The following is a 120,979-nucleotide window of genomic DNA, read 5'->3' as shown; positions in this document are numbered from 1 at the left end:
TTTATGTGGTAAGATTATTATTTTTTAATTTATGTGTAAAATGATTGTCCCTTTTAATATTACAGCCAAATTACTGTCCCTTTCAACCCAATAATTTGAATGTGGTTGCAGATTGATTATTTTTTGAGGTAAAAGAAATAATATTACAGCCAATTTATTGCCATGATATAATCAAAACCCTAAAGTTACACCTACCTCTTCAGTCAATTAATAAAACTGTTAAAAGACAAATTTGTAGCTTTTACAATTGGCCCATAAAAGTGGGCCAAGTTGATTGAAGTCGGCTCTTAAAGATTTTAAAATGGGTCCATTAAAAATTCAGAAGTGGTTTGTTTGAGGGGAGGTAAGCATTAGTGGACCACTTACCAAGCCTTACTTTTCAACTAGCTAGTTCATAGAGTGCTTATAGACAGCCATTTGACATTTGAGTAAATCTGGGTTAATGGTTCTACTTTCAAGCAATGTTTTAAAACCGGAACGGAAACCGGCTTCGTCAAGGGTTCATGGTTCAACCGGATTGGATCGGATTTTTTAATTTTATTAAATATAAATTATTTAAATAAAAAATATAATATTATAAATAAAAATATGATAGAATATCTAAATAATACTATTTTTTAGAATCTTTTATGTAAAAATTAAAATGTAATTATAAATAATTAATTTTTAAGAGTATATAAAATAATTATTCTACATAAAAAAAATTCAACTTTAATAAAAAACAAAATTATTAAAACAAAATTATAAAAGTTTTTAAATTGACAACCATAATATAAAAGTTTAATAATAATATAATATGTTTTAATGAAAAAATATTATCAAACTTTATTTAGTTAAATATAATTATAATTGGTTAATTTTTAAAAATATTAAAAATAAATGTTTTTTTTATAAAAAATAGACAATATTTTTTGAATTTTTAATTAATAATTATTTAACTGAAAACTAATAAATATATTTTTTTCGAATAAAAATATTAAGTGATTAAAATTTTGATGAATATTTCGTATTGAAAATATTTATTATTCTAAATATAATTATAATTAAATACTTTGTTAACAATATTACGTGTATTCTTTTTTTTATGCTGAAAAAATAAATTGAAGTGGGATTTATAAAAGAGAATATTTATAGATTGTAGTGTCTTGAGAAAAGAAAAAAAGAAAAAAAGAGAGTTAAAATATCACATCAAATCACATCACATGGGAAAGAAAATATAAGACCCGGACAACACTACAAAACAATGCTATTTTTGACCAGCTTATTCAAAAACCGGATTCTACCGGTTTGATTGAAAAATCGGATCTCACTGATTTAACCCGTTTTGTCCGATTTTTAGTATTTAGGAGTTTTAAGTTGTAACCGGACCGGATTGAGGGCCGGTTCCCGGATAATCCGGTCCGACCAGCCGGTCCGGTCCAGTTTCCAAAACATTGCTTTCAAGTGTTATCGAGACAATTTTTTATTTTTTTTGGAGAGGAAGCGTTTGCAGGAGGAAATAAACTCACGAATTTAACAGTTTACTGTCTAGCGCTTATACCATTTGAATTACAACTTGGTGATAATATTATTTGTTAAGGGGTATAATCAATAATGGACCACTTAATGGTCCCCTATAATACTACTCCATATTAAATCATCAGGTGCCTTTATAGGGAGGCAGATATAACTAAACAGCAAGCATCCATTAATGCCTTATAAGGCCCGGCCCATAACCACTAGGGGTTTTCCGTTTGGAATTTGTGATCCAAATCATAAGTTTTATTTTGGTTTATTCTTGTTATTCAATTTTGCATAATTAGTGCTAAATTTATGACTTAAGTAGCAATTTGTCCTTTTAACTTGTAAACAATGGACAATTAATATATAAATTAATTTCATAAACAAATTAGACATGAATTTGCATATTGTGGGCAATTTATTCCATTTTGGCAATTTGCCCCCTAAATTTATTAATTATTTGTCTTTAAATTGATAATTTGCCCATAAAATTTTAAACTAATTTTTTAAAATGGAGTTAATTGCCATAATATACAAGTTCATAAATAATTTGCCCATAAAATTAATTCATGTGTTAATTGTTTATTGCTTACAAGTTGAGGGGACAAATTACTACTTAAATCCTAAATTTGTTGAAAAATGTATATAAATTTGGGCTCATTAAGCTAAAAGCGACCTGGGGTAAAGTAGGCCCAACCATTCTCAATAAAAGGCAGTGCAGCACTAATTTCAAGGAAGGGAATACAATAGAGGTAACTACAAAAATATCCTAAAAATCACTTAATCTACAAAAATACATATTTAGTCAAAAAAATTCAACTATACCAAATTTTTTTTTACATAAAATATGTACTTTTTTTAATATAAAAAATCTAATTTTTTGATACATGTTTAATTCATATTTGATACATTGTCAATACATCTCTGACACCGTACGTAAAAAGTGAAAACTTATTTCGTATTTTTGTAAATTTTTTAGGTATTAAATGCAAACTTTTTGGGAAGTGTTATTTTTGTAATATTTTCCCATTTTTTGAACTTTTTAGTAATTTTCCAATAAAATAACTAAGTTGTCCAAGAACCAAACCAGACCGAAAAACCGAACAGAAGCAAATTTTGTTGTTTGGTTCGGTTAGTCGGTGAAAACGATTTGCTTCTATTCCTATTAAGAAAAAATTTGGTATTCGGATTTTGGTTCGGTTTGGAAATTTTGAAAAACGAAAATCCAAAAAAACGGAACAAACCGAACTATAATATAAAAAATTAATATGACTTTTTAAAAATACTATATTTATATTTTTTTCTAAATTTCTTAGTTATTATTGATATACAAATAAAAAAAAAATACAATATATATCGAAACTTAGTAGACCCTAATTATTTAATGTTTGAATTAATATTAATATAAAAGATAAATAAATTTGATTTTAACTAATCTGAACCGTACCAAACCAAATTTTTTGGTTCTATGGTTTGGTTTTTCTTGCTCCAAATTAAAAATTCGGTTCGAAAATTTTCTAAACTTTAGTTGGTCGGTTTTGTTCGGTTTCCTACCGAATCGATGCACACTTATATAAAATGTGGCAAACTGCTATATTACGGGATCAATTCTTTGCACAAATATTTTCTTTTGTGAATTATCAAAAAAGATAAAAGAAAAAAAGGGAATAAATAAGATCCAACACTACACGAGACTTCCCTAGAAAAGCATATTGGAGAAACAAAATGGGATGGCATAAACCATAAAGTCGTACAATATAGTAATGCAAATAGATAACAAGTACGTCAGCAAATTCGTAGAATCCACATATAACTAAACATAGATGACAGCAACTAATTAATATTTAATTTCAACATGCAAAATTTGTTTCAAACTTAGGTTTGAGTTTCTTATTGTAATGATCATCTGCTTCTGCATTAATCTCGGCCTTAAGAAATAAACCCATTAATGTTGTCGAATGAGAAATATTTCGGATCAAATTCGACATTTCCAAACGGGAATTCAACACCAGCATTAGGAGAATTAGCAGCAATCATGTCACTTAATTCCGATTCAGTGGCTTGAAGTCTCTGGTTCTGTCCTCCATAGCTCTGATGAACAACGCCACTTGAAGAAGCTGAGAAATAGTTTGTATTCTCTGGTGCTGAAGACATAAACGACGGAGAAAAAGCTTGATTTTCCGGCGTAAAATTGAACGGGAGGATTGATTGTTCTTGGTGGTGGTCAAATCCTTCTGTAATAACCTTAAGATCTGAACGGAAGTTCAAGAGAAGATCTTGAGAGAGAGGCTGAGTTTCTTGTTGTCGGGGCTCCATGCTAGGGTTAGTAATTTCTTGATTCTGATCAAGTGGCTGAGAACTCTGATGGAACATTTGGCCGGTGCAAGAGTGCCTTCCTCGATACGTAATGTCAAAAATGGTAGGGTCTTCATCGGATCGTTGCACTTGTTTTGTGGCTAAACAGCCTTGGAGGATTCTGTGAGTGCATCTATAATATCCCCTGCAATTACAAAATGTGATTATCATTCTTATTTGAAAGAATTGAATGGTTATATAATTAATCACATTGAATTAGTGGATTATACCTTGGATATTTAGCTCCAAGAATATCTTTCTGGCCATATTTTCTCCAGCTAAACCCATCTTCAAGTGGTCCTTCTAGTCCCATCCCTAGGTTAACTCGCACTTGTTTTGTCCACTTTTCACTGCTCTTCCTGCACATTTTACCCATAATTTAGACTTTATTAATTCTCCAACGAAATAAGCTAGGTTAAAAGTCTGAATAGTATCAAATTTTTACTCTTTCCTTTTAATTTGGTACCTAAACTCTAATTCATATCAAAATTAAAATTTGGCAATCAGGATATAAATCACTATATCAATGACAACAAAATGATAGATAATCAGTGTAAAAACATATTATAAAAATAAATTACTATATTTGTTCATAGTATCATTATATTAGAAAGTTACTATTTTCGTAGTCCCCTTATGTCTCTTTTTGTAGTGTACTAACATATGAAAATCAAATTTTTTGGTATCGTTTTAAGGCGAATTGAAATTTTAATGAAGCTTTTAATCCGCTAACTATTGTACTTAATACCTCTTCCTATTAGGGTCCTGCTGGTCCTTCAATTCCCGGTCAGAGTCTTGATCACTCCGGGGACTTCCACCTAAAGAAGCCGATGGCGAATCCGACGGCATTATTCGGGCAGTGGCTCCCGATTGTTGCATTAAGCTGCTCAAATTTAGCATGGAAAGTGCATTTTCATAAGAAGTTACGATCTTTTGCACCAATAGTTCACGAGTTTCTCTCGAAGAAGATGGAACATTGACATGAATTTGAAGCTGTCTAGCTAGCTCCCTCCCCGTTACGAGCTCGTTTACGAGGTTTTTTTTCTCCCAATCTCCCATTTTCTCCATTTACTTGTAAATTAAGCAAACAACAGAATAGGGTATAGAAGTGATTAGCTTATTAAATTGTATATATTTATTGATAGTATACAATATTTTTATCTCAAGAAGAGATAGATGTGAGAAGCTGAGAGATGAGACGATGGTTGGTTTGGGATTTGAGGGAAATTAGGTTATAAAGGCAGAAGTTTGATTGTAAATTAAACAGTAATACGCACTGGATTAATTTCTCCATTTTAGACCGGTCTTTGGTCATAAGAATTGTGGTTCAAAGAGGAAGAAAGTCCAATGCTGACTATTTCTCCTTCCCTAACTCCACTTCTACTTGCTTTTTTATTTATTTATCTATTTTTCTTCCTCTCTTTTTTTCTTGTTTATATAACCTCGGTATATATTATTTCATATAAAATAACCTCGACATATATATAAAACAACTATATTATTTTTGCGTATATTTATTCAAGTATTTAATTTTCAAATATAATTAAATTGGAAAATTACGTGTTGATATTTATTTTAAAACTGTAATTTCACCAATGAATGGTTTATAGATAAACAATGAAAATTATTATGTATTTAAAATTATTTATTTAAAATTCAATAATTATATCATATGCAGTACCCCTTACGTTAGATTTTTTTTTTAGAGGAACGTTAGAATTTCTTAAAAAGGCTATAATACCCATGAATTTCTTGCTTCTCTTTATGATAGCAAGTTAAACTCTAATGATTGCCTATAAATGTCCAAGAAATTTCCGACATGCATGGTTTGGACCCATTCAAATTAAAAAAAAAATCAATGTAAATTATAAATTATCATCTGAGAAAGTTTATAAAAGGTGGGATTACATAAAGTTTTTTTATAATATTATTGGTAAAAAAGTTCAAGTAAAAGAAAAGTTATGCAATACAGTATTTGTAGCTAGTTAGATTTTTTATTATTATGGATTAGTATCTTAAACATTTGAGGACAGTGAACTTGCTTATAATCGATATTTAAACATATACTTGATGAATTAAAAATTATTAAATATCAGAAGTACTAATTTCATAAACACTAATAAAAATTATAAAAATATAATTTATTTAAATATATATTATTTATAATTGAAAAAGTATAAAAAGTGCTAAAATAATCTAAGTAATACATTCACAATCTTTAGTAAAAAAAGATTATCTAAATGAAGTTTCGTTTATCAATTATTACTTATACAATATAACATAAAGAAATTATATGAAAATTTTATTACTTATTAATTAATAAATAATAAAATTATTAATTATACAAAATAAATAAGCCCTTCATATGGAAATTAAGATACTAAAATCAAGGTGCCACATCTTTATTTATTAGCCACATTAACAACAACTAATATATCTTTTAATTATTTTCAAAAAAAAAATATCTTTTAATTATGTTAGAAGGAAAGGTTATTTGAGCTTTTAAAAAGATAAATAAATGCATTTTAGTATAATTTTATGAGTCTATTTATACCATAATTAATATTTTGATATTATTTTTTTCAAAATTATATTTAGTGGTCCTTCACTTTCGATTTTATTAGCTTTTAGACCCTTTTGTTAATTTTGGTATTTACTCTCAAACAATTTGTTATTTCACTTTTAATTTCGTTAACGATTTGGTCCCTCATTTTTAATTTTGTTAACGATTTGGTAATCAAACGATTTGATACCTCACTTTCAATTCCGTTAATTATTCGATACCCCAAATTGAAAAAAAGGCCTAATAGTTAACATAATTGAAAGTAGTGAAGGATCAATAAATAGAATTTTTAAACAAAAATATTAAACGGTTAACTATAATATATGTGAGGTGCTTCAAGATATTTTGCTCCAGTTTTAGATATAAAGGACTTATTTGAAACTGTAACCATCCCATACTATGATCCTAGGTTCACACAGACACATCCCACGAAACTTTGTGTAGCCAAAATGCAAGAGTACTGTTTGAGTTGCGGCCGAATGAAGAACCATGGAGAGCTTAAACGCGTTGAAACTGTAACCATTTCTAACACGTAATCTTTTATTTTCGTTAAATTTGGTTGCACTTTAACAATGGGTCTAACTATGGACTTGGTCATAGGGCATATGAGTCATTTTCATCTCTTTATACTTCCAACTTACTGTTACTACCTTTTCATCAAAACTTCTCATCATTAAACTTTTAGAAACCTAATTTTTAATTAAAACCAAAAGATTGTGGTGTGATTTAATTAAATAATCAAATTAATAGTTTATAGTTTGTATAAAAACTAATATAGTAATATTGATCCAAATCACTTATCAACGATTAGTTACTCATATTTAGTGGTGGATCTAAAAAAAACTATTAGGTGGACAAAACTATAGTGAAAGTTAATGAGATTAATACAATTGGCAAGATATAAAATAGTGAAAGTTAATGAGATGGATATTAAAATTTAAGTAGGTAAAATTATATTCAATTCTAAATCAGTATATTTTAAAAGGATCAAAAAGTATAAAATATGCCCTTTTTACGTCCGCCTCTTTTTATTTTACACATCTAATGAAAAATGTTTTTATAATTTGCAGATATATAAATTATATATCAAATAATTAAATGGAAATAGAGTTGATTGTTAACAGTTTTTTTATGAATAGTATGTATATTAATTATGAAAATAGTGTTGATTAATACAAAAGTAGAGTTGGGTATTAATACTTGTTTCTTATTTGGTCTAATTGTACCATAAATATTATTTTTTAAATATAAATTTTGTTTTATAATTTACTTTTCATGTATAAGACTAATAACATAAAAATATAGAGTTTTTAAAATAACTTTTAAATATATATCAAATACTATCATATGATTAAAATTATATAATTATATTAAGATTTAAAACCGATATTTCAAAAATACGTTGGAGAGCTTTAATTATTCAGACTAATTAAGCTTGCTTGTCTTTGCATTTTATTTATAAACCAATCAAATTTTTAAAAGATGGAATTTCAACTCTAATCATCAGTAATTCTTTATTACAAAAAATATATATACAGATTGAATCACAAACAATTGGACTTTTATTGTTTTATTTATAATTTTATTATTTAGAATGAATCTAAAAAGTATTTCCCTCATCTCTCAAAGTAAGAAAACAAAATTGCAAAACATAGTGGGCCTAGATTATACTGGGTCTGAATTTCTGAAGGCCGAAATAAGGCCCAGGAAAAACAACCAGGGATCTGCATTGATGTTGTCCAGCCCAGATTTCTAAAACTAACAAGAAAAGGCAAGTACTTTCTTAAGTCACCATAATTATTTACTTTTTCATGCACATGTTCAAAAAATTATTTTTTAAATTTCTTTTAGTATTTGATTGAACCAAATTGAGAGTCCTTAAATTAATTTTTTTACTCCTTTTATTAAATGGGATTTTTAGTTGAATTTATGACCGGCTAGAATAAAGAAACGTAAGAACACCCTACACCACCACAATCAGTCGGTCCTACATCATGAAGGCTGAAACTTGTCTCTAACAAAATCCATAGGTTCCTTAATCAACAGAGGTCATTTATCCCCACCAACTTAGCACAAAATATAAAAAATATACAAATTTATATTTCAAAACGACAAAAATTACAATTCATTAATATTGAATCATTTTACACCCTTTAATATCAAAATTAAATTGGAAACCCAAATGATTCAAAAATTATGTTTTTTGATATTATAGGGTTGAAATGAACCTCTCGTTTTTTTTAATGAATAAAATACTAATAAGTTTCTAAATTTGCAATTCATAGTTAAATAATTTATTTTTATTTTTATTAAGTAATTAAAAATATATTTTTACTTATTGGATCATTAAAGATAATATTTTTTATTTTTAAATTATTTAAGGATAAAATAGGATCATCCCGGTTCCTAGACTAATTCATTTCATATTAAATTATCTAAAAATTGAGAGTATTGTGATCAAACAAATTAGAAACAGTAATTTGACCCTTGCTCATAAATTCAGGGACCGAGTTGACCCCTTTACCTCATCTTGCCACTATTAAATCGCCACGCAAACACTTAATAGACAACTCTGTGCTTCACCTTCAGCCACGTCATTGTATATCTACTTTAAAGTCACTGTCTGACTATCTTACTTGTCATTTAATTTCCCGTTGATTTTATAAGTTCATGTCTCCTAACCGTTGATTAATCAGAGAAATAAACTCGTGGACACAATAATTTACGTGTTTATGATTCCTGTATTAAAGCTCAAAATATTAGTGGGTTCAGATTCTCTACGTTGTTTGGTTTATCAAATTAAAATTAAATACTTGAGATTTCTTGTGAAGTTTGAATCACCGATCAGAATCTGCTGTACCTGTAAAGGTTCGATTTTTTTTTGCATTTCGTTAGTATAATTAAATGTTATGCAGTCTTTCAAAATCTTGTTGGGAAATTGCAAATTGTTAGATAGGTGATATAGTTTTGCTGATATAGTTCTGTAATTGCATGCATAATTTTTTTATGGTATGACGATGAGGCGTCCGAACGGGTTCCAACTATCAAATGACACTTTAAGCCTATCACATTAAAACTGATTCCCACTCGAACCGGATAGGTCTGCCATAGCTCTACCCTAAGTTTAAACGGCTGCATACATGAGTTTTGTAATTGATGTTTTTCTTATGCGTTTTATGAATTGCTGGTGAGCTTAAAAACGTCTCCAGGTAATTTGGTATTCTGATCATTTGATCAATATTCAAGAAATGCTTAATCTTTGAAAATCATAAGATAGGTTATGTACAGTTAATGTTTTTGATTCTGTTGAAGTGTTAAGTGTAGTATACTCAAATCACTATAAAGAAATCCTTTCTTTGAATGAAAAATTGGCCTAATCACTTTAAAATAAGCAAATTTTTCGACTTTTTTCATTTATGGCTCATATCTTCAAAAACGTCAATTTTAACATTATTTCGATAAATATATTTCAATTTTAGCCAATTTTAGCCGACTGCTCAATATTTTCAAAAGTAGAAGTCACATCTTTAAATTTTTTTTCATTTATGATCAAACTTTTCTAATTAAAGAAAGATTAAATTTGGTCGTAAATGAAAATAATAATAAAAAGATTTGACTTTTTTTTATATAAAAACCTAGTTGGATATAATTGAAGCGTTGTTATGGAAATTGAGTCAAATATGACATTTTTGAAAGGTGGGGATATAAAACTATAAATAGAAAAAATCGGAAATGTTTCGTATTCTTGAGTGGTTAAGCCAGATTTGATGGGATGGTAGTATAAGATAGAAGGCACAATGTTCTGTAATTTAATCCTTTTTTGTTTAGTTGAGGAACATGTAATTATAATTTTATCCCAACGAACCATGATGTTCTGAATAATGAGTGTATGTGTTATAGTTTTTCTGCTACCATCTACATTGCACGGAAACTTATCAACTCGACAACTCCTACTTTTTGGAGTTCTTTTCTATTTTCGGGAACACTAAAAATCCAGAATTTCATCTTTATTATCTGTTTTATAGAAATATGTCATTTCCTTATTTTTCCGTTTCAGTATTCGTAATTTAAGTGTTTTCGTTTCTGTGAAACATAGGCTAACATGTCACGTCCAGTGAATCTCAGTAATGTGATTTGTTTCTTTGCAGTGATTGTACAGAAGTTCTTAATATAGACATTACATTTTCACTGAGGCAATTTGACATGGGAGTTGTAACTGCTTCTAGCTCAGCTGCTTGTACACCATTAAGATTAAGCACACAATTTTCAAATTATAGATGTACAGCGAAAAGACCATTGATTATAGCATTTAAAGAAGATAAACCCAATAACATGATTTTGATTACTCCTCATGACCAAATTCCATTGCCTATAGAAGCTCCGAAAAGGAAAAAGAGATCGAGACGAGCTAAAACCAACAAGGAAGTTACGGGACACACCTTGGATTTGGATTACAATGAAGCTGCTGCCAAGCTTGAGAGCATTTACAAGCTTAGCCCGACAGCTGATACTTCTGATGTAGATATTGAGAGCTTGGTCGAGAAAACTCGCCAGAGGAAGAGGAAATCAGAGAACAAAACTAGCAAAACCGTCGTTAGGAACAGTGTGAAGAAAACCAAACGGTTGAGTCTTGATAAAAGGATAGTATTGAAAATGAGCAAGGAAGAGGAATTAGGAAGTCTAATAAGGAAGAAAACGGATGCTAAGGATGAAAACGAGAAGATTGAGGAACTCGTGAGGACTTATTCGTCGTCTACTGATTTGGTTAGCTTGGATTGGAAAAAAATGAAGATTCCACCTGTTCTATCTTCGAAAGAGCATGCGTGGTTGTTCAAGTTGATGCAACCCATGAAAGTGAGTAATCCATAGACTTTTCGTTTCAGGTATCATTAGTTTTGATAAATTAGTTATGTGCACTTCCCTGGTAAGAATCAGTATTTTTCTGTTGCTTATTAGTCACCTTTGTTCTTGTATCAGTCCCTCCTTCATGTGAAAGAGGATTTGCAAAATAAATTGGGAAGAGAATCAGCCGAGCGCGAACTAGCTGAGGCAACTAACTCGACTGTGGAGAAAGTAAGAAAACAGTTGGAGGTTGGTCGAGCTGCAAGAAGTAAGCTAATTAAGGTAAATGTTCATCTCGTTCTATTTCGCTGTTTGTCAAAATGCATTGCTAGGATTTTTGATGTTAGTTATGTTCTTTTGTTGCAGCACAATCTCCGGCTTATTTTGTTTGTAATCAATAAATATTTTCAAGACTTCGCAAATAGCCCGAGGTTTCAAGATCTTTGCCAAGCAGGAGTGAAAGGGCTTATCACAGCAATTGATCGCTTTGAACCGCAGAGGAGATTTCGTCTCTCAACATATGGTCTATTTTGGATTAGGCATGCCATAAGAAGATCAATGACACTCTCAAGCTTTACACGCGTGTCATTTGGCCTTGAGTCGGTATATTCTCTTCACACCCAAGCTTCGTATTGCTTCTTTTGTGAATGTTTTAAGTCTGCATCTAAGGCTTGAGCTTTTTGCAGGTTAGAACAGACATTCAAAAAGCAAAACTGGAGTTACTGATTGAGCTTCAAAGACAACCAACGGAGGAAGAGATTATCAAGAGGGTGGGAATTTCCCCGGAGAGGTATCGTGAAGTAATTAGGGCCTCAAAATCTGTTGGTTCTCTACATTCAAGGCATGTGGTTACCCAAGAAGAGTTCATTAATATGATTACGGACATTGATGGAGGTGATAACGAGAGGCAACAGGCTATTCTTCGGCTCGCTCTTGATGATGTGGTAACTATTCTTCTCCCATACTCTGAATTGTAACATTTGCTTTCTTTTGAGTATAATTTTTCTCATAACTTGCTATTAGTTCTATTGCTATATTGTCAATTTCTATGTTGCACGGAAACTTTGGCGAGTGCTGCGTTTTCGTTCTGTTTTCAGAAACGCTTTTGAAATTCCAAAAGTTTATCTATAACTTGTACTTGAAAAAATATTGTTTCCCATTTTAGCGATTCCGTTTCCTGTTTTAGCATTTATGTTGCAACATATGCTAATTTAGTTGCTTTGTTTCCCTAATAATTAAGTTGACTTGTTGCTTATATTTTGACCATAAGCAAAACCATAAATAACAAAGGATAATCATTTTGCAGCTTGATTCATTGAAGCCTAAGGAGAGCTTAGTGATTAGACAGAGATACGGACTTGACGGAAAAGGTGACAGAACATTAGGAGAGATTGCTGGAAACTTAAATATCTCCAGAGAAATGGTTCGGAAATATGAAGTCAAGGCGCTCATGAAGCTGAAGCACCCAGCTCGAGTTGATTACCTACGTCACTATGTTGTTTAAACTCATCGACATCACAAAAGGTTTGCTTATAGTATACTCTTTTCTCCTTCGTATCCCCGTCCATAACCCGCCATTGCTGCATTATACTAGACTACTAGTGAACAGTATTATAGCCATTTTTAACCATGTGAAAATAGAGAAATCACTTCCCATGTAGTATATACCTCTATAGAACTTGAAATCCGTAGACCATACATACATACATACATGTATTATTTTTCTTTTCTTTATAATCTGAAATTCTCTCTTTTTACTTATCTCATGTATTCTGAACCAATTTGGGTACTAATCTCTCGTATACGTTGTAAGTAAACTTGCCGAGCGCAATGTTTTAAGGTTTCATTTCCTTTTGATACTTTTGAAAGTATGAAACTTTATATGTATATTTCGTAGTTTCTCATTTCAACACTTCTTGTTTTCGCGTTTTCATTTCTCTGCAATGTATGTTTCTCAAGATTGTAAATTCTGAGAGGCGTAGAATTTAAAGAAAACACATTATTTAGTAGCCGAATTCAGTCAACAGAACTTAAATCTTTTTGAAGTTCTACTATAGAACATTGGCTGAAAGAATTTAGAAAATTAGTTAATGTGTGATAGAAGAGATATTCTTGTGTGAACCAAGTCCGACACGTAGGATTATAAACCATCCACTTATTGTGTGACACGTGGTAATAATAAATGTGATAACTAATCATGAAATACTATATTAATTAATATTAAAATATAATTATAATTAATTTAGTATTTAATGATTGGTTATCACATTTATTACTGCCACGTGTCACACAATAAATTAATAATTTATAATTCTATGTGGCGAATTTAGTTCACACGAGTATTTCTCGTGATAACATTAACGTCCCATGAACAACTTGAAAACATCTATAAGATCACTAAGTAGTGCAAGTCAAATTTGGTCAATGCAAACAGAACATAGACACCTAATGAAAATGAAAATCAATCTAGTTTATTTCCTTCAAATTTAACCGAAATTGGGTTGGTTAATTCGGTTCAACTTTTTGGTCAGCCATATACATTATGTGTGGCTACAAGTGTGGATAAGGTTCAGTGGCATATTCCAGAGCATGTTTTATAAGCTAAAATAAAAAGGCTGAGTGCTAAATCTTGATCATCAACAACAAAAGCGCAGATTAAGATGATATAATTGAGGTTAGATAGACGCAAAAAAGCACTTATTATTCAAACCTAACCCACGATTAATATTTGATAATATATGATATAATCGTCGTCTTCTTGCTTGGGCCTAAATATATCCAATTGAAAGCATAGCACCTCCAATTCATTAATGAATAAAAGGTCCTTGTGGATGACTGCTTTGCAGTTCTCATCATTTACTTCTGAAATAGTTTACTCATTAGTGTTGAGGAGTCATTATCTAATTGTATATATCATCCTTCAATTAATGAAGTTTAATTTTTGACAAAAAAAAAAGCATAGCACCACCAATTCATTAATGAATAAAAGGTCCAACTCAATCAATAAATTGGTGTCTTCGGATTAAACAAATCATTTTAATTTTTTGCATTTAGACTCAAATTTGTGTTTTCAATTTTAACTTTCTGGATCAATTAGATCCAAAATCCTCTTAATTTAGGTCAAATAATTCAAAATTTTACACTTTAAATGTGGATTTATTTAACCCCGAAATGTAAATTTGAGGGTCTAATTGACTCAAGTGACTTATTTGACCATGAAAATATAAATTTTGGATCTAATTAATGTAAAAAGTTAAAATAAATTTATTTGATTGCAACACATAAATTTAAGAGATGCGTTGACACTTTGTTAATTCATTAATGCTTCTGCCACATCCCATCTCACCTTCAAAAACATCTATTTCTTACCAACGAGCTATAACTCAAATAGTATAAGCACTAGACACAAAAGTGTCAAGGTCATGGGTTCAACTCCTCCTACAAGCGCTCTCCCTCCCCAATTATAGAAAAAAAGCATCTATTTCTTGCTTCTATCAAAGGTTAAACCTATCGAATTGCCCCTGTATTTTGAATCTTTTATTTTTCTGATTCCTCTTCAAAATTTATTATTAATTAGATACTTGTATTATTAGTTTTCTATTTAATAAGTTCTATTATGGACAGAAGTTGAAAACAAACATTACAGAGCGTAACAAAAGACAGGAAAAAGCCTATAAAACTAATATCTGAGAAGTGTATTAATTTGAACGGAAAGACGATTGATTCAAGGAAATTTAATAAAACAAGATTTTATCAAGATTGAGAAACTGTTCAAATCTATTTATGTTCTACAAGGGACTTGCACTTTCTTATTCTGCAAAGAGATGAAATATTTGTTTTGGAATAATATGAAAAACACAATCCAAATTTACCAATTGTCACATCCAAGAATCCATATCTACGGCACATTTTTGCTTTTTTTTGCATAACCAACAAAATTGCACATAACTTATAATGAATATATTCTCAATGCTAGCTATCAAACTTAAATTCTTTGTAAGTAATTCTAACATGTCTTGGTGCTTGACGATGATTGATGGAACTAAGGCTTTTTAAATGAGGGAGAATTTTTCTTTTAACTCGAACTTTTTCTAATATCTTTTTAATATTAATTTTTTTATTTTAAAATTATGAGTTTATTCATATCAGAATGATCTATATGATATATAAACCGAGTTTAGGTTATTTTTTTTGAATTATCATCTTAACAATACCCATACCAATGATTGTGACGGGGATGCCTAAAGAGCAAAGGATCAATCTGGTCCATCAATCTGTGATTGAGGATTAGATAACTCACTTTCATCCATTTTAATCAATTAAGGATAATAGTATTTTTTTATTTTTGGTCAATTAAGGACAAATTATATAATATAATCAAGTGAAGGAGGATGATCATTTTTTTTCCTTAATTGATCTTAAAATAAAGAGTGTTATCTTTATTTGGCCTAAATATAGAGTATTATCTTTAATTGATTAAAATGGCTGAGAGTGAATTACTTGACCCCGAACTATAAATTTAAAAACTGAATTGACCTTTTACTGGCTAATTAGAAACTGTAAGGAGGAAATGAACTTTTTGAGGGTTGTTGAAGTAGCATGCCATGCCAAGCCAAGTTATAAAAAAAATTGACTATTGGTTAGAAAAGGTTCAATTTCCAAAAGGCAGATTTGCTTTTCAGTTTTTGTATTAGTAAATATTGATTGCTCTGGTTGGTTCTACTATATACTTATCATATCATTAAACAGTAATAGAACATTGACAAAGATTAGGCATCAGAATTACTCCATATGGGAAGGATATAGAATTTTAACGAGACTTCTTTAATAAGCAAAAAACATTGAATTATGGCAGACAGCCATAACTAAAAATATTATAAAGAAAAATGTTTTGGAATTTATATTTTCTTCTCAGATAAATTCAACGAGAATATATAATTGTATTTATTTAGCTTGATTACAAGTAAATTCTTCACTTTTCTAAGATACCTGCAACATTATTCTAAGTATAGGAATAAAAACCTTTAATTTCTTTCCAAGAAATACTTTTTTTTTTATGAATTCTTTCCAAGAAATATTGTATTCCAGTAAGCTAGAACTTGTCTGCATTCTGTCCCTAAATCGATCACCATAAGAACTAATGCTGACAGTGATAGACATTTTCAGTGGCAGAGTGGTCGGAATTGGTCGAAGACCTAAATTTTTAGTTATAGAGACAATTCCGATTCTAAAATTTGTGTCCTGTTGTTGTTATGAAATAATCGTCGATTAGAGTTTTTTGTCTTATAATTCGCCCCCTCGATTAAATTTTCTAACAATATCATAATATACGAAATGAGCAGTTCTTTTTTTATTCTTTATAAATTGTTCCTGAACTTTCGTCTCCTCCCCCAACCATTCCTGAACTTTAATTTGTACTCCAACCGTCCTTAAACTTTAATTTCATATCCCAAAACTCCTTAACACCATTTTATGGTAAATATTGACCTGAAAACGTGACTAGACGTCTAGATGGTGCAGATTAAAAATAGTGAGATAACGCTTATATGGAGAGATGAAAAAATAAAGGCGCCTAGTCACGTTTCCAGGTCAGCATATTGGGTGGAGTTATTATAAAAATAACGTTAGGAATATTTGGGATATGAAATTAAAGATCAGGAACGATGGGGATATAAATTAAAATTCAAGAACAGTTAGGGGAAAGAGACGAAAGTTCGGGACGGTCTGCGAAAATTACCCTAAATGTGGACATCATTTTCAATAATGTTGCACTCAGTTACATATGGAAAACATCTATATCCCAATTAGTAGGCTGTTTGTATCAATCTTGATTTGATTAACTAAGTTCATTTGAAAATAATTAATTAAATCAAGCATGCACACCAGTTTGTTTGCATGTGATATGTGTACAAATAGTGATAAAAAGGATTATTGCATCTTCTATTTAAATTCAGTAGTCGTAACACTCTAAGATATGAAAAACAAAACCTGTATCAGGTTGAATGTATATAAAATACTTCTCTCTTCAATTGATAAATAATATTTTCACTTTTTTATTTTGAATCATATTTTTATTTTGAATCATAAACCGTCATTTATAACTTAAATAATTTTTCTTTTGCCAAATGGCGTAAATAATTAATTGTAGTAAGGGTTAACCATAAAATTATCCAAAAAAACCCACTTATTTTTAAAAATACTTTCTCAATTCAGAAATTTCATCTTTATCTATTCTTTTCGCATATGTATTTTTTACCGAAATATATCTCGCGTTGAAACAAGATTAAAATTAGCCTAATGCCTTAAAAAAAATCTCAACCTTATAATCCATGTTCGATCTTATCCTGATATTAAAAATTTGTCAATTTTACCATATTTTATATTTTGTCATTTCAATTGTACCCCAATTTTATAATTTTTTGCCAATTTTTTTAATTAAATGATAAAATCATTCAGTTAACCATGTTTAAAGATAAAATTAAATTCATTTTCAATCAAAAAAATACAAATAAGTCCTTTATTTTTAAAAACTAACTAAAAACCATCATATTAAAATTAATTTAAATTTTTAATTAATTTAATTAAAATAAAATAAATTTTAAACATGTACAACTAATATATGCTATATATGGAGAACGTTTTTGAATTTTTTTCAAATAAAAAAGACGTCAATTTAATATTTCAGGGTAAAATTGAAACGATAAAATGCAAAATAGGGTAAAATTGACAGATTTTCAACGTTAGAATAGGATTGAAAATGGGTTATAAGCATGGGATTTTTTTAAGTTATTAGGCCATTAAAATTTTAGTAATCAAGTTAAAAAAAAATTGACAAATTAAATTGAAACAAACCAAAATTTGGTCATCCATATATAAACAATGCGATAGTTTGGATACCCCATATTCAATTACCCCAAACAGCAACATACAATTTGTAATTCATAGATAGAAAAGGGTGTTATCTATTTTAATTAAACTCATCCATGGACATGCAAAAGTGATAATTAGATAGCATAGAAAATTCATGACACACTAACAATAATATTAACATATGTACAAGAAAGTGAATGGAAAACAATATCACATAAGGAATTGAATAGCAAATCAAGTGGAAAGTGGAATTGCTGTGGCATCTCCCACTTATAAAAATACACTCCAACAGACAATTTTATTTTTGTACTGTTTCTGAAATGAAATTGTTTAAACTTAGATATGATTTTTATTATCAAAATATGGTATCAAAAGGGAAAGCAACAAAAATACACATCATAATTTAGCTGAAATAGCTGTTTATATCCACAAGTTGTAAAGTAGTCCACATATTAAGGACGTAGATAGCACTTTCACTACTCTTATTTAAATTTTTTATTCATTCGGATTGTGTGAGCTGCGACAACACTTTCATTACTCTTAGGCCATGTTTGGTTCATGGAATAGGTGCGGAATGGAATAGCTATTCCGTATAGAATGACAATTCTTTACTTTGGTTCATGGAATAGGTATTACAAAGAATTGCTATTCCATGATTTTGTAGAATAAGGACTCCTCTCAAAAACTAAAGAATGACTATTCCATTTCTTATGGAATAGTTATTCTATTCCATATTATTCCATTCCATGAACCAAACATGGCCTTATTTCAATTTTTTTTTTTATTCATTCGGATAGTGTGGGTTACTCAATATATAGTACTATAGTAGCACATTTTCTTATCTTACCCATAAGAATGATAAATTTTCATCTACATATGAATATAGCGGTTTGAAAATTCGAACTCGGATACCTTCCGTAAATTCTCATAAAATGAAAAATCAACCAGACTATTCTTTTATAAAAAATTATACTATTAGTGTCTGAACTTTTCTAAATCTTCTATTTTGGTGTTTAGACTTTTATTGTTTTTCATATCAGCGTCTCAACCTTTTTAAAATATATCAAAAATTGTCTTTTATCCGTTTTTCAGTTACCGATGTGCTAAAAGATAAAAATAATGTTCATGTTTACTTAAAGTTATACATCATATTGATACACTTATAAGTTATATATATGAAATTAAAATGGCATACCATACCATCAAATTTCAAACTAATATTTGGCCTTATTATAGTCGTCCAGTGATCGGAAAATTGATAAAAATATTAATTTGATACATTTTTAAAAAGTTGAAATACTAATACGAAACAAATAAAAGTTCAAACATCAAAATAGAAAATTTAGAAAAGCTTAGACACCAGTTGTGCAATTTATCCTTCTTTAATTGATGAGTCTTATTTCAATTTCAATTTATTCCTTTCTTTTTTCACCTCTTTTTTTTTCACCTCTTTTTTCACCTCTTAGCTAGCTAGTATTTATATGCCCACAAGAATGTTAGACATCCACAAGACATTTAAACGTACTTAGATCATTTTTGCATATACCGTGCCAATATATAAAAAAATGGGAGAGGGGCTGCGGTTGGCTGTAGGAGTCATGGGTAAATATTGTTCTTTTTGCTTGCACTATATTATACGGAAACTTATCGAATTTTATGTTTTTCGGTATTTCATTTCCGTTTTCAAGTTGCAACCTGGATTTTTCTTATTTTGCAGGCAATGCAGCTTCTTTGTTACTTTACGCTGCTCCCATGTAATGTTAAATTAATCCAAGAGTGTTTTAGACTAACTATTAATTTAAAAGTGAAGCTAATTAATTGAAGATGTTTAATTACAGATTAACTTTCGTTAGGGTGATAAGAAAAAGAAGCACAGAGGAGTTTTCATGTGTGCCGTACATTGTTACACTGGCAAATTGTCTCATTTACACTTGGTACGGACTGCCTGTTGTAAGCTATAAATGGGAAAATTTCCCTTTGGTCACCATCAATGGTCTCGGCATTTTCTTCGAAGTCTCTTTCATTCTCATTTACTTCCGATTTTCTGAATCCAGAACGAAGGTGAGCTGAGCTTGTATTTATTTATTTATTTATTTACTAATTAAGACATACATGCCAATTTATTATTTGTTAATTACATATTATCATAAAATAAATACTATTTTTGGTTGAACAATATACATCAACATACAGATAAAAGTTGCTATTAGAACGATCCCCGTCATCCTATATTCCGCGGCCACTGTAGCTATCTCATCTTTTGCGTTCCACGATCACCATCATCGCAAATTATTTACCGGTAGCGTTGGGCTGCTTGCCTCGGTCGGAATGTATGGTTCACCATTGGTGGTTATGGTTAGTCTCCTCTTGATCCTGATTTACTTTCAGACTATAGCATTAGAACATGAAATCTATGAAAAAAAATCAAACATATACAACAAGGGTTAAATGTCTAGATGGTACCTAAGCTATATGATATGTTTTAAATGGTACCTAAACTTTATTTATATTTTTTAATACCATATTCTTATTTCAAAAGAAAACATCTTCACAACAATTTAATTAATCAGTAAGGTTAATGCACGTCCATTCAACTTCCAAATAATAAATTAAACATAACTAATTAACTATATTATTATATGTGCAGAAGCAAGTAATTACAACAAAAAGCGTGGAATTCATGCCCTTCTATTTATCATTTTTCTCATTTCTCGCCAGTTCTCTTTGGCTAGCTTATGGTCTCTTGAGCCATGATCTGTTTATTGCGGTTTGTACTTTTACAATTTATAATTTACTTATGTTCCTGCTTAATTTACATAATTTAATAATATTATATAGTTAATTTGTCGTGTTAACTAATCGATTAATTGAATATATTCGTGTTTTATTTTTGCAGTCCCCTAATTTCCTCGGGGTACCCTTTGGCATCCTCCAACTTGTATTGTACATCATTTATAGGAAAAAAAGTGTCATGGAAGAACCAAAAAATTGGGATTTAGAGAAAAATAATGAAGACAAGTCCAAGCAATTGCAGCTACCTGCTGATAGCGGCAAAAGCTGAAGATCCAAGGTTGAAACAAGTGTTTATAATAATTGGGATTCCTTAATTTTCTGAAGCATTCTCCAAGCAGATTATTATTGAAATTATCTATGAAAAATTATAAAGTTTGAGACAAATTATTTTAAATTTTAGTGCCTTTGACACTAAATGATGTGTACTAATTTTTAAATTATCCACCATCATGCAGTTAGAGTACTATTATTTTAGTGTTAGTTGAAATGTATTAGTGAAATTGTGCAAATTGTGTAATGAATAAAACACAATAAATGATCAGCAATATTTGTTCATGATTTTTATGTTTTAATTAATTTTTGGATCAGTTTGAACTGAAAATAACTTGAGTGGTAAATTATATTTTATTTATAACAAGGGAGAAGGTGCAAAAATGACCCTAATATATAGCTCGCGTCTCTTATAAGCACCTCATGTATTTCGGATTTCAAATATAATCATAATGTCTTGAAACGCATCAAATAAATACACAAATTAGACAGTGTTAAACAGAATTGTAAGTTGAGCCTTTTTGTGTCTTTTTGATGCATTTTCAAACCGTTTGAGTTATTTTTGAAATCCGAAATACATGAAATGCTTATAAGAGACGAGAGCTGTACATTATGATCATTTTTGCTCCTTTTCGCCTTTTACCAGTTAAACCCTTCAATTATATTTATTAATAAAATTGAATATCTGTTAACAAATTATTTTTCATGGCCCATTTATGATATTTAATTTTTTCACATGATTGTTTGTATCAAAAGTCAACTATATAATAGTAAAATGAGTATATTCCTATCTAGTGATAGAAAGCTTCATTTCCTCTATCAATGGAGCCATGAAGGAGATTGTGTACATATTTTCAAACAAGAAAGGGTTTTCCAGTCCTTCAATTTTGATTTATCTTTCTTTTTTCAGTTTACAAAGTAGATTTTAAACAATGAAACTCTTAAAATAAGCCAAAATGAATCATCTAAATTGATTGTTTAACTTAGTCCAAAATTATTATATATCTTTATTAGTTATATATATTTTTTGTACAAGCAGCCGTAGTTTCTGGGAGGTTAGGGGTTAGACATGCCTTCCGTTGATGGGTTTATTAAGAATATTTTTAGAGTAAAAAATTGTAGACTTGTTATAAAGAAGCATTATGTGCATTTAAAAAGATTGATACAGCTGATATTTTTACTTTGAAAAGTCAAATGATTTATTTAGTTAGAAAATTATAATAAATAACATATTGTTCGGTTTAAAAAATTAAAATTAAAATAGATGAATGGTAATATCATTTGGTTTAAAAATTTAAAAGACCCCTCACCCCTCCTAAAATAAAATCCTGATTCTTCCATTGATCATGGTGACCAATATATTAAAGTAGAACACAAGTTAATTCGAGAATTTGGAATAATATAATAAAGCGTGCATGATTTTTATTGCGAACTTGTAATGACCTCCAACCATTTAGAAAACACATTGAATTTGTTCTCACTGATCAAATATACCAAAACTCAAAAATCATTCCTTAAAAAGTAATCTAAAAATTGACTACACGAATCACTATCAAGGACACCTGAAATTACATCAAGCGTGACTGTTAAAAATGAAAAGAAAATCTTAAGTGAATCAATTCATTAAACCTCTGTTACTTTATAACAAAATGGTAAGTGATTTATGTTAGCTACACATTATCTCAGATATGGTAAAAATGAAAACATACGTACTAAAACCGTACCTTTATATAAGTAAATATTTGATTTTTATAATAATTGGGGTTAATTAGAATAAAAATTTAAATTTTAACGTATTTTATAATTATAAAATAAATTTTATAATTCAGAATATAGAATAATTTTTTGGTAAGAAAATGTCTATGTCAGGACATTTACATCAATATTTTTTTATCGAGAAATAGTTTGCTATTTTAAATTATAAAAATTAATTATTCATATTTGTTGTCAAATTTTAAAATTTATATTTTAATTATAAAATATTTTAAAATTTATAATTTAATCTATCTTAATAATTGAAATTATTAGATTAATTTATTGTATATTTAGTGTGACATTGTGTAAAATCATTACTTTTAAAATAATTATTTTCTACTACATAACAATTAAGGGATAACTAAACATTTGGTGTACCAACTTTTTAAAATATGACAATTTGGTGTCTAAACAAAATTTTATTACAAAGAGGTAAGTTAACTTGTTTGATAATTACAAGTTAGTGTTTATTACCGGTTTCTGACATAAAAGGTGACATGGAACACGACGTGGCTCTAATTTACAGGGGACATTTATTGACATGGCATTATAATTATTATTATAATTTTATGAAGTCATTTGGACAATTAAAACGGGATTTAGTTTAGGGTTAGTAAAAAATTGAAGGGAATACTGTTTTGACGATACAAATGTCCATTCACAGCGACATCTTCACCGCAGCAACGTCTTCATCGCAACAGCATCACCGTAGCAGTGTCTTCATCGCAACAGCGTCACCGCAGCAGTGTCTTCATCGCAATAGCGTCACCGCAGCAGCGTCTTCATCGCAGTAACAACAGCAACGAACAACAGCGAATAAGAGAATGGGGACTTCGATTGTGACAACAAGAAGAAGATGAGGACGAGCGGTGGGTTTGGGGCAAAACAGAGATGGGTTGGGAATCTTGGGATGAGGGGCGGCGGTGGATTGTGGCAAGCTCAAACAAAATCTGTCAAACATTAGGTTAGGCATTTTAGGTTTATGTTACAGAATGAAAAAAAAAATTAAGAAAGGTTCTTTAATTTTTATTTTAAAGTTAATTTTGTCCATTTCAAATTATTCAAACCCCTAAAATTCAAGTCATTTACATTTTAATTAATATTGCCTATGTGTAAATTGATAACTGCCACATACCCCATGTCTTTAATGGCTACCGAAACAAAACCGATAAAAACCACTAACTTGTAATTATTAAACAAGTTCACTTACCTTTTTGTTATAAATTTTAATTTAGACACCAAATTGTCATATTTTAAAAAGTTCAGACACCAAAAGTTTAATAATCCCTAACAATTAACAACAACCGCAGGATCCTAATTTGTAGTTAAACAAGTACATTGCAGGACATCAAGCCCCTTAATTTTTCTTTTTAAGAAAAGCCCCTTAATTTTTAATTTGTAATTTTTACTTATTGTTTAGAGATAAATTAACATAATCGCCTCAAAAAACATGCAAGTAATTTACGATTTCAAATATCCAGGTGTTGAATAATCCGCATTTAGAACCAAAATCCATGCAGAGCGACACGTAGCTCTCTTCCAAAAACGAACACACTCTTCAGTCTTCGCATATCCATTTCCATCTCCAACGAAAAATTCAACAAAAAAAAAAATACAAGTTCACTTCATTAATGATCACTAATACAATTAATTGAACACACAAAATCCTGACTGTAAATAACCTAAATATAATACTCCACAAAAATGGTGAAGCTAGCGTCAGCAAGAGAGAGCAGAATGTACGGACCGAGACTTGGTCGGAACCGAGCAGAATATGTAAACGCAGGGCTTTATGTGTTTGCGACCATATTGCTGATTGGCGGGTTCGTGGCTTTGTTCTCGATGGAGCCTCGGTCTGGTTTGGCTCTAATGTTTATAGCGTTAGGGCTTATAATGGTGGTCAATCTTCATGATCTTATCGCCCATCTCGCCGGAATCGACTACCGGTTACCTTTGATGGGATTCGATACGCAGCTTGCGCTTGTGGAGTTCGCAGTTCCGGTTGTTCAGACCCTTGGGGCTTTGCTTTTGTTCTTGGGGGTCTTTTTTCTTTTTCTTCAGGTAATTTTTATTTAGGGTTTTGCAAGCTATATATTTCATCTTGATTTTTAGGCTTGATGATTGCAAAAGAAAAAATAATCCTTTGCCAGTGCGCTAAATCTTTAAAAAAACCGTTAATTTTGATTAATTTCGTATTTTTAGCTTTCAACTATAGTCATTTTTCAAATTCGATTGGAGCTGAAAATGGCGATTTTAAAAAATTTGGTTAGAATTGACTGCACAGGCAAAGGATTGGTTTTTTTTCAAGTCACTAAGGTTAATTGTATTCCGAATAGCTAACGACATTGATGCCACCAAATACTAGCTAATACAAAACTCTGCTTTAATTATATCAATCATACATTGGTTCGATCACGAGAGACTTTTTATTGATAGTGTGACATGCCGTATAATTAAGTTAAATTTTTCAATCAATTGAGATTATTTAATTTTAGAAACTTTGATGTGAGCTATATTAATCAGAGATTTTAATTTAATTATAGGCGTGTCACCCGTCAATAGAGTGAACCGACTCATAAGAAAATTGAATGCAACATTTAATTGGAATTTGCTATTTTGTTTTGTTGCTGCATTATCTATATTAGTGCTGTAATATTTGTTAGTTAGAAAAGGAGTGTGACTATCTTTAGTCTCCAACTGTAGGAAGAGAAAGGGTATGGTTACAACAAATTGGAAAAGTATGCCATTAACATGCTTATTGCTGGACCAGTTCTTTGGATTGTTGGATCAATCCATAACTCGTGCCAAATTTATGAGCGAGCCGACGGACATGTCCAAATCTTGCAAGAAAGTGTCCACATCCCGTTTTTGATGGGGAGTTTGTTGTTCTTGGTTGGTGCCATTCTCAATATTCATGAGCAAGATGGGCTAGATCACCATGGCCTACAATTACTGGTATGCTGCAACATCTTTAATTGTCCGACTGAATTTCTATGTGCATTCATAATTTTGTTGTATTATTTTGATTTTCTAGAAAGATTTAGATAATTTTTGAAAAACAAGTTCTGTAATACAGTTCAAGCCATGTTGCATAGAAACTTCTCGAATTTTACGTTTCCGGTTTCGAAATTATTCTGAAAATGACATTTTTCTGTTTTCCGTTTCAGCGTTTCCGTCTTACTACATAACATGCAAGTATAATTTCTTAAATGCAGGGCGGTACCTTTGTGTGGATTGGAATATTTGGAAGCTTATTATTGTTTATTGGGGGATTAACAAATGTGATTAAAGTGTTCAAGATGCAACAAATCGATGGACTGCGTCTCGAGAAACTTCGAGGAGGAGCTCAGGAACGTTTGCTGCAGCAACGGGAGGGGCATCTCCCGCTTCTTGCGGAAGAACATAGGAGAAGGAAAATGATAATTGATGAAGCAAAAGCTGCGCCGGTTGCCCCTGTTGCAACTCCTTACAAAGATGTGCTTATTGGCCAAAGTTAGAGAGATTGTTTCAGTTCTGTTAGTTGTAATAAATGATTTTTTTGCCACTTCTGTGTTTATGGATTTTAGAAACTCATAAGTAACACAATTGATATTCTTGTTTATAGGGAGGCAGGGTCCATTTTAATCTGTCCATTAGGATGAGCATTGATGAATTACATTCTTTCCAATAGAATTAATTGAATTATTACTGATTGATTTAATTAGATAAACTTAAAATTAAAATACATTGAATTAGTTGAATAACTGGATTAAATTAAGAAAAATGTAATATGTAATAAATAAAAATATAAAGTGTAATTTAATAACTTTAATCATAATTGAATCAACTTTTATATTGATCATATCAAATTAATTGAATTAACATTAAAATTTCAATTAGTTTTTTTTTGGACATGATTAGGAAAGATATACTCCCTCTGTCCAATTTAAGAAGGGACATATCCCGTTTTTATTTGTCCCACTTAAGAAGGCTATATCGTGTTTTTTTGTGTCAATTTATATAAATTTTCTTTTTTACCCTCTTTTCTCTTTCCATAATTAATAACTATTAGTCTATACATAAAATACAACACTATCATAAATAAGGGTAAAATAAGAAAATATTATAATAGTTAATGCTTTCTTAATATATATGAAAAAATTATTTGTCCCTTCTCAAACGGGACGGAGGGAGTATATTTTTTAAATCAACATTGTTTGTAAGAAATTTTTTCTTATTGTATTTGTGAATGTAAATAAGTTAAACACTACAATGTTTATGTTTATCTATATCTATCTATATCTATATCTATCTATATCTATACTATATATAAAAGCACGGATGGGGGGGACAGGCAAATTTACTGAATAATCCTTTTAAGTTTACTACTAAATAAAGGTTTTATAGTCATTAACTAATTAGTTATTTAATTAATCACTATTATAATTAAAGTCCTAATTAAAATATCACTATTATAATTAAAGTCCTAATTAAAATAGGTAGCTAAATTATCTCCAATTTAGTTTTTAGTATGTAAACAATAACTAAATTGTCTCCAAATTAGTAGGAATACCTATCTTTTAGTTTGATTGAGCTACAAATTTCTATCTTATTATTTTTAAAGATATTGTTAATAAAATTAAATTAATTATTTAATTACGGTTATTATAAAATCAAAAGAAGAGTAAATTCAATATGGAAAAAAATTGATAACCGAATATATTATATTTACTTTTACAAAAATTCTTAACTAATTTAATATTAATTATAAATAAAAAAAATTGATTTAATTATAATAAATTTATTAATATGTTCATTGACGAATTACGTTACGAGCCACGTGCATAGCACGTAATGCGAAACTAGTTTTGTGTAAATAAATGAACAAAAAATTTAGTTCAAGCTCGATTTGTTTATAATACTGATAAATACAAATTGAGCTTTTATCGAACTGCTCGAGCCTCGTGAGCAGTTCCGTTTGTTTGCAGCCCTATCTTTAAGCTTCAGCTTAATGTTCAACTGAGTGGGTATCTTGACCAGGTCAAACGGGCTAAAAGCCCACATTAAAATCAAGATAGGTCCAGATCCAAAACTTTTGGGCTCAGCTCACGCCCATTTATCCGGAGGATCAGATCATGCATTCATGCTAAAATACGCTGAATATCTCACCCTCGCACAAATCATTGACGCGGCGACGCATTTCGTGCTACGCTAAACCAGGTGCTCATTACGCTCACCCCGCACCAAAATATTTCTGTACTAATCTGTATAATTTCTAAGACAATCCATCAACTCTCTCCAATTTACTGGTCCCTGTGCCCTCGCGAAACCCTAAATTTAACGTTATCGCAGTTGAATTCCTCAGGTATTGCAGCTTCAATCTGAACTGCGTTATTTGTTTTTACTATTTTGATTATTTTAAAAATTATTTAATATAACAGTTTGGTTGAGTGATTTGGATTATCTTATTAGAATTGGCATTTTTATGTTGCAGTGGTAATCTGAGGGGTAGTAGAGTATTTTTGCTTGAGGTATTGTGCAACGGAATGGCATCGGTTTCGACTCAGCCGCAGTTCCGTCTTACTCAACCGCCGTCAAAAGTGTTGCATTTAAGAAACTTGCCGTGGGAATGCATCGAGGAGGAATTGGTTGAGCTAGGGAAGCCATTCGGAAAAGTTGTCAACACAAAATGCAATGTTGGAGCCAATAGAAATCAAGCTTTTATAGAATTCGTGCGTAATTCTTTTCGGTTTTCTCTAGTGTGCAATTTTTAATCCAATATTACGTAATTTGTTCTGTTTAATGTTTTCCAGGCGGATTTAAATCAAGCTATTGCGATGATTTCATACTATGCTTCATCATCGGAACCTGCTCAGGTGCGGGGGAAGACGGTCTACTTGCAGTATTCTAATAGGCAAGAGATAGTCAACAATAAAACAACAGCCGATGTTGCTGGAAATGTGTTGTTAGTAACGATTGAAGGTGATGATGCACGCCTTGTCAGCATTGATGTAATGCATTTGGTAAGTAATTAGCAAATTTTCTTCTAATTGAAAGGATGACCATGTTTCTAAAGAAATGTACCAATTCTATACTCAGGCTGTAGTTTGTATTGCTTTCAAATGCATCATTTGACAATTGACATGAATGTAAATGGATCAGCAGGCCCTTGTCAAAGGAATATCTTCGATGGCAGCTTATTGCATTGGGAGAAAGAGCACATGTGTGTTTGTCTCCTTTCTACTTTCCTTAACACTGCCTCTTTCTTCCCTACTCTCTCCCTTCTCAGCTTCCTTTCCTGCCTCTGAAATTTAGGATATTTTCATTTCTTTAATCCCTTGCTGTCCCTCCACCTGTAATTCTTAATAATCTGCATAGGATAGAAGATATATTTTTCTGTTGATAGATATTATATTACTGCTTCTTCCGTTGTTTTAAGTATCTGGTCGACTATTAGATGGCATTATTATCTAAATTCATTTAAATTGCGTGTATTTTACTAGAATATAATATTCATTTTGAAATTGCATGTATTGCACCGGAAGCATTACGTGATTGAATTTTTTAATCTCGAGTGAGAGTTAAGATTTTTATTTCATTGAATTAGGAATCTTTGTTCACATACAACGATTTTTTTGCTCATTACGATGAAGGAAATCGTGGGCAGACAATGTAGGGATTTCTTTATTGTGCTCAGGATATTGCTTAGTTATAACTCTTTTTGCAAAACCTTGACCCAGAGTAAAAGTAGGCATTGACAATCATACTGTGTACTGATGAGCACTTAAGGCTGTGTAAATAAGACTCCCTCCTCGTAATGGCATTGTAATAATATTTTTGGGATTCATGAAAAGGGTTTTTATTTTTCAATTTTTTTTAAATATGAATTTAGCCAGTGCATGGAGCATACCATGTTTATGTGTGAGTATCGTTAGAGACATTTGGCTGATTGTGTCCATTGAGCTCAGCTTATAGTTTTACGTTTTTCCACCTGAAGCTGTCATGTTTTAGAACTATTTCATTAATGATGAAGAACTATTTTATATTCTGGAATGTGCTTGCTCTAAATTTGTACATCTTTTCAATTTGACTTCTTTAAAACTTTATTGATGCAGGTTTTTTCTGCTTTCGGATTTGTACACAAGATTACTACGTTTGAGAAGACAGCTGGATTCCAGGTCCTTTTTAATCTCATATTTAATTCTTCTTTATGGTATCTTTTTACCTTCAAACATAAGCTCATTTTAGGCATGTTTTTTCAGGCATTGGTGCAATTTTCTGATTCAGAAACTGCTTCTTCTGCAAAAGATGCCCTGGATGGAAGAAACATCCCTAGGTGACGGTTGTTTTAATTGTGTGACATGGTATTTAGTCGACTTTCTATGGACATAAAATTTTAGACGGGCGAACATGAATTTAATGAACCTCCTTTTATGTCATTTAGGAGAATGGCGTCTATGTTCTAATGAACTTTTGGTGAAATGTTGAAATTCTGTGTCACATATTTTCATGTTTTAGATTTTAAAAGGTTCTGCTAGTACAGCAATTATTTCTACACTCAAAAAACTGTTGAGGTTGGACCTTGAAATGATGCTTATTAGAAAATTGATATGCCCGGAGATTCAACTTCTTCTTAATTTTCTGGCAAAAGCATTTAAATCATTTTGTTCCTTTAGTTTAAAATTTTCATCTATGTGCCATTCAACTTATGTTTTGATGTACCAGATATCTGCTTGCTGATAATATTGGAGCATGTACCCTTAGGATAACATATTCTGCTCATACAGATTTGAGTGTAAAATTCCAGAGCCATCGAAGCAGGTATTCCTAGTGTTGAGGTCCATAATCCCCTCTCATACACTCTGTAAAATGGGGTTACTCTTTTTACAGTATTTTAGCCTTCATTTTATGTATTGGTATTCTCATTTATTGGACCACTGCATGTGATTTATGTCATATATTTCACTTTTTCTTTGTTTAGGGACTACACAAATCCAAACCTTCCCGTTGCACCATCAGCTATAGATGGCAGTGGTTTGGTAAGGCACTCTAAACTGTTTTTTCTTATGGGAAGCAATAGTCTAAGAATTATAATTTCCTGTGACTTGGATTAGGTGTGGTTTTCATTGTGCTGCCCACATTTAGGTTATTTCAATTTTAAAGCCCTCATAGTTGAAGCTAGTTATTACGTTTATTTGAATTTTTTGTGACGAAACCAATTTTGAAAGTTTTGTAAGCTTGAATGCATGCATTTAATGTTTTTTCTCCATACATAAATATGCATTTGGTTGCTCCTTTTAGTTCTACTTGCAGATGCGATGGAGTATCTTATTGTTTTTTTATCTTCATTAACTGCTACTCATTTCTCTTTGCAGTTCAGTGTGGGCCTTGATGGGAAGAAACTAGAACCTGAGAGTAATGTTCTTCTTGCATCAATCGAGAACATGCAGTATGCTGTCACAGTAGATGTTTTGCGCATGGTATTCACAGTCATCTGATGGTCATTTTATTTGTGGTCTACTGTGCATTTCAAGAAACTGATAAGTTTCCGTTCCTTGTTATTTGATCAAGGTTTTTTCTTCTTTCGGGCCTGTCCAGAAGATTGCCATGTTTGATAAGAATGGTGGACTTCAGGCTTTAATCCAGTACCCTGGTACTATATAAATTTCTATATGTTCTATTTCAGGGAAGATCACCAATGCTATTGAGATTCAGCTTAATATCTTCGTTCATTTCTAGGATGGTTGATCTGAATATGATAGATTTCCTTATTACTTAAATTGCTGTGTGGAGAGTGATGGATTGTAGGTTCCGTCTTGATTGGTTTCTTTTGCAGATGTACAGATGGCTGTTGTGGCAAAGGAAGCATTGGAAGGCCACTGCATCTATGATGGAGGTTTCTGCAAACTTCACATCTCGTATTCACGTCATACTGATCTCAGTATAAAGGTTGCAATCTGTACCCTTCAACTATGTTCATCCCATTTTGTGTTTGCTACAATGTCCAGAAAATAATAAGAATGCAAGCTGAATGTTGATTACAGGTTAACAATGACCGGAGTAGAGACTATACGCTTCCGAACCCTGCGATGGTTAACGCTCAGCCTTCTATTCTCGGACAACAGCCTGCTCCTTCGGCTGGCCCCCCAACTCATCCATACCCCGGAGCTCAGTTTGCTCCGCATACAGAGCACCCAGCAATGCCTCAGCCTTCAGCTGGATGGGTTACCCATTCAACGCCTGCACATATGAATAACCATCATTACATGCCACCTGGAATGCCACCAGGAATGCCGCCCCACCAAATGGCCCCAGGAATGATGCAGATGCAAGGCCATGGTGGCATACCGCAGGGTGCACTACTGCCACCGCCGCCGCCTTACAGACCTGGGCAAATGCAATAGTATGCAATCAATCAGTAGTCTATTTATGAGTTTCATGTTCAAGAATCTGAAGAGAGGGAGTAATGCTATTTGAAGAAGAGGACCACGGGCTACCCCTCCGCAATTCAAAGCAACCTGCCGAAATTTGTAGTAAACGATGTTGTTCTTTCATTAGTTTTGAAGGTGAGATTATGCAAGCAAGAAGGGTGTGAGCACCTTTTGCAGATCCACCGCTGTTGTGAACACTGGTTGTATGTTACTGTACTACGAAGTTATGCGTTAATCCCATGTATTTATTATTCACTTGAAACTGTTTATTGTTGGAGGGTACATTGTTTTACATAATCTCCGGTCATCTTCAAGGCTCCGGGTACTATGTGTGAATTTTCCGTTTTTGCAAGGTGGTTCCCTTTCGTGCATGTCAAGATATTGTAAATGCCTGTGTTGATGCTTAGCCTTTTTCACTTTTCAAGCCTTGAAGGAGCAGGCAGGCAACATGATCCCTTAACTTTTTATGTGTTTTGCTTTGAAGTTAGTTTTGATGGTTGTTCAACATGAAATAGTTGGCTTATAGGTGTTGATATATTGACAATACAAAAAGAAATTGATGGCTTTAAAGCCATTTGAAAGCATCATGATTTTATTTTATTTTAGTATTCTTCATGCTTATAGTATGTGAATGACTATTTGATGGCTTTGATAGCCATTTTTACAAAAAAGTTGTTGATGAAGTTTGGCCCTATTTGGCTAAATAAATTCTTGAGGTTCCTCGTATTATACATGTTTTAACCATTGTTACATAAATGAAGTTAGTTATTAAAATTTGGTAATTTTTGACCAAATAATACTCAAGAGGTTAGAAATCAAATGACTGTTTTTTAGCCATTGTAAAAGTTTGGCTCTTTTGACCAATTAAACGGTAAACCTTTTGAAGTCAATATTTAAAGGGTTTTCACCTCTCATAGCCATTATCAGAAAATTATGGGAATTTGGTTCAATTTGGCTAAATAATGGCCAAGAGGTTAAAATCAAAAGATCTTTTAGCCATTTTCTATATAATTGCAGAAAATTGGCCTTCTTTTACCAACAAAACCTCTTTGAAGTCCATTTTAAAGGGTTTTAGTAGCCAATTTCATAATTTTACATATATTTAGTCATTTTTTTGCCAAATAATGCTCAAGAGATTTAAAATCAATTGACTTTTAGCCATTTTTAATAAAATTGAAGAAGTTTGCCTCTTTTGTCCAATTAAACCTTTTAAAGTTCATAATTAAAAGGTTTATAAGCCATTTAAAAAAAAATAACATAATTTTTGTCATTTTTGGCCAAATAAAGTTCAAGAGGTCCAGAACCAAGTTTTCTATAAATTTGCAAAAGTTAGCCCCTCTTGGCCAACTAAACTTCTTGAGGATCATATTTGAAGGGTTTTAATTGTCATTTTCAGAAATTTATAGATGTTTATTTTTTTTCTAAATAAAGCTTAATAGGTTAAAAAAACAAATGGCTTTTTAGCCATTTCAATAATCTTTTTGAAGTACTATTTTTATTTTGGTCAACCTACATTCCTAAGATGAATATGGATGGTTCTTAAGTCATTGGAGATATTTCCATAGTCATTGTGCATTGACATTCAAAAATTAGCTGTAGTCTTTTAAGGATAGTGTTGCCATTTTTTCATAATAGCATGAACAATGTTGAAGGTTTGACAAAATTGTTCAGGGTTTGGCATTTTCAAGCCAAATTAACTTGTTTTCTTGGGACGAGGACTCAGTCTACTGAGCCGAAATTCAATATCATTGTCAAAACTCTGGGATGTGTACAGCCCGTAAACCCACATACTTGGTAATTTTGGACTATAATGGCCAGCAATCCAACCTCAACCACTCCATTAATATGAAGATCAATAACTCTAGACCATTAATAATGCTGCAATTAACAGAAGAGGTTCGTGGTTTAATGCTTTTATAGCCATTTTTCACAAATTGGAAAAAAAGGTGATGTTTGGAACTTCTAAGCAAATGAACTTCTTCATAGATCAATGGCTTTTAGACCATTAATAGTGTTTCCATGTCCATTCCTTATGTTTTTCCAACAATTAACGGAAGAGGTTCGTGGTTTAACAACTTTTCTAGCCATTTTTCACAAATCGACAAAAGTGATGAGATAAGCAAAATGAAATTTATAATATGAAGATTAATATATTCTATACCTTAATAGTGTTCATTCTTTCTTATTTTCTTAATAATTACCGAAGAGGCTTTTAAATTAGTAGCTTTTAGCCATTTTTCATATACTAATATAATGCTTGAGGTTTGGCTCTTCCATGCCAAATGAAACTCTAATGTGATTGTTAATTCTACGTTAGTAACTGGCAGTGGTAGAGGTACAAATTTTATATAGGAGGGCGGAATTTTATTAAAAGAAATGATTTGTCATTCGGGTTTTTTATATTAAACGATTTATTGTTCAATTACTAGACTGTAAATATATCACTTGGTCCATTTTGTTAATAAAGTAATCATTAAATTTTATTATATTTTTAGAAAATTATCAACTATACTGATTGTTTTATTTTTACAAATAATTTTTTTACTATAAAAATATTTAATAAATATTAATAATATATTTAAATTTTAATAGAGATTAATAATATATTTAAACTTTGCTTGACAAAAAAATAATTGAAATAATTTATTTATATTAATTAAAGGTTAAGATAAACATCTTATAATAATCAAAAGACTGAAATAAACTACTAACTAAAAAATCAAATGAAACGATTCCATTTTTCTTCCTTTGAAGAAATTAAGAATCCATCTTCCATTAATGGAGGGAACTTTTTTGATTATTATTTTTTCTATTTGAATAAGTTGTATAAAATAAAGAGGCGATTGAGTAAAAAATGAATTTCATTTTGAAATTCTTCTGGCTAGGGGGCGGCCGCACGAGCTCCCCCCTTAACTCAACCATTGGTGACAGAGAAAGTAATCAAAAGATTAAACTAAAAAAATATTGCTTAAAAAGTTCAATATTTTGTTCTTCACACAAAAGCACAAACTGCTAATTAGAGTTCCATACGAACCATCTATAGAAATTTGAAAAAATAGTCAATAGAACAAAAATTAAATATTAACTGAATAAATAGAAATCAATTATTTTTAGATACCGAAATATATAAAAAAAATGACTTTTGCCCGGAATCGATGAAACGTTCCAGGTCCACCATCTCTTTAATTTGTTCCTAACGAATTTCTGACCGATCAAAAATGGATGAATTTATCATCTTTATTGGTTCATGAAAGCAAAGTTAACCAACAAGACAAAGAGGAGCAAGCATTGAAGGCCTCAACAGAACATCACCAGCAATTTAAAGGTGGTAGAGGCAAAAGCAATGATAGAAGAAGCGGTGGAAACAGCCTGAAACATTACCAACATCGAGAAAATCAATTTCAAGGAAGAGGGAGTATTAGAGGAAGAGGACGTGGACGTGGAGCCACCGATCAACAACTGATTATTCCAAATTAGTAGACAAATCAAACGTGGAGTGCTATCGATGTCATAGGTATGGTCATTATCAAACTGAATGTAGAACTAATATGTTAAAGGAAAATGGAGAAAAATCAAATTTTGCAGAAACAGAGGAGGAGATATCTCTGCTAATGGTTTGCAACACCAAAGAAGAGTCCAATAAGCACTTGCGTCACTTAGACACGGGCATCAACAATCATATGTGCGGGGATAAAGAGATTTTTGATACTCTTGATGAGTCATATAGAGATAGCGTAAAATTTGGTAACCATGCCAAAATTTCAGTAATGGGTAAAGGACAGGTAACCATCCGCACTAAAGATAATAATTGTCAAACTATCTCTAGTGTTCTTTTTGTTCCAGATTTGAAGACCAATTTGTTAAGCATTGTTCAGTTGCAAGAGAAGGGTTATGAGATCAAAGTGAAAAATGGTGTGTGCCGCATTCATGACGACAAACGGGATTTGATTGCTCAATCAAAAATGACAGCAAATAGATTGTTCCCTCTCTATTTGGACAGCATTGGCGCAAATTTGCCTCTTAACAAAACTCAAAGGTGATGCTTGGCTGTGGCATTTTCGATACGGACATCTAAATTTTGGTGGACTGAAAACGCTGCAAAAAAAGAACATGGTGACTGGTCTTCCTAAAATTTCAGCTCCCTCTGATGTGTGTGAAGAATGCGTGGTTAGTAAACAACATCGCAATCTGTTTCCGCAAGGCAAATCGTGCAGAGCTCAAAAGGCATTAGAGCTAGTCCATTCTGATCTTTATGGTCCCATTAAACCTTGTTCCAATGGAGGTAAAAGATATTTAATTACATTCATTGACGATTTTAGCCGGAAAACTTTGGTGTATTTCCTGCAGGAAAAATCTGAAGCTTTTACAGCTTTCAAGAACTTTAAAGCACTTGCTGAAAATAAAGTTGGGAACTCAATAAAAGTTCTTAGGACTGATCGGGGAGGAGAATGCAATTCTCGAGAGTTTTCAGATTTCTGTGAAATTCATGGAATCAAGAGGCAACTAACAGCACCTTACATGCCTCAACAAAATGGTGTATGCGAGAGGAAGAATTGTACAATCTGGAACATGGTGTGAAGTCTTTTTGCAAAGAGCGGAGTTCCGAAAACCTTTTGGTCGGAGGCTGTCAATTGGAGTATTCATATTTTGAACAGAAGTTCTACACTTTCTGTTAAAAATCTCACACCAGAGGAAGCATGGAGTGGACGGAAGCCATCAGTGGGTCATTTCAAACTTTTTGGGTGTATCGCATATGCCCATATTCTAGACCAAAGGAGACGTAAACTTGACGATAAAGGAGAAAAATGCATGTTTCTTGGCGTTAGTGATCAATCAAAAGCTTATAAGCTGTATAATCCTAACACTAAGAAAATTATGATTAGCCGCGATGTTGTCTTTGATGAAGAAAATTTCTGGAAATGAGATAAAGATGAAGCTGAGTAATATGTTCTCGCTGATTTTGATGAAGATGAAAGGCAACAACCTGGAGAATGTTCACTTCAAAAACCTATCATTGAAGATGGGTTAGCAGCAGCTCAACACTTTCCTGTGGCAACCCCAAATCAGAAATCAACTCGAGTTAGAAGGATGCCTGCATGGATGGATGATTATGAGGTAACAGGAATTGATCAATCTGATGACCCACTTGTACAATTTGCTTATTTTTCAGATTGTGATCCTGTAATGTTCGAAGAGGCAGTCAAGCAATCAAAATGGAAAAATGCGATAGATGATGAAATTTCAACCATTGGAAGAAATGACACTTGGGAGTTAACTGAGCTTCCAAAAGGGCAGAAGACTATCGATGTGAAGTGGGTATACAAGACAAAGTTAAAAGAAAATGGCGAAGTTGACAAATACAAGGCGCGTTTGGTTGCTAAAGGCTACAAGCAAGAGTTTGGTGTTGATTATAAAGAAGTGTTTGCTCCGGTGGCCAGGCATGATACAGTCAGATTGGTGATAGCTTTGGCAGCACAAAATTCATGGCCTATTTTCCAACTAGACGTCAACTCAGCATTCTTGCACGGAGACTTGGAGGAACATGTATTCATAAAACAGTCTCCTGGTTACATTAAAGTTGGACATGAGCACAAAGTATTTAAATTAAAGAAAGCACTTTATGGACTAAAACAAGCGCCACGTGCTTGCTTGGTATAGTCGCATTGAGGCCTACTTTTTGAAAAATGGCTTTCAAAAATGTCCATATGAACATACATTTTTCATAAAAGTGGAAGGTGATGGTAAAATGCTCATGGTATGCTTATATGTAGACGATTTTATTTATACTAGAAATGACAAGATCATGTTTGATAAGTTTAAGGAGTCTATGATGATTGAGTTTGACATGACTGATCTTGGAATGATTCATTTTTTTCTCAAAATAGAGGTTGTTCAATCTGCTGCATGCATTTTTATCTCTTAAAAGAAATATGTGCAAGAAATTTTAAACAAGTTTCAAATGAAAGATTGCAATCCTGTCAATACTCCAGAAGAAGTAGGTTTGAAGCTTGTTAAAGATCCAAAAGGAAGGAAAACTGACAGCACTCTTTACAAAACAAATTAACGGCAAGACGACCTGATATTATGCATGCAGCCAGTGTCATCAGCAGATATATGGAGTGTCCAACTGAAATGCATCTCTTGGCGGCAAAACTGATTTTCAGATACATACAAGGTACATCTGATTTTGGGCTCTTCTATAAGAGTGAAGAGAAATCAGATTTATTTGGCTTCACTGATAGTAACTATGCTGGAGATCAAGATGATATAAAAAGCACATCTGGTTATGTCTTTATGTTGGGGTCAGGAACAGTCTCATGGTCATCAAGAAAACAGTTTATTGTAACGTTGTCAACCACCGAAGCGGAGTTTGTAGCAGCCACGTCATGTGCTTCTCAAGCAATTTGGATAAGGAAGATTCTTGAGCTGGTTTATTTCATGCAAAAAAGTCCTACACTTATTTACTGTGACAACAGTTCAGCCATAAAGCTATCCAAAAATCCTGTTCTATATGGAAGAAGTAAACACATTGATGTAAGATATCATTTCCTACGAGATCTTACAAGAGATAAGACTATTGAACTTGTGTACTGCAAAAGTGAGGATCAAGTTGCTGACATTTTTACAAAGGCTCTCAAGTTGGCTGTATTTCAGAAGTTGAGGAATTTGCTTGGAGTTTGCAAGATGAGAATTTGATTAAACTGATGTCTAAAGACATTAGTTTAAGGAAAGATATGTTAAGTAAATTTATTAGTATTTATTTTATTTGTCTTAGTCAATAGGAGTTTGTTAATATCTGATCTTATATTCAGATATGTAGGAGTTAATTTCTATCTTCGAAAGCTATTCCTATTTTCTTGTTTCTAGCCGTTGATGTAATGCCTATTTAAAGGCTTAGTTTGATGAATAAATATCAAAATAATTTCTCTCTCTATCTACTCTTATTTTATAACATGAGCGAGTCACTCTTTTGTCAAATCTATTATCGGAAAAGTAATTAATTTTTATTTATTCAATTAATATTTAATTTTTGTTTTATTAACTAATTTGTTAGTTTCGTATAACTGGTTTGCATGAAGCCCTACTTTGCAGTTGGTGGTTGACATCTCTTGGAATTTGATAATAGTTTTTAGGATTTGATTAGATTTTAAATTAATGTTTAGACATTTTTATAGTCGGCTAACTTTTAAAAAATGCTTTTGCGTTAACAACAAAAAATTGAATCTCTTATACAATATTTATTTAGTTTGATCTTTTATTTTCTTTCTCTATCACTAGAGGTGGAGTTAAAGGGCGAGCCTGTGCGGCCGCCCCCTAGCTGAAGGGATTTCAAAAAACAAACATATTGGAAAAGAGGCAAATATGCACCCTGTCGTTTATGATATGAAGAAAGTATGTCTTTTTTAAATTTCGAATTTTAATTAAATCCCTAGCGTTTTAAAATCAGATATCATATAAGGCTTTTTGCATAACAGTGTTAACAAACCATTGAGAGCCCAGCATATGGATTTGAATGCATAAAGAAAAAGAAACAGTTAAATAAAAAAATAAAAGAGAAGAAATAGGTTTTTGATTAATTTCAAATTTATGAAAAATCTTATTTTCTGATTTCGCTTTTAATAAACTTTCTCCAACTCACTATTATTTTGAACTTTTTCCTTTGTTCATCACTAAATTTTTGTTGTTATAGTTTCTTAGTTTTCATCCTAGTTTTCGCATTTTTCTTGCTCCTTCTTTGTCAACTTTTGGAGGAACCATAAGAGAGGAGAAAAAGAGAGATTAAGTAAGAAGAAGTGAAAGAAATAGGTTGAATGAAGGTATATATTGAAATTAATATTAAATAACTTAATATATATATATACATATATATAAAAAAACTAATTAAATATTTATTTTATTTTTATTGTTTAATTAGGCATAAATTATTAATCATATTTATATTTAGTTTCTTTGTTTTTCTTTTATATACTATTCAGTTAATTTATTTTGCATGTCGTCAAATGCCACAATCCTTCAAATAACCAATCCATGCGCGGCGTACGATCTCAATTTTTTGTTTTCAAAAATTATTTACTATAAAATTAATTTTATTTCACAAACGATTTTAACAAACAATTATAAAAATTGACAATATGTTTGATATATTTGCGGGATTACATGAAAATAAATAATATATCAAAATCTAAAAATACAAATTTTAAAGTGTCAATAAATAAACAACAATATAAAAATTGATCCTAATATCTAGTGGTGTTTAATATTTGAAACCTCAGACCGTAATCCAGGCTCGAATGTCGACGCCGCATGTTCTCAGTAATTGTGAGACTGTCTAGTATCCGAAGGCTCCTCGCTGTCGTCAACGTCCCCGTCCTCATTCTGAGCTGAAAGGTCAACATCTGTACCTAGTGTCACAGTACCGGGCTCCTCCTATGTGTCCGGTAGGAGCACAAAAGATGGAAGTGTGATATATATCGGTAGCTCGTGAATGAAGCATGCGGTATGCCTCCAGTTGAGGTTCAAAATGTACAACTAAGACTCTGACGGCGAGAAAACAAGCTGCAACGGATCCTAAGCCCGGCGAGAAAAAAAAGGTCGCAAATGTGACGTCGACGGGGGATCATCTCGAGGTAGCGTGAGACAGTAACACTGATCTAATAGAGTGAACGGCTGATCATCTGTAAATAGCGAGAGACGGTAATACTGATCGGAGGGAGGAAACGATAAGTTGTATAAAATAAAAAGGCGATTGAACAAAAAATGAATTTCATTTTTGAAATTCCTCCTGTTTAGGGGGCGGCCGCACGAGCTCGCCCCTTAGCTCCACCAATAGTGACAGAGAAAGTAATTAAAAAATCAAACTAAAAAAAAAATTGTATAAAAATTTCATTATTCTGTTTTCACACAAATGCACAACTACTAACTATAATTTCACGTGAATCATCTATAAAAAAATTGAAAAATTAATCAATAGAATAAAAATTAAATATTAACTGAATAAATATAAATTAATTATCTTCGGATACTGAAATTTATGAAAGAGTGACTTTTGTCTAGATCATCGATGAACCATTCCAGGTCCACAATCTCTTTAATTTGTTACTAATGAATTTCTGACCGATAAAAAATTGGATGAAGTTATCATCTTTAAATTCGGTTCTTACTGAATCTATCACCAAAGCATGGAAACCTAAACCATGTTTCTCAAGTTCATTTCTTGACATTCTACTACTGGACATTCAAAATTTTCTATAAATATCATATAATTTTATAAAATAAACATTAAAATCTATTTACTTTTCCTTTTTTAAAAACAATAAAAAATATATCAAAACAAAACACATTTTAACCTACCCCGACTTTTAATTGGATAAACTATTGTAGACACCAGTAATGCCTAATATAGGTCCCTCTCGAAGGAGCCCTTCGATGCAATCATTTAAGACGACCACTTCTGTTCATCTACATTTTTTATTGTGAAAAATTGAGGCCAATACTTAAATTAAAAATATTACAATACATTAAATTAGTGAACTATTATACAAATTCTCAAACTTGAAAAATTAAGTAAAATTGAATTAAAGTATTACCTTTTTGTAACTGTCTAGCAGTACATCCAAGTAAGGGCATTCGGACTCGGTACATATTTCTGCAGTCTCTAACCACTTATTCACAAGCCTGAAATTTTTCAAACTCGGATCATATGAAACTGACATTGTTCATGATAATTTGAGGCGAAAACACCTTTCAGTTATTATTTTTTTCAAAATTATTGTTATAACAATCTTACAAAACAACTTCACTTGAAATGGCCCAACAAATGTCTTTGAAGGAATCGGAAACTTAAATAAATTAGTAAATATTTAAACATGAAAATTACTAAGCTATCATACAAATTATGTCTAAATGTTTTTTCTATTTTATAATTTTACTCAGTTAATTCAACCGGAGGTTAAACCAGAATCCAGATGCTCGGTTTTTAAAACACTCAAACCAAAGTGAAAAAAAGAAAGCACAGTTGAAAAGATAGCTAGAGCCACAATTGCAAAGCCGGCGACAAGATAAGATAACTTAACTGCTATGATTAAATCTTGCTTCCGCTGTCTCCCTCACTATTTTTGTGGCTCTCAAAAACTCTCCCAAAACACAGCACCAGAAGAGCAAAACTTCTGAGAGTTTTTAGCTACACACAATAGGCAGCCATAAACCCTAACAAACAATGGCTATTACTCTCCAAGCCTCCCTTCTCTTCCACGCTCCGTCGTTTTCTCCTTCTAAACACCGCCTCTTCCTCTTCAACTCCTCCGCTCTCCGCCTCCACCGCCGCCCCGCTCCGTCGCTCTCTCTATCAAGTATTTCGTTATTCACTTCTCGATTTCATCTCCTTCCTCGCTGCACATTGAGTCCAGATAATGCTGATTTAATCTCACCGGAGTTAAATTCGAATTCTGATTCTGCTATTGATTCAGTCCAAGTCAATGAGTCTGATTCTCCTGTTTTCAGCGGCGGAGGTGATACGGCGGCGGAAGTAGTTGAGAGTGAAAATGCGGAGAGCGAGGATGTAAATGAGAATTGGCTTACGAGACAAGGATTGAACAGTAAATTACCTATTGTAGTGTTTTTGTTAGGATTTTTAGCGGCGACTAAGAAACAATTAGATAAATTATTAGCCTCTGATTGGCTGAGTTGGTTGCCGTTTTGGCGACAAGAGAAGCGGTTAGACCGCCTTATTGCTGAAGCTGATGCTAATCCTAAAGATGCTGCCAAACAAGCCGCTCTCTTAACTGAACTTAATAAACATAGGTTAGGCTCTTGTTTTTGAAAAGTTTAATTTATTTTTTATAGGCTAATTGTGTCGTTAATTATTATTATTCTATAGAGTTTGTTTTTAATTTAGAATTGCTGTGATAGTCCTGAGTCAGTGATAAAGAGATTTGAACAGAGAGATCATGCTGTTGATAGTAAAGGCGTCACGGAATATCTTAAAGCGCTTGTTGTTACTAATGCTATTAGTGATTATCTTCCTGATGAGCAATCTGGAAAGCCGTCTAGTCTCCCTGCGCTGGTAATTTTGGTTGCATTGTATGTGTTCTGAGATGTTTAGTGTCACTAAATCTATGTGTTTGTAGATGTCGTAGTGATTGGAAATTTTTTGGTTCGCTTTTTTTGAAGTATGTTTTTACTTTGTAGTTGCAAGAGCTGAAGCAGCGTGCATCAGGAAATGTGGACAAGTCTTTTGTGAACCCTGGTGTATCTGAGAAGCAGCCTTTACATGTCGTAATGGTAAGGATCAATGACCAGAATTGTTTGATTATTTGAATGATTTGCTATTAGTGTTAATTTTCGTTCCTTCTCTTTTGGTAGGTTGATCCTAAAGTGTCAAACAAGTCAAGATTTACTCAAGAGCTGATCTCTACTATTTTGTTTACTGTAGCAGTCGGATTAGTTTGGTACGATTCCGTATTTATCAGTCTATTCAACTTTTCCATTGCTTTCTAAAAATTTATTTTGAAATTTAGCTATCTTGTGAATTACTTGTGCGATATTTAGACTCTTGTTTTAAAAATAGAAACTATTTTCAGGGTAATGGGAGCAGCTGCTCTTCAAAAGTACATTGGGGGCCTAGGGGGAATAGGTGCTTCAGGAGTTGGTTCAAGTTCTTCATATGCACCCAAGGAGTTGAATAAAGAAGTCACACCTGAGAAAGTAAATACCGACCTTTTGCTCATACTACCTGCGTTGTTTTGTAGTGTCCCCTTAATTATTCAATTTTATGCAGCGTTTACTCTTGTGTTTGTTATACAAAAGTCAGTCATATTTCCTTAACATCCATTTTCTTGCAGAATGTTAAAACATTCAAGGACGTCAAAGGCTGCGATGATGCAAAACAGGAGCTTGAGGAAGTAGTAGAATACCTCAAAAACCCAACAAAGTTTACTCGCCTTGGGGGGAAGTTGCCAAAGGTTTGTGCAAAATGTATTTCAGTTTGACTTAACTATAGGGGGATACAGCCAAATCCCTCATGATATTCATACTTGATATAACTTATTGATGAAATACATCTTCCTTTTGAATTTGTTGAGTTTTTGAACTGCAATTTCCACACGAAGAAGAGTAACATATCAAATCCCTTGCAATGAATTATTTCTTCCATAATAAAGTTTACAAATGGAATGCTCTTTTCTGCATATTTCTGTCCAAGATCTCTTTTTAGTCTCAAGTCTCAACAGTTTAATGTTAATGAACATTTGTAGCGATTTGATAAAGTCACCTCTATGTAAAAGCAGCTTAATAGAAACGCCATGAAGGCAAGAGATAGACTGAGGTTTGATTAATCCTGGTTTGAAAAATGATTCCATGATTTCATTCTGAGTTGCAATTATGACATGTGATCCTCTATAGTCTTAGAGCACTCTTATTCATTTGATGACTTCTTAGACTCACTAATTTGCATCTCAAATAATAGTCTACCTATTTACGCCTTCTTTTATGTCATGCTATTCTTTGAATATGGATTAGCAATAATGTTCTCATTCCATCGGCAAAATTTTATCTCTGTTTCTTTTTATTGACTTGTTCTAAATTAATGCAAGTTGAATTCTCATTTGACAGGGAATTTTGTTGACAGGAGCACCTGGTACAGGAAAAACATTGCTTGCCAAGGTAAAGATCCATCCATGTGAATTCTTGTGAATTATTTTCAATAAAGCGTTATTATAATGATCTAGAATTGTTTCATTTTAAAGCTCCAATAACGACAGTTCTTTGGGTTTAAAATTAATATATATTTCCAGAACAAAATAAAATTATATAATCTTGGTAAAGATGCCACAGAAGCTTCTGGATCCTCGTCAGGATAATAGAACTAGCCCTGCTCTGCCCTTTCTCCTACTTCATAGGCACTACATTGTTTGAATGCAACGACTTTTATGTTTAATATGGATAGTCCTTAGATATCATGAGTTCATAGTTGGCTATGGTTATGTTCACATGCCTTTTCTGATAATGTTTATCTGGCTTGACTTTACTTTGAACCTTAAGGCAATTGCTGGAGAAGCCGGGGTACCTTTTTTCTATAGAGCAGGATCTGAATTTGAGGAAATGTAAGCCTTTTATCTCTCTGTTTTACCTTAAAAAATTGCATTGCAGCTACCTCTTGCTTGATAAATATTTCATCCAGCAAATTTAATAAAAGAAATTAATTTCAGTATTAGAGATATTTTGATCTTACGTTGCTTCTCATGTGGTAGGTTCGTTGGCGTTGGTGCTCGGCGTGTGAGATCCTTGTTTCAAGCAGCTAAAAAAAAGGTATCCCATCCTTGATGCATTTGTTTGACAATTCAGTATGAAAAATACGCAAGACAGATAAAAAAATAAATTAAATAAAGTACATAGAAAACTTAATATTTTTATGGCAACCATGAAGCATACTGGTCTGGTTGACTGCTAAATTAACTATTTTGGCATTTGAGTACTCATTTGCTCTGCTGTTTATAAACCATATGATATCTTAGTATGTGCATACCTTTAATAAACATTTGTTATAACTTGACAGGCTCCATGCATTATTTTTATCGATGAGATTGATGCTGTTGGGTCTACACGAAAACAATGGGAAGGTCATACCAAGAAAACGTTGCATCAATTACTAGTTGAGATGGATGGTTTTGAACAAAACGAGGTTCTTAGCAAGCTTAGCATTATTGAATGTTGTAGCATAAATCAGTAATCCATGCATTTTTAAACTTTTAAAACTTCTTCCTACAGGGAATCATTTTGATGGCAGCGACAAATTTACCAGATATTCTTGATCCAGCTTTGACCAGGCCTGGTAGATTCGACAGGCATGTAAGTTTTGTTGTTGTCTTATAACTCATCTGCTCTTAAAACTCATAAATTATTTAGTGGAAGCTTCATCTTGTGATTTGAGATATTAAAATTACTTGCTTATATTATACCTAGAACGTGATAATTTTGTCATGGACATGACTACTAAAAGTACAGTCTTTCTCTAGATTGTTGTTCCAAATCCGGATGCGCGTGGTCGTCAAGAGATTTTGGAGCTATATCTACAAGATAAACCTTTATCAGATGATGTAGATGCCAAAGCAATTGCCCGTGGCACACCAGGCTTTAATGGAGCAGGTGAGTCTTTAAATTGCAGCAACAAATACGTTCCTTAAAGCCAGATTTTCAGCTCTATATAGTAATAGATATATTTATTAAAGCCAGAGTTTCAGTGCCATCTCACATGTTTTTTAAGATCACTTATCTTCTTTCTGGAAGCAGATCTCGCAAATCTAGTTAACATTGCTGCCATCAAGGCTGCTGTTGAGGGTGCGGAGAAATTGAATGCTGCACAGTTGGAATTTGCGAAAGATAGGATAATTATGGGCACAGAAAGGAAAACTATGTTCATTTCAGAAGAATCAAAAAAGGTATATACATATGTCAATCATGTGGCGCTGCCTCTAGATTTTGGTTTGAATGACCATTTAAGTAAAATAAGACTAGGCATGTAACATAATAGAGTAAATATAAGTAAGAATACACTTCATACTTTTGACCCCTGGCTGGGCCAAAATTGACCTCCCATCAATAAAGTGCCTTCTTTTTCTATAGTCAGTTAGTCACTATTTGCATATAGTATCCATCAGGTAGTGGGATGTTAGATTTTATAGTCATGATCACATGAATGACTTGTTATCTAATGGAATTCTAGATATTATCGAATAAATTTATTTAAAATAAGATAAAACAAGGTATAATAACAATATTATGACATTTCTTACTCTGAGCAGTTAGCTTTTATCTTTGAGATACAGTTTTTTGTGACTAATTTCCATTATGACTTGAGCTGAAATATGTTCTTTTTCCCCTTCTTCTGCATGCAAATAAGACTGTCTTCTATAGTCAACTTATATAATCTGTGCAGATTCATTAATGTTTATTGCTTACATGTCTACATACCTTTTCAGTTAACTGCATATCATGAGAGTGGCCATGCCATTGTAGCCTTCAATACTGACGGTGCACATCCAATTCATAAGGCAACTATAATGCCACGTGGATCTGCTTTAGGGATGGTCACCCAGCTGCCTTCAAATGACGAGACATCAATTAGCAAAAAGCAGTTGTTAGCTCGTCTTGATGTTTGTATGGGGGGACGAGTTGCAGAAGAGCTCATATTTGGTCAGGACCATATTACTACTGGTGCAAGTAGTGATCTCCATACGGCTACCGAGCTTGCCCATTATATGGTAAACTCTTACTCTTACAAGTGTGACACTTGCTAATGTTCCATATAAGTCATGATTAATTTATATGATGCACATTCTATCTTTCATTAAGTTTTTCGAGTTCAAATGCATGATAAGTAGAAGAGTCCAATTAAAGTTGTTATCACTCGGTCTGCATGTAGTTATCTGGTTGAGTTTAATCCCACTTATTTAACGTATATAAATATGAAACAAACATTTGACTGCTTGATGAACTTTTAAGGTATCAAATTGTGGGATGAGTGAGGCAATAGGACCAGTACATATCAAAGAGCGGCCAAGTTCAGAAATGCAATCACGTATAGACGCTGAAGTAAACTTCTTAAATCCATGGCCTTAGTTCTGTTTATGATACGATGATATATATTTCAAAATCTTACAATTTGTCTGATTATTTTTTAGGTGGTGAGACTGCTTAGAGATGCTTATGATCGTGTAAAGGCCTTGCTAAAGAAGGTATTCTTTAAAAATCCGCTCCTTTTGACTATGAGAAAGTGCAATCTATTATTACTGATAATATGCTTTTTGTGTCATATTTTCTTATTTTATGTGGTTACTATTAATATTATTAGGAATATTCATTTAACTACTATGTGGTTTGACTTTTGACATAAAGGGTCTTATAACAAAGAGTTGTGCGAAATGAGTTTTATCTAATTCTATTGGAAAAATCAGTCAAAGGACTTAATTGATATAAATAAAGTACAATCTAATTCTCAATAACTTGAAGGATTTAATTGGACTTAAGTGGCAATATGTCTCCTAAACTTGTAAGCAATAGGCAATTAACACAAATTAATTTTGTGGGCAAATCATTATACAAATTTGGTGATGATGGGCAGTTTGCCCCATTTTGGCAATTTGCCCTCTCAATTTGTAAGTCAATTGTCTCTTAAATCGGCAACTTGCCCCCTTAACTTGTAAGTTAATTTGCCAAAATGGGCTAATTGCCATAATCACCAAGTTCGTGTATTGATTTGCCAATAAAGTTAATTTATGTGTTAATTGCCCATTGCTTACAAGTTGAAGGGGCAAATTGACACTTAAGTCGATTTAATTGATATAAATAAAGTAGGACTTAATTGATATAAATAAAGTACAATCTAATGCTGAATTAGTTGAAGGATTTAATTGATATAAATAAAGTAGGACTTAATTGACATAAACAATGTACAATCCATGCAATTTCTAGGAATCACAGAGTTTCTGTTGGGTTTATTGCAGCATGAAAAGGCATTACATGCAATGGCAAACGCTCTGTTAGAGTACGAAACACTTAGTGCGGAAGAAATCAAGCGAATTCTTCTTCCTTACCGAGAAGGACGGCTTCCGGAGCAACAAGAAGAACAACAGGAAGAAGGTGAGCTTGTATTGGCTTAATCTTGTAATCTAAATTCAGCAAAAGGGGGGACTCTCTGTACAGTGTATTTAAAAGCAGCTCAGCTGATTATTTATATAATTTCTTCCAATTACCCCCTCATTTCATGTGTCCAGAGTGTACCGGAAGCAATTCCAAATAATAATCCCTTTTAGCATTCTAACCAGAATCAAAATCATTTTTAAGTTACTTCGATTCATTAGAACGTTAGCCTTAATAGAGATGATTTTTTTGGAGCACTTGTACCATTTTAATACCAGTACTGGATGAACAGCTGATTTTTGTAAAAAATTTACTATTAGACATTTAACCAGAACTAGTACTTTTCAGCTTTCCTCTAATTCTATGTTAAATCGCAAGTCACATAAATCTATTAGCGTAATTGAACTCACAAACCTTACGAAGAGGAACTAAAAATATAGTACTAAACGGTGCAAAATTTAATTTACAGACCTCTGTATAATAAAGCTTCGATTCCTGAAACAAAATGGTAATCACAACTCTAGATTTTCATTTCAAAACCTACTTAAACTGCACCTACAACTATTGAAGGATAATAACAGCGGAAATGATAATACACCTCCTTCCAGCACGCATATATACAACATAATGTCATCACCACAGACAAAACGCTGGACATCACCGACGTAAAAACAAACAAAACATAGCCTAAGTTTTTCTTCATTTCTTTTTACTCTTTTCATTCACCAGCTTGATAAACCTTTATAAGGGTGTGGTTCTAAATCTTAATAAAGAAGCGAAATCCAGCAAATAAATTTACGAAGACAACATAAGCGAAGAGTGTGTAACATTGTCCGGAAGATGGAAGAAAACACTACAGCCAGTCAGTATCCAGTGCCTCTGACATAGAACAACCAAGCCCTGGAAGCTTCATCCTTCACAACCATAGCATCAACACCTCCACAGCCTAGTCGCGACATTTCTTAGCTGCAATCAATTGGCTCAGTCCGGTCCTGAATTGCAAGGCGCTCCGAAACATCAGCCAGTGATTTGAGATTGCACTTGATAAGAGCTTCAATGAAATAGCACGTCTCATCCTTGGTATTACCATCAGGCACATCTACTACAAATGACTCGATCACCAGAGTCCCTGGTCTTCCGTCAATGATCTCTGGATGCAGGGAAATGATTGAAGAATAGTTCTGTTGCCAAGCCAAAAGAATCAGAAGAGGGTTTGTTTTTCAGTTGCATGTAAATGTGAAGAATTTATAACTCACAAATAAGTTGCAATCTAAAACATTCAAATATCATCTAAGTAGCATGGACACTTCATCCGGTCAATATTTTCCAATTCGGAAACTTGTTGGAAACTTGGTGTTTGGGACATTAAACTTCATTTTTGATATAAAGAAACCTTAAAATAATGCCATGTCCGTGTTCAAATGTCTCATTTCCTTGTATCTGTGTCCATGCTACATAGAATACCATTTAACAAGAAGCAAACTACTAGCTTATGACTATAACCACAAAGAGCATCAGAACATGCTATTTCACAAAGCAAAACTTTACACAAATTAGGGTGTCAATAAATTAAAGAAGTAATTACCTTAAGTCTATGATCCCCACCAACAATCCTGATGCTAAGAATATGCTCATTCTCATCGAGAAACTCTAATCTTTCAGTACTTGTAGTAGCAGGAAGTCCAGACTTTACATCAATTTCCCTTAGACTTCCAATCTGAAGATTCTCCTGTGCAACGCATCTACTAATGAATGGCTTATACTTCTGTGGTTGATCAAACCTCCTCACCAAAGACCAAACCTGTTGATAACAAAAACACTGATCAGTGATCACAAATCGCAAAGCAATTCACGAATTGCAACTGTCACATCCTAGGAATCTAACATGATTCTTGAACAAAAAATATAATCATTTTGAATATTCTTTACATGCATGTTTCTTTTTCAACCAAGATTCTCATGTATTAACCACTTTCAAGAAATGAAAAAAAAAAAACATAATTTCACATTTCATTTCAATCATTTACTCCGAAAATGCAAATCTGAAGAACTAGGTTATGAATGTATTTGACACAATCACACTAATTAACCACCAGTTCATCCTGCTCTGTAGTGTAGAGTAAATCTAACACAGTTTGATTCTTAACAACTACGGTTATCCAAAAGACACCACAGCAAATAAACTCTTCAACAAATGGAAATCAAAATCTTTCAGTCTCAAGAAACCTGAAATGCATGCAAGAATAACAATCAACAATACTCCAAACCTAATAATTTTTCCACTTAAATTCAAAATAAAAATTATTTAATCTTAGTAAAATGCCAGAATGTAATAATTGTAAATTTTAACTTTATCTCCTATCTTCAGTTTTCCTCTTTTGTCACTGCATGCAACCACAGAAACCGCCAATTGTCAAATTAACCAAACAGAATATCAATCCAAACACACGATCAATTAATACTGATACAAACAAAAGTCAAAACAACAGATCAAGATCAAGATCAAAATCAAGATTGAGAAATTCTGCACATAAATCTTGCAAAAGAAGGCACAATTAACAATTAATCACAAATTATAATCAAGCAAGATTAAAGAAAACATAATAAAAAAGGCGAGCGAGAGAGAATGAGAAATTACGAGATGAACCGGAGCTTTGATGTGTTTAACAAGAGCAGAACTACACTGATGATCGGCAGGATCATGTCTGTGGTGTTTCCTCACGTACTCATTCTCTGAAATTCCGTTACTAACCCCTACGTTTCCGGTGAGATTACTCTTACCGTTCATTTTCAAGCCAGACAAACACGGCCTTATCTTTGCGACCGGAAAGAAAAGAAACGGAGCGGAGATTGTTTGTTACGCGAACAATTTTGCCCGTCGGAGCCGGTTATCTGACTGCCGGCGATGACGATTTTTCGGTGGTGTTATTGTGGAGAGGTTGAGAGGGAAAAGAGTACGCAACTCACCGCCATAAAAGAACTCTACCCCTCCAGTCTCTCTTTCTCTTTATCTAGTAGTACATCTAAATCACCTGAAAGTTAAAAAATTAAAATAAAATGAATAAAGGGTCAATTTGATCCCTGAACTTGTGACTCTGGATTAAAACCCTAACTTTAAACTATTATGATCAATTAAAAATAATATTTTCAGCTTTTAGGTCAATTAAGGATAATATTTTATTTATATTATCTTTAATTAATTTAAAAATAGAGAGTATTTACTCTTAATTGATTAATATGTCTAAAAGCAAATTATTTAATCTTAAGTCACAAGTCGAAAGACATTATTGGCCTTTTATTTAGAATAAAATAAACATAAAAATAAAGATAAACATAATAACCAAATGTAAGAGTTAATTAACTATATTTTCCATAATAATATAAAAGAAGACTTGAAATTTCAATTTTTAAACCAAACTGGCTCAACGTTTAATTTTCATCAAGACAAACTACCTGAAAGTTATCAATTCGATCAATTGAATCGATCGGTCGAATTTTGTTTACCGTTTAATTTAGCGAACGACTTATACTTGGTCAAGTAAATTCCTTTTCTTTTGGCAACGAAGTTGCATACTCCTGAATTGGAATCAAAATACTGCCAAATTTTGAGATGTGAACCGCTTGCAAGCCCATATATATATTTGAAAAATCCGAGTCTTACTATGGCCAGCAGTTCAGTTTGAACTACTCTATCTATACTATATATAAAAGCACGGATGGGTAGGGGGGGACATGCAAATTTACCGAATAATCCTTTTCAGTTTAGTATTAAATAAAGGTTTTATAGTCATTACCTAATTAGTTATTTAATTAATCACTATTGTGATTAAAGTCCTAATTAGAATAGGTAGCTAACTTATCTCCAATTTAGTTTTAATATGTAAAAAATAACTAAATTGTCTCCAAATTAGTAGGAATACCTATCTTTTAGTTTGATTGAACTACAAAATTAAAATACTGTATTTGGTCAATATATTATTATTTAAATTTCTATCTTATTATTATTTTTAAAGATATTATTAATAAAATTAAATTAATTATTTAATTATGGTTATTATAAAACCAAAAAAAGAATAAATTCAGTATGGAACAAATTTAATAACCGAATATATTATATTTACTTTTACAAAAATTCTTAACTAATTTAATATTAATTATAAATAAAAAATTGATATAATTATAATAAATTTACTAATATGTTTATTGACGTGTTACGTTACGAGCAACGTGTATAGCACGTAATGCGAAACTAGTTTATTAAAAAAGATGTAGCTGGTATTAGAATTTGCGACCGTAGCGTCTAGATGGTTGTGACTTAGACTGCCAGACAAAATCTATGGCATGCGATCAATGTTTATATGCAACAATTTTCTTTTTTCCTTTAAATTTAACTAATTAATACATATAATATTATGTATTCCCTCACCCTACGCCTCAAATACTACATTTTTAAAGTATATTATTATTTCTTTTTTGTTTGATTAAATTCACTATCCTTATCTTCTATTTGTTGACTCTATTTGTGGTAGTATTAGTCAAGAGATTGTTCGTCTAAACTAATTTTTCATTAAAAAGGTATATAAAAAGGTAAATTAAAAATAGAAAAACTATAGTAATCTCTAATATAAATATCTCTATTTTGTTAAAAAAATACAAATATCTAAAACAATGGTCATATTTTTCTAATACATACGCAAATAAATTTTCTAGTGGTCGTATGTTAATACTTTAATTTCAGTGTACGAACCTTGGATTTTGCTTTAATCACTTACGGACCATTCAATTGAATTGTCGTTTTCCAGAATGCTAATTGTGTGGCGATAATACCCTTTTGTACTTTTTGTATCTTAACGAAATCGCAGGCACCCTAAAACGCGAAAAAACAACACCCTTTCTCTGCTTTCTTTTAACTAAAAAAAAATAAAAATCCATATTTTATTCAAAATGTATGAATTGCAGCTTCTTAAACTGAATCCAATAAGTTTGCAATTTCTTCTTAAATTTTCATAATTAAGAAATATATTATTTAATAATTTTCAGCTTAAATACAAGCAAGATCATAAATTATAAAAATTACAATCTTCACTCAACTTTTTTAATTCCAAATTTTATGTTTAATGCTTAAAAATTTAATCAACGTGTGTTAATTGGAATAATGAAAATTGCAGTGCGGTAGATTTTGGGATACACTGGCATTATAAGTCGAGTTTCCAGTCGGTGGTTTAAATAATAAGGCATTCTTTGAATTGATGAATTTAAAATCTATGAAATATAAAATTCATGGATTTTAAAATTATAACATAAGATCAATGAATTTATAAGGAATTTTTTTAAATAAAAAAATATTCTAACAATCATCATGTATAACAAGTGGTGGATTTCAACTTTTTCACCTCCTTAATAAAAAATTAAATAAAGAATTTTATTGACAATTCAAAAAAATTCATCATTTTGTATCTTAACAAACGGTAGATTTTAAATCTATAAATTGTATAAAATTCATGGATTTTAATCATCCGATTTTCCTCAACCAAAATGGTGCTTAAAAAAAACTCGTCATTAAAGTTGGAAGAATAGAAATTGAATTGAAAATGTAAAACGCATTGTACATTATTTTTTTGCATTAATTCATAAATTTAATTAATGGGCATTTGAAACTTGAAGAATACTATTAACTATTATTACTTATAACCTAAATACTAAAATAAAATCTTAAATATTAAAAGGTTATGTTGGTTTGAACTTTTAAGAAAATCTACTTACTAAGATCATCCACAATGCAATGTCATTTTTTATGTTAAATTTAGCATGAAAAAGTAGCAAAATGTTATATTTAGCATAAAATTTTAATTACAAAATGCTAAAAAATGTTATAATAAATATATATCAACTTTTTGAAAGAAAAAAAAACAATTAAATAATATGTTTTATAAATTATTTTAACATAAATTTTATTTTTTAATTGATATAATAATGAAAATCTTTTTAAAAAAAATTATTAAGATAATCGGTGGATTATATAAAAATAAATTATTTTATAGATCATTTAATATGTTGGCTTGTGGTCTATTTTTTTTAATTAATCAAAATTGTAAAAATAAAAAAAGAAGTATAAAATTTAAAATAAATAATGAAATTAAAAAAAAAAAGTAATAGTAAAAAATTATAATTAACAATGAATTTTGATTGGTTGTTGAAGTTTAGCATATGTTATAGTGGATGCTAAATTTAAGACATAATATAGCATATGCTAAATTTAGCACCGAATATAACATCGCATTGGAAACTGAATTTAAAGCTCAATGCCAAATTATAGCATTAGCATGACATTTTAGCATTGTATTGTGGATGCTCTAAAGATCTTATAACAGTCTTAACTATTAATTCATCTTTAAAAGATGATTGGTTATTCTTTAATGTTTGTTTAAATTATTATTAGCATTTTACGCCGGTTAATTTTATTAGATGATTTAGTTTTTTTTTTTTTGACAATGAGATGATTTAGTTAAAAAAGAGTTAAACAAACATTTAAAAAAAGAGTTAAACAAACATTTATATGGACACACATACATTATACATATATTGATTGTTCAACTAAGGGATAAAATAACAAATTTTAATATTTTAACATAGAAATGTCAGGAATTGTTTTATGAGATTAAAAACATTTTATATTTTTAAAATTAATTTATTTAGTTTTAAAATAAATACGAGTAATTAAATATCTATAAGCGTATTTTCAAACCCACCAATGCAAGTTGTGAAACCTATCCATAAAAAATAACAATGACATCTTGTCGTATTGGAAGCAACTAGCCCTCACACACTTCTCGAATGTCATTACCGGATTTTGTTCAAAAACAAAAAGTTCATTTTTCATCACCCATGAATTTATATTAAAAACAATTACACCCCCCTCACGTCCTTTTTTGTAAAAAAACATATTTTCCCAAAAATAATTACTCCACTCTCTTTTAATTTTTTTTCTTTTTATAGGTTTATATTTTTAAATTTAATCCTCTCTTTTTATGTCTTTGTTATAGAGATTCCAATGATCAAATATTGCTTTTTATAATTGATTTTTTATTCTTTTGTTGACTATAGAAAAAGACGTAAATAATTTAGACTATATTATAAAAATTTAAATATAAATATTACTTTTTTCAGTTCATAATATTTATCTATTTAGTTTTTGCATAAAAATTAAAAAAATAATTAATATGTCTTAATTTATACTTTTCCAGTCCATAATATTTGTCGAATTTGACTTTGAAACAAAAACTAAATTAACACTATATTAAAATTTGTTTGCATTTATAACTACTACTTTTATCTATTTATTTTATTCTTTCAATAAATTAATAACGGGCAAACATGAAAAAATAACAATTAATGCTTTTTTGATATTTTAAAATGACAAATATTATGGATTAAAATAATTATCCAAATGCGATAAATATCATGGAACGGAGGGAGTACATACTTTGACTATTAATGCTATCTTGAAACTTGCAAACATTTATTACTACTATTTTTATTTGTATTACTGTATTTTTTAATAAATTAAGAGGGAGCGAATTTTTAAAAGTAGCAATTAATACTCTCTTAATATACTAAAGTGACTAATATTATGAATCAAAAAATTTCTCAAATGTTACTAATATTATGGACCGAAGGAAATAATTTAAAAGTATTTTAGAAGCGACACTCTTTATTTACTCCCTCTATTTTAGTAAAACTGTTTGCTTTCTTACTGGCAAGGACCTTCGATCGACTATAGGGCCTATTCTAAAAACTGAATTTGAAACGTTAAATTTTTAAATTTGCTATTTTAGATACCTTTTCGGGCCTATTACCGATATTAAGTCTTTTAATGACATAATCTAAAAAAATACAATTGATGTTAATACGTTTTTATAAATTTATCTCCGTATTTTTAATATATCTTTATTTAATATAATAATTAATTTCTTCTTCTCCTGTAACAATATTTATTTTATTTTATTGAATAATTTATTATTCCCTTCGTTGCAAATAAATAGGTATTATTTTTATTTTTTATCCCAAATTACAGGTGATAATTTATTATTTGAATGTTTAATTGTCATATATATATTGAAACAACACAAAAATATTAATAAAAATAAAATTACTACTATAATATATAAAAATAACTGGGCTTAGAATATTTATTAAAATATTTAAAATAGATAAAATATTCATAAAAAAAAAGAATAAAGAGAGTATATTCTAAAGGCCTAATCTCTTATAAAACCCCGACCTTTTAGCCCCTTTTCAATTATACCCTGACGTTGAAAATTTGTCAATTTTACTCTATTTTGCATTTTTGTGTTTCAATTGTACCCTGAAATATTAAATTAACGTCTTTTTTACTTGAAATTTTTTTTTAAAACATCCTCCATGTCTAGCATATATTAATTGTATGTTTTTAAAATTTATTTAAATTTAGTTAAATTAATTAAGAATTTAAAATAGTGTTAATTTGATTATGGTTTTTAGTTAGTTTTTAATAATAAAGGACTTATTTGTACTTTTTTGAAGAAAAAAGAATTTAATTTCATCTTTAGACTTAGTTAATTAAATGATTTCATCATTTAAATAAAAAAATTAACAAAAATTAAAAAATTGGGGTACAATTGAAAACGGAAAATTCAAAAGTGGGTAAAATTGACAATTTTTCAACGTCGGGGTGGAATTGAAAAAAAGTCTAAAGGTGAGGGGTTTTTGAGTGATTAGGCCTATTCTAAAAGATGAGATGAGGAGTATAATTGTCACGCGCGGTTACAAGAGTATGGAGTGTTTGCTATGGAATTTTATATCACGGGAAACGTGCCTAGAAGGTTAATTGCACGTGACAATACAAATTTATCATACATCGAATATCAATCAAAAACTAAAATACATTGAATTGTTCCTTGTGACATAAGAGGAAGAAGAATGATTTATCAAAATTAGTTTTTTTCTATAAAACTAAATATTGGACCTCTTCAATTGAAAACAAGAGGGAAATAGTTACATTCTAGTACTAACTTTTGTATATCAAACGAAAATTAAATCATAAATTTTTAAGGAAATCACCTATATACATATTAACATGAAATCAATTTTATGTCAATCTAAAACCAATTTAAATATTATTTAGAAATCACGTATATATTTTAGTCTGGTTTTTAATTTTTGGTTTCAATTATAACTATTTGTTTAAATTGAAGTGAAACAATTTAGATACATTCTCTATATTGTTCATGTCTAAAATCTTTTATGATAAAAATATAAAATAAATTAATATTATAGGTGTATTTGAATTAATTTTCATTTCAATTAGAACAAACAGTTGTAATTAAAATTAAAATTTAAAAATAAATTAATATTAAAAGATTTGCAAAGCGGGGTTATAAATGAAAAAAAAATGAGATATTTTTGAATAACGAAGTCTCGTATTTAGAGTATGATTGGTTCAGCTGTTTTTTTTATAACTGGTAGCTGTTAGCTGATGGCTGGTTGCTGATAATTGATAATTGATAAACCATACGTGTTTGGTGAGATTCAATTATCTGCTGCTGTTTATATATAAAATGACAATAAAGGGCATACTTTTATTTTTATTTATTAAATTATAAATATATTATATTATATAATTTTTAATAAAAATATTAATAATTATTTTTATAAGAAGCAGCAATTAATTTAAAATTATTTAGATATTTTTTTGATAAATTTATGATTTATTTTAAAAGTTACTAAATTATAGTTGTTTCAATATAAATAAAATAATATTATATAATTTATAAATAATTAAAATAATTTTATATATTAAAAAATACTTTATTCTAGTATGAGTGATTTTATCTAAATAATTAAATTTTTGAAACAACAATCACTTGTTAGCAAAAAGCTCTAAAATGGAATTTTCTAACAACATTTTTAGGAGGTTTAAAAAACTCCAAAAAATCTCACTGATTTGAATAAAGCTTTTTGAAAAATAAAAGCTAAAAACTATATCAAAAAGCTGAACTAAACACCCTTTTATTATTAATTATGATCAAATTAAAAATAGGTTTAATTACTCAAAAGCCTCCACCTTTAAACTTTTTTTCAATTGCACCCTGAAGTACAAAAATTCTCTCAGAACCCCTTCACCTTTAGATTCTTTTTCAATTGTACCACAAAGTATTAAATTGACCTTTTTTCACATGAAAAAAATTTAAAATAATCTTTCATTTTTAATCTATATTATAATTAAATTCTAATATTATTAATAATGAAAAAATCATTCTTCCTAAAATTATATCCAATAACTTTTTAAAATCAAAACTATAAATTTTTTTAATTTAGGGTATAATTGAAAAAAAATCTAAAGATGGGGGGATTTTGAGAAGATTTTCCTACGTCAGGATACAATTGGAATGAAATTTAAAGGTGGGAAGGTTTTGGAGAGTTTTCCAACGTTAGAATACAATTGAAAAAAAAAAATTAAAGGTGGAGGACTTTTGAGTGATTAGGCCTTAAAAATATTATCTGACTTTTAGAAAGAGTTATTGGGACGATGATTACAAAAATAACCCATCATAATGGTCAAAAATTAACCTATAAAAAGTGATAAATATGCATACATTCCATTTAAGAACATATAACTAGTGTAAATCGAAATTAGGAAATGAACTTGGCCCCTTCTTAAGAAACATACATCGTCTTTTATCAAAAACAAAAACAACTGGATTAAGAAATGAAATGACCAAAGATTTCATATCTTCTCAAACTACATTTAGACCAGACATATTTATATGATTCTATGTAAAAGATGCAGACAAGAACCATGAGATCCATTCATGCGAACACAAATTCTGACAAATTTCAGATTCTAGTTTTTTTTTTTTTTTTTTATGAATAATTTCAGATTCTTGTTATAATGCAATGCCTTAATTAATATGTATTCACGAATTGGTGTCTATATTTACGACACGTTGCATTTCTTTTTAATATGTACCAGTTTTTTTTGTGTCTACTAATGTTCTTTAGCATATTCCTGCAGAATAGTATCGCTTTTTGTTTTCAATTTTTCAGAAATATAGTTAGTGTCAATTTTTTGTTTTAGCATGTCCTCAAACTACTGATCTTACTAGGTTCGAAATCAAAATTTTATACTCGGAAAGTCTTAGCCGCTCGGGAATATATTAAACTCCAAGCGTCACAGGATTACTCTAAATTAAGAAATGATCACTAGACTTATTTTTGTTATAAGATATTCAATAAATTATTCCGTTTATTACCAAAATGTTTCTGTTGTTATAAAAAGAACCCCAAATTTTTTGTGAATTATTAAAAAATTACCGAGTTATACTTTTTATTATAAATAGGTTACTAAACTATAACTTTTTTTATAATTCCCGCTTGCCACATAAGTAAAAATGATGCGTGGATTGACCAAAAAAATGATGTGTTTTAGCGTGAAATCGGTGCATTTTATATAGATGCCCTTTTATAACAAAAGTTATAGTGCAGAGACCATTTTATAACAAAATGGAATTTATTGACTATTTTATAATCACTACTGGAAAACAGCCTATTAGCGACGGATAATTCCGTCGCTAATGGCCCTATTTCCGTCGCTAACGTGGGTTAGCGACGGACGCTGTCCGTCGCCACAAGAATGGTCGCAAAAGAATTTGCGACCATTCTTCAATTCCGTGGCAAATTAGCGACGAAATATCCGTCACTAATTTTGCCATATCCGTCGCCAATTTGTCTCAGGATCGGTCTCATCCTGAGACAAATTAGCGACGGAATGTAACACATAGCGACGGATATATCCGTCGCTATTTAATATAATTGGCGACGGATTATAATCCGTCGCTAAAAGCGCCATTTCTGTCTCAGAAATGGCACACTTAGCGACGGATATATCCGTCGCTATGTGTTGAATTCCGTCGCCAATTGCACTGTTTTTTTGGCAGAAATTTGCGGTTTTCAGCCGATTTTTACGTTTATTCCTGTCGTTTTACACCTACTAAATACAGTAACGTTAATACGTTCATAAATCACAATAAATTGAAACAAACACTGAATATATATATAGGTAATATTAAAGTATACGTATAACATCTGAAAGAAAAAACCCACAATTTGTTCGAAAAGTAAACTAGGACAAGACTATAAATCTGTAGTGTCGTCGCCGTCGGGGAACTGTGATCGATACTCTGCAGGAAGAGTAGGCATCAGTCTCGCGACCTCCTCACGGATAAGCTGGGCCATGCTTTCCTGCTGCTCACGCCGCGAAGCCGCCAGCTGCTCCGCCAACTCCTGTCTTTGCTTCTCTGCTAGCCTCTGCTCAACCTCCCACAGACCCTCTTGAATGCCGGCCTAAACACGGCGATCAATCTCCTCTTCTGTCTGCTGCGACGTCCTGGAAGTGATCCCGTTTTGCTAATTTGGACGTTTTTGATACTTTGTGCAAAGTTCAGGGGGGTAAAGTGATCCTTTGTTCATTTTATAATTTAGGGTAATCCTGAACCAGAGAGTTTAATATCCGCCATTCAGATTAGGTTTTATTGGTCTTTTTTTATCAAGGTATAATTCTTATAAAGAATAATCTCTAAAAATAATACCAATAAAGTATAAATGGATCAATAAAATATAACTCAAATAGCATAATACAAAACAAATTGATAGGTCGTGGATTCAATTCCTCGCAAACGCGTTTCTTTTTAATTATATTTTAAAAAAAAACTATAAACTGGTTTGAAAAGTTATACTAAACAGGTCCTGAATGATCTGCCTGGCCTTCTTCATCAAATCTCCACCACCACGCCACGTATTTGTGATATTTACTATTCCACTGAACTGGACGCAAAACATACCCTAGAATGTTAAAACATAGAACATATTAGTTGTACTAAAACATAATATATGTCTGGTTCAGTCGGATTATAAAAAAGATATGTTCATGTGAATTGGTTGTGGATTGTCAGTTCATCACTGTACCAAAAGCGATCCCCATGTGAATGCTGAAATTCATATTCTGGATATATTTGTACGATTTAACCAACAAAATATTAAAAAAAGTTGTTTCAATTTAAAATGTGAAAATGATTACAATTGGAATCATACTCATACTTCATTTCATTTAAAATTAATAGAAAATAAACAAAAAAACGATGACATATATATGTAACTATTTAAATAAAATAGTCACGTAAATGATCACTGAATAGTGAATATGCAATCAATTATATACGGAATAGAAGTGGGGGAAATAAATAATGTGTAGTGGGAGATCTACTCAATTTTATTGGGCTTCGATCAGAAGCTACAATGAAATGAATTTGTCATCTTCTTTATGAGTGAGATATTATATTAAAAACTACAAACTATGTTTAAGAAAATAATTTGATACAACTGAAGCTTAAATACAAACAGGGACCAACAAAAATTAAAGAAAAAAATAGTCTAAACAGGCAAACAAATCATTTCCTAAGTAAGAAAATCTTGAATGTGCATCTCTATATAAATAGACCGTTGCATAAATGCTAGATAAAAGAAGCGTATGAATATCTCATTCCTCGGATTAAAAATATGCTTATCCCGAGCTTTTTAAATATCCTAAGTAGAAATTAAGCAAATCGCCAACTATAAATCCTTATCATGAGCAATGACCGTTACAAAGAGAAGCCCTAATTTATCTTTTTTAATTTTTATAGAGATTTAATTTGATTAACTCCAAAATAATTTTATTTGATTCTATCTTTTTCTGATTTAAATACATGTACTTTGTAATTTATTTAATACAAAATAATTAAATTTTTGTTAAACTAATCTTCCACCAATTCAGGGCATTAGTGGCATTGTTTATTATAATATTGGTGTTGAATCTCTTCAATATATTCACCAATATATATCTTTTTGTTGAATAATTCACCAATATTGATCGTGAGAATGTTTGTTTTTCTCTTTAAAGAAAAGAATTTATGTTTTTCTTTCTTTTATAAGAAATTGGTAAATTTTCCTTTTCGTTAATGCTTGGAAAATGTTCCTGTGATTGTTACACCTAGATTTATGCCACATTTTCAAATAATTTCAGTTTTCTAACATGAAAAAAATTAGAATCTAGATGTAAAAGAGCATAAATCAACAAGAAATGAGGTATAGTACGTGGCAGTTTTAAGTCCACCCACGACAGAATATACATATGAATGGCATATTTCCTAGATAGATTTTGTTTGCCATGTATTTTATCAACACATTGCATCACTTTTTTTTTAATAGTATAATTGAAAAGAGGGAACGTTTAGAAAAAATTATAACAAATTGATGTCTAGTGCTTATACCATCCAATTTATTGTTTAATTTAGAAGTAAAGCTAAAAGATTTCCCAAAAAACGTAGTAATATTTTTATATATTTTAAATCTAAAATGTTAGTATTAAATTAGCTATAAAAATAAGGTGGGCAAGTAGAGCATAACAATCTTCGCCTTGTCTTAAATGGTATAAACGCTACACGGTATTCTATTAAAATTGTAGGTTTAATTTTTTTTAGAAACGTTTTTTTTACATAATTAAAGAAAACCACAATTCAATATTAATTATATTATTTATAATAATATTTTGTTTTGTAATTAGTTTCGTTTATATAAATAATATAATAGTCAATGTTTAACTAAAGGTGGCACTTATTCTTTTTAATAGTATATTTAATCTATTAATCCTTTTTAATACAATGTATTATCTATTTTTACAATTGATAAATTTTCTTTTACTTTTATTTTTAAATGTTTCTGCTTTTGTTTTCGATTGTGAATATAATTCAGAACGAAGGAATACCATGACTCCTGAATATGATTATCAGGATCAATTGACTAACACTTAACTATTTCAATTAATTTAAAATACTATTCTCTATTTTTAGGCCAATAAAAATACAATGTCACTTAGATATCTGAATTTGTTTATTTTATATAAATCTAAAAATAAAAAATAGTTTTTTTTAATTGATTAGTAATTATATCAATTTATCCTGATAAACATGTTCATAGACCGGAGTTACTTTAAATTTCATGAGTATTAGGGTTTAATTACCTGAAAGAGAAGTAATTGTGAGAAGTGAAACCACACAACCTAGCTACTAAATAATAAGAGCTGTCAATTTGCAAAGAACATTTAGAACCATCCATATAAAAGATTATATAAATCTTATCTAATCCTCACATAAAAATCAAAACCATGGATTCCTGGGTATCTAGCTTCAAATAATGCTTTCACTTTTAGGTTCTTGTCTTCCCATTTTAATAAGCCAAACCACTTAGAATATTCTGCTACAATTATTTAATTATTATGTCTACTGTGTGTGATGGGAAACTAAAAATTCCATGTATAATGTCTTACCAAAATTCAAAAGCCAAAGTAGTTAGAATATTCTACTAAAAAAACTTAATAATTCTAGTTTATAAATTTTTATTTAATTGGTGATATACCTAGACTAAATTCTAATAAAATTAAAGAAGTTTCTAAATAAATTTTGGAGTGTTGGGAGCTTTTTGATTATGAAAAGAAATCATATTTAATAGTTAAAATAAAAAATAGAAAATATAATACACATAAACAAATATTTTATTTAATTAAATCAGAATTATATTGAATATATTATTGAGTTCGTCTCATATAAAATTATTTATATAGTAGAAAAATAATTACAAAGTAAATGTAAAAATAAAACTGAACCAGATTATATAAAATAAAATTTCTATCATAGCATATCTATGTTTACAAACCTCTCTATCTAGCTCTAGTTGAGACACCTCACTTTCATATATACCTTTCCTAATTAAGAATTACTTTTATTATGTTGTTAAGATTATAATCAATGTTTCTATAAGTGTATGATTTTTATTTATTTAAATAATGTGGAGTGACATTCATACAAGAGGAATTTGCACAAAATACTCCCTTTATATATTTATTTGTTTGAAATACCTCAATTTTGAATCTTTATGTTTTTACCCCTATTCTGTATTGTTTTTGTGCCTACCTCAATTAAGGCTTTTTTTTATTTGTGAAAATACTCCAATTTGAAATATTTGGCACACTTTCTCTCTTTCCCTCTTTTTTCTCTCTTTCCTTTTCTGATTTCTTTCTCTCTCTTGCGGTTTCTTCTCCAATTTGAAAATATTCGCGACGGTTTCCTTTCTCCCACTCTCTCACAGTTGCTTTCTCCCACTCCGTGACGGTTTCTTCTTCCCTATCCATTCCTTGACGGTTTTCTGCGATCGTTCCTATAAAGTGCTCGTTATTTCAATCATCCATTGCTACTGCCATTAATTCTAGGTATTTTCTTATTTTTTCTATTTTTATTTGCATGTTGTGTATTCTATTTCGGTTTCATGTATTCTTGTTTTTGATTTTGATTTTATATTGTTTTATGTATTATGTTCTTAATTCTAGGTATTTTCTGATTTTTCTAATTGGAGTTTGCATGTTTTCTATTCTGTTTTTTATTATTAGATTTTGAAAAATGGTTAATACAAGGTCTGATGATGATATTGATAAGAGCTTAAATGAGATTGCGGCTCATGCGAAGAAGCCTCAAACTCCTGTTGTTAAGCCTGTTAGCAAGGAAAAACAAAAACGAACTCTGAAATCTCCTTGTAAGAAAGCTGGTGTTAAGTCTCCTGTAAAGAAAAAACAGAAAATTAATGTTCAATCTGCTTCTGCTTCAGTGAAGAAGGTTAAGAATGTTACTGGTAAGAAGAATGTTAAGGTTGTTTCTGAAGAATCTGATAATGAACCTTATTCAGATACTGAAAAAAATGTTCGTCATAGAAGACCAAATCGAAGACGCTTATTTGCTCATAAAGATGTTCCTTCAAGTAATAATAAGGTAACTAACTGTTTTTATTATGATATTTCTTATTTTTCTATGTTGATATTATGGTTTTAAATTATAATTAGGTGATTTTAAAACTGTTTGATATTATATGAATATGTTTGCAACTATATGAAACTGTTTGCAACTGTATTAATCTGATTTAGCAACTGTTTGAAATTGTCCTAAAAACAGGATAACATGTATCAGCAATTATTTGAAACTGTTTGCAACTGTATTAATCTGATTTAGCAACTGTTTGAAACTGTTTTATCAACCTTAAATGATATAATTGCTATTTATGTATTGTTATTTATTATAATGTATATTGTTTTTTAATTATGCTTTGTTGTTAATTTTCAGAATTTTGACTTTGTGGTTGATCCAAGGAAGCACTTTTTTGGAAAAGTCAATGTTCCATATTCATTTTCTGTTTGTGCAAATATTAGGAGAATTCTATCGAAGGATCAGTTTGTCAAGCTTAAGGATAGTTGCTTTGGTATTTTTTTTGATTTTGATAGCGCTCTTATGCAACATCAGTTGATACATTCTTTGATGTTAAGGGAGGTTTATTTTTCAGATGATAAAGAGTTGTGGTTTGATATTTGTAGTAGGAAAATGAGATTTAGTATGTATGAGTTTGTTATTCTTACTGGATTGCGTTGTTTCGGGGATGAATCTGATTATTCTGAATTCTGCCATTCTAGTAGTTTTTGTGATAAATATTTCAAAGATGAATCTAAGGTTAGTAGAAAAGTTATTGAGAAAAAGTTTATGTCTCGTTGTTGGGAAAATGATAATGAGGACGCTGTGAAGTTTGCTAAGATATATTTGATTCAGTGTCTTCTATTATCTACTCATTCTGAAACTAGAGTTGAGATGAAGCTTGTACATTTGATTGACTGTGAGAGATTTGATGAATTTCCTTGGGGCAGATATATCTTTGAAAAAACAGTAGGTGCTTTAAAGCATAAGCTAGTTGGTGTGATTTGAAAAAACAGTAGGTGCTTTATGCAACTGTTATATAAACATTTATATTTCATTTTAAACTGACTTATATACTATTGCAAACTGTATATAATAGTTTATAAAGATTTTTCATTTTGATTTGTTCCATAAAGTCTTATATGTTTTTGAAATGATTTGAAACTGTTTTATATACTGTTATATACAGTTTGCAACTGATCTAAAAATTATTTTATATAAAGAGACGGATTGTAACTTTTTTCAATGCTATTATGTAAATTGTCTTACAATGAATTCAATAAGAAAAAAATTATTTAAAACTGTTCAAAAATATTAAAAAATACAAACAAGAATTGTATCAATTTTTTGGAGGATTTCTACATGTCTTCTTATTATGACCATATTTTTCACATCTTCCACATCTGTTTTTGTTTGACTTTTCATTTGGTCCTTTGATCCTTTGTTTTCTTGGTCTACCTGCTTTAACCTTTCCCTTTGGTGTTAGAACAACTTGATTTTTTATTTCTATTGGAATATCCCATGATTCTTCGTTTGCAATTGGATAGACTATGTCTTCATAAGCAGCTAGCATTTCGTTCTTTGTGTAATACTTTGAGCAGTATTCATAAGGATCCTGATGCCTGTCATTAAAAACAGCTAAAGCATGTATGCACGGTATCATATCCAATTGAAACCTTTTGCATGTACAAGTTCTTTCCATAATATTGACTGTGTTTGTTTTGTCACCATTACTAACTTTGAATATTTCATCACTTGTTTGCTCCACCTACAAAGAAAAGTAAAAAAATTATAATTTACACTGTTTGAAACTGTAATAGAAATTGTTATAAAATCCGTTTGATAAGGTTAGAAACTGTTTGCAACGTTTATAACTGGTAATAACTAACCTCTAGTTTAATGCAGTTTATGAAGCTCTCCCTCAAACTTTCTTCATGTTTAGGCATCAGTGTTGTAATTGTACATCTTGCCAAATGTCTGTTTTTATAACTCCATCTCTGAGTTAAGCTTCTCAAGTATTCAAATAACATTGAGACAGGTAGCTCTCTTGCTTTGTTGATGGCGGCATTCAATGATTCAGCTGTGTTTGATGTCATGATATTGAATCTATTATGGACTGATTTTGATAATGCCCATTTTTCATATCCCACATCTTCAAGATATGGTTTTACTCGGCTGTCCAAAGCATCCATTTCTGCAATTTGGTAGTTAAATTCTGTTTCTGTGTAGGCCTTAGCAGCAGCTAGAAATATGTCCTTTATTTCCTTTTGCTTTCTTCTAAATTTTACCTTCAAATTGTTAAGCAAATGGAAAATACATACCCCATGTTTAACTTCTTCACCATACACATCTGTTATTGCATTTTTTATGCTTTCATGTCGGTCTGAAATTATGCACATTCCTTCTCTCACACCGTAAACTTCCATCATACTTTCAAAAAACCAATTCCATGAATTGTTATTCTCAGAGTCTGTCACTGCATAGGCAAGAGGGAAAATTTTTCCTGTATACAATATAAAATTAATTAATATATTAACTTTATAAAATACAAAATAATCATAAATATGTTGAAAGAATATATAATTGAAACGGTTTGCAACGGTTTTATACTATAGGTGATACAGTTGTAAACTGTATTAAAGACTATTAAAAATAAAAAAAAACTTATATGAAACGGTTTGCAATAGTTTTTTACTTTATCTGCAACTGTTGTAAACTGTATTTATGAATGTTTCATAATCAAAAAATTTAAAATCTTACCAGCTGAATCATGGGTCGAAGCCGCAAGTAGTGTTCCACCATATGGACCTTTTAAGAATGTTCCATCCACTACAACAATAGGCATGCAATGTTTCCATCCTTTTATTGATGCATTGAGTGCCATGAATGCATATAGAAAAGCAGAATCTTCATCAGTTTTTAATTTTACATAGGATCCGGGGTTTGTTGTTTTTACCATGTGTAAATAACTTGGAAGTTGCGCAAATGATTCTTTTGGTGTTCCTCTTATTAGATCAATAGCTTTTCCTCTACATCTCCAAGCTCTCCAATAGTCCATATCAACACTGTAGTCATTTTTCATGTCTCGCCTAATGTCATTTGGTGTATAAATCGTCTTCACATCAATGAACTTATGTTTTATAATATTTGCAATGACGGTTGAACTAGCTTGACATTGACTGCCCATTCTCTTTTCCAAACGGCAAGTATGAATATCAACAAATTTGCGGATCACAAATGCTTTTGTGTAACCAATCTTTGAAGCGTATAGATTCCATTGACATTCTTCATCAACACATTTTAACCTGTATTGCCTTGTGCATGATCTGATTACCTGTTATAAACCATGTTGTACACCATTAGAAACTGTATATGAAACGAACTTTTAAACTGTATGCATGTGTTGTAAACGGTTGAATACAGTTTAGGAAGTACAAAACAATTGAAACTGTTATATAAACACTTCGAAACTATATTTGAAAATGTACTACACGGTTATAAACTAAAAAGGATATTGATTTATAAACTGTTAGAAACTGTTGTAAACTGTTAAAGAAACAGTAGTAATAAAAAGTAATCTAATAAATTATATGTACCTTGAATTGAAAATGTTTTGATAGTGCATAGAGGCTTATTTCACTCTTCAATGAATTTTTATCCCTGTACTTTTTCCCAATTTCTATATCCCTTGAACCTTGAACAAATTCTTGGAAGTCTTCCTCAAGATATGTCTCTCCAATATCAGATAAAAGATTTGCATATTCAATCATATTCATGCTATTCTCTGATGTCTCTCTTAATGCTGAAGATTCTCCTTCCATAGACAACATGTTATTTTGTAAAACCAATTCCATGTTATCTTGGTTTACAGTTGCATTTGATGTCTCACTAGAATAGACTCTTTTCCTCTTTTTCTCTAATGTTACACATATTCTATATTTTGTAATGTCATTATCTTTTCTCTTAAGCTCTTTGTAGAATGTAAGACCTGCATCATCTTCAATACTTATTGGAGGACAATCATCACTGATTTTGTACTTAATAACTAATTTATTTTGTTTAAGCTGAATCTTCATTTCAGTAGAGATTATATCAACAAGATTTGTGAAGTTACAATTCTTTGGTAATATGATTCCAGATACTCTATAATTTGAATAAGATGAATTATCTTCCCATGAGCCATCATATTGTAATAAAATCTGTAAATCTTCCATTCCTGAAGTAAAAATTAAAGTAGTAAATAATTTAGATACTGTTATAAACTGTACTATACTTTATTTTATATAATTATAAACTGTTTTGTTTAGTTTTTAAATTATTGCAACTGTTATCAACTATTGTAAACACAAATTAAAATAAAACAGAAAATGTATGAATCTGATAATATAAAAAAATTAAAATAATTAGAAAATCAAAATTATACTGATTAAAACTAATGTCAATTATTGTAAACACCTGTAAACTTACATTTAAACTAATGTTAAACAATATATCAACTAACATTTAAACTAATGTCAATCAACATTTAAACTAATGTCAACATTTAAACCTACAATAGATATATTTTCATGTAAAATAAGATTTAAACTGATGTCAACTATTGTAAACACATGTAAATGACATATGCAACTGCTTTAAACTTTAAAATATAGAAAAATATTTGATATAAAAATAATTTTTATTTAGAAATTAGGTTTATACACATTGAAACTGTTATAATTTATTTGATACTCTTAGAAACTGTACTATACTTTATTTTATATAATTATAAACTGTTTTATTTAATTATTAGATTATTGCACCTGTTATCAACTATTGTATGAATCTGATAACATAAAAAAATGTATGAATCTGATAACATAAAAAAATCTAAATAATTAGAAAATCTAAATTATACTGATTAAAACTAATGTCAACTATTGTAAACACATGTAAACTTACATTTAAACTAATGTTAAACAATATATCAACTAACATTTAAACTAATGTCAATCAACATTTAAACTAATTTCAACATTTAAACCTACAATAGATATATTTTCATGTAAAATAAGATTTAAACTAATGTCAACTGTTGTCAACAAATGTAAATGACATATGCAACTGCTTTAAACTTTAAAATAATTAAAAATATTTGATATAAAATTAAATTTTATTCAAAAATTAGGTTTATACACATTGAAACTGTTATAATTCATTTTATACTATTAGAAACTGTACTATACTTTATTTTATATAATAATAAACTGTTTTGTTTAGTTTTTACCGTTTGCAACAGATCTATACGTTTTTAATTTAGATCAGTTTTAATGAAACATATCATTGAAGCTGTTATCAACTGTTGTAAAAACATATAAACTAAAATAGAAATTATATGAATACGATAATATAAAAAACGATAAAAAAAATAAACGAATGAAACAGTTTGCAATTGTAATATAAATTTTATTACGTTTTAAATTAGATAAAATGTTCGAAAAATCTCTGAAACCTAATTAAACATACTAAAACTGTAAAACAATTCGATTGAACAAATTTTTACCGTTTTTTGCTGAATTCGCAGTTATTGATGATCGTAATGAATGAATTTGAATAATGTAGCAGTATATCGAGTAAATCTGACAGAATATTGAAGAGAGAATTCGTGATTTTGAGATCTGGAAAAGAGAAGAAAAGATGAGCTGAAAGTTTTGAGGAGGAAGAAGAAGTTTGTTACAATGAAAACACGTGGAGTATTATTTAGGTATAAAAACAAATAAATCAGGGTATAAAAGTAATTGGTTGAGGCGGTTAGGTATGAAAGTTAAGTCCACAAATTGCGGTAGGTATTTGCTATTATTTTACTTATTTATGTAATTCCCTAATTTTCTCTTCATACAATGAGATGGACTCAAAAATTAGACAACAAAGCCCATTTCATATGGCGGGAAGGTCACCAAAAGGCCAGAGGCCTGATGTCAGTCCAAAGAAACAAAACGACGTCGAAAAGAAGACGTCGTCTGGGAGGAAACATTAGTATCTTTAAGCCAAACTAATTAATTAATTAACTAATGAGCTTTAGTTCAAAAGGTATAAGCGCTAAGCTGTGGGTTCGATTTCTCTCACAAGCGCTCCCCCAAAATTATCAAAAAAATTAACTAATTAAAAGCGCGACAAATGGATTGGCGCTAAATAATAGACGACGAGTCATACTTATAGACGAATCGACGTCGTTCCACTCTCTTTATAAGCACTTAATTCAGCTCACTGTTTGATCGCTGACATTTTTGAATTCACTCGATCAAAAAGCCCAGAGGATTAATGTCAGTTCAACTCAATGAAATTGTGAGTATTATGAGCTATTTTTTTTGGATTATGTTTCAAATTCAATTCTGAATAATTTTGTTTTTCGATTATTTTGCTGCTGGATGATTAATTTTTTGATAAATCCTGCAATTTCCGGTGACAAAATAAGCGTTTGGAATTCTTTCGATGCGTTTTGCTTGATGTTTTAGATTAATAAGTTGATTTCAGGTATAAAATAGAATAATACTTAGGAGCCACGAACTCTTAATCGAGCTTATAAACGAATTTGTTCATAAACAATTATACGAGCTTTGAACATAAGCGAACATAAAATCAAATTCAAGCTCGATTTATTTAGAATACAAATGAACGAGCTGTTATCGAGCTGAAAGCTGAACTACAATAGCTCCGTTTGTTTACAGAACTTACTTTCGGAAACCAATATACGGTTTTAACACTTGGATTGATTTTATATAAAACATAAATGAGAGCTATAATTCGAAACACACATATACACCACTGCATAATCATAAAATTGCTTATTTACTTGTGATGCCTGATGGGATTGGTTGGTAAGTAGAGAATTTTATCAATGAGTCAGGTTTTTCATAATCTTTTGAGCATTTAAACATAGATATATTATAAGATATTACATTCCTAATCACACCAAACACCAAAAGAACAAAGCTAAATTCCCTTCTAGAAGGACAATTTCATAACTTCTTTTTGATTCCCCTTTTTGAGTCTGTTACTGAAAGGTAATTTACATACACTGATACACACACTGTGTCAAATCGGATAGCTGGTTCGGGAGCGGGAGGATCAGACGCTAAAAAAAGACTCGCTTTCCTTCCACAGATTCCCTTCCAATTCACTTTATCTACACGAACCTGTTTATTTGTACCTAATACTAAAACTTGATGTCAGTTACCTACACCCCATATTTGGGCTAGTGATCTACTCGAACTAGAAGACTTCCTCCACCTTGCTAGCCGTAACAGGAAAGTTAACACTTCCGACGGGTCATTCAAGGAGTATGAAGCTTTAGTATCCTTCGGACTGGATGTCACAATTATTGGATAGCCTTCACCCCTTTTTCGAATGACCTGCAAAATTTAAACAATATCATTTAAGTACTTAAGGAAACTTGGGACCATGAATGAATGATTCTAATTGAAATCTTTTGTTGAACATACATAAACTTTTAGTTTGCAGCATTTTGCTCTACTGTATTTCTTTTTGAAAGTTTTGAATCACTTGCTTTCTTTGTAACAAAAGCAATAGCTTTCGATCGGTAACTAACTGATAATTTTCTATATCTTCAGATGACATTGAGAACTCGGAGGTATAGACATGTTAAAAAAGATTAACCCAACTGATCCTTGACTGTCAAGGTAAATCATTTTATTCTGGACCGTTTTTTTTAATCCATGTTATCGGAAGAACACTATAAATCGAAATGAGAATTCTAAATTATATATTAATAGCTGATACCGGAAGAACATGGTCTTAAATGATAATTTTCTCTTAGGTTATATACCTTGAAAGCATCTTCATCAGTTCGATCATCTCCAATATAGACCGGAAGAACATCATTGGAATTGCTCAATCCTAGAGTGTCAAGTAAATATTCGAGTGCATGACCTTTGTCCCATTCTATTGATGGCCGTATTTCCATTACCTTCATATGAATTTTCACATAGGTATTACTATATAAGAGAAAATCTTGTAAAATCTTAGGCATAAAATTAAAAGATAAATCCCTACCTTTTTACCCCAATTCAAATGAAAATCTGGATAATTGCCAAGCACGGACTTAACCTTCTCTTCTAATAATTCATAATCCTGTTCAACAACAATTCTATGTTAGAATACTTTTCATATATCCAAAACAATGAACAGAACTAGATTAGTGTAATGAAGGTATCTAATTTGTTTCCTGTAATGATTTGTACCACAATACAGCATACATATGACATTACCTCTTCTCTAACCAGCCTATAATGTACGGAGACGCAAAATCTATTATCTTCTACTCTGGCACCTTGTATTTTTATGACTTTCTCTTTCAGTTCTGTCAGTATCTGTCACAAAAAAATTACTTGTTATTGAATAACAAGATGTAGCCATGAAGTTTTCATATATGGTGTTGTCTGTGCAAGTAAGACGGAATCATAGTTCTACTTGATCTCTAATAAGGCTGGAATTTTATAGCTTACCTTCTGCATCGCAGGCAAATATTTATGTGCAGGTTGGAAGCGAACTTCATTCCCCTACAAAATTGAACAGAGTATTTGTTAGTTACAGGGAAAAACATGTTCTGTCTTCCAAAAATATCAACTCATCTGATCTGTACGGATAATCACGCAGAAAGCCTCCAAAATCATTCAAAGACGAAGAATGTGTTACCTTTTTGTCAGTGGAAACAGCATGGCATTTCCCATCGCAGGACTTCACTGGCCTTGGTGGTGCCATAATGTCCATGCCATGGCTTCCGGCATAGTATACATTACTTAACTTTACAAATTCTTTTACCTGTGTCAAAATAGGGATAGTATGTATCAAGATATTGACTCTTCCTTAGACAGCAAAATAGTAGTGTCAAAGTGGGTTGACGTCCACTATGTTGACACGATTAGGTCAACACAAACACGATCCATTTATTAATCGTATTCGTAATAAAATGTAGAAGTTACAAAATAGATTCTGTTGTTACCTTATCTCTGCTCCTACCACTGATTATAGCAGTTGGAAAATACTTTGAAACTTCTCGTACTGCTGCGCGCATCTGTGAGCAGAAAACACGACAGTAGTTTCTAGCTTTAGCAATGTCGTTCACATATAATATACAACTTCTATTGAACATGTATTTGTTTTTACATACACATTATTATGTTTACCTCATCAGACATGAAGGCATGATCAGGATTATCGACAATCGGAGAGAGAGTACCATCATAATCTAAAAAAATGGCGATCTTCTTCCCTTTTGCCGCTCTCATCATCTGATCGAATGAGCCCAATGCGGAAGGATGTTCCTCCTGATAAAATCGAAATTCACTTTAGCCATCATGCTGTTCCTTGATTACTTAGCATACACGTACTACTAACTTATGACTTACCATCCATGAGTTGTAATTTACATCAACGGGACTGATTCCGCTTAGACTTGATGCCCTTACATTTTTCGAGCGATTGACATTCTGCATTTTCTGTTTGTTGGAAGGTAATCTTTGAAATCCCATAGCCTGATTGAACTTTGCAATATTTATCTTGAACATCTACGTAAAATTAGAGCCAAAAATAGAGCAACTTATCAGTAAAATCACAACACAAATTATTATGTTTTCCTAAGTGAGAACATTACCAAGTCTTTGAATTTGGAATGTTGCCCTATAATTTCAATTATCTTCTATTTATAATCATTCTTTTCATTTCCAAAACAATGGGTCCCTTTAAGGGAACTCCCATGAAATATTAAAATATACAAATATAAATATACACTGACAGTGACATTCGTCATCATCGTGGTCTTCATCAGCTTGTCCATTTGAAGGAGCAATAATATGCTACTCCATATTTGATAATAAAATATTTCGGTTAATAAATTTCGTGGCTACCAATTCATATAGAACGATTATAATTTTATTTTATTTTCATCTCAGTAACCAAATATCTATTTTTCTAGTAACAAGAAATATTAAATGATTTCGGTACTATATTGCTTATGTCGACAACACAAAAATGCATGCCTTGTAATTTTTGTCACGTTATTTAAATGTTTCATTTTAAAATAAAGTATATAGCTTAATAATGTTAGGCTAAATATCGTAAAAAGGTCAAACTTTCATAAAAGTTTCATAAAAGTCCTGACCTTTTAATTTTATCGATTTTGACCAAAAACAGATTATTTGGTTTCAATTGTGATCAACTCTCAATTTGATTTCAATTTGCCTATGTGGAACCTACGTGGCATGCACATACATTGAAAGGTCAGGACTTTTGTGAAACCAAATAATTCATTTTTGGCCAAAATCGACAAAATTGAAAGGTTAGGACTTTTGTGAAACCAAATAATCAGTTTTTGGCCAAAATCGACAATATTAAAAGGTTAGGACTTTTGTGAAATTTTTATGAAAGGTTTGACATTTTTACGACATTTGGCCATAATGTTAACCCGAAAAAATTACAAAGTACTGCGGAAGTCTCATATCTATGACCCTAATTAAAGGCATAAATTAAGTTGATTGTGAACAACATAAGCTTAGTTTGTTACTTACTATTTCACTATATAATTATACATCATAGTGTTAAAATTGCTTTAAGGTTTTAAGAAATGTCTCTTTCAAAATACATAGTTTTTTTTAAAATTTAATATTAACTGATATAACAGAAGATGTAGAGTCAGAGAAAAGGAAATAATAATAATAAAAAGAAGGCCTAATGTCTTAAAAAACCCCGACCTTTTAGCCCCTTTTCAATCATACCCTGACGTTGAAAATTTGTCAGTTTTACCCTATTTTGCATTTTTATTTTTCAATTGTACCCTGAAAAATTAAATTAACGTCTTTTGCGTTTGGAAATTTGTTTAAAACATTCTCCATGTCTTGCATATATTAATTGTATATTTTTAAAATTTATTTAAATTTAGTTAAATTAATTAAGAATTTAAATTAGTGTTAATTTGATTATGGTTTTTAGTTAGTTTTTTAAAATAAAGGACGTATTTGTACTTTTTTGAATAAAAAAGAATTTAATTTCATGTTTAGACTTAATTAATTGAATGATTTCATCATTTAAGTAAAAAAATTAACAAAAATTAAAATATTGGGGTACAATTGAAAACGGAAAATTCAAAAGTGGGTAAAATTGACAAATTTTCAACGTCGGGGTAGAATTGAAAAAAAGTTTAAAGGTGAGGGGTTTTTGAGTGATTAGGCCTAAAAAGAAAAATAAGAGATAGAATGACTAGGCAATGCATGGCCAACTTTTGAAACGTTTCTATCATCCGATTCAGATGAAATTGACGTGAGCTAGAGTTTAAATGTTTCAAACAACTTTAGACGAATTATACAATGCATTTAGTTTCTTCCTCTGGCTCCACTCCATAACTACCTTATTTTTTTTTTATAATATTTATATGTAAGTTTTGCATGCATGTCTTAAACAAATTCCAAATAAAATACAATATTCCCCCTAATATTAACCAAATTTCAAAAGACTTGAAAAAAAACTGATTGAACCCTAACGTCCAGCACATTCCACGTCAACGGGAGACACGTGTAACCATGGAATGCCATAAGTTAATTATTTTAAGGGTTAATTACATATAAAATCACCACCTTTACACGAAATTGCAAAAATAACACGACCTTTAAAATGTGGCAATTCAGGGCACCACCTTTCATTTCTTTTCAAAAATAACACGGGCACATTTTTAGTGGCATTTTTGCTGACGTGGCGTGACACGTGGCACTTTCATTGGGTGTCCAAGTCAGCAAAATTTTATCAAAAAATGTGCCCATGTTATTTTTGAAAAGAAATGAAAGGTGATGCCCTGAATTGACACGTTTTAAAGGTCGTGTTATTTTTGAAAATTCGTGTAAAGGTGGTGATTTTATATGTAATTAACCCTTATTTTAAAGTTTTAACTTGACCTTTAAGTGTATTTTAAAAGGAAGAAAATAAAAATGAAGAAAAGGACTCCTGACTTTAGAAACCGAAAGCGTGAAGAAAATAAAAATAAAATAAAGACAGCAAGTACAAAAGACCAATATTATGTGTCAGCTGGTTAATCGTGAAGCTTATTAGTAAAAGAGCTTTTCTGAGGACAAGTTAAAAAGATTAAATGAAAGGTCCTATCACATAAACAAGACACTAATAAAAGACAAAAGTGCCCAAATTTTAACATTATTATATAATGCTACGGTTTTATCACGTCATTCGTTCGTAAAATAAATTAACAAGACGTTTATAATACTAGAATATCTAATAATAAAAGATAAACAATATCTTATTATCATAAATGTTCATTAATTCGTTGTAAAAACGACGTCGACCGTTGTATAAAATAAATATTCTAAATCTGTTTTTACGTCGACTAGTTGTATGAAATAAACATTCCTAATCTTAAAAGGAACAAAACAATTCATGTTTTAATAAAGACTTGTGTTAGTGAGTTGTGAACTTTTTATAGGTTCTGATCTAAACATAGGATTAAAAGCTGCAAAAAGATATTTAACTTCACATGGCTTGATTATTAAAATCTCATGCAAACTCATTAATGGTGGATAAAAAGCTGGTAAGTATGTCTCTGTTTCTCTTTCAAAAATTAGATAGATTTGCAAAGGATTCTTTAAAGAAAAAACAAGACACGTATAAATTGCAGAAACAAAATTAGAAAATCTCACAGTTGGTAAATCTCCATAGTTAAAAATAAAGGAGATTTTTATGTTTTGTTTATTCTCAAAATAGCTATACCACTGAAAAAAATGGTCATAAATTTTATGAGTAAGTTTCCTTCGCGAATAAGTTCCCTTCATAAATCTTTTATCAGATTTATTGAGACTTATTCATAAAAAAAAAGATTTATTGAGACTTAAATACCATTGTTTCAATCCATCAAACTATTTATTAAATATATTTGCAAAATAGTTAAAAGTTATAAATAAGTATAAAAAATCATTTTGCCATCTTGTAATGGAAATATGCTTTGTGCTGAGATTTTTTTTTAATAATTTCTTTAAATATTTCAACTCTACTAATTTTATTATTTAAATTTATGATGCATGTTATTGAAAAAATAAAAAAAATAAATTCAACAGAAAAAATAATATTAAAAATAATTATATATATATATATATATATATATATATATATATATATATATATATATATATATATATATATATATTTCGAACTAATTTATTTACAGAATTAATTGCAATATCTTATAAAAACTGATTGTTTTCCTACCAAATACATGGGTAGCATAGATTAGCAGGGTTAGTTGTTAGTATTAATATTTAAAAAAAAAAAAAGTTGAAATAATTGGTTGTCGAGATCTGAATCGAACCCGTGACCTCACAAGATGCAACAAAAGCAACTTAGCCGTCAAACTATTCTTTATAAAAGTATATTTTTCTTAAACTTATATAATACTTTAGAAAATTATTAAAAAAACATATTAAATAATTACTTTTAAAAAAATCGAAATCAAAGAACCAGCTACAAGTAGTCTAGTGTCTCTCAGCATCAGCAGATTCAACACCTTACTTATATGACCGTTAATTTAGGTACTAGTCCCCATCTCTTTCTTCCATTCAAAATAACTGACTCCTAATCGTGGGCCCCCACATAAATCCAAATCAACCACCACAGCCCTTTTTCTTAACCTGAAAGCTACGTCTTGTCGGTGAACCCTAAAATCTCCACCTCACACGTGTCCCTTCCCCGTGGGCCCGGTTCAACCTAGCACTTAATGGACGCCTGGATCTGAAAGAAAGTACAGATTGACTACTTAGTGGGATCCAATGGGCCTCCAAGTGTACAGGCCCAGTCAACTCTTAGGACCCAGGTAAGCTACGTGTACGGTTCAGATATCGTACTTTTCTACTAAAACTTCCAAAAAAACACGAGTAACTAAAAAAATAACCCCACAAAACTTGTTAAGCGGTGAGCACAGACGCGCGTTAACGACGAATGAATTGGCGTTTTAAGAGTGAGTGAAGTACACGGTCGAATGAACCGCGTGGTTATAGTAAATGGTTACTGCAACTGTTTTTCTTCATATTCGGAGTGTTTCTCGCGATTATGGCAACTTTTTTTTAAAAGCAAATAAATTTTGTTACTATATTTTTTATGGCGGTTATGTTATTCTTGGTCAAAATAAAAGAAAATAAAATTAATAACGACTCAGTCTACTTATATTAGTAGTTTCCGGTGACCGGAGTAGTTCAAGAACATGTTAACGTTGAACGGAAAATCAAGAAAATAAAGAAGAAATATGCATGCATGAAGCTTCAAAATAAATACTACAAAAAAGAAAAGAAAAAAGGTTGTTCTTGAATTAAGCAATAATGGAGAATAAATTTAACATGCAAAAATACTAATAATTAAGATTATGAGGGTAATTAAGAGCTAACCTTGTGAAATCTTGAATATTAAGAGGCGAAACTAAGAGCTTTGTTGCAAGAAGAATATGAGAAAAATGGTGGTAATTAAGAAAAGAAATATATTTTTAGAGGTGTAATGAGGAGGTGGAGAAATGGTTATTTATAGGGTTTTAAAAAGAAATAAGAGGGATTTGGGAATTTATTATGAGGGGCAAAATTGCATCATAACTTCCTAACTTTATAATAAATTTTGAGATGTTGACAACTTATTTGACCATATTGGGTCTATGTATTTTCTACACTACCATATGAGTCATTGCATCAATTAATTAATTTGTTGTTGCCTCTTCCTGGTTTTAGACAAATTGCATATATTCTACCTTTTCTAGAGAATTATACGTATATGGACAATTAAACATCCCTTTTACAACGTTGTCTTCTTTATATTATTTTTTGAGTTTTTTATTCATAGCCCATTGTATTTTAGTTTACAATATGCTTCATGGAAATGAAATTTGTGTGCTATGTAGGATTATAAACTTTTAAATTTATAAATGATTTGGTAATTTAATTTCACTCACCTCAAAATTCAAATGTGATTAAATATTCAATTCAACAATAATAAATGTCATAAAAAGATTTATAATTATACGTTATTAGTTTCACACAAAAATTCATGTTAATGACACATCAACAAAATGTTGAGTTAGGGTTTTGAAACTTGTTTTGAAATTGTATTATTTTGATATCCTAGAACATTCCAAAATTTAATGTTTTTTATCGTTAATAATGAAACTATTATTCAAATCACACCTAACAATTTCATTTTTCAAGTGAATTGGTTTTATTGACGTGGTATCAAAATTTCTAAAATAAAAAAAGTCTAGAATTTTATTCTTGTCAACGTATGTGATCAATTACAATACATGAACACAAGGTGAGGTAGAATTTTGTGCTTGTTTGTTTAAACTTCAACTTTAGTGAGCATTTCCGTAAAATTTGAACGTTTAGGTGAATCGAGCAATTATTTTACCTTTTAAAAAATGAGTTAGAGGAATATATATATTATTCATATGCTCTATTATTAGATCTCGAACTAATTAATATAAATTGAATGGATCTAATGGAATCAGAAAGGAATCATAAAATTAAAAAAGTAATGTGATTAGGAGATTCTAAATAAACTAAAATATTTAACCCCATAATAAAATGCGACAATTATGGTCATGATTTAGCATTTAAAATATAGTTCCCAAACTAATAAAATACATCAAATACTATTTATTCCCACTTAATTAACACTGCAACAATACTGACTCTCCATCAATTTCCTGCCATGAATTAGAAAATAAAAGTGTGAATCCATAGAATTCCATGAATTTGACCCGTAAGTACAGAGTGGTTACCCATGAAATTTCTAAATATTTATTTATAAGTTCTTCACATGGTACCTTCAACGAAGGCACGCGGTAATAATTAACATGCAACCGAGTATAATAATAGTATATTAACTATGTCAATTATAAGGTTACAGTTAATATATATAATAATGTGTGTTCTCACTGAGCTATGAATTTAATCAAGAAATGAAAAATAAAGAAGCCTAGTAAGGTAGCTAAGGTTGTAGGAGCAGAATACATTTATTATATGGCCGGCAATAATGGTGGTTGGCTGGTAATGAAGAACACTTTGGTATAGAAACCAATGATCTTTGACTTGTTAGTTGTTACAGAGTTTGGAAGCAAGAAGTTCCCAGTCTAGGGCATCCTATGAGGTGCGGGTTCGATTTAAACTCAACCGAACGAAATCTAATAAGGATACATTGAAACGAGAAAATGTAAAATATGATAAAATTGAACAGCTTTAAACATCATGAGAGGATTGAAAATGAGCTAAAAGATCGGGTGTTTTTAAGACATTAAATCTAATTAATATTACTATTAAGATGTGTAAAAAAATAACAAATAAAATTACAACAATGTCGTCATTTAAATGACATCTTATAATAATGTAAACCCTGTTCTCCAACATAATGAAGAACACTTTAGGAACCAATAATCTTTGACTTGTTAGTGGTTACAGTTTCGAAGCAAAAAGTTCCCCGGCACAAAAATTTAAACTATTCAATTTAATTTGTTTTTTAAGTTCGGTTTATACTAAAACTTAACTGAATTTTATTTGTATTTAGAATCAAATCGAAGAAAAAAATAATTTTTTTATATAATTAAATCAAACCGAATTGATCTCCAATTTATCAATTCGGTTTGATATGTAATCTAGTTTTGTTTGATTTTTCGACGAGTATTTATCCTATACAATGATTATGCCATATTATATTTACAACTCCTCAATGAGCATTTGCAATAGAATGTTATTTTTTATTTATTTTTTAAAACATTAAAAAATTTACATGATTTGTTGCACGAATGATATAGTGCAAATTGAATTTTCCTTTTTAGACACACCATTGTTACTACTGCGTACCGCCCATGTGATTTTATTCAGAATCCCACCAATTTTTTGGCAAAACATATATTTAAGTATATACACTAGCATATCTATTTGCATTAAAATGCCCCACTACAATTTGTATATATTCAATCCTCATATATTTAATTTTGTAGACTTTAATCTCTCCACAAAAATTATTAACAGTGTCAAATCCGACGAAAACTCTTTACAGGTGAATGAATAGGGAGTAACCCATTTTTTTTACACTCACTATAGTAATAAACTATCATGGATGTGGTGATGTGAAGACTCGAACTCGAAACCTACGTAATGTGAGAATACCTCTTGATTGGTAATCTTCTGGATTTTCCAAAAAAATAACACACACAAAGTACTTGCTACTACTGCAGGCTAATGCTCTGATCTAAACACAAACCGCACGGAGGCACAATGAATTCTAAACACAAGCCGCATGCACGGAGGCGAAATTCATTTAAAGAAAAACCTTGGCTTCCTCAAAACCTGCTAGAAAAATGAAGTAATAGGCAACATCAATCTAAACAACATTTTGAATTTTGATGCACAGTTCCGAGTAGGGTTTTTAATGATTCAACCTTTCATACAAATTGATTTTATCACTTCAATGATAAAAATGAACTGGGACAACTCAAAAGCATAATACTATGCAAAATGTTGCTGCCAATGAACTTACTTGATCATAGTCTATCATTACTTCTTTTCTATCCCCAATTCAACTGTCCTAACATTATACACCCACAAAAGCAAAAAGTAAAACCTGTTCTGAAGCTTTTCCTGATCCACTATTGCGCAAAAACAACATCTACAGTTTGGATCAGTTTTACCAAAGGCAAACAAATCATTTTAAACAAAAAACTTACCTATATCGGTGTATATCGAGCAGTTCTCGTTAGGTCATCTCTGAGCTTTTTACGGATCATCTACAACATCGGCTTCCTTAGCCATCTATGTATCAGCTGTCACTGGGTTGTTCATCACTTTCTATTGTCTCGATCTCTTCAGCTTCGGAGGAATTCTCAATAATCTGATCAATCTTGCTTTCGGAAGAATGAGGAGCTACTTCTTCCTTAGTTGTGAAAGTGGCATCCACCATTTCCGCCTCGTTGGCTTCAATAACTACCTGAAGAAGTTCCAAAGGAGTAGCAGCTGGGTCTAGCTCTCGGCAACCCTTTGGAGCATTATGAGCTTCTTCGCCAGTAAGCAGATGGTCTGGGACCTGATGAGAAAACCGTAACATTTCATCTCTCGGAATCTTCCAGACTTCTTGGAGGTCCATATGCCTACTAAAGACTGTCTTGAAACCAGCAACCTTAATAAGAGGAGCAACAGAAACACCTTGCTCTTCACTATAATCATCAAGCACTTCCACCATGTCATATCGGTGTACCACTTCATTCGGAGTATGCTCGTTCCAGTCTGGGGACCAATTTCTGTAAACAGCCCAAACATCTCCTTTGCTTGGAAGTATGCGGATGATCCCACGAGCACCTTTCACCCATTTAACCTTATGAGAGAAAGAATTCAACGTATCACTAACTTCAAATCGGCCAGCTCTGAAATCCCCACAAGTTTTAGGAAAACCAGAACCTACCCAATCTATAGAGCTGAACTCGGTGTTACTTCTTGAATTAAGCCAGCTTATACGCATCTTAAATGGCTTCAAGGATATCACCTTCTGAATTCGAGCATAATAACGAGGCATTCCATCATTTTCATCATAGGCAGCCCAAACCTGGTCATCTCCAAAAGACCTTTCTGTTCGATCCAAATCAAAATTGTGAAAATCAGGATCCGGAACATTTATAGACAACGATGTGTCTGTACTCAAATTATTGGTTGAAAAACTTAAAGAAGACTTCTTGTCTTTGGTTTCTTCCATAACAGCAGAATTATCATGCTTCTTATGGTTAATAGCACCATTCCTGACAACACCTTTCTGTTTTTTGTTTTCTTTTGGCTTCATTTGACTTGATCTCCACTCTTCAAGCTTTTTACGAATATCCATTTGTGCTTTCTCCATTAACATGTTACGGAGCTCAACACATGACAACTCTCTCTTGCTGTTGGGCTTACTATTAATACCGGAAAAACCATAAACCCTTTCTGTCCCATTATAGCCCTTTCTTTGTTCAGATGCACTTTCCAAACCTGAATCAGCAGCAAAAGAATAAACTTGAATTCCATCAGATTTTCTCCTTTTAAACAGTTGGTCTGCCCCAATAGAAGTGTAATTCCTCCAGTCAGCGCCTGCCCTTGATTCCTCATGCTCTCTCTTCACCTGTTGGTGTGCCTGATGAACTGCACCACCAGCACCCGCCATTCTAGAAGAATGATTCCGCTGAAGATCTGGCTCACTTGGTAAATTCACTCCAACATTGAACATATTACTATTCACAGAATGATGTTTAGAGTGATGCTTTTGGCGAGAAGAATAATTGGACGTCTTTAGAACGTTTGGAGGAGGACCCTTCTCCGCAGCAAAAAAAGCCTCATGGCAGTTTGGACATAGGAGAGTGTGATTAAGATACATCCTCAGATACTCATATTGTGTCTTACATCTGTTGCAGATAGTCCAAAAGGTATCAGATTTTTGAACGGAAGGAGACGGGACAGAGGTCGGCCCTGTCCGAGCACTGTTAATATTGTGAAAGCCATTAGCAGCAGATGGCATAGAGGAAACCTTGGCGTGGGTAGAATTTTTCTGCTGAAATTGTCTCACATTCAATTTGTCATTGTATGCCACTCTCTTTGCCTTATCAGATAATAAACTCCATGCCTCCGATACCAGCTTAAATGCACCATCTGCACCCAAAGACTTGTTTTTATCAGGGTGAAGCATGAGGGCTAGCTTCCGATATTGTTTCCTGATTGTCTCATCATCAGCCCAGGGGCTTATGCCAAGCACAGAATAATAATTAACTTCACCAGTAATTGTTCTTTTCTCAGCAGAGAGATGCACATCCAATGTCACCAACATTTGTGATAGACCTTCAAGTTCAGGATATAAATTTTGAGCCTTCAACCCAAATTTCTTTGCCCCAGCAAAATCTTTTTCTCTAAACTTCTTCTCAGCAATTTCTTTCGCCCTGATTGCTTCATCTTTATTACACTCCATTTTTTCCTTTGTCAAAATGATATTTCTTCCTCCTCGTGGTAAAATGTTGTTAAAATTTCAACGACAACAAATAACTTCCACAGCTTGGAATTTTTTTCATACTTCAAGACAAAGAAGTAGTGCCTTGTAATATTTGAAACCTGGTCAAATATAAAAATCAATACGTAAATCCTAATATAATTAAAATTTTAAAACTATCAAAGGAAAAATGAGACTCATTTGAACATTATGAGACCCCCAAATACAATCTAAATAGATATTTAGATAAATTTATGCTTCAATTGACTTTAGGATTTAAGATAGTTCTGGTAAAAAAATTCAGAGTAAGTTTAACTAATCTAAGAATAAGAGCAAGTTACTTTGCACCCTTAACTAGAGCAGTAATTCAGCAATGATAGCAGCTCAGGGGGGAATATTTTACTGATACAGGCACAAAAGACATATAAAATAACCAAACACTTTGAAATCAAATTATTTCTAATAGTGCAGGCATATGAATCATATTATATACCTAAGGTAATTTTCTAGTCACAAGAATACTGCAATGCTTCCACTAACTTCTTGGGCATTCACACGCCTGACGATGATATTCACTTTCAAGCTCATAAACGCTTTCTCATGCATCAAGTATATAGTTGAAAACCATTTAAAGAACATTTACGGTGACGGATTAGCATTCAATAGCTTAAAGAATATAAAGAACAGATCCAACATAATGGACCTTATCAACTATTTGTAAAATATTTTGATGCTCAGTGCCTGTATTATTCTTTCCCACTATCAGGTTTTACTGATGAAGAGAGATTAAAACACTCGGTTAGCCATATTAAGAAAGCTCTATGCTACATCGATGTCTCGTGATGCAATTTTGACATACATAAGCCATAGAAAACCAATACTATCAATGGATATCAACCGATACCCTAACCCATATTTTGCAGAAACATTGTTCATCAACACCCCCCAAAAAAAAGGACACTCTCAATGCTCGTTAAATAACAAATACTGAAATCAAGTTATAGAATAGAGACATTCAGATCAATATAAAGGTACCAGGAAATCAATATATTTTTCTCTTCACTAGCAAACGAAGAGGAAAATAGAGTTCCAAGTATCTAACATTCAGTATTTTTCTATGAACTATTAATAATACCAAATCAAATTTTAGTAAATTTACACGATAATTTGTTTTTAGCAAATACGTAGCATTCTCTCTTCAACGAACACAAAACTTACGTGATTTAAATTTTCCAATTTTTAAACATTTTTCCTTTCGTACTTTTCGAGTTCTGCAGATTACAGAATCTACAATTGACACCAGCTGAAAATTACAAGAATTTCAGAAAAACAGCTAAAACTTTTCAATTTATCCATCAGTTTAACTCATTCATTAAAGATACCAAAATTCGAAAAATCACACCAAAAAAAACAGCAAACAATGTTAAGGTACTTCAAACTCAATTAAAAATTAAAACAAAAATTCTAAAAACCTAAAACAAATACACATCAAGCAGCAATTAATTTCATGGATCTACAGTGAATTCAGCATAACAAAGTCCAAAACCAAACCTGTAACGGTCAAATTTCACAATTTGAGGTAGCTGATTCAGTTCAAAAACAAAACCCTAAATTCTACAAAATTTCACCCAATTTAACAGTTGAAGAGAAAATTAAGTAAATTACTTACAATGACAACAGAATATTATTACCTTAGTCTGTTGAAGTGAAGAAATTTTGAAATCTGAGAGACCAGTGGTATGAATCAGCAAGAGCAGTGACTCATTTTCAGAAAATTTCTCAAAGCTGCCCAAAAAAAAATTACTAAAATGAAATTAAAAATAAAAGTATAGTTTTTTGCTTTATATTTTACCCTTTTTATTTCCTTAAAAATAAAATGTTAACCCATGTACAACCTTTTATTATTAGACTACTTAACTAGAGTTAAAATTTAACTCTTGAATTGGGTAATATGGAAATATTGATGTTTTACTCTTAGGTTAAAAGTTTAATGAGATGATCTTTACAAAAATTATGCATATTTCTCTAATTTAAGAAATTTCCTTTTTTAAAATAATTATGTGATTTGTTCTTAAATTAGTTATGGGATAATAATTAAATCTAATTTTCCCTTTATTGTAATAAATAAATACTATAAATTTTGTTAATACAATTGTAATTATTTTAAATAGCGATTCATAAATGTGATAGTACGTTCACTTAAAAAATAATATAGAAATAAAATGATCCTTAGTTCTTGATAAAGAAAAGAGTTAATGTCAAAAAAATTCATCAACTTAACACGTTTTTCCATTTTAATGACGCCGCTTAAAAATCGTCATTTTCATACACCAACTATCAATTTTTCTCAAATCCATACACCGTTCAAAAATCCGGTGAAAATTGCTGAGTTAGCAACCGAATAGTGACATGGCATAACGAATCAAATAGTGACACAACAGCAATTTTTGCCGGATTTTTGAACGGTGTATGAATTTGAGAAAAATTGGTAGTTGGTGTATGAAAATGACGATTTTTAAACGGCGTGATTAAAATAAGAAAACATGTAAACTTGCTGAATTTTTATGACATTAGCCCTAAAGAAAATAAAAATTGAATGTATATAAATGTAAATGATCTAAGCCGGATTTGAATTATATCAAGTTCGAGTAAAGTTTGAACGAGATTCAATTTTCAAGTTCAAATTTGAACTCCAACGATATTTGTTGGTCGATTTCCGCAAATATACGGTTCGCAAGATATAAAGGGAATATTAAGTCTGGATTGTTCATCCACGAAAAAAACAATGTTCTAATCACTATATTCATAAACTCCAATTTGTCTAGTAAATCAAAAGGCTGTTTTCGAATTAAACTAATCAATTGCAAAAGCAAATAACAAAATTAAAAACAATTAACTAAGCAAATAAACAATTAATTAAGGCAATTGGGGAATAACAATCAATATGAGGGTTTAAGTATGATAGAAGGTCTATAGGTTGATTTAGTGGTTCGGTCTATTCAAAGGCGCTATATCAAACTCTCTCGAGTCAAATAACACTAGAAACTTTAAGATGAGCATCAGCCACCTAAAGAAAAGCTGAAAATAATTACAATCTTATATATCATTACACAATGTAGATGGTGTTATACAATAAGTTATACAAACCTCATACAACCGACGAGAAATATTCATCAATTACACTCCAAGCCCCTTTCATTCCTCTACTTTCATTCCTTTGTGGCTGAAGTAGTTCTATTTTACTCTCTACATAATAACAATCAGATACATTTTTAAAAAAATAGTAGAAAAAAAAAAACAAGTCTACACGGGCCGCGGCTACACCTATCCTTCTTCAGCTGTAAAATCAGGTTCTAATGGCTTCTGAAGTAGCATCGATGGAAGCCTCTCCGTTACCCTTGCCTTACGCGTACGAGGTATAGCACGAAGTGCATTAGCAGCAAACCTCGACGCATATATGGTGGCACCTAAATTTGGCGAGTCTCCGCTCGTCTTGGCTAACGCATCTTGCAACCTATTTTCTTCCTGTCGGAGAGACTCTTCGAGCTTCTTTCTAATATATCGCCGCCATGCAGCTTGTATAATGCATGCTGCCCAAGTCCGCCATTGCTGTGAGTAAAACCTGAACTTATGCTGAACTTGCTTACTCTGAAGCCAGGGGAATTGAGATACAACAAATTTCAAATCTTCAGCCACTAGGGCAAATGCTTCAACTTCAGTAAGGGTCCGGACAGTTCTCGTGGATATAGGAAGACTGGATGAGGAGTTGGGAACTAGGGCCCATGTAAGCAGTTCCTCTCCACAGAAATCACCAGCCTTGAGGTATGTAGAGTTAAAGAAGCCTGTTCTTCCGCCATTACTGGTTATCGTTAATAGCTTCCCTCGCGTGATGAAAAGCATTTCATCGACTGGGTTTCCCTCTTGGACAATGTAGCTTTCCTTTGTGTAGAGTGTCAGCTTTAGACGGTCGAACATTGCATCTAGTACTTGCTCATCCATATTTTCAAACACAGGCACCTGTTAATATACATTCAGGAGATGAGAAAAAAATTAAGATTTACAGCCAAGTAAAGAAAGAGAATTCAAACGAAAAACTTATATTGTGATCTCCAATCAGCAAATTATATTACTCATGCTTATGAATGATCCCAGTTAGGGGTGTGCAAAACCAAAACTGAAAAACCGAACCGACAAATCAGGTTCCATTCGGTTTGATTTTATAAAAGAAATTTGGTTTTTCGGTTTGGTTTGGTTTTGGACATAAAAGTTCTCAGTTAAATTTTAATATAAACCAAACTGAAATAACCGAACCAAATTGAAAGCCCGACCGAGTCGACCCGTTCAGTTCGATTTTAAATATCGCACTTCCTCACAATTTCAGTTGGGTTTTGGCAAAGAGGAAAATTTGGGTTCAGTTCGGTTTTGAATCTTCAAAAAAATTCGCCTAAACAAATAGACTCCTGATATTAATTTCATGACTAGTTTAATTACAAGGAACAAAAAGTAATACAAGTACTTAAATGTTTCTTGTTTCCGTATCTTAAGGAGTGTTTATCCCAAACAACCGTTGCGCCATGTCATTTTTACAACAAGCCAATGACCATTTAAGATAAGGAATCGTTTAATTATTGCTTATTTTTTTTATCATTCAATTTTCCACATGGCTAACGCACCATTGATTTGTTGCACGAATGACATGACGCAACGATTGGGTTGTATAGTTTTCCCTTTTGAAATGGAAACTAAAGAAACTGAATTTCTATATTCTGATTGCCAACGACATTCAAAGCAGCTAATGTCCTTTTAGGAAAAACACTGTCTCAATACTCTAAGCTAGAAAAAAAGGATCCTGAATTTGTGCATATATTAAAGGTAGCAGAAACGTTTTTATAAGATGAACACTAAATTAAACAAAAACTCATATGACATTCTATAAATAAAAGGGGAAAGACTCACTCTCCTTATTAGATCCCCACAGAGATAGTGTGTTATGTCCTTTCTAAGGTTGTTGGGAAGATCATTTAGCAGATTATCTGCGTCGAGAACTTGGTTTTTTTCCCATTTGACTTGTTGGTCTCGCCTAACATCCTCTCTCAATTCGTTCGGAAGAAAATGAGTATCCATCCAGCTTTCTACTTTTTGCCATTTCATCTTCATCTTCTCTGTTGCCATCCTTGACGCCATCATTGACAGCATGGTTTCCTGCTTCATGGAAAGCAATTTCAGTAAATATCAAAATGTATAAGCCTTAAATTCATGTTTCTATTACCTCAATCCGTTTTTTTACTTCAAATTGATCAGAAGTTTTAAAAGCATCTACTTTTATATTTAGTAATTCAGGAGTAAGACCCGATCATAGTGCCTTTAATTTAAAGATACGAATAAATTACATTATATTTAACAGTAACTCCGAGAAAGTGATTGCATAATGTTACCTGTATAATACCAATGACCAATGAAATGAGCACCAAGCCACAAACAAAAATGGTAAGCGCAAAACAGATCTCCAGAACACTAGTACTCGTTACGAGGTCTTGACCTAAATTGCTGGAACAATATTATTGAATGAGTAACGACAGGTGTGTAAAGACTCGTTATTTACACTCATTTTTGAAATCAAATTTATCATTAGATGTATCTATGCTTATAAGGATGATAACCTAAAAGCGACAGCGATACACATCCATACATGACAAAACGCAAGCTTGCAGCAGATACATGATAAACAGATGCAATTGATAAGAAACTAAACAAAATTTAATGTGCAAGGAATTCTAAGTGCCGCGCATAGAACCTTCAACTTTTATACCTTCTATTGTATAGACTAGATACTCAGGGTACATATTGTAACTGTTTACCTGATCTCCTATTCAGTCTAGCTTCCCTATACACCCTATATTTAACATTAATTTTTCTTTTAAGTTATTTTAAACCAATTTTGTATTAGAGCTTCAGAATCGTCCGTTGATCTACATTGGTAATAGCAACAAGCTCTGAATTATATCCAAAGTTTAACTCTTTTTACCAAGAACATTGCCAAATAACCAATGTACCAAAAACATTACATTTCTACTCTCGCTATCTGCTCTATGTCCATTGCCACAGTTTGCATGCTAGTAGAGTGCACAAGATCTGAGAATAGCAAAATATGAAGAAAAAAATTGAAAGAGCACCCGAGTTCTTATTGACAGATATGTACTAATATATTACCAACATATAACATCAAAAAATGGCAAAATTATATATTTTACAAACCTCATATTTTGTAGAGACCACCAAAAACAAAACATTAGCTTCGGCCAAATATTTGTCGACTTAAGGATGCCAGAGTTATGGGCTTTAATGAATATGCCAAAATCAAATGGTGATCCGCCTTCGAAATCAGTACGGCAGCTAGAATTCAAAATCATGTGAACCTTTTGGGAAGGTACATCTTTAGAAAGTCCATTGCAATACAATGCACTGCTATTACATTCAGTGTGACTTCTACAAGCTGCTTGCCAGCAATCCATTTCCCGTCCTACCGCAAACAAATACCAAAATCCCCCAAGAACCTGAAAATACAGGCACACACTCCACTGTTAGAAAAATTAATTAAGATGAAACTATTTCACTTCTGCTAAGGGAAGAAATACTTTAAAACCCTTTTGACCGAATGATATGACAAGAAACATTATGCACAATAGTAGTGGGTAAAATATTGAGTTGGTTAGCTTCATTACAAAATATATGAGGCAACTGAGGTTGGCAAAGCAAGGTTCTAACCATAATAATCATTGTTTGATGCATACGTTCAGCAGTGTAAGGACATGAAAACTTTTGTAGGATACCTTAAGTTAGCTATGTTGGCATTGAAAAATTCACCCCCATCATTATTGTATAAGCTTTTAATAAAATTGATGAATCTAAAATAGATAGTAGTTTGTAAAGCATGAATGCAAAATAACAGTATTGATTAAGCAACGGCAAAAGCAAAATTAAGCAACAAGAAAATTAAATTTAAGTAACGCCAGATAACTATGGAATGAAATAGAAGCTTACATGGGCAGCCCAAATGTAAAAAATGAGAGCCACTGTGACTCTATTCCTTGAGAGTCCTGATCTCCCATTGGAACTGTTCGCTGTTCCAAGAAATAGTTTGCCGAATCGAAGTAACCTTGGAGCCAACTGGAACGAGACGATAAATTTCAACAGATTTTTTGTATTCAAAATGTTTGATCCTCCCATTTTTGGAATGATAAGAAAAATAGCCACCTGCATCATAGCATGTTTAGTGTAATTACAAATGGAATATAGGAAACATAATAAATCCAGACACCAGTCATGTGAGATCAGGCTAATTATGTTGAATGTGTGAGATATCCACATACAATTCAGTCTAACAAGAAGAAATTAAAACTAAATGATGCATCCTTTTTCAAGTTACAAAAGTTATTCGGCAAGTTTCTTTCCCAAGTGTCGGCCACACAGGTTGCAAGTATGGAAGATCCATGAGATACAGGGCATAATGTCATCTAGGCCGATATATACTCTTAAGCAAGATTTCATCCATATAAACACAGCACAAGCATTTTGGCTGCACGAAGGTTTCTTACCTGCGGGAGTGGAAGTGTTGCCAGAATGTCAATCAGAAAGTATGATTTCAAATACCTTCTTGCTATCATCCAGGAATCTACAACAAGATCACTGCGTACAACTACTATTTGAGAGCGAGCATAGAAACCAGTACGAAATTGAAAAATGATGTGGAATATGGAAAAGATATCTATGGCGCAACGCATAGTAGCAGCCACTGTTTCCAGCTTTTTGTCCAAACGAAGGCATTTTCTAGAATTATCAATCTCAGGGACATAAAAGAACAAGGGATCTAGTGAGACAGAAACTGCACAACACACTAAGAATATCTTGTTACACCTTCGAAGAAATGGCTCCTGTGGATCAAAAACTCGCATCCTGGAACAACTAACGTACCTTTGTCAGTAACTTCCAATGAAAAACCGAGATAAGCATAGCCACATCGATGTTAAGGAAACAAATTCAATTGCATACATGGAATTTATATCTTTATTAGCATATTACAATTTCATCAAGAAGAGGCAAAATGTGAATAGACGGGCCAAATGAAGATGGCCAGCAAACAGAACCACCAAATAGAAATCGAAACCCAAGTACCCAACGAAGCAATCCCAGCAACATGATAAACAAATACTTAGAGTGCAGCAGCAACATGATCTAACATGAAGGTATAACATTCCCCTTCATGTTTACAGTGAGGAACAGACAGGCCCTTATATTTATTGTTAGATCCAATTGCTCTAAAACCAAGTCAAATTCTGTTATTTATGCCCCTCCTTAAGCAGGGACATTTTGCATATAGCAAACAGTAGTAAAATTCTACCAAGGAAATGATACGTAATGTAATCAATCAAACAGTGCGATTACATTGTTCATTAGATGTGAAATTAGACCAAAAAAATACAAATCCAAAGCTTAAGCACCATAACTCAGTCACAGAGTTATGGTGCTTACATTGTTACAAATCCAATTGCATTTTGAATTCTTTTGCCATTTTTAGACTATTTTTGTAATTTCTTTTCAAAAGTAAATCGCAGTTTATTTTTATCTATAAAGAGTAGGTCATGATACGTTTCGAATCCACCACTTTTTCGTAAAAAAATGAGCAAAGCAAACTCCTTCATGGTCATTTGAGCTAGTTTGCTAAGCAAATGGCCTAAACTTCATGGAAGAGAGAATCTGGGAACCGGCCCTATTAACAGAAATCGAAAAACAGCAGACTAATACCTTACAACAGCAACTAAACTAGTAATGAAAGAGTTCTAATAACAAATAATTAAGACTTGAATCCACCTAATGTCAATGCGGGTCTAACTTGAATGACTAAGTGTGTGCATTCTTAGATTGTGGGTTCGAACTACGTTTTTGTAACTAACAACTAACAATTAAAACTTTAAAAAGTCGATTATCTTTAACCAAAAAAATCCACCTAAATTTTAAGTACATTTATATAGTGATGCAAGAGTAATAGCTAAACAAAAACTGAAAATAGAAAAGAAACAAACCTTGCAACAATCACTTGCCAGCATCCCATTACGGATTGCTTGTATCAGGGGTAAGGCATGGGAAGTGAGCTACTTATCCTCCTCATAAAGACTGGGAAAAGAATGGGAAAGGCAAAGGAAAGGGGAAGTTCATAGCAGCCACAGGCCCACAGAAATAGAAAATGCAGAAAAAAAATTAAATATTGTCTCTGGTTCATAATGATATTTGCGGTTAACTTTTTACGAATTTTAATTTATTTTAAAAAAATTACTGAACTTTCAATTTGTTTCATAAAGAATACTAGACTTTAATTTATTTCAAAAACGTTATCAAATTATCAATTTATTACAAAAAGAATACCAAATATTATTTTTATTTTAAAAGAAAATTACCAAAAGTTATTTTTTATAATCATCCGAATCACACGAGACAATTTTAAAGTAATTATTCTCCATACAAACTATAGTTGTATAAATCCTCAATTTAATTAAAAAACCTTTCATTGATAAAAAAAATTAATATATGATAATTTTTTAGAAATAAATGAAAGATCGGTATCCTTTTTGAAATACATTAAAAATCCAGTAACCTTTTTGAAATAAATTAAAATTCGATATGGTTTCTAAAATAAATTGAAATTTCAGTAATCTTTTTGAAATAAATTAAAATTCAGTAACCTTTTTAAAATAAATTGATAGTTTGGTAACCTATAAAGTATTTAACCTTAATATTTGTCATATTTAATTTTGACACAAAGAATAAAAAAATACTAATTTCGTTAAAAAAAAAACACTTTCTATATTTGATAAATAATTTAAACACTCAAAACCTCATATACTCCTAATAAGTATATTTAGTTATCCTCAAATTAATTAATAACTTTATATTGCAATATAAAATTTACCGATAAACAAATTAATTATTAATATATTATTTATATTTTGAAAATTATAAAAGAATAAAATGAAAAAAATGAATAAAAAACAAATTTTAACAAACTTAATTATATGTTTCTTAAATGGCTTAATTACTTTAAAAAAACTCACCTTTAATCTTTATTTCGTTTATTCCCTGACCTATAAAAACTGTCACATATACCCTTGACGTTGTCATTATATTTCGCCTCTACCCCAAATTTTTTAAAAAAGATGATTTATTAAAAACAACTAAATTTAAGGGTTATTTTATACTTTTTTTTGTAAAAAAATGTACAAACTAATACTTCATCTTTAAAAACGTTCAAATAAGTCCTAAAACTAATTAATTTTTTTAATTTAAATAAAATAAATAAATAAAATAAAATATTTTTATCAGGTGCTACTTATAACCGTATTCCTATTTAAAAAACCGCTAAAATTATTTTTTAATTTTTTTTTATTTTTACGGAAATAAACTCCTTCCTCCATGGACTCCTCCATCCATGGAGGAAGGAGCTGCTCCTTTCTCACATGGAGGAAGGAGCAGCGAGCTCCTTCCTTCCTTCCATGGAAGGAAGGAGCTCGCTGCTCCTCCTTCCATGGAAGGAAGAAGGAGGAGGAGCTATTTTTCTTTTTAAAAAAAAATTAAAAATGGATTTTAAAATTAAAGTACGGTATTAGGTTGAAATTAATTAGTCTGAATATTTTATTAGTTTTATGTAAAAAAAATTACGGTTTTTTATTTTTAAAAAATTATTGACAATTAATATAAATTAAATTATTATTATTAGTTGAATTTTTTTAAAGAAGAAGGTGTTTTTGTATAATTAATAATATTGACGTGTAATTAGAATATATGCTAAAAATGAAGGATTATTTTAAACTATTTTTCAAATGAAAAGAGGTCAATTTAATACCTCGAGGGTAGAGGCGAAACATAATGATAACGTCAAGGGTATATGTGACAGTTTTTCTAGGTCAGAGTATAAACGAAATAAAGATTAAAGGTGGGGTTTTTTTAAGTAATTAAACCTTCTTAAATCTTGTGTTTGTCCAAATGGTTTATCTTTTTTGGACGGATGGGGTAATTAGTATGTCTTATTTTATACTTCTTTCGTCCAAAAAGCTCGGCTTGATTCGGTTAAGAACCAAAATTTTTACCTTTTTTTATTTTTTATCTTAAAATTAATTCAAATATTAAATAATAAATATCTAATAATATTTTTTATATATTTATTAGCAATATTTATATGCTGTATAAAATTTATTAATTTATGTATCAACTATAATAAAAAAAACTAAAAAGTATAAATTTGTATTTATATTTATTTATTTATTTTTATTTGATTTTTTTTTTAAATGCTCAAACCAAACTGCAAACCGAACACCAAATTTTTATCTAATTGCAAACCGAAAAAAAAAATGATATTTACCAAATAACTGAATGGTAATTGCAATTTTAGTTGGGTCAGTTTGATTTGATTTTGCACACTCCTAATTGCAGCTGATCAGTATGTTTATTTATTGAGTGTTTATAATGGAAAAATTATACAACAAAATCGGTGCGTCATGTTATACGTGCAACAAAATAATAGTGTGATAGACATATGTAATATTTCATGATAAAAGAAATAAATAATAATTAAAAAAATTCTATATCACAGATGTTCATTAACTTGTTGTAAAAATTATTTGACACAACTGCTGTATGGGATAAGTACTCCACATAATAACTCTGCCATACCATTTTTAAACTAAATCAAAAATATTTACAATAAAAAATAATTATTATTTATTTTTTATATTAAATATTCTAATATGACAAACGCTTTCATAAATTTGTTGTACGAATAATGGCGCACAACTGTTGAGTTGTAGAATTATTTTTAACCTGAAAATGGGTAATAATCACCCATGGCTCCAGATTTTTTGGTCTGTATCACTAAACCTCCTAATATTTATAAAAACTTCTGATTATTGTGGCGGCACTCACAAAAGCCCATACGCCCTAATATATGACTAAAATACTCTGACGTTGTCTTTTTTGGTCAGCTGTCAGTCTTATAAAAAAATTTGACAGCGCCACGTCAGCTCACGAGTCATTAAAATACCCTAAAATATTAAAATTTAATTAAAAAAAATAAAAATTTAGTCCAACACAACTCAATCTAATCTAAGCCATCCGGTCAACCCATCCACCACCAACCACACACTGCCAAAAATTCTTCGGCCATCTTTTTCGACACGTTCGTCGAAAAACGGATATGTTCCTGAAGAACGATAGCATCTGTTCTTCATGAACGAAGTTGTTCTTCATGAACATACATGAAGAACAAATCGTTCTTCAAGAAAATGAAGAACGATATGTTGTTCATGAATAAATATATGTTCATGAAGAACAAGTTGGAGAAGATGACCAGGCGGACGAAGTCTATGTGGATGGGTTGGCCAGGTGGTTTGGATTAAATAAACTCTTTTGTTTATTATGAAATTTTAATAGTTTTAGGGATATTTGGGGTGTTTTAATTTTTTAGGTTATTTCGATGGCGTGTCAACTGATGTGGTGCCGTCAATTTTTTTTAAGAATGAGAGTTGATAAAAAAAACGGCGTCAAGAGTATTTTAGTCATATTTAGAATTTAAATTGTGTTGTCAGCGCGATCAGAAAGACTAAAGTGTGACCGTTTTTAAACATCATGAGTCTTAGCGATCACAGACACAAAATTCAGAGGGTGTAAATGAACCGAGCCGAGCCGAGTTTTGGAGTGTTCATATTCGGCTCGTTTAGCGAACAAGGTGTTCATGTTCGGTTCATGTTCAGTCAAGCTTTGAACAGAGTGTTCATGTTCGGTTCGTTTAAATTTTATTGTGTTCATGTTCGATTCGTGTTCAGCTCGTGTTCGTTCGTTTAGCCGCTAAACAAACAAGTTCGCGAACGAGCTCGATAAGTACTAAACGAGCTCGTTCCCGAACAAGCTCGCGAACGAACTCGATAAGTACTAAACGAGCTCGTTCGTGAGCCCGCTCGTTTAGCGGATAAACGAACAAACACGAATATGAGCTGAATAAATTAAAAACAATCTAATCGAACTCGTTCACGAATATGAGCTGAATAAATTAGAAACATAATTATAAAAATTAATCTAAATATGAATTAGTTCGCGAACACCTAATCGAGTTTCGAAACGAGTTTGTTCATAAACTAAATACGAGCTCGTTCACGAACTTGTTTATGAACTTTTAATCGAGCTCGTTCACGAGCTTGTTCATAAACTCTTATTCGAGCTGTTCGCGAACATAAACGAGCCGAACACCACTATGTTCATGTTCGGCTCGTTTATCTAAACGAACATAAAATCAAGTTCGAGCTCGGTTCGTTTATAATACGAACGAACATGAACCGAGCTCTTATCGAGCCGAACACCAAGCTGCTCGCGAACGGCTCGGTTCATTTACACCCCTAGTGATTATTGGCCCTAAAAGCCCAAAAAGTGAGCCCAAATAAAGAGTATAAATTTATTTGCAGGTTACACCGTCTTCACTCTGCTATCGTATCAACTCTTCACTCTTCAATTTCCAGTTCATAAACCATTAAAAAAACCCTAGCACAGCGACGCAAATTCCCTCTCCTTACGCGTTTCTCGGAGCTAGGTCTGCGTTTCTATGCTTGGATAATGCGGCAAAAGAAACAAACTTAACGGCTCTAATTTTGGTGTCTCTGTAACTTTGAATCTCACAGATATAGATTGTTTTCTGGTGTATGTCACTTTAAAAATTGTAATTGCTTCACTAATTGTCTAAAAGTTTTAAAATTTATACTGAGAATTAAAAATTTTGTTGCAATTACATTTTCTTACTCTATCAATTTGAGCAATATTGGTAATTAATTTATTTCAAATTAATGTTTTATAATGCAGGTTCGGAATTCAAGAATTGCTTTGGTTCATTCAAGGGCGTCTTAAATGAAGGTGTTACAGGTTTGTTTTCTTGGACTTAGCTTCACGTTTCGAACACGAAACTTCATTTTTTACATAAGAAAACTTAAAATAACACCATTTCTCCGTGTCCGTGCTACCTAGGCTGGTACACCACTGATGAATGTATTTGGCATTAAACAATGATGGTCATTTTATAATAATTCTCGGAGAATTAGTTTGTAAATTATTGAATTTATGCGAACACTGTGTTTTTTATTTTTTGGTTTGGTCATTAATTAAGTTGAGAACTTTGACAGGGTTCATCACAGTCAAGGGAACCAAAATTCTCGACACAATCTTCTCACCAGTTACCAAGTGAGCAACAAAATGAACTGCCTGAGATGCTTGGTTCAAGCAATAATAGTAGAAAAGTTACTCGGGAAGATATTGAAGTCGTAAGGCTGTTGATACGATATCTATCTCTATCTGAATTATACATAAATTTTTAAATTAAAATTTGTTTCTCTTTGTTGAATGATTCTTAGGTCCAGAATTTGATTGAGAGGTGTCTGCAGCTGTATATGAACAGAAATGAGGTGGCGAATATCCTTTTGCATCAAGCCAGAATTGAACCTGGTTTTACAAAACTGGGTAGGCCTTTGATACTGGACAAGTATTATAAATCATTTAAAAGTTCTCGACAAATATTTCATGGAGTTTATTATTATTATCCTGCAAAATTATGTTTCTCATTATTATTTACGACTAGCTTCTCTTCTTCTGTAATTTAGTGTGGCAGAAATTAGAAGAAGAAAATGCAGAGTTTTTTAAGGAATATCATACAAGGCTCATGCTGAAGAAACAAATTAATGTGTTCAATCAGTTACTTGAACATCAATACCGTGTCATGGAGTCTCCTTCGTGCCCAAATGTTCCATTAGCTCCAGTTAAGAATGAGATTGAGCACATGTCAGGTAATTTACTCCCGTAATGTCCTGATTTCTTCAAAACAAAGTTAAGCTATATCATGGAGTCTGGACAATTTCAAAACCTTTTGAAATTTGGCCCTTGTCTAGTTGACTTTTCGCGATTGAGGTTTTACCATCAAAAGCTAAGAAAAATCTATTTTATTTTGTCTTGGTGCACGAATGTGATCTGAATGGTATAGATTTCCATTTGTTAAGTGGTATCAAAAGTTCAACAATATCACATCAAAAGGCTATTCAAGGCTGGATATTTTCTGTGTAGTCATGAACATTTTGAGCAGACCACTGTTGTACTCTGAGCTTCATGTCGGACATTTGATTGTGTCTATAAACGTTCTTAAAATAATTAATTCCTTGCATAACATGGACTTTTCCCAAGTTCCTCAAGAGCTTTCTGTTTTAGCCTATGCTATTAACCCATTTTGATCAAGGATGTTTTCTTTCTTATTCATGAAGTTCAGTCGACAATCCGCATATGGGATACTCCGTTCAGCATCAGCCTCCAATTCCATCAACATGTCATCCCCAATTTGATTTGGTAAATGGAATACCTGTATCAAGTTATTGCCATCCAATGCAAATAAACTATGGGAGAGAGTAAGTTTCTTTTCATGTAGTGCTCTCCATTTTTTCGTTTTTGCTCAAGTGGTCTAGTAAATATGACAATTTAGGCTGTCTCACATATATGCTTCAGCAATCCTTCTCATGGGGAACATGATGTTCTGTTCCTTCTATATGATAGTGTGCTCAAGTGTATATTGATATTTACATTTACGATGCTCTCATCTTTTTATTGAAGGGCGGTGATAAATGGAGACCCAGCTGAACTAGTACATGCTACCTCTGCAGTCAAATCAGAGATGACTTGGAGTCCTGCATCAGTTGCATCAAACTGTGCATATGCATCTCACGTTACAACCCCTGAAGCATGGCCTCTTGGGTCCGGTTGCAACACTTACAGTCCTAAGGAGTCTCATCAACCTCTTGGTCATATTCCCTGGACTTTAAGCTTCTTGGATATAGCTGCAAAAGGTAAAACTCGGCCTGATTTATTTATATATTTGTGTTGCTTACATTCAGTGTCATTAGGAAAACATTTGATGTGCCAGTCCTAGAATTTGTCTTGTACACATTTTTAGATGAGTTAATATAGTGTAGTGATGGTGATTTTAGTGAGATTTGAATTAGTTTATGAGAGAAGTTTAATGATTTCACTGGTTATATCAAAACCATGACCATGATAAAATTAGCTTAATTTTAAAACATGTTATAGCTGTTTTCTGACAACGTGACAATATATCTTTCCTCATTGTTAGCTATGTGCATCTATGCGAGATGTAAATATGGTTATTGGTTATAAACATTGCTTCAACACTACACCGCACCTTTCAACTTTACACTGAATTGCACTCTGTTTACCTTTGCATTTCCTGTAGAACATGGCAATTGTTCAGGATCTGAAATATCACTTGATTCTCTGGAGCAAAATGACAACAGTGAGTTTAACATTCTTTTTTGAATGATTCTCGGGAGATATCGAGTCTACTTTCTGACTTTGACGAAATATATCTCACTTTTGTTTTTTTGTTTCAGTTGATGAGTTCTTTGCAGACGATATTCCTGCTGGAGACGCTGAGACAGAAGAAAGATCTGAATCTGGTGCCTAAAGGTTTTATCAGTTAGATTGAGGTCATTTTGCTTCAAATTGTAACTCTATGGGCCAGAAGTATATCTCTGTAAATTAGCCAACCTCAGAATTAGCCAGGCAAAAAGTTAATTAAGTATCATGATTCTCTAATCTTTAATTAGCGCCTATTGTTTTGGCTTTTTCTCCATAAGATACGATTTCGGCGGGTAAATCATAAAAAAGGATAAATTGAATGAAAAGGCTTTGTAAGATAACAATGGACTCTAAGTCCGTGATTGTTATTGCACAACAAATTGAGAAACACAACAATGAATAAACAAATGGCCTCGTTCATATGCACATTCAACTATCAGGTATGCATACATTTCAAAACTAGATTCCCTTCAGCAGCATCCATGAATCTAGACATGCAATTTTAAATGTCAATTACTAATTATGCTATTGGAACCGCCTTATCATGATGGAATCGGACTACAATACACGTTATGTTGTCAGCACTGCCACGCGTAAAAGCAGCCTCTGTTAACTTTTTGGCTGCAGTCTCAGGTTCTTCTTCAGCTTGAGCAAGTGAAACAGCATCCTGAATATATGTGTTTTATTAGTAACATATGTGGATTAAAAGAAACAACCAAATTCATCTGGTTCAATTTGGTTCCAAAGTTCAAAATTCTTAGAAAGTCAATTCAATTAGGTTTGATTTAGAAAAAAATACGTTGGTTCAACTAGGTTCGATTTGAACTTAATGCATATCCCTACTTGTGCTGCGTAGTGCATGCTCATGTACATGAGTGGAAAACATAAACAAGGGGATGCGAGCTAGCTTACCTCATTTGGTATGACATCCCATATCCCATCACTTGCCAGCACAAGCAACTCAAATTCTTCATCTATTTTCAGGTCCTGGATGGGAAAGATACACAAAATTTGATGGTTCGTGTATTGCACAATACAATCAGCAATGAATAAACAGTTCCATAAAATGTTTGGATGGAAAAATCAGGATTCACTAAATTATTGGTCACGTATCAAAATGAGTACCATGCTTCAATTTAAGGCTACCTGGATCTCGGGTTCAGCAACGACAAATTGTTTCAACATGCGGTTACCAAAAGCTCGTGACATAGCTAATACACCTCCTACCCTCCATGTGCCTGACACGACAGTCAAAATAGCATGTATCATTTTGGCTTTCCACAGTAGCTTCAAGCTCAATCTTCAGAATAAGTACGAGAAAAGAAAAACAAGATATAAAAGCTGCCTCCAAATAACACAAAATATAGAAAATACATACCTGCCCACAATACTACACCACCAGCACTTTCAATTCTCTTCCGTTCATCAACTCTATTTGGTTTATGATCCTCAGAAAGAGGTATTGCTGTTCAGTGGATAAAAAGAATAACAAGCAGAAATCAATCACAAGCATCACTGAAACAGGAGATAATATTTACTAATCAGAAGAATTGCAGATTTAGAAAATAAATAAAACCTGATAACACAACATTCTTAAATGCAGAGTAATACATGGTACTAGAAAGTGGAGAGACCTAAACATATTTTGCCAATTTGAATATGTATAAAATTTAAGGTGCAGAAAATTCTACTAAATGCCTATTATGATATTTTATGCAATAAACCTGACCTGAAAATTCACATACAATCTAAAGATGAACTAACATCCCATGCTTCCTTATAGATGCAAGTCTTAATTTGTTTCTATAAACAGGCACCATGATATAGAACGGATCTTATGAACAAGCTCTCATTACCAGCTATAGCAATATGTGTGGACAGAAACCCTATAGATAAAATACAAAAACATTCAGCTGTATTATTTTAACTGCTCAATAGCTGTTATCCTAACATAAAGGCAACAAATTGATAGAAAGACATTCTTCAGCATAACATAGACTAGACTACAATTACCATAATTGCAAGAAAATAGCATTCATTTTCATCAAGCAATCAATACCATTTCCGGATTTTGACATCACAGTCCTTGAATCTCCAACATTGGCAACATATAGATGGTTGCCGACTAAAACTGCTGTTGATGCAGTAGAACCATCATCTCTGTAGGAATCCTTTTCAGAGTCTAAGAAGTCCACATCGGTCTGTTTATATGTTTCACCTGCAAACTTCATAAGGTCATCATATAGAAGTGGAGCCAAAATAGACCCTAGATTTAGGTAAAACACACATGCTTGCGGATTTGAATGAGTGGTCATTTTTTTGTACATATAATACTAAATTAAAGAATAGTGATCATTTTTTTTATAGTATCAAGGAACTGGGATCAAATCAAAGTGATAATAGATGAAGATCACAAGAATTTATAACTAGAACGATATAAATAGAAGCCACATCCTCTCAAAAAAAGGTACCGTATCATAGGGTGAATTTTTTGAACCTTTCCTAAAAGTCATATACAGCATAATATAATCACGTTTTTCGTGCATAAGATGAGTATCAGAAAATCGACATACTTATAGCCACTTTTGTGTTCTCCAAGAATTGTGGATGCTTCATTAGATTATCAAATAGATGCTCCTTCAAATACTCACCAGCTCGGGAACCACCATGACCTAAGACAATGAATCAAACAAGGCTAAATTGAAACTTCTAAACCACATGCAAACACATATTCTAAATGAGAAAAGAAGAAAGTAATAAAACAAGAAATTACGAAAACAAGAATGCTGCACACTTATCAACTTGCAGAACATAAGTCTTCTGCATATGTCAAATAAAACAACTTATAAGAAACTGAACGTCTGAGTTGATTAAACCATGTCTACTATTAACAGACTATTGTTAACAAGCACTACAATGTTAATTTTTTTCACTGATCCTACTCCTACCTTAACTGAAACCATAAAACAGGTAAGACCCCATTTAAGTAGTCTATTGACTATACAATCAGGTCACTAGTAGTACGTCATTGATGTTAGTTGTGAATAATTGGTTTTTAAAAATAAATAAATAAACAAGCCAATTCTAGTTCCCCATGTTTATACATCCCATTCCCTTGATAAATGAGTAAAAGACAAAACAGTGGATAGTAATGATACAGTATTAATTGTAATGCAATAGTATCTACCCATCCAGTATCACCAAGTAGTCGCCAAGTAATCAAATCAACAATAAGTAATGCTTCATAACAGCTACAGATTGGTAAACATCATTCAAGGAAATGAAGGAATCATACCATCAAAGATTCCAAACATGCAAACACGTTTCCCATCAATCTTGGTATTTTTAATATCGTAGAAATCTTCCATAGTTGCTCTCTTTCCCCTGAAACTTGAGTACCCACAGCTCAATTTTCCGTCTTCACTGTCAACAAAATGAAAAACCAAATCATGATCTTTAACAACTAGATAACCAACTTATCATTCTGATCTACAGCAAATATAAATCCCTTTTTGTCCGTAGTTCTAGTAACAAAAGAGTAAGTGAAGTACACATTCCAAGAGCAGAAAAGTAAAGGGATTTGAAGGGAGTCGCATAGCTACAATCCATTTTCTGAGAAATATCAAAAACAAAATGTTAATGATGACAAAAACACTGGTGAAGTCCTTCCATATGAGACCAGAGCTAGGGCTGACTGGAAAAATATAAGGGTAACTGTAACTGCATTATGCTTTTTCTTTATCTTCTCAAAGACGGGAATGAGGAGAAAACAAAGCATTTTTAGAAGCTATAAGTTATGGCCATCAATTACTTTAACTTCTTTCGTATTTGAATAAATGAACTCTTACTCGTGCAGGTATAACAAATTATAGCTACATCATTGATTTCTTGTTTCTTAGCAATTACCAAAATTCTAGCAATCTTAGATGAATATGCTTCTCACTCTTACAGCTACACGTTACAAGGCGGCATAAAAAGCAAACCAGCCAATGCGTTAGAGAAGAAAAATAAAAACAAAGACGCTTCAACAAATGCAACTTTGGTTCATATTGACCCCATACTTAAATTCATCAATCATATGCAAGTTTTTGTCACTAATGAAAAAGGAGGAAAAAAAATTAAATAACCACCTTTTCCAACCTCCACTAATACATCCACCACCCTCATCAGCTAGAACATCAACAGTGGATCCACGTTTGGTTGAACCCGAATCCATCATCATACTAAGATTCATTAATGATTTACGACGACTAAAGCAAGAATTTAGGTGGAGAGACGCATGTAATCTCCTCGTGACGAATATATTGCTCGATTGAGACCACCTTGTCCCAGATAATATTCTGGTTTGAGAAATCACACTCCTGATGTAGGTATTGCATATCATCTAAAATCCCACTAATCTGGCTCTCAATCCCAACCAGATCTCTTAGCACAGAAATTCACTGCACAACAACAACAACAACAAACACATGACAATCTACATTTACAGACAGTTATTAAATTCTAGAAATCACATATTTATTTAAAAAAATACACAAATTTGGATATACTGTTAATATAACCAGCATTTCTTATTAAGACAATCAAATGACGCCCCGTATTCGTAACGAGCACAAACAAATGCAATGATATAAGCGTTGTGCAGCAATCTGTTGGGTCGTGAGTTCAATTCCGCATTATAAAAGAGTACAACAACAAAATATAATTAATGTTAAAGAAAATGAAATCAAACACCTTCTCTAACCTAATTAAATTCATTAAGCTGAAACAAAAAAAAAATCAGAAACAATTAAAAAGAAAAAACAACAAGACAGAAAGAAAAAAATGAGAGACAGCGAGGGAAATACGGATCACAGTTGGAAAATTACGCGAGTTTTATGAGGTTGGATCGGATCGGATCGGATCCGTTAAATGATCTGGATAATAAAAAAATTGAATCTATTGGAATCTATATTAGTATTTTAAAGAATTGAAGCTTAACAAATTACTAACAAGAATTGGAAACAGTAAAAATGAAAATGAAGAATTGGATTGAATGAGAGAATCTTGAAAATACCTTGCAATTAAGGACAAGTGAGCGAGTGAAGGAGATTGATGAGATTACAGACAAAATGGGAGTGAGTGAGAGGGCTAGCTTGGCACCCAAGAGAAGACGCAACGTGGCTCGTTTTAAGTATCCCCACCTTTACTAAACTTATCAACAAAAAGTTCATTTTGCTCCCTAAATTTTATATAAAAAAACCAATTGGAATCAAACTAGTGGTTTTAATAAAACACCATAAACTTAGTATTCTGACTTTTGACATTTTAAATTTTAAATCGACTAATAATTGTTTGCCACTCGGATTTAATATTTAAATAATACTCTAAAAATGTTTTAACACCTCATCCGAAGGATAAAACGAGCCAAATTGACAATTTTTAGGATGTTTTTTTTATCTGAATTTACGGGTTTGAATTGATTTTATCTTTTGTGCTGAATTTAGAAGGCAAAAATAGACATTTGTTGTTAAAATTATTATCCTCTACTTTGACATCTACTTTTTGGATTTTACTCTCTTATGAAAGGGCTTTCACTATCCACTCAATTTGTGTGGGGCCTCCACCAGTTCAGCTCCAAAATAATTGAAGTCTTCTCCACTATTATTCATCTTAGTGGATGGTGAGAGATTCAAAATGATTATAGTATAATTAATAAAATTAAAATAATACTCCCTCTTATTGTTTAAAAAATTTTAGTAACTTTATTTTTATATTCTCATATTACATTAAATGCTTCACCACTTTTTTAAATTTTTTTTTTAAAATGCACACTACACCAAATTTACCTTTTTGTGGCACTTTTTTAGTCGCATTCATATGGAATGTCCCTAAAAAAAATTAGCACGTCAAAAATTTAGATCTAATTGTGGCTTTTATAGCAAATGCCATTAAAGAAAATAAAATTAGTGACATTTATCATATATGCTATAATTGAAAAATTTAAATGCCGTGGATGTTTCCATAACTTTTAAATTTCTTTTTTAAATAAAAATAAAAAACCTTTTAATTTCCCTCCAGAATTTTGGCTCCAGAATTTCCATTCCCTCCAACTCTATATACCAATATTTTAAGATTTCAATTATCTTGAAAAGAATTTTAAAACCGTTCCACTTCTTCAATTAGGTATTTGTGTTCTTTAATTTTACATTCTCTTTACAACATTAATCTACGGTCTTATTATATTAACTTTTGTCTCATCAGAATTTGTATTCACAATGGCTTAAAATTGATTTGCGGCAACTAATTTGGTGCGCTGAGAAAGATTACGATACGAAGCATTTTTGTTGGAATCCATTCGGTTTTGACAGAGCTACAACTGATTTCCAGGTAAAAATATTGAATTTGTATATAAACAGATCATCATACAATAATTTATGGATTCCCTAAATGTTTATGATTATGTCTACAATTGTACAGCTTACTAAAATTTTATTGCAAATTGATATTTTACTACGACGTGTTTAAAACTCTTGTACTTTGTCTCTGAATTAAAATTTCCATTTGACACCAACATATTTTATTTTGGCCGAATTGTACTTATTATCACATTCATGGTGATTACTTGCTTAAATATTAAGACTGATCACTTCTTCATTATTTTCACACTAATGCATTTACTAGAATCTTGGGACCAATTGAGTTTTTTGCTCAGATATGAATTGTACTTATCATTACTTTGATGGTTAATTGCTTAATTACTTGTTGTTTTGTTGTAACTCAAATCAAACTATTTCTTTGTCTGTTCAAAAGTTTTATTCTTTTATTATTTTGGGAGGTGATTTTATTTTTTATTATATATATTAAACAAGTATGGTTGATACAAATATTAAATGAAATTAATTATATGAATAAACTCAAGCTTCTCCAGATCTTTAATTTTTTACATACATAATTGATTGCAAGTAATTTTTTATGGGAATATAATTTATTGATTAAAGTTTGACAGGTATAAAAACATAGATTTAACAACTAAACATAGATTTTATTTTTAATATCTTTCAAGGATTGATATGTATTATTGTGGCTTTTTTCCAGCATATCAACGGTGAACTACAAGTTATCTTTTTGGTATTCTTATATAGGTCAATTTCCAGGTCAATTTCCAGGTCAGTTTTATACTTTTATACTGTTAATTTGAAATGTTGATATAGCTGCAATTATTATTTTATCACTTTTGCAAGATAAAAACATAATATAAATTATTTATATGAACAGTGAATTAGTTATGGACAATCGAAAACGTAGAAGATGGATGAATTGTGATGCATTGAGTCAAGAATACCTTATGGGAGTGAATAGCTTTATAGAATTTGCATTTAGAGATACACATATTGATGCCAAAGTTCCTTGTCCTTGCACAAAATGTGTGATTTTTCATCATAGAAATCGGGCTGAAATGTATGATCACTTAGTGATAAATGGCATTATGCCAGGATATGATTCTTGGTTTTGTCACGGTGAACCAATAGCTGCACATTCTCCGCCTAGAGATATTCCAATAAATCATGAAATACATAATGGTCATGGAATGACGGAAATGCTAAATGATGCATTTGGGGTATTAGGAGAAGATGTAGACATGGATGGAGGAAATTCAGTTGAGCCTAATATTGATAGTTTTTGTCCAGAAGATAACATAGAGCAGCCCCATTCGGATGTGGAAAATTTTAAAAGGTTAATAGAAGATGCTAGTAAGGAATTATACCCAGGGTGTAAAACTTTCAACAAGCTTTCCTTCATTTTGCATCTTTATAATCTAAAATGCCGTTATGGAGTATCTAACGAGTTCATGAGTGCCTTGATTAAGTTGTTAAAGCTTGCCTTTCCGGAGGGTGAGACACTTCCAAATTCTTTCAATGAAACAAAGAAGATCATAAACACATTAGGTCTTAAATATATAAATATACATGCTTGTCCTAATGATTGTCTTCTTTTTTGGAAAGAATACTCTAAAGACGATGTGTGTTCTATTTGTGGGGCTTCACGTTGGAAAACTAGCGAACATGACTCAAACAATGTTGCATCAAACTTCAGTACAACGAAAAAGAAGAAAATACCAGTAAAAGTCTTAAAACATTTTCCTTTAAAATCTCGGCTTCAACGGTTGTTCATGTCATCCAAAACATCGGATTTGATGAGATGGCATGATAAAGATCGCACTAAGGATAATGTCTTAAGGCATCCAGCTGATTCAGAGGCATGGAAAAATTTTGACTCTAGATATCCAGAATTCGCTAAAGATCCTCGAAATGTGAGAATGGGTTTAGCAAGTGATGGATTTAATCCTTTTGGCTCTATGCAAACTACGTACAGCACTTGGCCAGTTATTTTAATTCCTTATAATCTACCGCCTTGGTTGTGCATGAAGCAAGAATTCTTTATGCTTTCTTTATTAATTCCTGGTCCACTTGGCCCTGGAAATAATATTGATGTCTACCTCCAACCCCTTATACAAGAGTTGAAAGAACTATGGGAGGTGGGAGCAGAAACATATGATGCTTCTTCTAAAGAGTCCTTTCAATTGCATGCATCAATTTTATGGACTATCAATGATTTTCCTGCTTATGGTTATCTATCTGGTTGGAACACATCTAGTTGTTTTGCATGTCCTTCTTGCAATGTAGACACCTGTTCTAAGCGATTAAAGTACGGTAAAAAATTTTGTTTCATGGGTCATCGACGCTTCCTGAGTACGGGTCATAGATTTCGATATGATGCAAAATCATTTGATGGTACTAGAGAATTTGGAGCTGTTCCTAAGGTACGTAGTGGGTTAGAAGTATTGGAGCAATTAAAAGATATAAAATTTACTTATGGGAAGAAGAATAAGGAAGTTAGCGGGGTTAAAGAAAAAACATGGAAAAAAAAGAGTATCTTCTTTGAGTTGCCTTATTGGAAATTTAATTTAATTCGACATAATTTTGATGTGATGCATGTAGAAAAAAATGTTTGTGATAATGTGGTGAATACACTTCTAAGTGTTGACAAGAAGTCTAAGGACGGGTTAAATGCACGTCTTGATTTGCGAGATATGGGTATAAGAAAGGAGTTGTGGCCTGAACAACGAGGTTCTAGAAGGACTTATTTGCCTCCAGCTTGTTACACAATGACTCCTCAAGAAAAGAAGTACTTTTATGAAGTTTTGGAGAATGTTAAATTTCCGGATGGATATGCATCTAACATTTCAAGGTGTGTTCGTAAGCAGCGCAAATTATCAGGACTTAAAACCCATGATTGCCATGTTTTAATGCAACAACTCCTTCCTTTGGCATTACGTGGAAATTTGCCGATCAAAGTAAGCTCAGTTTTGATTGATTTATCAAAATTTTTTCGAGGACTTTGTTCTAAGTCTCTTAAAATTTATGACCTTGAGAAACTAGAAGAAAAGGCTGTTCTTACACTTTGTAAATTGGAAAAAGTTTTCCAGCCATCATTTTTCACAATAATGGTGCATTCCATTATTCATTTGGCAACTGAAGCTAGAATTGCTGGGCCAGTGCACTACCGATGGATGTACCCGATAGAGAGGTAAATTATCAAAAGAAATTATTAAGGAAATACTCTTATCCTCCTTTTATGTATATATAATTTTATAAATTTTCTTTTTATAGGTCATTAGGAACTTTGAAATCTGATGTTCGAAATAGAGCGCGACCAGAGGGTTCGATAGCAGAGGCTTACATTGCACGAGAGTGTTTATCCTTTTGCTCTAGATATTTTGAAGATGGAGAGGTTAATAAGACCATTGGAAATAATGATGGAATGAATCATGAAGTGGAGCCTAAATCAGCTTTGTTTCCTAATGTTGGACAGCCATACGGAAGTGTTCATGGCTTCATGATGGATGAGAAAATGTGGATACAAGCACATCGTTATGTTCTATTCAATTGTGAATCAAATTTAATCAAGAATTTGAGAGAGTAAGTGAATACTGAATTTTATAAAATATATAACCTGCTTTACAAAAAATATATTAATGTCTTTGTATAACAGAGAACATATAAAAGTAATAAAGAGACTTAATCGACGACGACGCCTAACACCACGGGAGGTAGATCGTCTACATTGTGAAACTTTTTATAATTGGTTTAAAGAAAAAGTAAGTACTCTACTCTTAGGTATTATCTCTAGAAACATGTCATAGTAGCTTTATCAAATGGTCTGATATATTTTTGAATTTGTTTATCAGATTGAGTGTGAAAATGTAAATGATGGGCAGATTACAGATGACATTATAGCACTTTCTCGCGGCCCAAATTATATTGCACAAAGGTTTAAAGCATTCGATGTAAATACTGGATATAGATTTCGAACAAAAGAATATGAAATGGACATGAGTACTCAAAATAGCGGGGTAATGGTAGTTGCAAAAACACAAAGCTATGCAAGTGCTAGTGATACAAGACCAGTATTGGGTGATCTTGCTTATTATGGTGTTTTAACTGATATTGTGGAGCTGAATTATTATGATGCATTTAAGATCACATTATTTCAATGCAATTGGGTTAATGTGACTCAAGGTAGAGGAAAGAAACAAGATGCTCTAGAATTTACTCTTGTTAACTTCTCTCAATTGATACATAAAGGTGACCTTTTAAGCGACGAGCCTTTCATATTTGCCTCTCAAGCTGAACAAGTTATTTTTGTTCAAGATCGTAGAGATCATGACTGGTTTATTCCTATTCCAATAAAACCTAGAGACACATTTGATTTGGTAGAAGAATCTTATAATGGAAACCTATATGCAGATGCTGCGGATCAAACATCTACTATTCATAGCTTAGTAGATCAGGTTGAATCTGAAAATGATAATTTTGATTGGATAAGAGAAGATATTGATGGGATTTTTATCGATGCTGTTTGTGACCAGCCTGAACCAACTAATGATGCTCCAATTGATGTTGAAGATGATACTAATAGTGGAGGTGGACCTGCTTAGTGTTTATCTTCCTGCCATTCTAAGCACCTTCTTAGCAAATATATATTGTGTTGGATTTATCAATCTCTGCATTGTGTATATTTTTAGTTTTCACTTAGGGGGACTAGTTTTATATAATTTTGGTTTTTGCTTTAGTCAAGTTTAATGTTGTCTATAATTTTTAGTTTATATAGTTCTGTTTTTCTTTTTGCTTTATCCATGTTTTTTTTTTCTCATTAGACTCTATAGTCTCTTTGTTTTTTTTTCAAGTGTTAAAGAAGGTGGGTTTCTTTGGTTCTTCAATCATTTTCTTACTTTAAAAACCTAACATTTTCTCTTTATAATTTTATGTTTTTTATGGCTCCTGTAAGTCTATGAAAAAGATTACTATTTTATTTTAGGTTTGATGTGAAGCAAGAAGATGTTCTAAGTCCCAAAAAGAAGTAGAGAAGACACCACTGGTATGTGTTATCTTTTTTTGTTTAAAATATCCCTCTAAGTTGCAGCTTCTCCATTTGTTCATTATTTCTAGGTAGTCTTTTCTCTTTATCTCTAAAGAAATAACCTGATTTTAGTGTGAATCTTGGATTGATAGACAATAGGGATGGAAAAAGTAATAGTATGAATCTTGCATATACACCATGACATTTGTGTATGTATGTATTATCTTTTGTGGGTATTTGGACAACCTTGCATTAACTTCATGTCATTTGTGTTTGTGCCCAGGTGATAAGCATTTTTTTCAAAACCCGAAATTGAACTTAATGGAATTTAGAAGTTGCTAAGGTTTTAGCTTTATTTTTTCAAACAATTGCCTGCTTAAGTCACTTGTCTATATAATAATTTTTTTATATAATTGCATTACAAATTCTTTGCTTGCATGACCAGAAACTCTATCTTTTGTTCTTACCCAATCTTATTTTTTTGGTAGTCTTCTTTCTTTAACTCTAAAAACATGACATGATTTTAGATTGTACAATTCAAATGAATTTTCCTTTGAGTTTGTGACAGCAATGTCAAGGAGAAATTTGAATAGAGTTGTTATTGCAACTCGTTCACAAGAAGAAACACAATCAAATATGAATGAGACGTTGGATCGTCAAAACTTATCAGCAAGTCGTATACACTATACTCAAGCAACAACGCAAGCTGATCCAAATAGTCAATCGGCAAACCATGTTAGTCCTTCTAATACGCATTGCACCTATACACCAACGAATGACCATTATAATTTTGGAGAGGCAGCTGACACTAACTTGAATGGATCAGGTATGATATACTTTATTTTACATGAGCTTTTCATATACATTTTTGAATTTTTATCAGAGAATATTTTAGTATAGCTGTAAGTGTAAATTAATATCAAAACAGCAAGTGTAAGCCTACAATTTTTATTTCTAATGATAGTAACTATACATTTTATTTTTTCATTAAGATTATTCCCAACAAAGAAAAGTACGTGGACCTACTCTGCTAGCCGACATCTGGAACCTACCCGAAGGAGAAAGGATTCTTGTGCAATTTAACAATCGAGGACAACCAATTAAAAAAGAAGGGCGTGTGCTTGCTAGCTTCTTAGGCACCATTGCCAAGAATCCTCTAATAGCCCCTCTTCATATTTCAGATTGGAGAAGTTTTCCTAAGAGAGACAAAGATATGTTGTTGATCCTTGTACAGGCAAGAATTAATTATTTATTAATTATCAATTAAATTCGTATTTTTTAAAATTACCTTGTATGTCTATAATTTGAACTACTGTAATATATTTGTTTCAGAAAAAATTTGTAATCCCCAAGCGTGGTGAAAAGTGGGTGCTGAAATCTTTAGGAAGGAAATGGAAGGACTTTAAAGGTGATATTAAATCTGAAAATTTTGAGAAGTATAGAAATATGGACGAGGCTATAAATAATAAGCCCGATCGCATACCCAGAGATCAATGGACTATCCTTGTCTCGTATTGGTTTTCAGAAAAAGCGAAGGTATGGTATTCACTCTTTAATAACTTAAATATCTTTTTTATATATAATACTATACACTAATTCTTTATCATATCATCTAGAAACGCTGTGATACAAATAGGAGAAGTCGTTCAATGCAAAAAATGCCCCATACGGGAGGATCTAAGAGTATTGCACGTCTAATGGATGAAATGGTAATTAAGTAAATTAAATTATTTTTTAACTCTTTCTATGCTAAATTAGTATGACAAATTTGATGAGACTTGTTTTATCGTATTTTTAAGGCTGAAAATGGACAAGAGCCCTCTCGGGCAAAAGTATATATAGAAACACATAAAAGACGCAAAGATGGGAGGCCGATTGATGTAGAATCTAGTGAAAGAATTGTAAGTGTTGAATTTCCCTTCTAATTGGCATTTTAATTTATCAATTTACGATGAAGTTTAGTAATATGTAATCTAGTTATCCTTTAAGTCCTAAATGAAACATATGCAGTGATGTATGATTGCTGTTGTTTATATTTATATTTGCTTATTCATAAATACATGTTTTATATTGAATTTAGGAGAAGATAACTGAAATGTTAGATCAATTACCAAACTCCACTGAACAGTCGTTTAGCAACGGTTCGTGGAAAGATGATATTTATTCAAAGGTGATGGGTCCTGAGGTATATGGCAGAGTTCGTGGTTTAGGATTAGGACCCACTTCCCTGGATTTGTCGGGATCTTCTCATCATCCAGAAGTACATTTAGAAAATAATACATTAGCTGATGAAAGAGTTCAACACTTGAAAGCAGAACTAAAAGAAATAGAACAACGTCATGCTAATGAAATTTCAGAAATGAGGGGAAATCAAGCACGATTAGAGAATCAACTTTCTATGGTGTTATCATCTATGGGCATCAGATTTCCAACACATCCCATGACTTTTGGATCAAACGAGACCTTCAATGGACAGGTATTTTAAATCTACCTTATGACTTTTACGATCAAATCTGCCTTGGGGATCAAATGAGCCGTTTAATGAACAAGTTATGTTTATTTTTCTTTATTTTGACTGTAGATGCCTAATTCATTTTGCTCTCATCAGCCAGATCATATGCCAAACGCCTAATGCCTTAGTTCTACTTATTAAGGTAACAATTATATTCAATTTATAAGATGTCAAGTTTTGATGAGAAGTTCATATTAGAGAATTTTAGATTATTTGCCTCATTTTAGCGTATGCCATGAAAATTAATCACTAGTCCAAACCCTTGTGTTTAGTTATTGATACAACTAGTTTTATGCTGATCAATATTGTTCTATGAAAATCTTCTAAAGACACATTTCTCTACAACTGTATATACATATATATTTGGAACTTTGTCAAATTTTGTTAGAGTTAGGAGTTAGCAAACCACTGAGCATCCTACTTATTTCGAAGGCTATACATAAAATATTACTTATAATCTTGTTTTCACTTTTCTCGTTGGTGTTAGTAAAGTCAAATTATATAAATGATATTTATAAATATGGTATATCGTTATAATTGAAAAAAAAAACATTATTATTGATTCATGTTGTGTGTTTTAATTTGATGGAATTATATTGTTTTTTCTCAGGTGACGTTATAAACCGATAGAAGAAGTGGAGGAAAATCTCTAATTCTGATTTTAGAGTCTGTTGATAGTCAAGTTCATGTTTTTAATCTTTTAGTGTTAATTTTTAGTGTTTTTGCATATAAACAACTACTATGTTCTAATATTTATTTGAACATATTGTAAATTTCATTTATTATTGGAAATGACTATATTTAATATTAGATAATTGATTGCTCATTGTTCCAATTTCGTTTTTATAATTATTAATTTTATAACAAAAAATAAAAAATAAAATAAATTATAATGGTAAATGAAATAATTGTTAATTTGCTACAGTAATGTAATGGCATTTGGGATTGCCAGAATAGATTAACTCAAATTAGTAAAAACTGGTTCATTTGTATTTATGGCATTTACATATGCCATTATAAATTATATTCAATGTACATGTTTATATTTTAGTGGTAATTTAAAATGCCACTAAAAAATAATTTAACTAACTTAGCTGTAAATAAAAATTGAATTTACCGTCATTTATAAATGCCATTGATTAATGCCATTATAGCATTTATTTTTAGTGGCATTTGAATATGCCTATACCAACACTTTAGTTAAATGCCACTATAACTTTTAGGGACACTGGAATTAACGGCATTTCAACAAATGCCCGTAAAAATAATAGCAGCATTTATAAATGCCGCTAAAGCCTGTAAAAAATGCCTTTAAAGGACCATTTTCTTGTAGTGGCATTAATTGATAAGGGTAAAATAAAAAAAATGGTATGAAAAATATTCTATAAATAGAAGTTTTCAAATAAAATAAAACACTCAAAATAGAAAATTTGATCAATTAAAATGGGACGGAGGGAGTAGGTTTTTAGTAGCACTCCCTCCAATTTTTATTAGTTGTCCATTTAGCTAAAATTGTACATATTAAAATATTGGGGTTTTTGTCTTAAATTATGGGAGTAAATACTAATATAACCCTATAATACTTTTGTAAATTGAGCCATAGAGTATTAGAGTCATTAATTAGGGGAGGGATAAATTTGAAAGATAATAGCTAATGTTATCTTGAATTTTTAAAAAGACAATTATTGATGGAAAAATACATTTATATAAAGTGATAATTAAAAAAAATAGAGGGAGTATTATTTAATTCTGTTATCAGAATAAAATAATTTAGTGTAATTTAATGTGTGTAGATAATATGATTTGTTCAAGTTAGAAGTTACTACATGACTGACAAGGACAAGGTTAATGACTTTGCATTACAAATAAGACTTTAATGAAAAATGAGCAAATCAGCAACGTTTTTAAAATTATATACATTAAAGGGTACCAATGAGATATAGCTATATGTCATCTATATATGTATTCTTTTACAAAAACATCTTGCATTTAAATCTAGAAAAATAATACGAAGTCTGCAAAACATGAATATTTGAATCCCAACAGTCAACATCAGACATACAATTTATCTCTCTAGCTAAGACATGAGCCGTCACATTTACTGCCCGCTTAATAAAATCGACAAAACTGTCATAGAATTATAAAATGAGTCTCTGCAATCTGGAACTATACGTCCGACGTATGAGTAATCCCCAATCCGCGTTAGAAATGCTTCAACGAGAAGAAGATAATCGCTCTCGAATTAACCTTTGCAATACACGTGCATGACCCTTAATCCGATAAATACCTTCCTTCAGGCAAATACCAAAAGAGGGTCGTGGTACCCCATACCGCTGATGTTATGCACTCCAACGACGGAACTTGCTGAATCATGTAAAAATAAGAGCATTTGGATTAGTGCAAATAGTCCATAACAACATACAAGCAAGCTTCTGATGTTCAACAATGTAGCGTCAGAAAACAATGTGCACCAAAAATATATACATAGAAGAGTTCGTTGATTACATATTACAGTCTAATATTTGTAGAAGATTGTGAGATTTTAGTAAAATTTCCATTAATATAGTAGTTTTAGAATTATCCTTAGTATGGTTTTTTATTTGTAAATTAAATTCTATATAATGTATTTAAGTGGTTAGAAATGACGGCTAAATTTCGTTTATGAATGACTATTGGTAAAATTGATAAAGTAAATTAAAAAATGAATAATCACATAAAATTAAAAACTATATAAATTTAATGTACAATTTTTGAATTTTATATAGACTGAATATATAAAAGATGCACGAATTCAAGCAATCAAATGTTAAATAAAAAATAAAATTTATTTAAATTTAATTGATTGGATCCGTACATCTTTCGATACCGATCTAGGTAATTTCGTTGTTGAAAGTATTAATAACCGGAACAAATAGCCAAAAACTAAACTGCACGTAATCCTAACTCAGTAAATGGGTGTTTTGATTTCTGTTGCTACGTACTTACAAATCTCTTAGTTATAGTTTCAAAATAATCTAGCAAAAAAATGTTCAATTAAATCAACTTGAAGTACAGGAATAAAATCGTTACTCATTACATTGAGATCGTTTTGAATGTGTAACGGTAACTCCCAACGGAACATAAGCTAATCCTTTAATATTTCAAAACATACATTTAAACGGTAGTTATTTTTCAGCAATAGTTCATTAACGATAAAAGAGTCTTAAATGAAAATAAATATTATAATTAATTCACTAGACCCAAATATAGTTATTAATGCTCTTATTTTAAAAAAATTCCTAATGCTCTTTAATTAAAGAGTTTGTTTTAAGAGTTCTTGTCTTGTTGACTTTGCAAGCCAGTGTTAGTTATATAATATACAGTTACTGTAAATTCCACAAGAAAATATTTAAAGTACATGGAGTATAACAACAATTTATCCAATAGTTGTATAAGACTGTATAACATAATTTTTCTTGTGGAATTTACAGTAACTTGATTGGTACAATTATTAACCTTATAAGTCTTCTTGTCGAGTAACAAGTAAAATGCTTTATATATATATAAATTTTAATTGTCTGATATCTTGTTTGGACTGAGGGTAGGGAGAGTAAAAGTTGACTGCAATTGGAGAAATATTTAGGTATACTCTATCTATTATGTCATCTATAAATTGCGTCAATTACATTGTAACACGTTATTAATATGATGACAGTATTATAATATCAATGTTAAAATCTATACATATTTATTATATTAATTTTATATAAAATCACCATATTTAGATGTTTTTTAATTTTAGTCACGTTCTTTAAAAGATGTCATATAAATTTAATATCTCTTATTTTTTGTAAATTCATCACCAATGTGAAAATTCCGGTGTATTTTTACTGACTCAACAATCAAAATCTATTAAAAAAGAGGAAGATAAATGTATTTTTAGTTTTAATTAGGGCTTTATTAAAATATTTATTTTGGGAGGATAAAGACAACAAATTTTTACATCGGCGATAAATTTATAAAAAATGGAAGATGATAAGTTTAATTTAATATATAATGTCTTAAAAAAAGCCCGACTTTTTATTTCCTTCGCAATTCTACCGTAACGTTGAAAATCAGTCAATTTTACTCTATTTTGCAATTTTTCATTTCAATTATATATTGAAGTATAAAATTGACGTTTTTTTATTAGGTTAATGTCAAAAAAAATCACGAACTTTACACGTTTTCTTATTTTAATCACGCACTTTAAATTTTTTCATTTTTATGCACGAACTACCACTTTTTCTCAAATTCATGTACGGTATTGAGGTGACACTCATCCATTGGTGTAAAATGACCTCCACCTCAACGAATTACACTAATGGTGCCGTGACATCTCAGCACCGTGCATGAATCTAAAAAAAAGTGATAGTTCGTGCATGAAATTGAGACAATTTAAAGTCAAAAATTATCAAAGACAACGAAAGTCAAATCTAAAAGAAAAACCCCGTCGTCAAACACAAGACATAAAAAAACTAATTTACCTAAAAAAATCAGACACTAAATTATTAAAGAAAGTAAAACAATATCAAACCTCAAAAGCAATACAGTAGGACCCAGTATCACACGAATTTTACGCCTCGGTACAAATAACCGGATAAACTTGACCTGAAAATTTATATAATATCTTGTAAAGAAGGCCAAAATAGAGTAAAATATTTCCGACTTTTTTTTCCTTGGCAATCCTACCGTGAAGATGAAAATCAGTTAATTTTATTTTATTTTG

General features: G+C 31.4%; 14 protein-coding genes and 1 long non-coding RNA gene across 25 annotated transcripts; 8 read left to right on the top strand and 7 right to left on the bottom strand.

The window, feature by feature from the left end:
• Positions 1–3,285: 3,285 nt before the first annotated feature.
• Positions 3,286–5,199, bottom strand: LOC126671784 (probable WRKY transcription factor 53). The gene is made up of 3 exons (XM_050365590.2): positions 4,604–5,199; positions 4,086–4,214; positions 3,286–4,000 (listed from the first exon to the last, which is right to left on the bottom strand). The coding sequence occupies exons 1-3, from the start codon at positions 4,921–4,923 to the stop codon at positions 3,430–3,432; spliced, it is 1,020 nt and encodes a 339-aa protein (XP_050221547.1). The 5' UTR covers positions 4,924–5,199; the 3' UTR covers positions 3,286–3,429.
• Positions 5,200–9,131: 3,932 nt separating this feature from the next.
• Positions 9,132–13,166, top strand: LOC126671075 (RNA polymerase sigma factor sigE, chloroplastic/mitochondrial). Its single transcript, XM_050364774.2, has 6 exons — positions 9,132–9,286; positions 10,567–11,272; positions 11,396–11,542; positions 11,627–11,863; positions 11,947–12,204; positions 12,567–13,166. The coding sequence occupies exons 2-6, from the start codon at positions 10,622–10,624 to the stop codon at positions 12,762–12,764; spliced, it is 1,491 nt and encodes a 496-aa protein (XP_050220731.1). The 5' UTR covers positions 9,132–9,286; positions 10,567–10,621; the 3' UTR covers positions 12,765–13,166.
• Positions 13,167–19,630: 6,464 nt separating this feature from the next.
• On the top strand, positions 19,631–21,478 carry LOC126674070 (bidirectional sugar transporter SWEET3). Its single transcript, XM_050368442.2, has 6 exons — positions 19,631–19,732; positions 19,848–19,884; positions 19,969–20,191; positions 20,324–20,485; positions 20,778–20,897; positions 21,027–21,478. The coding sequence occupies exons 1-6, from the start codon at positions 19,696–19,698 to the stop codon at positions 21,189–21,191; spliced, it is 744 nt and encodes a 247-aa protein (XP_050224399.1). The 5' UTR covers positions 19,631–19,695; the 3' UTR covers positions 21,192–21,478.
• A 3,051-nt stretch (positions 21,479–24,529) lies between these two features.
• Positions 24,530–32,613, top strand: LOC126673376 (polypyrimidine tract-binding protein homolog 2). Of its 2 annotated transcripts, XM_050367500.2 has the most exons (13): positions 24,530–25,009; positions 25,652–25,903; positions 26,164–26,434; positions 28,400–28,659; positions 28,741–28,950; positions 30,043–30,105; positions 30,190–30,263; positions 30,653–30,748; positions 30,909–30,966; positions 31,303–31,407; positions 31,499–31,580; positions 31,764–31,876; positions 31,972–32,613. In XM_050367500.2, exons 1-13 carry the CDS (start codon positions 24,653–24,655, stop codon positions 32,329–32,331), a joined length of 2,301 nt encoding a protein of 766 aa, XP_050223457.1. In that variant the 5' UTR covers positions 24,530–24,652; the 3' UTR covers positions 32,332–32,613. The 2 variants fall into 2 exon arrangements, with proteins under 2 accessions (XP_050223457.1, XP_050223456.1); XM_050367499.2 differs by lacking the exons at positions 24,530–25,009; positions 25,652–25,903; positions 26,164–26,434 and adding an exon at positions 28,087–28,292 and having other exon boundaries at positions 28,422–28,659.
• A 9,800-nt stretch (positions 32,614–42,413) lies between these two features.
• On the top strand, positions 42,414–49,113 carry LOC126671703 (ATP-dependent zinc metalloprotease FTSH 11, chloroplastic/mitochondrial). The gene is made up of 17 exons (XM_050365495.2): positions 42,414–43,158; positions 43,267–43,420; positions 43,546–43,638; positions 43,720–43,805; positions 43,938–44,061; positions 44,199–44,318; positions 44,968–45,018; positions 45,397–45,458; positions 45,606–45,663; positions 45,911–46,036; positions 46,123–46,203; positions 46,371–46,500; positions 46,645–46,793; positions 47,334–47,615; positions 47,857–47,946; positions 48,036–48,089; positions 48,858–49,113. Exons 1-17 carry the CDS (start codon positions 42,575–42,577, stop codon positions 49,011–49,013), a joined length of 2,400 nt encoding a protein of 799 aa, XP_050221452.1. The 5' UTR covers positions 42,414–42,574; the 3' UTR covers positions 49,014–49,113.
• Positions 49,114–49,450: 337 nt separating this feature from the next.
• Positions 49,451–52,004, bottom strand: LOC126671704 (abscisic acid receptor PYL8). Its single transcript, XM_050365496.2, has 3 exons — positions 51,632–52,004; positions 50,579–50,794; positions 49,451–50,174 (listed from the first exon to the last, which is right to left on the bottom strand). The coding sequence occupies exons 1-3, from the start codon at positions 51,779–51,781 to the stop codon at positions 49,956–49,958; spliced, it is 585 nt and encodes a 194-aa protein (XP_050221453.1). The 5' UTR covers positions 51,782–52,004; the 3' UTR covers positions 49,451–49,955.
• Positions 52,005–65,519: 13,515 nt separating this feature from the next.
• Positions 65,520–66,863, top strand: LOC130015302 (uncharacterized). The gene is made up of 2 exons (XM_056105109.1): positions 65,520–65,885; positions 66,234–66,863. The coding sequence occupies exons 1-2, from the start codon at positions 65,520–65,522 to the stop codon at positions 66,861–66,863; spliced, it is 996 nt and encodes a 331-aa protein (XP_055961084.1).
• Positions 66,864–67,083: 220 nt separating this feature from the next.
• On the bottom strand, positions 67,084–70,069 carry LOC126674635 (uncharacterized). The gene is made up of 4 exons (XM_050369119.2): positions 69,452–70,069; positions 68,616–69,189; positions 67,745–68,358; positions 67,084–67,623 (listed from the first exon to the last, which is right to left on the bottom strand). The coding sequence occupies exons 1-4, from the start codon at positions 70,067–70,069 to the stop codon at positions 67,195–67,197; spliced, it is 2,235 nt and encodes a 744-aa protein (XP_050225076.1). The 3' UTR covers positions 67,084–67,194.
• A 1,929-nt stretch (positions 70,070–71,998) lies between these two features.
• LOC126674074 (uncharacterized) lies at positions 71,999–74,965 on the top strand. Of its 2 annotated transcripts, none has more exons than XR_008790316.1 (3): positions 71,999–72,179; positions 73,466–73,534; positions 73,672–74,965. It is a non-coding gene; the product is annotated as an uncharacterized LOC126674074 (long non-coding RNA). The 2 variants fall into 2 exon arrangements; XR_007639435.2 differs by having other exon boundaries at positions 72,001–72,179; positions 74,374–74,965.
• On the bottom strand, positions 72,821–80,415 carry LOC126674073 (probable trehalose-phosphate phosphatase C). 3 transcript variants are annotated; one of them, XM_050368447.2, is made up of 10 exons: positions 80,285–80,415; positions 75,263–75,421; positions 75,041–75,181; positions 74,857–74,928; positions 74,550–74,675; positions 74,360–74,413; positions 74,123–74,224; positions 73,908–73,985; positions 73,681–73,821; positions 72,821–73,246 (listed from the first exon to the last, which is right to left on the bottom strand). In XM_050368447.2, the coding sequence occupies exons 2-10, from the start codon at positions 75,419–75,421 to the stop codon at positions 73,064–73,066; spliced, it is 1,056 nt and encodes a 351-aa protein (XP_050224404.1). In that variant the 5' UTR covers positions 80,285–80,415; the 3' UTR covers positions 72,821–73,063. The 3 variants fall into 3 exon arrangements, with proteins under 3 accessions (XP_050224404.1, XP_050224403.1, XP_050224405.1); XM_050368446.2 differs by lacking the exon at positions 80,285–80,415 and adding an exon at positions 75,649–75,771; XM_050368448.2 differs by lacking the exon at positions 80,285–80,415 and adding an exon at positions 75,508–75,595.
• Positions 80,416–82,840: 2,425 nt separating this feature from the next.
• On the bottom strand, positions 82,841–87,725 carry LOC126674071 (uncharacterized). Of its 3 annotated transcripts, none has more exons than XR_007639434.2 (3): positions 87,569–87,725; positions 83,605–85,999; positions 82,841–83,230 (listed from the first exon to the last, which is right to left on the bottom strand). XR_007639434.2 is itself a non-coding variant. In XM_050368443.2 (2 exons), the coding sequence occupies exon 2, from the start codon at positions 85,857–85,859 to the stop codon at positions 83,697–83,699; it is 2,163 nt and encodes a 720-aa protein (XP_050224400.1). In that variant the 5' UTR covers positions 85,860–85,999; positions 87,569–87,725; the 3' UTR covers positions 83,257–83,696. The 3 variants fall into 3 exon arrangements, 1 of the variants encoding a protein (XP_050224400.1); XR_007639433.2 differs by having other exon boundaries at positions 82,841–83,227; XM_050368443.2 differs by lacking the exon at positions 82,841–83,230 and having other exon boundaries at positions 83,257–85,999.
• Positions 87,726–88,956: 1,231 nt separating this feature from the next.
• LOC126674072 (cyclic nucleotide-gated ion channel 1-like) lies at positions 88,957–95,110 on the bottom strand. 2 transcript variants are annotated; one of them, XM_050368444.2, is made up of 7 exons: positions 94,958–95,110; positions 93,473–93,830; positions 92,919–93,131; positions 92,133–92,431; positions 91,313–91,424; positions 90,834–91,079; positions 88,957–89,894 (listed from the first exon to the last, which is right to left on the bottom strand). In XM_050368444.2, exons 1-7 carry the CDS (start codon positions 94,984–94,986, stop codon positions 89,202–89,204), a joined length of 1,950 nt encoding a protein of 649 aa, XP_050224401.1. In that variant the 5' UTR covers positions 94,987–95,110; the 3' UTR covers positions 88,957–89,201. The 2 variants fall into 2 exon arrangements, with proteins under 2 accessions (XP_050224401.1, XP_050224402.1); XM_050368445.2 differs by lacking the exon at positions 93,473–93,830 and having other exon boundaries at positions 94,958–95,109.
• A 4,276-nt stretch (positions 95,111–99,386) lies between these two features.
• On the top strand, positions 99,387–102,561 carry LOC126672694 (uncharacterized). 3 transcript variants are annotated; one of them, XM_050366650.2, is made up of 9 exons: positions 99,387–99,609; positions 99,771–99,830; positions 100,088–100,225; positions 100,316–100,421; positions 100,562–100,744; positions 101,218–101,353; positions 101,556–101,788; positions 102,193–102,252; positions 102,350–102,561. In XM_050366650.2, exons 2-9 carry the CDS (start codon positions 99,816–99,818, stop codon positions 102,421–102,423), a joined length of 945 nt encoding a protein of 314 aa, XP_050222607.1. In that variant the 5' UTR covers positions 99,387–99,609; positions 99,771–99,815; the 3' UTR covers positions 102,424–102,561. The 3 variants fall into 3 exon arrangements, with proteins under 3 accessions (XP_050222607.1, XP_050222606.1, XP_050222608.1); XM_050366649.2 differs by having other exon boundaries at positions 99,387–99,630; XM_050366651.2 differs by having other exon boundaries at positions 99,398–99,504.
• Positions 102,562–102,632: 71 nt separating this feature from the next.
• On the bottom strand, positions 102,633–107,482 carry LOC126672693 (probable protein phosphatase 2C 76). Of its 2 annotated transcripts, none has more exons than XM_050366647.2 (9): positions 107,374–107,482; positions 106,448–106,759; positions 105,613–105,740; positions 104,891–104,989; positions 104,377–104,535; positions 103,696–103,782; positions 103,464–103,555; positions 103,230–103,304; positions 102,633–102,984 (listed from the first exon to the last, which is right to left on the bottom strand). In XM_050366647.2, the coding sequence occupies exons 2-9, from the start codon at positions 106,699–106,701 to the stop codon at positions 102,838–102,840; spliced, it is 1,041 nt and encodes a 346-aa protein (XP_050222604.1). In that variant the 5' UTR covers positions 106,702–106,759; positions 107,374–107,482; the 3' UTR covers positions 102,633–102,837. The 2 variants fall into 2 exon arrangements, with proteins under 2 accessions (XP_050222604.1, XP_050222605.1); XM_050366648.2 differs by lacking the exon at positions 107,374–107,482 and adding an exon at positions 107,186–107,325.
• On the top strand, positions 107,429–113,298 carry LOC130015301 (uncharacterized). The gene is made up of 7 exons (XM_056105108.1): positions 107,429–107,483; positions 107,886–107,979; positions 108,777–108,831; positions 109,395–109,465; positions 109,575–111,887; positions 111,971–112,235; positions 112,549–113,298. The coding sequence occupies exons 1-7, from the start codon at positions 107,429–107,431 to the stop codon at positions 113,296–113,298; spliced, it is 3,603 nt and encodes a 1,200-aa protein (XP_055961083.1).
• Positions 113,299–120,979: the final 7,681 nt, after the last annotated feature.

This window comes from Mercurialis annua, linkage group LG3 (genome assembly GCF_937616625.2).
Source record: "Mercurialis annua linkage group LG3, ddMerAnnu1.2, whole genome shotgun sequence".
NCBI lineage: Eukaryota > Viridiplantae > Streptophyta > Magnoliopsida > Malpighiales > Euphorbiaceae > Mercurialis > Mercurialis annua.
This window is presented reverse-complemented; position numbering and strand designations above follow the sequence as displayed.

What these genes read in the sequence shown, in the direction of transcription:
- LOC126671784 (XM_050365590.2), bottom strand. Translation starts at nt 4,923, where the DNA reads ATGGAGAAAATGGGAGATTGGGAGAAAAAAAACCTCGTAAACGAGCTC. An exon ending in CAGGACCCTAATAGGAAGAG is followed by an intron (nt 4,215 to 4,603) that starts GTATTAAGTACA and finishes TAAAATGTGCAG; the next exon opens with GAAGAGCAGTGAAAAGTGGA. An exon ending in CTTGGAGCTAAATATCCAAG is followed by an intron (nt 4,001 to 4,085) that starts GTATAATCCACT and finishes TTGTAATTGCAG; the next exon opens with GGGATATTATAGATGCACTC.
- LOC126671075 (XM_050364774.2), top strand. Translation starts at nt 10,622, where the DNA reads ATGGGAGTTGTAACTGCTTCTAGCTCAGCTGCTTGTACACCATTAAGA. An exon ending in CAAGAAGTAAGCTAATTAAG is followed by an intron (nt 11,543 to 11,626) that starts GTAAATGTTCAT and finishes CTTTTGTTGCAG; the next exon opens with CACAATCTCCGGCTTATTTT. An exon ending in TGTCATTTGGCCTTGAGTCG is followed by an intron (nt 11,864 to 11,946) that starts GTATATTCTCTT and finishes AGCTTTTTGCAG; the next exon opens with GTTAGAACAGACATTCAAAA.
- LOC126674070 (XM_050368442.2), top strand. Translation starts at nt 19,696, where the DNA reads ATGGGAGAGGGGCTGCGGTTGGCTGTAGGAGTCATGG. An exon ending in GTTGGCTGTAGGAGTCATGG is followed by an intron (nt 19,733 to 19,847) that starts GTAAATATTGTT and finishes CTTATTTTGCAG; the next exon opens with GCAATGCAGCTTCTTTGTTA. An exon ending in GCCATGATCTGTTTATTGCG is followed by an intron (nt 20,898 to 21,026) that starts GTTTGTACTTTT and finishes TTATTTTTGCAG; the next exon opens with TCCCCTAATTTCCTCGGGGT.
- LOC126673376 (XM_050367500.2), top strand. Translation starts at nt 24,653, where the DNA reads ATGGTGAAGCTAGCGTCAGCAAGAGAGAGCAGAATGTACGGACCGAGA. An exon ending in GATGGAAGAAACATCCCTAG is followed by an intron (nt 30,264 to 30,652) that starts GTGACGGTTGTT and finishes TTGATGTACCAG; the next exon opens with ATATCTGCTTGCTGATAATA. An exon ending in TTCCAGAGCCATCGAAGCAG is followed by an intron (nt 30,749 to 30,908) that starts GTATTCCTAGTG and finishes TTCTTTGTTTAG; the next exon opens with GGACTACACAAATCCAAACC.
- LOC126671703 (XM_050365495.2), top strand. Translation starts at nt 42,575, where the DNA reads ATGGCTATTACTCTCCAAGCCTCCCTTCTCTTCCACGCTCCGTCGTTT. An exon ending in AGCCTTTACATGTCGTAATG is followed by an intron (nt 43,639 to 43,719) that starts GTAAGGATCAAT and finishes CTCTTTTGGTAG; the next exon opens with GTTGATCCTAAAGTGTCAAA. An exon ending in GTAGCAGTCGGATTAGTTTG is followed by an intron (nt 43,806 to 43,937) that starts GTACGATTCCGT and finishes AACTATTTTCAG; the next exon opens with GGTAATGGGAGCAGCTGCTC.
- LOC126671704 (XM_050365496.2), bottom strand. Translation starts at nt 51,781, where the DNA reads ATGAACGGTAAGAGTAATCTCACCGGAAACGTAGGGGTTAGTAACGGA. An exon ending in TCAAAGCTCCGGTTCATCTC is followed by an intron (nt 50,795 to 51,631) that starts GTAATTTCTCAT and finishes TGTTATCAACAG; the next exon opens with GTTTGGTCTTTGGTGAGGAG. An exon ending in GTGGGGATCATAGACTTAAG is followed by an intron (nt 50,175 to 50,578) that starts GTAATTACTTCT and finishes GCTTGGCAACAG; the next exon opens with AACTATTCTTCAATCATTTC.
- LOC130015302 (XM_056105109.1), top strand. Translation starts at nt 65,520, where the DNA reads ATGGTTAATACAAGGTCTGATGATGATATTGATAAGAGCTTAAATGAG. An exon ending in TTCCTTCAAGTAATAATAAG is followed by an intron (nt 65,886 to 66,233) that starts GTAACTAACTGT and finishes GTTAATTTTCAG; the next exon opens with AATTTTGACTTTGTGGTTGA.
- LOC126674635 (XM_050369119.2), bottom strand. Translation starts at nt 70,069, where the DNA reads ATGGAAGATTTACAGATTTTATTACAATATGATGGCTCATGGGAAGAT. An exon ending in TTCGACCCATGATTCAGCTG is followed by an intron (nt 68,359 to 68,615) that starts GTAAGATTTTAA and finishes TATTGTATACAG; the next exon opens with GAAAAATTTTCCCTCTTGCC. An exon ending in TAAACTGCATTAAACTAGAG is followed by an intron (nt 67,624 to 67,744) that starts GTTAGTTATTAC and finishes TTTTCTTTGTAG; the next exon opens with GTGGAGCAAACAAGTGATGA.
- LOC126674073 (XM_050368446.2), bottom strand. Translation starts at nt 75,690, where the DNA reads ATGGACAAGCTGATGAAGACCACGATGATGACGAATGTCACT. An exon ending in CTGTTTCCACTGACAAAAAG is followed by an intron (nt 74,414 to 74,549) that starts GTAACACATTCT and finishes TCAATTTTGTAG; the next exon opens with GGGAATGAAGTTCGCTTCCA. An exon ending in ATTTGAATTGGGGTAAAAAG is followed by an intron (nt 73,822 to 73,907) that starts GTAGGGATTTAT and finishes ATTCATATGAAG; the next exon opens with GTAATGGAAATACGGCCATC.
- LOC126674071 (XM_050368443.2), bottom strand. Translation starts at nt 85,859, where the DNA reads ATGGAGTGTAATAAAGATGAAGCAATCAGGGCGAAAGAAATTGCTGAG.
- LOC126674072 (XM_050368444.2), bottom strand. Translation starts at nt 94,986, where the DNA reads ATGGGATGCTGGCAAGTGATTGTTGCAAG. An exon ending in TGGTCTCTACAAAATATGAG is followed by an intron (nt 91,425 to 92,132) that starts GTTTGTAAAATA and finishes ATATTGTTCCAG; the next exon opens with CAATTTAGGTCAAGACCTCG. An exon ending in TGGTCATTGGTATTATACAG is followed by an intron (nt 91,080 to 91,312) that starts GTAACATTATGC and finishes TCCATGAAGCAG; the next exon opens with GAAACCATGCTGTCAATGAT.
- LOC126672694 (XM_050366650.2), top strand. An exon ending in CTCGGGAAGATATTGAAGTC is followed by an intron (nt 100,226 to 100,315) that starts GTAAGGCTGTTG and finishes AATGATTCTTAG; the next exon opens with GTCCAGAATTTGATTGAGAG. An exon ending in TGAGATTGAGCACATGTCAG is followed by an intron (nt 100,745 to 101,217) that starts GTAATTTACTCC and finishes CATGAAGTTCAG; the next exon opens with TCGACAATCCGCATATGGGA.
- LOC126672693 (XM_050366647.2), bottom strand. Translation starts at nt 106,701, where the DNA reads ATGATATGCAATACCTACATCAGGAGTGTGATTTCTCAAACCAGAATA. An exon ending in GAACACAAAAGTGGCTATAA is followed by an intron (nt 104,536 to 104,890) that starts GTATGTCGATTT and finishes TGAAGTTTGCAG; the next exon opens with GTGAAACATATAAACAGACC. An exon ending in GGGATGTCATACCAAATGAG is followed by an intron (nt 102,985 to 103,229) that starts GTAAGCTAGCTC and finishes ACATATATTCAG; the next exon opens with GATGCTGTTTCACTTGCTCA.
- LOC130015301 (XM_056105108.1), top strand. Translation starts at nt 107,429, where the DNA reads ATGGGAGTGAGTGAGAGGGCTAGCTTGGCACCCAAGAGAAGACGCAAC. An exon ending in ATTTCCAGGTCAATTTCCAG is followed by an intron (nt 109,466 to 109,574) that starts GTCAGTTTTATA and finishes TTATATGAACAG; the next exon opens with TGAATTAGTTATGGACAATC. An exon ending in GGATACAAGCACATCGTTAT is followed by an intron (nt 112,236 to 112,548) that starts GTTCTATTCAAT and finishes TTTGTTTATCAG; the next exon opens with ATTGAGTGTGAAAATGTAAA.